This window comes from Miniopterus schreibersii (genome assembly GCF_964146895.1).
Source record: "Miniopterus schreibersii genome assembly, chromosome: 7".
NCBI classification, from domain to species: domain Eukaryota; kingdom Metazoa; phylum Chordata; class Mammalia; order Chiroptera; family Miniopteridae; genus Miniopterus; species Miniopterus schreibersii.
This window is the reverse complement of record NC_138108.1, coordinates 13,938,262-14,060,157: the sequence shown is the minus strand read 5'-3', so window position 1 is coordinate 14,060,157 and position 121,896 is coordinate 13,938,262. Positions and strand designations below refer to the sequence as shown.

The window sequence follows — 121,896 nt, the reverse complement described above, 5'->3', positions numbered from 1 at the left end:
GGCTGAGATCTTACTCCACTGGGTATAGCGTGGGACAGTCACATGTTGATGAATGCAATTTTAAGTGCCACAGATATTTCAAAAGATGGAGTAGAGGGCTCTGTGGGACTGAATGAGAGGCCATGCTAACCAAAGGTAGGCAGTCAGGGAAGTCCCCCTAGGAGAATGGATGCACAAGCGGAGTCTCAAAGGATGACCGGAGTGAAGAGTTGGGGACTAGTGCTCCAGGCAGTGGGAACATCATGAGTGAAAGCCCTGGAGTGAAGGAGAGGCAGGTGTCTGTGGACTGAAAGGTCAGCATGACTGGGGTAAAGCGGTGCTTCCTGGTAGTTTTCACATCACTGCGCACGAGTCAATGGACCAGCCTGTGCCTCTGGCAGTCCCCAAGGACCCCAAATCGTGCCTATCTGCAGTCACTTTGCAGAAGGGCTTTGAGCTTTGGCACACCGTGGCATAGTTGGTTGGACAGTTCTCACATACACCAAAGGGTGGCACATTCAATTCCCGGTCAGGGCACATACCTGGGTTGTGGGTTCAATCTCCAGTCAGGGAGTGTGCGGGAGACAACCGACCAATGTTTCTCTCTCACATGGATGTTTCTCTCACTCTCTCCCTTTCTCTCTCTAAAATCAATAAAAACATATCCTAGGGTGAAGATTAAAAAAAAAAAAAAAATCTATCTATCTATCTATATATAAATAGATAGATAGATACCATGACATATCAAATCATACGCAATAAAGTTGAAAAGCTTAAAAGCCATCAAATTTTTTGTCTCATTTTTGCAATCGTTAAAAAGTTTTTTCCTGACTATGCTGGGAAGCTAATTTTTGGGGGGAAGGAAAGCTAGTTTTTAAAGTTAGTATTTAAGGTTTTACACCAGTTAACATTTGGTAAGTATGGATAGAGCACAAATCAGCTCTACTTTCTCCCAAGGGTCAATAATGTCATTTTATTTGGCTATTTTTCTCTTTTCTCTGAGTATTTTCTAGTTCCTTTGATAAGGAATAAAAGATGAATTTCTCTTCAACTCGTGTTACTCCAGTAGAATACCTTTCCATTTTGTCTACTTCAGAATTGAGATGGTAGCATCTCTATGAAAAATCTCTTGCTACACATAATCATCAAAAGATTTTGCTAAAATTAATGATGTGAAGCCATTCTATTCTGACTGACTTTTAGAAGTAGTTTCAACAATGTGTAAGTAACTAGCCCAAAGAATCCACTGGACTTGAAAGAAAGAAAACCTGCAAAAGCACATAAAAATCATGAACCCTAAGAGTTATCTAATTCACACATGGTTTCTTTTAATAAATTCAGGCATAAATATGAACTATTTTTCATCCCCATTTTTTTTGGTAAATTCTTTCTGTTACTGTGCATGATCATGTGTGGATTCAGTCTAGACATACCAACCATTAAGCAACCAATTTCACAGTCCAGTGAGTTGTCTGTGTTTAGATTTCCTGTTGGTATCTTAAACCCTATTGTCTCCTTCCCTTGTGATCGCCAATCATATACCACAGTGGGTATCTCATTTCAGAGATGTGACCCTGTGGCTCTGACTGAGTGGAGAACATTTCCAACAGAATTCCCATCCTCTGCTGTTCCACAGGATTTTCTTTTGCCCTTGGAGCAATTGTCTCAGCTTTACAATTGACTCTTGATAAGGGAGTCTTTAGGAAATTCTTCTATGATGACAGGCCTGTTTGTACTCCTAAAATGCTAAGGAGACAGACATGAACTCAGTCTTAAACTGTTACTGCTGTTAATTTCTAATTAATGTGCCTTTTCTTCTGACACCTTCTGTAAGGAAGCATATGTAATTTCTCTATCACATATCTTTCAGTTCCCACCATAAGAAGTGCCACTCTTTCTAAAATTTCACATATGAGTTACTCAAGTTGCTGTCATGAGAGATTTTTAAATCAAATATATATTCAAGTGTGAAGAAAATTAACTTGCTATGAAAACTCAAAAACAAGCAAAACAACATGCACACACACACACACACACACAAAACAACTCGGGTACAACATAATGTATTTACCCACCAAGCAGCCCTTTTTTGATTTGGGAAAGCAGCATTCTGTTCCTCAGCCACAACCATCCGCCTGCCCCCTCCAGGTATCTGACAAGAACCTCTCTGAAGGGAGTAGGGCTGGGAGTAGCCATTTACTTTGTCTGCAGGCCAGGGTCTTATGCTTAATGCTAATGGTTTGCAACTTGGAAATTTACATTTTATCCAATTCAGAAACATCTTAAAAAGCAGATGTTTTCCTGACTGAGACTCAAGAAAAACAGCTCATCCCTAAACAATATTGGTCAGGTCTCTTTCCATGCAGGGGTCCAAACTCTACTCTGACTGGCCTGAGCAACAGAGGGAGGGAATGTGTTGGCTTCTGTAACTGAAAAGTTCACAGGCATCAGACACAGCTAGATACAGATGCTTAATATCTGTCATCAGGACCCAGTCTCTTTCCAATATTTCTGGCTCTGCCTTCTTTTCATTGGCTTATTTTCAGAAAGAACATTCCGCATCACCCAAATACAGTGATAAGATGTCTACCAGCAGCCCCAGGTTTCTATTCTACTAATCTAATAACTCCAGCAGAAAGAATACCTCTTACCCCAATGATGGGACCTTTGAGGGGTTCAGGAAATAACATCATCCTTTCATGCCCAGTTTCTGAACCAATTGAGAAATAAGACAAATAATAAGGAGCCCAAATATCACCTTTATTACTGATAAAAGGCTATCAATTGGTATTAGATGCCAGTTGGTATTAGAGCCACATGGATTTCCTACTAGGAAGCATAGAACTGAGGAGACTTTTCTACCCAGTCCCGGGTCCAGGCAGTGCTGCACTGGGTTGGACCTCCCAAAGGGGCCTCTGTGCACAGACTGGCCCAGGGAGTGACACAATTTATCCTGTTCACATTTACCATTCACTCTGCCTTTGAGGACTGTGGGGAGGGAGCAGGAAGCCAGAACTGTTACAGATAGTGGAGTAACTTCCATATGGAAGGAAATGTCATGGATGTGGGGAAAGTTCCTACTAATATTTCCTGTCGTTTTCTTGATCTGCTGAATTAACCATTAAACCCGTGGGCACCCAGGAGAGTGGCTGCCTCCCTCTAGGGACAGTCCTGCCCCCTCCTTTGTGGGGCCACTCCCAATATCAACCACTCCTCTGTTGAGGCTCCCCCGGGGACCTCCAGTGGGCAGGGTAGATTTGGTACCCAGAAAACTCTGAAGTGGGTCAGAGCAATGCATTAATTCAACTAACTCCAAAACCAGTTTGGATCCAAGGCTGAATGCTCACATCCTATTCTATTTCTCAACCCACATAATGTCAAGAATAATCCTTTCTAGTCTTTCAAAGATCAAATGATGCAATAAAGACACTCCAATAAAAAAATACAGAGAAATACCAATAGTACAATTCCAACAATTGGGGGAGTTCCCAAAGTGAATATAACATTCTTTCAATGATCACAGTCCTAGAAAGAAATTATAGAGTCCATAAACAAAGCTTCCTCTCAAATGGAAATACATAGATACTAAAATCCATCCAGAGGAATTAAGTCCTATAAATAATTTCATTGTCCTTGTGAGCTAAAAGGCCAAAGTTCAAAATTCTTACATTAGAATTAAGCTCAAAAGCTATTCTCCCCAATTTAGTACTCAGGGTTTTAGGCTTGGTGTGTGGGGCTCTGGATACCTGGGGAGAAGTGAAGTTCTTTGAACACATGCAACCTGGGCTGTTTTTTGTTTTGTTTTTTTTTCCAGAAAAGGTTGTGTGTGTTTTTAGGACCTCATAGTTGTATTAGATAATGTACAACTTCTCACTTTCTAAAGAACCCAAAGAGTTAATAGGACACGCAGGATATCCATAGCACCGGCCTCACATCCATCATTTTTAGGAAACAAGATAATTTCCAAGCCCTAAAGCAGTCATTGCCAGCAACATTATGTACCCAGAACTGAGTATTTAGTGTTGCCAAAGAGCATTACAGAGACATGAAAGTATCTGAAGAAGAGGAGTAGATGAAACTCTTGGCTTTAGCTTTACCAAGTGCAGGTCAGTTGACGCTGGTTACCTGGAATCCACGGAGTGTAAGAATCTTTATAACGGGTAGATTATCCTGGTGTCAGATGGGTACTAGACTTACCAAGGTGACCACTACATAAGTTATATAAATGTATAATAACTATGTTGTACACCTGAGACTAATATAATATTGTATGACAACTGTAACTGGAAAAAAAATTTAATTACTTTTAAAAGATAATCTTATAAGAAGAAGATTATCCTAGAATGTCAGGGTGGGCCCAATGTAATCACGAGGGGTTTTGAAAGAGGGGGTCATGAGGGTGAGACTCGGAGAAGGGTAAATGATAGAAGCAGCAGTGGGAGTGATGTGAGCCAAGGAGCGTGGGTGACCTCTAGATGCTGGCAACGGCGAGGAAGCCTCTTCTCCCCTAGAGCCTGTAGAAGAAACAGAATTCTGCCAATGCCTTGATTTTAGCCTGGTAAAGCCCATTTTGGGTTTCTGACCTCCAGAATTGTAAGGTAATAAATTTGTGTTATTTTGATCATTTATAACAGCAATAGGAAATTAATACGTCCCCCCACCTCTGCACTCTCCATCTTCTTCACCTGTTCAGTCTGCTCTGTGGTACTTACCGCCACACGCATTCTATATATTTGACTCATTTATTGCGATTACTTTCTGTCTCTGTCCACTGGAATGTTCCTCCGTGAGGGAAGGGAATTTTTGTTTGTTATTGATCCCTGACATCTAGAATAGTACTTGTCATATACTAGACCCACAGTAGTTATTTGCCAAATGGAAGGATTGTCTTTAAAAATTATATCACATCCTATCATTCTTAGTTGTTTTTTTTTAAACAGCTTTTTTAAAACAACTTTTTAGTAAGAATGGCATTTTCTTCCTTATAAAAAAGAATTTCTCCATTTTCAGCTCTTTCAAATGCAAGAGAATAGGTAGTACTTCATTATTGATTTTCTTGCCATTAGTTTAGATGAATATTAGCAGTTCCATTTATAAAGTACCCCTACATTTTAAATGTTTTGAAATAGAAAAATGTTTTTCACATTTTAAATTTGTTTAAAAAGACTCATGTTCCAAAAACATTAGTAAATTCAGAAATTATGTCCTTACTTAATAGAGAAAACAATCTTTAAATTCCTGGCCAAATACCAGTTTCCTGAACTCATACAGCTTCAAATCTAAGGACGTCAAGGGTTCTAGTGAGAATTCCAAAATATGTTTCTCATAGATGTAGGGAGAGTAAATCATCTCGGAATAGTCCCTTCCTCCCTCCTTCCCTCCCCTACTATTGCATAGTCTTTTCTACATTTCAAGTAGAGGGAAATGACAAAATGTGCTATGTCCTGGTTTTTATAAAACCTGCCATGATGTATTTTATCATTATGACCCTGAAGTCCCATGTTAAATTTATGAAATTTCACTTCCTGCCCTGGCAGTTGAAGAATATTACTTTTCCTCTCACCTTTGGTAAGGACATACGCTGCACTGTGTGTGTTCCTTCTGCGCCAAGGTTCCTTGGCATTGTCATCAAGCCTGTATGTTATCTAGTGATAAAGCCGTTGTCTGCACAACTATTCCTAGCTTCAAGATGGCAATTTGAGCACATGTGTTTGGATCTTCCTTTTTCCCAAATTCCCACAAAAATGCAGAAGAAACTCTGGATCACTGCTGAGGCAAGGAAAGGGTACCATTCATATGTTCCAATTGAATGAAATTCATGAGCGATATTATGCACCTAGATTGGCATGAGTGATGGGCCAAACAACCAACGGTTGGTTGGTTTACTGCGTAAGAAGAAGCCAGAATTACAAGTAGGTGGAAGACCTCCACTAGCACCTCCTAGCTCAGCAGGATAGGAGCTGAAGGGAACAGGGGCCTTTTGGGGGTCTTTGAGGTACAAATATCTGTGTTAATGGCCATAGCTCACACAGAGCACGACTCCTGCCATCACTCTTAAATTATTTGAGCTCACACTTGATGGAGATGGCCATCCCTAGGCAAAAAGCCAAGGCTCCCTCCCTTAGCTGGGCTCCTAATGAGGGAAGCTGTGCCAGTGAGAAAAGGGAAACGCTGCCATCAGCCAGCTGGCTGCCACAACAAAGGAGAAAAGGAATTCTCGAGAGTGAAGGGAGCTCTCAGCTGTAACAGCTTTTGGCTTGGAGTTCCCTCTACAGGCTAATGGGTCATCAATCTGAGAAAGCATGTACAATTTTATGGGTTTTTTTAAATTAGTGATTGGAACAGGTACACTTGTAATTTCTGATGAAAGCCTTTTAATCCACAAGAATGGATAAAACCATTCTTGCTTTTGGGAGGATGGGTAAACAGAGGTAAGTCACAGGATAGATATGTGAGAGTAGTCTGTTGTCAAAGGAGGGGATTATTCTGTGACAAGGTGTTTTTGTGAGACAGTGATTATGAGAGATTAAGTTCAAGGGTCATCCTCTACAATTGATTAAATCAATTACAGTGTCCATCAGCATAAAAAAGCATTGCCATTAAAAAGGATATTATTAGAAACTTTTGTTGGCATGGAAAGAGTTTTCACAATAGACTGCTAAGTTTAAAAAAGAGAAAGAGAGAAACTAGGTAACAAAATAAAATAAATTCATTGTGTTTATGGGTGTAGCTGGGGAGACGAGAGTGAGCATTGTCAATGAAAAGATGATAACTATTGGGGAATTACACAACCAAAATAACTACTAGGGAAAAATTTAATATGCATTCTAGAATGTGATATTAGGATGATTTTCTTTTCTTTTTGATGACCTGTATTTTTAAATTTTTGACAACATGAACATAAATGTACATGCTTTTCTCACATAATTATAAAAAGTAAATGTTATTGCTCAAAAAGCTTACTTCTAAAACAAGTGTTGGACTGAGACAATTATATGGATGAGTTTTTAACACTTAACAAAGAGCTGGGTAATTCCCATTTGTTTAAAACATTCTATAACGCAGGAAGAGATGAAAAGCATACCAATTCATTTTATGAAACTATTACATCCCAGTATATCCAAGTCTAAAAAAGAGCTGAAAAAACCAACCAGGAGCCAATTTCACTTGTGAACATGATACAAAATTTAAGAAATGATAGCAATTTGTTTTTAGTATTATGCCAAAAAATGCCATAGCCAACTAGAGTTTATTCTAAAAATACAAACATTTCAATACCAGCAAGTGAGTTAAGAAAATGTTTGAACAGCAGATCAAATAAGATAAACTAATTGACACTGAGGTATCAATAGAGTTTGAAAATGCATTTGATGACACTTAATGTCCAACACATTAAAAACAAATAAAAGCAAAAAAACTAAACTCTTCACTGGAGACTAGAAGGAAAGTTCCTAAACATGATAGAGAAGGTTTATGTTAAGCAAATGCCCAACGTTACATAAAACAATGGGACAGTAAAGGCATTTTTGTTAAGACAAAATTATCATTATTTGTAGAGATGAGCTGTGAAGCTCTACAGGTAGAATATGTAGACTACACCTAAAAGGTTTGGAACCGTAATTTGGACTTTAACTAACAGAGTAACTCGAGCCCATGTAGATATTCTATTTTATTTGATTTTTTAAGTTTATTGGGGTGACACTGGTTAACAAAATTATACAGGTTTCAGGTGCACAATTCCACCACACATTACCTATACACTGTCCTGTGTGTTCACCACCCCAAATGAAGTCTCCTTCCATCTCCACTTATCCCCCTGCACCCTCCTCAACCTCCCCACTACCCCAGCAATCCCCACGCTGTTGTCCATGTCTGTGAGTTTTTTCTTTCTTTTTTTCTCAATCCCTTCAGGCCCCACAGCCCCCCAGCCTCCCTCCTGCCAATCCCCTGACAGCTGTCATACTGTATTATAAACTTTAAAGTTTCTTAAGCTGTTCTTAACACCAAAGAGAAGTTTGTACAGCTCAGAATTGAAAAAGGTTCTATGTCAATTATATCTGAATAAAAAAATAAATCAATATAAAGAAATAAAGCAAAACTTTAAAAGGGGGAAGAGTAAGAGTTAAAAAGATTCTCGGTGATGTAAAGACCAGAAAACATGTTTAATGTCCAAGTAATTGTTAATATACTTATAAAACCTAGTCTAATTGCAAAAAAAAAAAAAGATTGTGAAAGAGAAAAATAATATAAAAGTCAGTTAACATAGGACATAATTATTGGCCATTCCTGTAAAGTGTGGTATGGAGTGAGAGGAGACATGAAAAGAGGGCTCTATTTCACTTTTTCCATAAACACTGCATTTAGATTCTGTTTATGATGGCATGGGATCTTGTTGTTTGATATAAAATGGACACAATATTCTAAATATGTAATCACTGGCGTGTCACGAGCACTTACCTGTTGTGCTCGCGGGACGCGGAGAAACTGGAGACACGGAGGATGTGGAAGTTAGGTGGAGACACAGAGGGTTGAGGCCCTGGAGGCTCTGCAGCAGCCCTCCTCACCGTCCAGCGATTTTTATTGTGAGCTACAGAAAGGCAGGTGTGAGAGATAGTGATCAGCAGAGACCAGAGAATGCGCAAAAGCAAGTGGCTTTGTTCTGAGAGCTATATGCTTAATATTTTCCTTAAGGTCATAACTCTGCTGGGGGCGAGCTTCCCTGAACGATAAGGATCTGTTTTCAGCTCCTGGCAGGAAGGTCCCCCTCGTTTTCAAGGGGACATCTGCGTTCTGGGAAGCTTGCTGCCCAGCTCCTTCAGTTTGCTTGTTGTTTGCTGACCTTTTCCTCCATTTCCCCCTTTTTGTTTTTGCTGAATTTGATGAAGCAGGATAGAGAAGGCAGCTACCTTGTGCTGTGCTTTGGTGATTAAGTTTTGCGATCGGCGAGCTCCTCTCCAGACTCTGTGTAGGAGACAAAAAGCAATACAACAGCGAATGGAAATTCCAGCCACACCTCCTCCCACTGCTTTAAGACTATTAAGAGGATTTAACTTTTGTAAGCCTTCCTGCAGCCCTTGTATTAAAGCAGTCCCAGAAACTAGTTGTAGTTGATTTTGAAAAGTAGTAGAAATATGGTTTTGTAATTCCCCAATTTCTTCAGTCACGTTATGTGAGTGGTATATTAAATGTTTTCATACTATAGACCAAGGAGAGTGTGTTTGATTCCGAGGAATAGGAGTGACATAAAAGGTAGACGTGTTCCAATCACATCTAAGATGTATCTGACATTGTAAACTATTTGATCTCCTAACATAACTACAGCTTGTTCTAAGTCTCCTAGTCTAGCATTACTTTCTGAGTCAGCCCGCCTCTGAGACGCCCTAAGTGCTCAGAGTTAGTGTGCCATTGCTGTATATAGTGTACAGTTTGCACACCTTGGTGCAAGGCTACTCCAGCCGTAGCCGCCGTGGCAGTGGCAGCTATAAGCCCCATGATAAGGGCAATGATCATGCCAATCATTCTTTTGCCTCTTTTCAGATATTCTACCAACCGATGAAACAACATCATGGTTGGGGAATCTTGCCAAGGACGGGACAGTTGGGCCGGTATCCATATCCCAGAGCGCGCTTTCAGCAGATAAATGTCCTGTAAAGAACTATTAAGGGGGGTGGAGAAATTCACACAGGTATAAAAAGAACAATTATGACAAGTCAGAGTATAGTTAGTCGAATTCCATAATACCTGCCCAATCATTATAAGATATGGCAATCGGACAAGCCTGTGTCCAACACGTCAAGTTCCTTGTAAATTGTAACTGAGTTTGATTAGTCGTAATGTTTTGCCATATATTCCCATTCCAAGCACACATAGGGTTTAATGCATTCATCAGTTTCCATAGGTGGGACTGAGAGGGCCCACCGATTAGATGTGGAGCACTCGCAGACATGCCCCCCCATGCCATTGGATGGTGCCATTAGCACGTGTAGATATATTGCCATGACCAGCAGAACGCCACCGTAAGTCCGAACCTTGACCCTTCGCTCGGGCAGAACCGTGAGGGCTCCAATCAGTGACACTCCCATAGGAAGTATTAATAAGAACCCGAGCCACTTCACCTCTACATTGTTCCCAATGTACCCAGTCACTCCAAGATGCTGCCGTAGTGGTCCGGCATGGTGGCCATTCAGGAGAGGGCGGGCCACTGCTGCTGATGTTGCCACTGAAAGTTTTTCCCTGGAGTAAAAATAATTTCCTCAATTTTTTATCTTTCCTAGTAGAATTTCAGACTATAGACACCCAGGCAGCAGTCTGTACCTTTAAGCTATGCTCAGAAACGCCTATGCATATGGGTAGACCCTCTACTCCTACTTCACAAAAGGGAATAATCATCCCCTCTTCGTGAGGAGCTATTGGGCCTCGAGTAGCAAAAGGTCCTGGCACCCACGATGTTTCACTAGTATAAACAGGAACAGTAGAATCCCACCCCCCTACTCCCCCGTTTAGGGGTGGGTTAGGGACGTATGCCCAGTAAGTGGGGTTTTCTGCTTGGATAGGCGTTACCTGTGTGGAAATAACAGCGAGCATGGCAAGGAAAAGGGCAGCTGCATTCACTGGCTGTCCAGCCCCTTGCAACGCTTGTTCAGCTTTCTGATTCATCTTCTTCAGTTGGCCCCAAGTAGGAACCGTAGCCCTTTGTGTTTGAGGCAAAGGGGCAGTGATGGTTTGTGCATGAAGATCTAACTTCTGCACGCTTCGAGTTAAGTTGCCAAATTCACTCCTCCTTCGCTTGTTCATGTCTAATCTTGATTTCCCTTACGGGAGTCCAATACTTCTGTTGACCTGTGGAAACATAAGCATAACCACGGCCCCACCGCAAACTTCAGCGGGGATCCAGGTATTTGTAAGGACATCCCTTACATACGCAGGTTGATGTACTTCTGAAGGACTCTCACGAGCCCAATGTTTCTCAGCTGCAGTAGCACCCTGAGTGTCTTTATTCAAAAAATTAATAGTAAAGAGAGCTCTTGCAATTCTCTGTCTAGGTGACTGAGTCCCTATTCCCCCTTTTTGTTTTCGCAGCATCTCCTTGAGGGTTCTATTAGCTCGTTCAATAATTGCTTGCCCTGTGGATTATAAGGAATGCCTGTGACATGTTGTATATGATATTTAGAAAAGAAGTGTTGCATTTTGCCTGCCAGGTATGCAGGTCCATTGTCTGTCTTAATGGCTTTAGGAAGACCCATCACTGCAAAAGCCTCAAGAAGATGTGTTATAACAGCGTCAGCTCTTTCATTAGGTAAGGGGGTCGCCCAAGTTAATCCAGAATAAGTATCTATAGTATGATGTATATATTGCCACTTTCCAAACTCAGACAAATGTGTTACGTCCATTTGCCACAAATTATTACTAGCAACGCCTCAAGGATTTACCCCTTCTGGCATTCGTGGTCCTTGTATTCATGTACAGATAGGGCAATGACGCAGAATATGACGAGCCTGCCTCCAGGAAATATGATAATCATCTTTTAAGGCCCTTGCATTCTGGTGATGTAAGGCATGAGCCTATGTGGCTTTTAAAACTGATCCAATCAATTTCTGATCTATTTCATGATTACCTCCTGCCATGGGTCCAGGAAATTGTGTGTGTGCCCTTATATGGGTGATATAGAGTGGGCATTTATGTGCACGAATTAACTGCTGTGGTTGTAATAATAATAAATTAATTGGTGAGGAATCCTCAATAATAGTGACTGTTTCTATATGTTTAACTGTGAGTTCAGCATACTGAGAGTCAGTAACTACATTGTTTGTTCTTGCTCTTGCAGTAATAGGATAATGGCTGATATCTCCGCCTGCTGGACAGAGGTTAGAGAGGTTTTTACTACTCGGGAAATCTTTTCCCCAGAATACCCAATCATTCCAGCCTTATTAGCATCTGTATAAAATGTAAGTCCCTTAACGGGTTCCTTTTGAACTATAGTGGATAATATCCATTGTGTTTTCTTTAGAAATTGAAATAATTTATCTTTGGGATAGTGATTAGAAATTTTTCCAAGAAAATCAGACAAGGCAATTTGCCAATCTTCATTTAATTGCTACAATGTTAGAATTTGTGCATTATTGAATGGCACAATAATTACGTCAGGGTCTCTCCCAGTTAAATTTCTTAAACAATTGTGACCTCAGATTATTATATAACATATTTTTGAAATATACTCTTCCATTTTCTTCTGACTACGATGTGGCAGAAATACCCATTCAATAATATTCATAGCTTATACTAGCAATCCTGTAGGAGAATGTGGGGTGTGAAATATTAGCAACTGGAAATTTTTCATTGACTCTATATGATGTATCTGAGCCCTTTGAACATGCTGTTCGATCCAGTTTAATTCCATTTCTGCTTCATGGGTTAATTCCCATGGACTATCTAGTTCTGGAGGGCCTTCTAGAGTTTGAAAGAGATGAGTCAATGCATATGTAGGGATCCCTAAGGATGGTCGTAGCCAACTGATATCTCCTAATAATTTTTGGTAATCATTGAGCATTTTTAGACTATCTCTTCTAATGGTCACCTTTTGGGGTGTGATAGTCGTAGACTCAATTAACTGACCCAAATATTTAAAGGGTGTTGTAGTTTGAACTTTTTCAGGAGCTATAATTAACCCGTATTCTGTCAATTCCTGCTGAGCCATGTTAAATATCTGTTGTAAAACAGGCATTTCTGGATGAGCAAACAAAATATCATCCATATAATGATAGATTAAACTATCAGGATAAGCTTTTCTGATTTTTTGTAGGGGCTGGTGCACAAATTGTTGACACACAGTAGGGCTATTTAACATGCCTTGTGGCAAAACCCTACATTAATGTTTCTCATTAGGCATCCCGTTATTAAGTATAGGGATCGTAAAGGCAAATTTTTCTCTATCTTTGGGATGCAAGGGAATCGTAAAGAAACAATCTTTTAGATCTACAATAATGATACTCCATTTTTGTGGAATTAAAGCTGGTGAAGGCGTTCCTGGCTGTGAAGGACCCATGGGTTGAATACGCTCATTAACTTTTCTAAGATCAGTCAGCATTCTCCATTTTCCAGATTTCTTTTTTATCACAAACACAGGGGAATTCCAAGGACTAGAGGAAGGCTCAATATGTTCAGCTTGTAATTGTTCCCGTACTAAGTCACGCAGTGCTTCTAATTTCTCTTGACAAAGGGGCCACTGTTCCACCCAGATGGGTTGTTCCATTTTCCAGGTGAGTTGTAAAGCGAAGCGCTGTACAGGGGCCCCTACTCTAAATTTGGAAATGCTATTCCTGCTGCAGAACTATGACAATTGAGCATGAACTGTCATTCAGATTTAGATATAGTAGGAATCTTGAAAGTGGCTCCCCATTGAGTCAACAAATCTCTTCCCCAAATTTAAAGGAATCTCAGTCACATAAAACTGACAAGGTCCTATCTGTCCCTCTGGCCCGACACACTGTAATTCTTTAGTACTTTGATATACATTGGTTAGTGTGCCGATTCCAGTAAATTGAGCCCTAACCGTTTGCAAAGGCCATTCTTTCGGCCAATTCTGATAAGCTATAATAGACACATCTGCTCCTGTGTCCAACAATCCTTCAAATTCCCTATTATTTACCCTCAATTTCATTTTGGGCCATATATCATTAATGACAGTATGCCAGAAATCTGTTTGCCTGTGCTTCCAAACCCTCCTTGTCTCTGGAGTGGTGCGGCTTTCCCTCTTAATATATAGTAATATAAGCAATTGTGCAATCCTTTGCCCTGCATCGATATTAGTAGTTTTGGATACACTGATCATGACTAAGGTTTCACCTAAATAGCCTGAATCAATAATTCCAGTATGCACTAAAATTCCCTGTGTTGTCAAACTACTTCTACCTAACAATAGTCCTACAGTATTTTCAGGAATAGGCCCAAACACATTAGTCTGCAACTTCTGAACTCCTGCACCCGGGACTAGTGTAACATCGTGCGCACTAGGAAGGCCCAGTGCAGCGCTCCCCTGGGCAGCAGGCATTAGTTCTGAAACACTGGTGCGGGCATGGAGGGGTAATTGACTTCCCCCGGAGACTGGCATTGTTGAAAGGCCACGTTGTTTACCCCGGGGCCCAGGCCTTGGGGCCCGATCTATAGTTTCCCGACAGAACATTCCCTTGTTTATCTCCATCAAAAACAGGCCTCTCATAATCTGTGCTGCATTCAGAGTCCCACTGAAACGGGGCAATTGCCGTGGAGATGAAATTGCATAATGACCGTACCCCCATAGGAGCAGGGTCCCCTAACTGCTGTGCTCTTCTAAGAGCCCGCATAACTTGTCTCCATACTTTCAGATTTAATTGTGCTTTACCTTTCGGTTGAAACCAATAACAGTGTCTTTTTACTGCCGTGAATAATTCTTTAAACTGTTTCTCTTTCACTTTTATGCCCCAGTTCACCAGCAAGCTCTGTAACCACCTTGTACACTGCGTTTCGGCGGCTGGGGAGTCCCCAGGCTCTGCCCCCTTTCCTGGGAGTGTCGCTTTCCTCTAGCGCATCTGCCCCTCTCGGGTTCCCCGGGACTTACTGAGACCGTCGCTGTGGACCCTGCTCGCTGCGCCAATTGTTGTGCTCGCGGGACGCGAAGAAACTGGAGACACGGAGGATGTAGAATTTAGGTGGAGACGCAGAGGGTTGAGGCCCTGGAGGCGCTGCAGCAGCCCTCCTCACCGTCCAGCGATTTTTATTGTGAGCTACAGAAAGCAGGTGTGAGAGATAGTGATCAGTAGAGACCAGAAAATGCGCAAAAGCAAGTGGCTTTGTTCTGAGCTATATGCTTAACGTTTTCCTTAAGGCCATAACTCTCCTGGGGGCGAGCTTCCCCGAACAATAAGGATCTGTTTTCAGCTCCTGGCAGAAATGTCTCCCTCGTTTTTCAAGGGGACATCTGCGATCCTGGGAAGCTTGCGGCCCAGCTCCTTCAGAGTTCGTTTGTCGTTTGCTGGCTTTTCCCACACCTCCCAATTGGAATGTACACCAGCGGTAACAACCCATGCTCATCCTGGAATACAAGGAATACAATCACGAATAAAAACGGTAATCCGTGGAATCTGCAATTCCTGGGTCATTAGATTTTTGGAATTGAATTTTTACCTTCGGTTATTTAGTGAGAATATTGGCTTTGGGGAAACAATAAATACTGAGTGGATTAAAAGGTCCTAGCTTTGCTTTGCTACCAGGCCGTGGCCAAGGTAGATGATCTCATTACCTATAATAGGAGACTAGAGCACCAGCGCTGAAAGCGGCCCCCTGGCCCGCTGCGCGTCCTGGGGCTGCACCCCGGGTGGTGTGTGGAGACAAACAAGCACACGCATTCTAAGGTGTTAGAGTACCAGGCCAGACCACTGCAGCTACATAGCCTTCAACGTCGCCGTCAAAGAGCACAAACAGGTGACGTGAGTTTCTGCAAATTGTTGAAGGATGATCTCAATGCACACTGGTCTTGACCCCAGGAATGAACGCAGAGGCTTTTTGAAAAAGCAGTCTCATCGTCTGCCACTGCCTTGACTTTGTTCTTTCCATTTCCCATTTATTGGTTAAGAAAAGAAGTATTTGCTAAGATGGGCAAAGATCAAACAATAAATAAACCAAATCCTCAAATCCAAACAACACTATTTTCCTGGGAATTGTTAACTAATTTATATATTTGCTTTATGGGAAATGTTGGCATTGAACCTCAGACTTGAAATTTGAAACAGTGACTCTTGCCCTGGTTGGCGTGACTCAGTTGGTTGGAACATTGCCCTGTGCACCAAAGGGTTGTGGGTTCGATTCCTGATCAGGATACATGCCCAGGTTGTGGGTCCAAACTCCAGTTGGGGTGCGTGTGGGGGGCAAACCATTGATGTTTCTCTCTCCCTTCCTTTATCTAAAATCGAATCCTTTTATTTTAAAAGAAACAATAATTCTTTCCTATGCAAGGTACAGACTTTAATATTTAAGACCTCTAAGTTTTATATTCTATTCCTTTGTTAGTGGTTATAGGATTGACCACTCTAGAAATACATCCTACCTTCTACTTAACTTGGAACCTAATTTCAGTGTTTTATCACTTGTAGGTTGTTGGCATAGAGCCGGCATGCTAATATTCATCTGTCTGAGTCTGACAATTGTATCCCTCCCCCCCTTTTCCCCACTTAATTATGAACGGTACAGCTACTATCAGTTAGCTTGTTGGCTATCGGAGTGTGTGTGTGTGTGTGTGTGTGTGTCCTATGTCTGTCCCAATTTACAAAATTTTCAAGTAACTTGAGAGTGTGATACCAAGGCAAATGTTTCTAGCATCCAAAATAATTTTTTCACCAGCCTGTCATTTTTTTGGCTTTTGCTTAGGAATAGTTTAGTTCAGTTACTTGGGTACAGTTGATTGAATACAGTTGTAACAACTAATAAGAAATCTGTTATAAGTTAGGGGCACTTTACATTTGTACTCCATTGTTTCCGATAGAATGCATTATTTTCAACCCAAAATTTAGGGCCTGCGCAAGTCCTCTCTTGGTCTGAAGCCTTGTCTAACAATAGACAGGATGAGGAGAGCGTTAACTCGCTTTGAGTTGAAGAATAGTTTATTAGTAATATAATATTCTATAAAAAGTCAACAGAAACAGATTCCTTCTCTGATGAAAACAGTCCAGACTCCCTTGCGATTAACAGGACTTCCTATTGCTGGTTGGTTCTGGCCAGCGGAGGCCCCCCCAGGGAGGTGGAGGCCCGGAGGATGGCGAGGCCGGGGTGCTTATGCGCCCATCTCCCTGTCTGGCAGGGTGCTGAGGGCTGGCTTTGTTCCTCTACCGAAGACCACAGTGCCTGTCAGAGAGCCTCTCCAGGTAGTTTTCCACCTGGCGTCTCACAGCCTCTCCCCCCTTTTATGTTTTCAGACCAAGGGCTGGTAACAGTTCCCCTGCACTGCTAGTCTCCAGGTTCTATACCATGCCTTCTTGCTTCTCTTAAACCCTGTACACACCTCTGTAAAATGTGATTTTCATTAAACCCTCCTCAAATTTTCTAATATAAGTAGACCTGCTGTTTTGTTTTTGTGGGTTTTTTTGCCAGGTCCTTGGGTAAGGCACTAATTTTAAATAAAATAAGAGACATTTTTGACCAATATTAATGATGAGTGAGAAAGAATAAAGGGGCCATGGAGCACTCAATGAAATTTCTGTGTAGCCCCTTCCTACCTCCTCTCTCCATTTGCTCAATCTGATCTCTCTCCCTCCTTCTGGCCCCCAGTTTTTTCATGACTGATCAAAACATTTTCTTTCCATTCTCCAAGGAATCCCCTCTACTCTGGATTAAGTTCAATATTCTAAACATAGCACTCTCTCCCATCTCTTAAACTTCTCATCAGTTTTCATCTCATCCTCTCAAATTAAATGGGAAACAATTTGATATACTAATCAAGCTACACTAAGCTACAAATGTCAATGCTTTGTGTAGCATTCCATGGTGTACTGACTTTAAACAGAGTCTTCTGAAGATAAAAATGTCTTATCTCAGATTACATAACATAAACAAAGGAATAACTCTCTACTGGTGAGATTACCCACAACAGAGGCAAGTTCCATTGGGGAAATCTTATGAAACAACAAGTGCAATTTTTTGGTCACATAACAGGAGTTGAGGCTCTACATGGATGTAAGGTTTGCACTGAGAAGCTGAGTGGTAGGTTTAATGTAAGGACTATGCCAAAATGAGACTATTTCTCTTCCTAGTAAAATGTAAAAAAAGAAAGTAGGATGGATATGCGCAACTGTGATATCAGAAATGAGCAGACACTACAATAACACTACAATAATTCTTTCTGGATATTGGCCATATCCATTTAGATATTGTTTGGGCATGATTTAATGTATCAAAACTTAAGCAGAATCTGAAAAGAGTATGGAATTTGATATGCTTTGGATAAAGTCAAGAACTGCCAGACGATCTGGACTTTTTTCAGAGCTGCGCTTGTTTTTGTTTCTCTGATATGAAAAGTTTGGAGTGTCATTAATACCTATAGTCCAGTTTCTGATGGTTTGCACTATTATGTGTTTGATGCCATTAATTCAGCACCTAGATGTGTTTTATATACCGTTTCTTAAAAGCCTCTGCTGATAATGCCTTCCAATCCAAACCCAGAGACAAATGAACAAATCTCACTTTGTCATAGTCACTTTAATCCAGTTAGATGAAGACATGTATGTAAATTGCATTGCAAAAAGATTTTAAGAGACTGCATATCAGTTCATTTGCATGGGGGAGGCTCAGTAATATCCCTCCTGTGTCAGTGTCTGAGCTCCAGTATCCTAAGCCCTACATCTCTCAGCTCGCCTAGAACCTAGGTAGATCTTTCTAACTGCCTCAACCAATAGAATGTGATGGATGTGACATTGCACGACTTTCAAGGCTAGGACGTACAAGGAAATCCAGCTTCTGCTTGGCTCTCTCTTTCTTGCTCAGGGCACTTGCCCCTCTGGAATCAGCAAGCATGTTATGTATGAGGAAGGCCAGATCACATAAAAAGGCCACATACAGTTGCTCTGACTAAAAACTTCTTCTAATAGCTAGGCTGACAGCTGGCATCAACTATCGCTTATGTAAATGAGTGAGTCTTCAGATGATTTCAGTCCTAGCCTTTGAGCCACTCTGGCTGAGTCAAGTGAAACAGAGATGGCTGTCCTCATTGAGCTCTGCCTAAATTACAGATTCGTGAGCAAAATAAACGTTGGCATTGCTTTAAGCCTCTAAATTTTGGAATAATTTAATATGTAGCCATAGATAACTGGAAGAGCGTTCAACAAGATGGTTCTTTGACACTGCAAAAATCACATTGCTCAAATAATTTGAGTTCCACTGCATCTCAAAAACTAATGCTGCACCATAGCAGTGCCTGGTGTACTTAGTATATCTCCCCTTTCACTGAATGTAGAATTCCCCCTTTTGTGATTACCTTGAGAAGAGAAACAAGTGAGACCTCTTGAGAATAGGAAGTAGCCAGATATTGTTGCTTTATGGTTTTTGTGTATCCTTAGAACTAGAAAAAAAATTAATTGGCTTGCAGTAAAGTGCTTCCACTAATTCAGCTCTTGAAGGACCACCTTCACAGCTGGCAACCTGACGATGCCACCCTGTGTACCTATTCTGAAGCAGCAATGACCCAGTCTTACCTTGATCTATCTCAGTAATTCTGACAAAAAGAATTTTTAGGGTGCAGATGAGTAAGCAGTAAGTACAGACAGAGTAAATAAGTTATGTTCTTACTTATTGTGCGAGTCCCCAGGTAGTCTGGAAACATACGGTTGTGGCAAGTTTAGAGTTATTTCCCCATTTGTAACTCAATAGGATGGCTCTTGTGGTTGACCTAAGCATCACAGAATGAGCTGGAGAAATCTGTCAAGATGTGTTGGCCAACTTCTCAGATAAACACTTCAGTTAACTTAGAGGTCAGTGCCTCCATTTCAGCCTGATTTTCTCTAGTTTTGGCAGCTTGGATATGATTCCAGTTCAGAAAATCCTTAAACTTGATTAAGGTAAATTGCTTACAGCAATCTACAACAACTAGTGGTATGACTGCAAGCTGATTTCCAGGTGTTGTAAGGATTCTATGTCAATAACAGTTCTTACATCGATGTGGTGCTGAGAAATCCATATGGACTATTGAGCAAATATAATCCTTGTAGAATAGAAGGGGCTTATATGCAGCAATGTAATCTACTACTGTAACATTTAAATCAATTGCAGTTCACCAGACAAAGCTTCAAGCCAAAGCTTTCATGCAAATACTCTCTGAAAGTGCCACAATAAAGTGGCCAAGACAATATAATAACCATCTGGAAGAAAAAGGTGGGTAGTAGGATATTTAATATTATGGTCTCTGGAGCCAGCCTACCTGGGTTAAAATTCTGCCTCTCAAACTGGTTGTGTGATCTTTCTTTGCCTCAGTTCCCTCCTTTCTAAAATGAAAATGATAGAGTTGTTGTAATGTTTAAAAGAGTTAATAGATGTGCAGTGTGTACCACAGTGCTTGGTAAGCAGCAAATGCAGTAAATGTTAACGATTACTATTCATTTGTGAGTGAGCCACTGGGTGCCTTAAATTATTCAATATTTTCCTTTCTTTCACCATTACCAAGTATTTGAGAGTTCTCTGAAGTTAATCATCCAACTTGTTCAGGCACAAGATATGCTTCAGTCACATTGTTTAACATTGACACTTCTTCTGGAAGTGTCACAATTTGCCCAGAAGTTTCCTGTGATGGTCAGCTCTAGACATCAAGATTCCATAGTATTCTTTCCACTACGCACTAGGCAAGTGGAGAAAACATCATGACCACTGACTATGTGCATAGATAGTGAAAATGATAATTAATGATAAAAGCCTGCAACAAGAGTTTCAAGTGAGGTTCATGTTGTATTGGTGAAACTTGAGCAGTGGAAGATTGTTGGCTTCAGAAAGAACTCATGATGAAGATGGTATTCTTTGATGCACATCTCAGAGCCTGCCACCACTATTTTTTCCCCCCACTATGTACAGCTCCCTCACCATAAGATGAAGAATTATTGGTAGGAAATTGTGGTTTATTCTTAACCTAAGAAACCGATTCTGACTGGGAAGTGAATATAACATCCTAGAAAGCAACGTTTTGCTGAGACCAGCTCAACAGAATAATATCTTCAATAAGTCACTAAGTGACCCTGCGATGGCAGACTTCTGAAGAAGAAACACAGTAAAAGTGTGGAGCCCCAGGAAAGTTTAGCCTTGTTTAGCTCTAGATCATAGCCACACTGCACATATGATCACAGTTGGCCAAATGCTGATAACAGAGATAGAGTAATCCAAGAAGGTGCCAGTGGATGTTCTCGTTCCAAAACTTCCCTCATTATTGGATGCCCACTGTGTCCTCTTTTGATGAGATTATCAGCATTTTTTTCCTTCCTTGAAAAGACATTAGTGTTTTTTACCATTATCAGCAGTTATGAAATTGTTTGCGAAGCTAAGATAGTTCTTCCCTTTATATTTGAGTTTTCTGTGAATTTGGCCTTCCTTGTTGAGGCCATGATTAACACAGTGTTTAAGTATTAGCAACTTCTGCTAGCCATTTGTTTGTTTTGCTCTCCAATTCATTCCTTGCTCTTCTCTGTATTGGAGGGAGCCCCATCTCCCAGGTTTTCTTGCACTCCGGCATTTGGGCAGGCTTGGTCAGTAAGAGGTACAGATGAGAGACTGGAGAACAGGAAGAACGGAGAGAAAAAGGCATTATTCCACCTTCTCTTTTTCTGCTTTGAGCAACGTCTCTAAGAGGTTGTGTGTCTCCTCTGTGGCTCCAACTGAGTTGTCCATCATGGTTGTATTTGGCATTGGGCCTTGGCCTTGGAACTTCCCTAACACTAACGTCTCCCTCCCTTCTTCCAGCAGTAGCGGCTTCTACTTTTGCTAATCTCTGGTCTTCTCATCATCCTCTGCTTGCCTTCTAGCATCTTCCATCACCAGTGTAGAAAATTTTCTGTATTAAACTCCTTTGTTGGAAACGTCTAGAATAATTCCTGTGTTCTGACTGGACCCTGACTGATACATGCATGTAGAATCATTGTAAGATATCTGAAAGAAAACTCTAGAATGTTAGAAAATTCAAAGATTTAAATGGTAACAAATTCTAAACGATATTACTGAAACTATTTCTGGAATATTGATGGGGCATCTACAGTCACGCTATTAATGATCAGCTACTAGTAGGCATAGACAAGGCCAATTTTTGCAAAAATCTTAACCTCAGTAAGAACAGTGAGAAATTTATTAAGTACAAACACCACATATGGGAACTTCTTAGGGTCTTTCTTCAGTGTCCTTTTATAGCATTTACAGAGTTTAACAGAAAGCATTAGTAACCATATAATTGGATTAGTCCATAGTATACACAATTTATTCAATGGTACTTTAGTTGACTAGAACCCTAAATATCTCCTCTATGTTTTTCTTTAAAACAAAAGGTTTATTTCTTTTTAAAATTAAGTGTATTGGGGTGATATTGGTTAAAGAAGGTTTATTTCTAATTTGGAGTAAATTACTACAGAGTCTGGAACTAGATAGAATGACACAGGCATACTTTTTGGTGCAATTTTTCTGAGAAACCTGTTACCATCTTGTTGAAGCTAAGACTTCCTATGGTTTTCAGTATCTTGGAAATTGATTCCTAATGTTATAAGACAGTTTCTCCCCTCAAGTATATTTTGATGACAAATTAAAATGTGTCGTAACCACAACATAGCTTCTGATAATATCAGTTATTTGATTATAATCTTGAAGAACTATGAAGAGTGTTCATAGCAGTGAGGTAAAAGGTTTTGGAGAAAATATTATAGAAGGGTCCCAACCATACTTTTAAGCCATTTCTATAAGATTATCTCTCATTTATTCTGCAAGCCCCTGCAACCTGGCTGCCATGTCTCAACTCTGATCCTTACACCTCTCTACTGGAAGTGTCTTGAGAAGGCCATCAGTGCTGTGCTACATTAAATCCACTCTTCTTTTCTTGAAAATCTCTTCCCTCTGGTCTTGGTCATTTTGAACCATACTTTACCCTAGAGGCAGCTAATTAAAAATCTCATTTTCTCTTCCCCAAACAATGTAGTAGCCTCCTAATGTGCCTCATGGCCTCTGTGTTTCCTTTCTAATTTATCCCCCACTTTTTCATAGCATAGAAGACAACAGGATAGGGAAAAGGTCATGGTGTAGAAGCCAGCAAGACCTAGGTTTCAGTCCCAGCCCTTCCATGTAAGTGACTTAGTGCTGACCTCAATTCTGATACATCTTGTAAATATGAATAGTAGAACTGACCTTGTGGAGTTGTTTGCAGAATCAAAAATAATAATGTCTAGAAAATGGCTTGTGCATGATACAAAGTCAGTTTTGATTCCTTAAATATCAACTCAGTTGTGAACATGCCTCTTTTCTGTTAGTTACAGGATAAACTGCAGCCTCCCTAGCCTGGCAGCATAGCCCTCCACAAGCTACAGCTTCTTTTCAGTCTTGGCTTCTATGCCACCATCCCATGTTCTGAAAACACAGATGGGCTTGCTTATTTCAACACTTGGCCTCTGATTCATGCCTCCATGCATTTGCATATATAGCTCTCCATCTGTAGTGTCCTTTGCCCTTCTATTTGAGTGGCAGGCTCCCAATTTATTCTTCAGCACCCTATTCAAATATTATCTCCCAGTCTGTTGGCCTCATTCTAAAAGATTTTGAACAGCTTTGTGCTGTTAAAGTGATCTTCTATTCTGGAAGGTTCTGCTCTTCACAGGCTGAAATTTGCAAATATAGTCTCTAGCTTCCTTGCTCAAAAATTAAATTATCTATGGTCTGTGACCCAGTTGTCAAGGCATGCTATTTCCATGTTAAAAACAGAAATTTTAGGTAAAAATTTTTAATTAAATAATTCTTGTTACCAGTGAATATAGGATAAGTATTCCCATAACACTTATGAGGGAAAGCAACTTTTGGAGAAAACAGTTTATTAATATATATTTAAAACAATACTTAAGACATTTAAGCTATTTTAGCCAGTGATTCTATTTCTAAAAATCTATTTAAAGAAAATAAAAAGATACCTGGACAGAGATTTATGCATAAGCATGTTCTTTATATAATTATAGTGAAAACCTAGATAGAATTTGATTATCAAAAAATAGGTTTTAATTATATAAATTATAATATATACATAAATAGGATAATCTGTAGTTATTAAAAATTACATTTGCAAAGAAGTTATAATAAAACAGAAAATTCTTATGATATAACATTAAACAAAAATCAGAATACAAAAGCATACCTTTGATATGACCAAAATGATATGGAATATCCTGTATACATAGAAAAAAAACTGAAAAGAATATGCTGAAGTGTTAGTGATTATCCACATCAGTCAAAGTTGGCTCTCTGCTATAATAAATAAACCCCAATTTTTGTGGTTTAACAGTAAAAGTTTATTTCTTGTGGTGTCACAGTCCATTGCAGGGTTGGAGGGTGACTCTTCTTCAGGCAATAATTTGAGAAACCAGGCTCTTCCCATCCTCTAGAGACTGAGTTCTTTTATGCAGTTACTAGGCAGGTGAAGGAAGGGAGTTTCAGAGGTATGGCCCAGAATCTAGACACATCACTTTTATTCATACACCACTGGCAAAAACTCAGTCACGTGACCCCACCTACTTTCCCAAAATTTGGGAAACTGTATTGGCTGCATTGCATGGCCTTCCGGAAGGAAGGAAGGAAGGAAGGAAGGAAGGAAGGAAGGAAGGAAGGAAGGAAGGAAGGAAGGAAGGAAGGAAGGAAGGAAGGAAGGCAGCCAATTGTTAGATTTCTGAGAGGAAATCTAACAATTTCTATTTCTTGACATTTGTATATATTTTCCAATTTCCCCCCAGTAACTGTGTTAAAAGAGAAAAATGTATAATTAGAAGCCCTTAAAGTCTTAAAAGAAGTTACTCAGTTAATTTGTGTGACATTAATTTACACAAGTATCTCCTTGGAAATTCAAAAGATAAAATTTGTTTCAAGCAAGAGTTGCTGTTGCAAGATTTCATTACTAGCACCATAGGAAATTCATGCACTGTGAACAGTCCTTTGATTCAAATGATGGTATTAAACTATCTGAATAGTATTGAGAAGTACATTGATTATTGCACAGATTCATCAAATATTATTTGAGAACATAGGGAGCTGAGAGATCTAACTTTAAATCATGTTTTTGGTAGAAAAAGATGGAGAGGTGAAAATATCTGATACCCAAATTCCTGAGCCTCAAGCCTTTCCTGCTATTACTCTAGAGTTCTACTGATCCCCAATTGTCCTTAGCCATCCAAATCCACCCTCTTCTTATCTGAGAGTAGAAAAGAAACAGAGGATGTTGGAGAAGTACAGTGGCCCCTTCCTTCAACTTCTCCCTTTAATGTCCAGAGGCCAACATTTATTCTGGACAGTATTAAAACGTTGACCTTCAAACAATGGGGTGATAGCAATATTTTCTTCCTTCCTTCCTTCCTTCCTCCCTCCCTCCCTCCCTCCCTCCCTCCCTTCCTTCCTTCCTTCCTTCCTTCCTTCCTTCCTTTCTTCCTTCCTTCCTTCCTTCCTTCCTCTATTCATCCACCTAACCACCTATCCAAGACACATTGATTGAGACTCTATAAGGAAACAGGAAGTATGCATTGTAACTTTTTTTTTTTTGGTCTTCTATTTTTATTTGCTACCTGATGATGAAAGTCTTTCTCAATAAACATATTGGAGAGCTGGTACACTGACAGAAAGTCCTTCTATTTGCTTTACAACAGCCATTTTAAACACAGGATCTACTCAGATCCCAGTTTGGGGTCTTGTCTTAAGCACCAGACTATTCTATTTTTTTTTTTAATTTTTTAATTGATTTTTTTGAGAGAGAGGAAGGAAGTGGGAGAGAGAGAGACATCGATTTGTTGTTCCACTTAGTTATGCATTTATTGGTTGATTTTTGTGTGTACCCTGACCAGGGATCAACATTAGTATATTGGGATGACGCTCTAACCAACAAAGCTGCCTGGTCAGGGCCTCCAGACTAATCTTTCTGTAGCTAGGAGAGCACCTCTCATTTTGCCCAGCAGCTGCAGCAGTGATGCTGCTACACTAGGAGATGCTGGTCTCCTCTTTGGGTTAACCCAAGCAGGGTTTTCTATACTCATTAGAATCTGCTTTCACAGTAGTTCACGGGCATCCTTTGTTCTTACATTGTTTAAGGAAAACATGTCTAGAACAAAAGTCCTGAAGAAGAAATTGGATTCATAACTTGTTTTATTCTATAATAGTCTACTTAAAATTAGAAAAGTCATGTCTATTGCCCTTCTCAGTTTATCAGATTGAGCAACACAGATTTTACTACATACAACCCCTTGGGTTATTAGCATTTCACAATCATTACCCTTTTTTACTCAGAGCACAAAATGTCACTAGAAACATGTGTGAAATATTTAGGAATCTTATACAAAATGTACAAAGGAACATGAAAATATTATTTTTTATATTTAAGATAAATTTTTTAAAATGTCTTATTAGTTTTTAATTAGAATTTTTAAACTCTTGGTAAAATGCTAAAGTCGATCTTGCCTAACTGAGTGGAATTTGCCATCTGTCTATCCTGTTCCAGTCTTTTTTACCTCTGATTTACATTCTTGTATGTACATGGTTGGTTGTGTTTGCAGAGCCAGGAGAATCAGGACATAGAACTTTATTTTGTATTTGGGATTATTTGATCAACCACTTCATCCAGAGAACACTGGATTTTCTAAGTTGCCTGCTAAAGTAGGTCAAATTCTCGAGGTATTTTTTTCACCACACCCTCTGTTTTCCAGGAGACTGACTCAGGGATCTGTTCACTCTCCAGGTATCCTGATGGCTTCATTGAGTACACACAGTAAGTTATTGCACTATGCAAAAAACTAACTTTAGATTCAGCCCGTGAGCAGCAGGTACTTAAAAGGAAAAAACTAACTGCACTGTTACTGGAACGTAATTGCTTTAGTATACTGGCAAAAAATTCCATTTTTGTACTTTCAGCCAGCATTTCCTGGTGGTGACAATCCTGACTGTGCAGTAAGATAAATAAAAGATTCCTTATTTCACAAAAGAATTCTTTATAATACAAATACGTTCATTGTAAATGACTGCACTTCAAGACTATTTTAACCAGATACTTGAGGAAAGTATCAACGCCCACTATCTGAGGTTAATGTTTCTCAGTGAGGCTGTTACACCAGAGACCAATGCCCAGTCATTTACTCCCAAAGAAAGGGTTTGGCCTGCTTTACAATATCATTTGCTAATAACGGCGAGTGAGTTATACTTGTAAACTGTTCAGGAAACCTAACAAAACCTAACACAAATCTGCGTTGGAACTGAGACACTGGAATAAAAACAATGGGCACTTTTCAGCAATGGTTTGGATTAAAGGGCAATGTTATTTCTCTTTTTAAATCTTCTGCATTTTCCAATCACCTTCTTGTTCCCCAGAGATGAGAAGAAATGTGTAGTCATGAGAAGACTCAGATTCATCTTTCCCTTTTACCTCTGAGGGGTTAAAAGAGAAAGAAAAAGAGAAGTATTAGCCGTTTTCCTCAGAGCCACGCCGGCTCTCTGTGGCTTATGTCTTCATTTGCTCTTTTCCCCCAGCTCGGCCTTCTTCGTGCCTGTCTTCCCCTTGCTGCCTCTGCTGCCTCGGATGTCGCCATAGCTCCATGGGAAGCCTGGGGGGAGGGGACATTTGGACCCCTAGTCCAGGTACACAGAGATTTTTGTCTGATAACACCACAAACACCCTGCTGGCCGCCTCCCTGCACTCGAGACTCACTATTTTCAAACACCTATCTGCCAAACAGGTTGGCCGTGAACACGCAGCCTGCTGGTGGTTTGTCAGAGCTGGGATGTGTCTCTGTCCTTCTGACTCTTGGGCTTTCTTCTCAGTTCAGCCACACTAATAAATATAGCTTTTTTGCGAAGTGGAGAGTCTAGAATGTTTTTCTCCCCCAGGTTGTGGAGAGAGTGTAAAAGAATGAATTGCTTTACTCCAAACTTCAATGTTGATGAAACACAACTCACCACTCATCTGAGGTTGCAGAGTTTGACGTGGAGGGGCTGTGGCAGCTTCTTGGTCACATGATAACATTATTTCCTGTCTTCTCTAGTCACGGTTTGGAAGTTAGGGGTACCTGAGACTCATCATTTTTATTTGGTATTTTCAAGTGAACAGTGGTACCCTCGATCCTTAATTAAATGTCTTCTCCTCCACCCACTCCACCCGCACATTTTTACTTATTCTGTTCTGCTCCACCTACAGGTGATTTAAGTAGCTATTCGACACAACAAATGAGAGCGAAGGGGACAGAACAGGAAAAATAAAGGGACAGAAGAGAGAAACAAAGTGAATGAGCAGAAAAGACAATTAAAAATGTCCTGCTTTAAATATGGGAAATGTCACTAGGTACGTATAGTTTGGGTTCTGTCCTGAAACAAAACAAATAAGTTTTTATTAAGAAACCACATTTTAAGACTGGCAAAGGATATGTGAAAAAGAAGAACTAATGAGTCTCGTCTCTCTCTCATCTCTCTGTCTCTGTCTCTGTCTTTCTCTCACACACACACACACACGTGTGCACACACACACAGGTGGAATTTGACAATCAACATTTAACCATGTAAGAGCAAGTGGTTTCTAAGATAATGATTCTGAGTCGGCAGAATGTCTCTGTCTTTGATTTAGACCAGACATTGCCTGTCATTTGGCCTTAGACGTGCCTTAAGGTCCCTTTGAGGTGTGGTCTCGCTGAAGCCAAAAGCTTAAGGCAAAATCAGACCTGCTTCCTCCCTTTTGATGTTCCTGGTACTTTAGCACCAAAATATACCCAGCCTCTATGGCCTATGGTGGTAGACCTTCCATGATCGCTTAACTTTAAATAGACAGATGGATAAGTAGATGGTGCTTTCTCTTACTCAGCACTGGTCGGATTTTTACAAGAAAGCGCTTTCCAGTTTGGGGCTCCACATCTTAAGAGAATGCTGAGATTTGGAGAGGATTCAGAAGGGCCTACGGATGTTGATGAGAGGGTTGGGAAGTGGAACTTATAAGAAAGAGTTAAAGGCATTGGAATTGCTTATCTTGGAGAAGAGAAGAAAGGTAACCTAATAACAGTCCTGCAGTGTCTGAAGGTATGTAATATCCATAATGGTTACCAGCTGTTTTCCTCCCCCATCAAAGAGAACCAGAGGCCAAGTGCTCACACTGCATAGATCAAATAGGGGAAATGCTTCTTGTTGCTGCTGGTAACCGTGTTAAAAAGGTAAACTGGTAACTGTTGAATCTGTAAAAACCATTCTGGAGTTATCTAAATATAGATTTTTTTGGGGGGGGGGGTCTCCTATTTTCTTGGAATTGGAAGATAAAACTTATGTCGGGGTTCTTACTGTTGCGTCACAATTTCTAAGTCTGTAAGAACAGAAACTTATGTTAAGAGAATAAGAGTAGATACTGGCCAACAATCACAGAACCTGTGATCTACTTTCCATGGAATAAGTGAAGTCAAGACAAGGAAACATGATCTCCATAAGTTTAGATGTAAACTTTTTAGAAAGGTGCTCTTTCTCAGAAACGTACTGCTGCTAATTGACACACTGAAAAGGAAAATCTAGAAACAGCAGAGATTAAAAAAATATGTCGATACCAAAATTATGTAGGCACTAAGAACCTCAGTAAGAATTATACTGGCGCGCACGTGCACACATACACACACACACACACATCCCAGACTTTCGTCTTTTCTATTTTTCTTTTTCATTACAACTGGCTAAGTCAATTCTTCCAAGTTGATCCACAGGTAGGTCTGTGTCTGCACAAAAACCTCTGTGTGAACCAGTATGATTCAAATATTCCTCCTATTCCCAAGCCCGTGAGGTAAGTTGATTAATTCAATAACTAAAAAAATTAAAATGCCTCTGTAGTCTATAGTAGCCAATCATATTGGTTATTTAATTAACCTCAAGGAAGAAATAAAACATCCAATTTTTTGGCAAACTTCTACTTTGTGTTGTACTAATATCACAGTAACCTAGTCTCACTGTTCATCTCACTGTTCTAAATTCTGATAGAATGTGTCACATGATTTAGATGAAATATTGATATTTGTTGCTTGTATTTTAGGTGTCATATCCAAAAGATCATCACCAAGATCCATGTCAAGGAGCTTTATTCCTATTTTTTTCTCCCAGGAGTTTCATGGTTTCTAGTCTTATGCCGAAATCCTTAATCCATTTCAAGTTAATTTTGGTGAGTGGTGTAAGATAGGGCTTCAGTTTTATTCTTTTACATGTGAACATCCAATGATCCCAGCACCGTTTAATAAAGAGACTGTCTCTTCTCTGTTGAGTCTTCCTGGTCAACTACAGCTGATTGCACATACTTCAGTTTATTTCTTGGCTCTCGTTTCTGTTCCCTTGGTCTGTGTGTCTGTTTTTATGCCAGTACCGTACTGTTTTGATTATTGTAGCTTTATAGCAAAGCTTGAGGCAAAAGCAGACAAAGTCAGGTGATTGGCGAGCTTAATTCTATCGGCAACTTTATTCCCCTTTGCCATGTAACCTAATGTACTCACCAGTTCCTGGCATTAGCACACGGACATCTTTGGGGACCATTATTCTGCTTTGCACACTGGGCATATTTTACACTGATTCACAAATGCACACTTAAGTCTTTCATGTTAAATATATAATGTCGATTTAATAGTCATTGAGAAGTAGTGAAGAGGCATTTTGCTAATCCAATTGGTTGGATCTATCTCTAATGCTATAGACTGATTATTTAACTCACTGTTGAACTTGAATGAGCACAGTAGTAATTATCATCTCACTTGAACAACAACCAACCAACAAAACAAACATTTGGTTGCCAACAGATCAATTACAAATAGAATAGCTTACCGACAGATTGTGCCTTCTAATGCAATCTTAACATTACAACCTATCAATGCATTTATCCCAGAGTATTTCTCCAGCTCTGTGGCCTAACATACCTCAACCATCTGAAATGTTAGGTATTTTCTCTCTGGATTCTCAATTTTTTCTTCTACAGACTGCCCCAGGCCCCCTGCCATATGCCCAAACATTCATTTTCCTTCTATTTTGTTCCCTAACATGCTTAGTGGGGAGGCCTCTTCGACTTGTCTTATGGTGAAGAGAGATGGTGTGATTTTACTGTTGCCCCCACTAGTAAAATTATAGACAGGAAGACTACAGATGTGGAACAGATGTGTATAATGATCATTTTTAAAATTCCATGTAGAGCTCTCATAAAAAAGTGACTGCAATAAATGTTTATATGTTTGGCCACTCATACTATTTAAACAAAATCATTCAACTTATTGTGTTTTGCAATCGACCTTATTTATTTCAACAAAAGCAATTTATGACTACATTTTTTTTCTTTTTTGAGCTTGGGAGAAAGATAGCTTTGTCCTTCGAAATTCAGGATGAGTTGGTCTACCTGTTTGTTTCTTGGTTCTAGGTAGAGTTTCTCCAAAAGGAGGGGATACACCTTCCTTGCAAGGGGCATGTTCCATGGAGGAAACATGAGCCTTAGAATTAGATGAAATCCCAGCTCAGCCACTTAAACTAGTTCATATCTCTGAGCCTTCATTCCTCATATGCAAAATGGGGCTCACACTGTAACTCACGAGATTGCTGTGATGAAAAACTGGGATCATGGATTAGAAAGCAGCTAATGCAGCCCGGCCGGGCGTGGCTCAGCGGTTGAGCATCGACCTAGGATCCAGGCGATCAGGGTTCAATTCCTGGTCAGGGCACATGCACAGTTGCGGGCTCGATCAATGACTCTCTCCCTCTCCTTTCCTCTCTCTGAAATCAATAAAGATATATTTTTTAAAAAAGAAAGCAGCTAATGCAGTGCCTGGTGCATGAAGGGTCTGTTCTCTTCCCCTGCCTACAGAGCAGGAGGCCATGCCACTAGGAGAATACTTTTAGGACCACATAAATTTGTTTTTATTCATTTATTTTTTCTATGATACGTGCTCGTATATTGCATTGTGTGCCCACCACCCAAAGTCAGATCATCATCGGTCACTATATATTTGGCTCCCTTTACCCTTTACTACCTCCCACCCCCCCTTCCCTTTGGTAACCACCATATTGTTGTGTCTATGAGTTTCAGTCTTATATCTCACATGAGTGAAATCATATGGTTCTTAGCTTTTTCTGACTCACTCATTTTGCTTAGCATAATATTCTCAAGGTCCACCCATGTGGTTGCAAATGGCAGTATTTCGTCTTATGTCTGACTGGTATTCCATAGCACATATGTACCACATCTTCTTTATCCAGTCCTCTATCACAGGACACTTTGGTTGTTTCTAGGTCTTGGCCACTGTGAATAGAGCTGCAATGAGCACAAGGGTGCATATATCTTTGCAAATAAATGTGCTCAAGTTTTTCGGGTATGTACCCAAAAGGGGGATTGCTGGGTCACATGGCAACTCTTAATTTTTTGAGGAACCGCCATACTGATTTCCATAGTGGCTGTACCAGAGTATATATCTACCTACAGTGAATGAAGGTTCCTTTTTCTCCATAACCTTTTAAACACTTGTTATTACTTGCTTTGTTAATAATAGCCATTCTAACAGGTGTGAGGTGGTATCTCATTGTAGTTTTGATTTGCATTTTCCTAATAGCTAGTGAAGTTGAGCATCTTTTCATATATCTGTTGGCTATTTGTATGTCTTCTTGGGAGAAGTGTCCTCTGCCCATTTTTATTTTTTTTTAATTTTATTTCATTTTTTTTTTTATTGTTGAGAGTATTACAGATTTCCTCTTTGCTTACCTTCCCTCCACTCATCTCCCACTCCACTGCAGGTCCCCACCTGTGCATTGTCTGTGTCCATGGGCTGTTCCTATATGCTTATAAGTTCTTTGCTTAACTTCTTCCCACCCTCCTGCCCACCTTCCCTCTGAGATCTGTCTTTGCCCATTCTTTAACTGGATTGTTTGTTTGTTTGGTATTGAGTTGTATGAGTTCTTTATATATTTTGCAAATATCTCGTCCCATTTAGTTGGTTCCCTTTTTGTTTTGCTGGAGGTTTCTTTTGCTGTGCAGAAGCTTTTTAGTTTATTATAGTCCCATTCATTCATTTTTGCCTTTACTTCCCTTGCTTTTGGGGTGAGATTCATAAAATCTTCTTTGAGACCAAAGCCCATGGGTTCAGTACCTATGTTTTCTTCTATGTAATTTATTTTTTCAGATCTTATATTTAGGTCTTCGACCCATTTTGAATTAATTTTTGTACATGGAGACAAATTATAGTCTAGTTTCTTTTTTTGCATGTGGCTTTCCAGTTTCCCCAGCACCATTTATAGGAGAGGCTTTCTTTTCTCCATCATATGTTTTTGGCTCCTTGGTCAAAAATTATTTGCCCATATATGTGGTTTTATTTCTGGGCTCTCAATTCTGTTCCATTGTTCTGTGTGTCTGTTTTTCTGCCAATACCATGCTGTTTTGATTACTGTTGCTCTGTAGTATAATTTGAAGTCAAGTAGTGTGATACCTCCGGCTTCATTCTTTTTTTCTCAGCATTGCTTTGACTATTCCGGGTCTTTTGTGGTTCCATGCAAACCTGATGATTTTTTTGTTCTATTTCTTTAAAAAATGACATTGGGATTTTGATGGAGATTGCATTAAATCTGTATGTTGCTTTCGGTAAAATGGACATTTTAACAGTGTTGATTCTTCCAATCAATGAACCCAAAATATCTTTCCATTTCATTGTGTTGTTTTTAATCTCTTTTAATATAACTTTGCAGTTTTCAGTATATAGGTCTTTCACATCCTTTGTTAATTCCCAAGTATTTTATTCTTTCTGTTGCAATTGCAAAAGGAATTGTTTTTGTTTTTTTCATTTATTTTTCTGAAATTTTATTGTCAGTATATAGGACAGCATTGGATTTTTGTACATTGATTTTGTATCTTCATCTTTCATCAATTCATCAAAATTGCCATTTAAGTATTTCTATCAGTTTATGGCTCCAGTGGCATCTGCTCCAGAATTTCTCAGGGCCTTAAATATGCCCAGGTATTGTGAAATGTACAAGGAGGGTTTATAGCATTCAAGTTTTCCAAACTTACACTGATGAAATGTCACAGTGTGTCACTGGTTAAGAACTTGGGACCTGGAGTCAGGCTGCCTGTGGTTGAAGCTCAGTTCCTCAATTCCTAGTAAAGAGACCTGGGAATTGATATGGGACATACGGCATTTGAAAGAAGAATTCTCTGCATCATTATCTGACTTCCAAGATCCTTTGAAGTTTTGTATGGTGGTCTCCAGTGTGAGCCCATTGATTAGATTTTAATGGGAATCAATGAAACTTTGATATTTTACTAGCTAGTTAACACTGTCAAGTAAAAAATGTTTTTATTAATCACTAGTTATTTATATTTAGTGTATGAACACTTTGCATTTATAATCATTAAAGTGTAATAAACCACAGTCAATTATTTGTAATAAACAAATACCTTTTCAGATATAATGGCAATAAAAGCTAGGTATTCATACCTACTGGCAGTTTATAATTCATAATGGACCATGCACAATAAAATTATATTTAAAAATTGTTTTTAAATAAAATTAGTTTTCTATTTGTGGGTATCATGTGAAAATGCCTGGATAAGTTTTCATAAAATTTGTAGGGTATTGTTTAGAAAGGTCTAATTTGAAACTTAGGTTATGTGGCAGGTCATAAAAATTACTTTAAAGAGTCCTAAGGCACCTCAGAGAAATAGGCAGTCATCAACCAGGAGCTGAAAGTGGGAGTCAATGAGAGGTCTGAATAAGTATTGTTTAGGAGAGATAGTATACTTAGTAACATGCCATTGATGGAAAATAATAAAACACTGATTTCAAATAGGTCCCCCAAATGGCAAGTCCTGAGGATAGGTGCTCCTCAAAGCAGGTGTGATTTATTACCAAACTGCCTTTCTCTGCAGCAGCTCTTTTGTGGATTTCTCCGTGCAGAAGCACAGCATGAACTTGCTTTTTTATGAATGATGATGACTGAGTCTTTCAGACAATCGAGGATGACCAACATGTGATGTGGGTCTTCTCTTAGCTTCTCCACTATCCGTAAGTCATAACATCTATGGTTTTCCTGCATCGGTCACGTGGCCCATCTTTTGCATGTGGGAAGGAATGTAGTCTTCTGTGGGAACAGGAGACTCAGAAATGGAAACTATCCAAGAAAAATGTGCTGAGTAAACCAGAAGACTGAGCAGAAAACACTTTCTGATACGGTAAAAGATAATAACTTGGTGAGAGTTATACCAGCAGTTAAACAGTTGTTTCAAAGGCTGGGAAAATGCAGACATTCTATGTGTAGGAGGGAATGGGTGTTTCAGATTTATTAACATGGATTTAAGGGTTTAGGATTATTTGTGTTTGTGGTAAAGAGCTCAGACTGAAAGTCTTTGTTTACTGCCTCAAGATTTAGTAAGTCAATTTGTTTCCTGTGCTCTATCTTGTCCACAGATAATATCTTTTTAAATAGAATACTAGATTGCATGCATGAAGTTAAGCAAATGTGGAGTAGGAATATTACCTCATTGAAATAGACTTTAGGATGTCCTTAATTCACAGGAACATTAGAAACTTGTCAGAGCGCCTCACTAACCAAGGAAATAAATGTTTAAGGCAAGATTTCGTGCTATGCAAACCTCTGTGGTTGGAATCAATATTTTGTACTTATGGCAAGTCCACCTTAAGACTACCTTCCAAATCAGTTCTGTATTGAGTGACAGAAAAAAATGATTAAAGGAACCAAAAAAATAGCTAATATTACAAAGACATCCTCATGTATGATAAAAATTTAGAAATAAAAGGCAATTCTGCATTTGACTTGGCTTTAGATAAAATACAAAATAAGAATGGGAGGCTTTTGTTTTAGAAAGGTGGGGTGCTACAATTTGGGAGAGAAGACAATTTCATAAGTAAAAATTTCAAAAGAGTACATGAGAGGAAATTGCAATAGTAAAGAAGAAGTGATTTAAGCATTTCACAAGAATTTCAGAAGAACTAGGGTTGAGATGCAGTCACAATCCGACAGCTTTCAGCAGGAGATAGGAAGCAGACAGATAAAAAAGTGGTGGGAAGAGAGGTCAAAGCCCAAGGACATCCACTGAGTCAGCAAACCTTCCTTCTGGCTCAAGGAAGCGCTCCAGCTAGGGCGGTCTAAAGGGGGTGCATATGTGTGAAAATGTTTTAGATTTCTGGTGCCTAAAGCTGGAGTTTTGATGTAACTCAAGTCAGAGAATTCAGATAGAAGCAAAAGGCAGTAATGACCAGTTTACATCTTATATTAATGCCACTTTGAAAATAAAATCTTATATTTGTTACTATTTTAAATCTATCAAAACCTTTCATGGTTTCTGTATCCTTAATTTCCATGTGTCCATGAAACACTCAAACAGGTTGTGAATGTGACAGAAAGTGAGACGAGAGACAGAATGAATATTCTTAGGCTGCGGTGAAGTGGAAACCCAGGCCGGATGCTGTTTGCACTGTGGAGCAGGCGCATTCAGGGACTGAGCCTGGTGGGCAGGGTCAAACCCGAAGTTGAGCCTGAGGCAACTCCTTCTGGAAAATAGTGACCATTTGTTGCCTGTTCACAGACTAATGGCTGACAAACATAACGTTACCTCTTTAATCCTAGAATGAGATTGAGGTACCAAAGTCTGGGAGATACTACGTAACTTGCCACACAGCCAGAATTGGTAAAACTAGAATACGTGTTTAGTTCTGTCTGATCCCAAATCTGTGTTTTCCTGCTATGTACCCTACCCACAGTGAAGTTTCATCATTTTGAAACAGTGTGCATTATCAAATGTCTACTTCATACCAATCAAGTATAAGACAAAAATATATTTTATTTTTAATGTGTCTACCTTTTATATCGCTTACTTCCCTGCTCCCTTCTGCAGAAGTTACAGAGTAAGCAGAAAACATAACTCACTATACTTTGCTATCTTGAACCCGTTCTGCAATTCTCTTAGTGCATCAGTGTAGATGCACTTCCACAGAGTTTGAAGGAGGTGAGCACTATTGGAGAAACCCAGCTGCTGGTGATCTCCCTCCACCACCTTGTGTAGTTACTCGTTTGCTCATGTCTTGCAGTAAATGACAAAGTACTCCCTGTCTGCAGATCCCTGGATATAATATTAAACTGGAACAATTCTATTATAGAGCAAGCTGAAAAATTAGAAACATTGACTATTTTAAAAATCAAAGACTAAAACCTGCGGAGGCTGTGATGGACTCATTCATTAGATTTTATTCAACCGCACGTGTTTCCAGCTGGGACACCCTTTTAGCCCTTTGAATGGAGGCTGCTTTCTACTCTCTCGGCTTTGATCACTTTGGTGTGAGGGTCCATGTGATTTAAACTCAGTGGTCATCTCCCAGCCTTTTCATAAGATTAGTCAGTTTTTCAAATCCATTAAGTAAATGGCACAAAGTTTTGGTTTTAGGCAATTACACATTTTACTCAAAAGACCACGGGGACTAATGGGAGAGGAAAAATTTTCATAACATCCTTATACCCTTTTTGATAAATTTTTTATCAGTGCTTGAAAAACCTTTTGATATGTCACTAGAAATTAGGACAAAGATGTGAGAGGGCTTCTGGTAGTTTTTGTATTCTACTGAAATATACGTGACCAGCAGAGGCACTTGCATCTGTCTTCATGTGTCCCTCCCACCCAACTGTGTGGCCCTTTGCTGGTTAGAGCCACACCTTTTGCCTCCACCCCCAGAACTTCATTTCTTTTGAATAAACGCCCACACCCCAGAATTCGATCTTTTCCCTTTGAGTTGCCAATTCTTAACTGTCCCATCTTCTCAAGAACTAGGTAAGTGACTAATCTGTTAAACTATTCAATGTGTTAAACTAATTGTGTGCATCTGTTAATGAGTGTTAGGGTTTATCAAATGATCCCCCTTCCAGATACAATCGGTTGGTCTACACATAAATGAATGACTCTCCAGCTAGAACAACCAGAAGTTTTTGCTTAGTGTATTTTCAAATCACAACTCCCTTATAACCATTATTCTGCCTGAATATAGATTAGAAGAACCATTTGTAGCCCACAAAAAATATAAATAAGTAAGAAACAATGAAATTATGAATGGGGTTAAAAGATAAAGAACATAAAAGAGCCGATTAACCCCAAATCCAGTCAGCACGTGAGAGCGGCCACTGACCCTAGATACCTAGAGTAGAGCAGATGCTCACAACTTCCTCAGCCTGTGGGAGTGTAATCAGATGATCTAACTTTCAGGGTCAGTTTATCCATTTGTTTGTTCTTTTATTTCTTCATCATTTACTTTTCCTGTGCAACATCTGGTTAAATACATTAGCAGCTCTGTCATTTTTACAGTTGTAAAAGAGGAGACAGTTTGCAACAGAGATAAAACAAAACTAGGGAATGTGAAATAGACATTCTAAGATGCCTTTTCCATGCAGGTGCAAACAATCTTTTATATTTATTTCCCTAAAATTGACATAGAAGAGAAGAAACAATATTTTTAAATGTATTTTTATAAACATGCACCATTTAATTACCAGCTAAATGATAGTCTTATTCCATGAAGAGCTATCACAGGTTTTAGGGTAATAACAATAATCAGTATTAATATTTACTGAGTGATTATTACAGTGCTTAGCATGAATTTTTACATTTTTTCACTTTGAAAAAATTCCATGAGACAGGTTTATTATTTCTTCTCTTCTCAGATGAGAAAACAGACCTAGAAACGCTGGTCTCACCACTGGTATTTATAGTCTGGATTTGAACCCAGGCAGTCTGACTGCAGAGTCTGCAGTCTTTTGTTTTTACCTCTCTTTACTCCAACTATTTATTTGGAAAATGTCAAACCACAGAATTTTGAAAAAAAAGTACAATGATCATTATCTTTTACCTAAATTTACTGAATACCTATTACGTGTGTGTGTTTTGGCAAAATCATTTGAAAGCAAGCTGCAGGCCCGGTGGCCCAGGTGGCCGTCTTCTCCACCGCTCAGGCTTCAGCACTGTGTGCTGGCTACCGGGCTGCCCCTTCCCCAGAGCACAGGGCTGCCTCCTTCAGCCTCGCCTGCCCATGTTCAAAGAGTCCGGGAAGGAAAGAGAAAGGAGCAGGAGGGGCAGGGAGGAGGAGGGAGCCAGCGAGCACTTTGGAAAATGTGTTCTGAAGTTGGGTAATATCTCACAGAGAAAGACAAACGTCAAATCACACAACAATCAAACTGAGTTCTCGATACTTCAAGTCTAACATTATAAAATGAAACGTATAAAATTAAAGAGTACCATGACTTAACTGAGCAAAACCTCTAAAATTAAAAAAAAAAAAAAATGGAGCAAACATACTTAATGCTTTTAATTAAACTTTAAAGAGATTTGGTATAGTTTTTAAAATACAATTTACACAATTTTTCACAAGAGTGAATATTAAGCATTGGACATCTTTATTTTCCAAGTAAAGCCTTTTGGAAGGCTTGCATTTTTTCCAGAGGTAATCTTAGAGGAAAATAAATGTCAGTCTGATATAAAAACTAAGTAGTTTGGGTAACTGTTATGGAGAAAAACACCAACACCTATTACTTTTATTACCAATAAAGTGGAATTTTATTTTTTTCCTTCATCACTGCAAACACCACTGTCTGCTGTGTGCTTTGTAAAGGCAGAAAGTGTCATTTCCCAATGTCCTAATGGTTCTGGGCACCAGCAGAAAGAGGTATATTTAAGACGAGAATTTCTCTCTGTATTCCAGAGTTTTGTCTCACTCAATGAAATAATTAAGCTTTGGGGAATGACTAAAGTGTGAAAGAAAAGAGAAAAATATCACAATTTGGAAATGATTTGTATGTTGGCATAGAAAATAGTTATACTAATAATTATTACTTGGAAAATCCTTGCTTAGTAATTAAACACATATTCTTCAGGTCTGTCAGTCTCTGAAATTAAAAAATAAAATAAAACAAAAACACAGTACACAAAGAGTGTTACTGCAATTTCAAGAGATTTTGATTTCAGGTCTGTATAAGCTATATGAACTAGAAAATTTAAGTGATCTAAATAATTTAACTTTAAAATATGTCTACCTCAGGTCTTTGGTATTCATATAGAATACAGTTGGGCCCTGGATAATTAGCTTAAACCACCTTTTTAATTTGCTTGCATTAAGAATAACTTTGTTCCTACAGTTTTATAGACCTTCAGGGGCCTTTGAAATATGCAGATACCTCAAGGGCTCATGGGCAAAATGCTCAATGGCATAAAACAGACCACTCTTTCCTCTAGATGCTTATAAGATTATATTGTCAGCAAATTGGCATAATACCCCCTCAAGGTGTTAGCTGAGAGATAGGATGTTTTAATTTAGTGTCAGGGAGAGGGACAAAAATTTAGGTTGGTTGTCAGGATAACTTAGAGTCAGAAATGAAGATCCTTGTGCAGGAGAAATCTGTAGAAGACTCACACCCTCTTTCCTGAGGGTCCTGACCTTCTGAGAACCGTGCCCTTATTAGGTCATGGTCATGGTGACTGGCCACAGTAAAACTTGGCCTGAGCATACCCAGAGATAACCCAGAGAATCCCCTACATGCTACGTATATTTCTCCCTTTTCCCAGCATGCAGTGGATGTGCTACCTCCTTGCAATGATCAGGGTCAATTTCCCTCACCAATGTGGGAACTCCCTTGTGACCAGGTGGCAGCCAAAGATTTATGACTCTTACTGTGTCCTCCTGGTGGAAGAATTCCCCCTTCAGAAACCAGAGACTAAAATTGCTCAAGTTGATCTCTGAGAGTGATGGTGAATGAGGTCATTCCTACTTCTACCCTTTGAGTACTGGACCCACATTTTCTAGTTATTGGGAACACAGGACCAATACAATGGCCATTGGTTAAAATTCTACACTGTATCTTAAAGGATGATGTCCCATCCTCATTATATGTCATCTTCAAGCTGGTGCCTCAGCTATGTCTTTAAGAGGTCATTCTGTTCGATCATACCAGTAACTACTGGATGACATGGTATGTAGCATGACCGGTAGATCCCACAGTCATATGCTCACCATTGCACCTCTTTGGCCATGAAGTGGGCCCCTTATTCCAAAGTAATGCTATGCAAGGTACTAAGTCAATGAACCTGGCAGTGGGGCTGGCTGAGGCACTGTGGAAGTAAAGGCAAGCCCATCTCTGGAAGACATATCAATCCTGGTCAGGATAAATGATTGTTCCTTCCAAGATGAAGGTGTTCATCTTAGGATGTATTGTTAATCTTGCCTTAGGAAGGAGGCAAATTCCTAGGCACTCACAAGCTAAGTGGTTTTGATCACCCAAGCACAATACTCCTGAAAGGGTTACAATTGTGAGCTGTTACCAGCAACACCTACAGCAATCAGCTAAAGAGATTTCCAAGCATCTGGGCTTTTAGCTCTCTGAATTATCTCCTGAGGAATAAGGATCATATTCTCAGATGGCCACAGAAGCCAGCCTAGTAAAGTAATTGAGTGAGGCATGCCAAGTGGGAGCTATGGTCAACTCAAGAGCTAACACCTAGTCTAAAAGGGAAGTGCCAGTAAGTTATTGCCAGTGTTGTTGCCAGATTTTCTAATTTCTCATGAGATTATGATAATCCAGATTTATTTTCATGCAAAATCTCTCAATTTTTAAAATGTTGACAATCATTGTTAGTCTTCCTAACAGAAAACAGATACTCAAATTAGGATAAATGGAGCAGGGAGAATGGTGGAGAGTAGATCTGCAAGAGCAAATGGAAGCTATCCAGCATAATGACCAATTCAGATTCTTAAAAAACACTCTGGGTCAGTAGCATGCAAATATTGTATTAGTCTGCTTGAGCTGCCATAACAAAATATCATAGACTGAAAGGCTTAAACAACAGAAATATATTTTCTTATGATTCTGGATGCTGAAAGTCTGAGATAAGGGTGCAAGCACTGTTGGTTTTTGGTGAGGGCTCTCTTTCTGGTTTGTAGTCAGCCACCTTCTCATTGTGTCTCTACAGGGCCTTTCCTTGGTGCATGCAAGTGGAGAGAGAGAGAGAAAGAGAGCTTTCTCATTTCTCTTTTTATAAGGACATTAATCCTATAGGATTAAGGCTCCACCCTTATGACCTCGTTAATCCTAATTTCTTCCTTAGAGGCCCATCTCCACACTGTGGCTTTGGGGCTTCAACATATGAATTAGGGGGAGACAAAATTATTCAGTTCATAATAGGTATCAAATAAAATACTTAGAGAAAACAAAACAAAACAAATGAAACATATCTTCCAACCAGCACTGAACCACCAGTGTTCGTTTGACCTCTGATATGAATAGCAACTAACTGCCTCCATAAAGAGTTGGCCCTAAGTCTGATGCATTTGTGTGTTCCAAGCTGTGAGTCAGTTAGACAGCATTTGGATCACAATAATTGATTTACTGTTTAATTGATTATCCCAAGTTTTCACCTGTAAAAAGAAATAATGAGAAATCTGGGAAAATTACAGAACTGGAAAATATGTTGCTGTGCTTTTCACTTGAGATGAATTATCTGGATCAACAAGTATTGACCTAGTAATTTTCTTGTTCTTTTTTACTTCAAACTGAGCTCTGCATTCAAAAGCAATATGCAGAGGAGCAGAGAACTGAAATCAATGTAGAAATGTAGATAAACCCAGTGCAGACAGTCAGTCACACAGCCGCTTGGCCTTTGGTCCAGGATTACCCAGTTTGAAGTTCAATCTTCTCGAGAAGCTCACAGTCTTTTAAGCATCCACCACTATCAACACAGGATTTTAAGAACTGAATCCCGGAAGCTGAGTCTCTGAGAAATATTGCTAAGAATGGACTTAGGTCTCAGAACCTCATTTTTATTTGAACCGTGCAGGGATGACTGTGGGTCAAAAAATATGGACTTTAAACCCAGCCAAAAACCTACTCTCTGAAAGGCAAGGGGGTAGAGTCTCTAGGTTCCAGAACACTCAGCTCTGCTCATTTCAAAACAGCAATAACTCGTGTGCAAGGCAGTAACTGCAGAGACTCTATAAGTCATTTCAGTAGTAGCTGCAGCCAGGAAAACATAGCAAGGATCAAATTATTTTTCAAATGGTCCTGGAACAGTTTATGATCAATAGGCACTGCAGTGACAGGTCCACATTGAAGGAAAAATGGGAATCAAGTGACAGAAACCTGGAGACATTCATGGAACACCTGAGTGATGATTGCATGGGGCCCCCTGCTTTGGTCCATGTCCACATGCAGGAACAGGGAGCTGTCTTTTCCGAGACTATGCCCTTAAGAGAAGTCATTGTTCATCTAACAAAACAATTGTCAATAGCATCCCCTACAGAGGCAACCCTGAGGACACCATCCTGGGCTCCCCAAGATACTTCTCTACAAACAGGACAAGGAGATTAAGGTAAAGAAAAGGGTGGCAACATTTCTTTGAAAACTGCTGAAGTAAATGACAGCATTACTAGTCAAGGCAATCAAACACCTTCCCTACTCATTACCCAGGGAGAGAACTGTCCTGGGCTTGAAGAGGGAGGTGTTTCTTTGGAGAATCCACTCAGCTCTAGAAGAGCAAGTCTAGACACCTCCAGGTCCCAGGAAGGGTCCCTGAAAGGACCCTCTTATCAAGAGGTCCTCATGGAGGTGGGAGCAGGTCACCCCTGAGCCTGTTCTACCCACCAGAGCTGTGCAGGAAACTCCACACATGGGGGACACCAAGAAAGATTCCACGGAGCCCAAAAGTCATAGCAATGTGAGAAGCGTCCCAAGATCTTTAGGTATTTCTCTCTGTTAAAAGTCCATCAGAGAAGACTCAATAATGAGAGGATATTTAAAAAAAAAAAAAAATTTATCTTTATTGCTGAAAGTATTACAGATGTGCCCTTTTTCCCCCATTGCCCCCCCCCCAGGCCTTCACCACACTATTGTTTGTGTCCATGGGTTATGCATATATGCATGTAAATTCTTTGGTTAATCTCTCCCCACCCACCCCTACCTTCCCTCTGAGATTCGTCAGTCTATTCCATGCTTCTGTGTTCTGGATCTATTTTGTTCATTGGTTTGTTTTGTTTTTTAGATTCCACATATGAGTAAGATCATATGATACTTGTCTTTATCTGACTGGCTTATTTCACTTAGCATAATACATGAGAGCACACTTATTTGTGCTGCATGAGACAAGTCTTCTTCCAAACCTCAGACCTACTCATGCATCAGAAGATTCATGCAGGAGAGTAGTCTCTCAGGTGCAGCATGTGTGCCAAGTCCTTCAGCAATAGAACCAACCGCCTGGCTCATGAGAGAATCGACATGGGAGAGAAGCATTATGTGTGTTCAGTGTGACAAAGACGCTACCTCCAGTCATCCATTTTACCACTGCCACCAGAGGACACACCAGAGAACTGCCTTGAGACGTGTTTCCTCCACACCAGAAGCTTCCTTGATGTAATGTATATAAATATGTCACGATATGTATACTTCCATAGTACTTCTCTATTTAAAACATACTTTATAACTTCCAGATTATATTTTCTATTCATTGTCTCCCCTACTAAAATGTAAGTTTAAGGAGGGCAGGGAATTTCTGTTTTGTTCACCAAAGTATCTCAGGTGCCTAGAAAGTGGCTGACACATTTTAAATGACCAATGAATGCTTGTTGAAAAAAATAAAATAAAAATAAAAACAGTGTAGAACTGAGAATAGAAATCAGGCATAATGTCACCATCAGCATCAGGGTAAGTTAGGATGTCTCAGCTGATGTATTTAATATTGTTTTCAATCAGAAACCAAAAGCTAAGACGTTGTCCTCCAGCATCCAAAAGGAGTTGCTCTGCATCTATAATGTTAAAGTGTAGTCCACAGACAACTGGGAACCATCCGAGAACTTGTTAGAAACACAGAATCTGGCCCTACTGCCAACTCACTAAACAAAAAACCCTGGGGATGGGTCTCAGGCATCTGTTTTACTAAGCGCTCTAGCTGATTCTGGTACACAGAGCAGTTTGAGTGTCACTGCTCTAGATCAACAAGTTGATGGAAAGAGGTAAACCCAGGAGTAAGAAACTAACATTTCACTGAGCTTCTACAATGTTTCATGCGTCTTATGAGGAGGCTCAGTGGTGGCATCGGGACATGAACACAAGGCTATCCCACTCCAAAGACCATGTGCTCATTCTATTTAATCAAATGTCCCCTTAAAATAAGTATTGACTATTTCTATTGGGCCAAGTGCTTCACATGGTATCTTATTTAATCTTTACAGGGAGGGTTTCCTGAGAGGAAGGCTATAGTATTCCCATTCTACAGATCAAGAAAATCAAGCTTATAGAAATTAAGTCATTTTGACACTGTGGTCTAGCCTGTAAGTGGCAGAGATGAGACTTGCATTCAATTCAGATTGCCACAAAGCCCACACCTTGCCTCCCTACACCAAGCTGTTTTCCTTCATTTGTTAAATTCTCTACATCTGGTTGCCATTGCCTACCTACTGCTCCTCCGTTTTCCGTGTTAGAGAATCAAGTCTTTCTCAACTGGTGTACCTCTTCTGAACTGCAGAACAAAGGACATGATTTGTGTGACTATCCTCTCCTCCCAACATGGTCCTTAACTTGTGCCAGGCTAGATGCATGGGTGAGAGTAGGGAGCGGGAGGTGCCAATTCCTTACACACAATGGAAGCCTTGGGCATTAGGACTCAATTCTCTCACAGAACCCCTGGAGAAAGCCTAGAAGACATATGGAAAACCATTCTTATTAACCCATCTGGCAATTCACTTTACTCTCCCTTTTCCAAGTTCCTCTTTGAATATTTTCCTTCAGCCAAAAATTTGCCGAGAGGAAGCATGGTATAATTGAGAAAACACTGAGCCGGGGTCAGGAGTTTCAGACCCAACACCTCTGCTAGGTACATGTGCCTCACTTGATAGTTTACTTCTATTCCCCGGCTTCTGTCTCTTCACAGGAAATATCTGGATTGATGAATATTGAGGATTCTGTCCAGCTCCAGCTCTCTGATTATGAGAAGAAGCTAAGCACTACTGTCAAATCACCCCTCATTCCAGCAAGAGAAAAAAGAAGGGAAAATACATGTCTCATTATTGTTTTGTGTGTGTATGTATATCTTTATATGTAATTACCTGAGGCCCTTTAAATATTACTGCATACGGTTTCCTCCTTGATAGTGGAGAGGTTTAAAAAAAATGCCACCCCCAAAATATGGCACCTTGGCATATTGAGTATTTTAAGCTGAAGGAGTTTAAGAAAATGACAGGAGCAAGAAGGTGACTTTGACCTCCTTCCCTCTTTACCCTTCTTCCCTGAAACAGGTTATAAAACCCTCATGTGAGAGGTGACCCCCCTGTACGGAGAGGAAAGGAGGATCCTTACCTCTGAAGACAAAGGCGTGCCAAGAAGAATTCTAACAAATAGGCCTTGCTAAGTTCCCCAGCTTACTACACTAACCTCATACTCCTTAACTGGTCCTGTTCCTCTGCAACTGGCCACTTGTCATCAAACTTAGCATAAAAATACACCAGTTGAACTGTTTCTTCCTAATTTCCTTAGGAAGTCTCCCACGTCACATAAAACTTATATTTGATAAATTTGTATGTTTTTCTCTGTTACTAAATCTATCTTTGTCAGTTTAATTTTCAAAGCTGGCCAGCAGCCTTAAGAGGGTTGAGGAAGACGTTTTCCTTTCCTGCATTAGTCACAATTATTTCCTTGGAAATGTTTTTGTAAAGACCTTTCTTTGTTCATGAAATAGCCTCATTTAGAATTCAAGTTAAGATTAAAGGTGAGCGTTATGGTTAGCCTCATGGTTCTGAAGAAGTCTTTAGGATGTCCTGAATCTAACCTGTTTATGGTACGTCATTTGGTTAAGTTTGGTACAATTTCACCCATTGCACTCTGCAATATTTTGCAATGTGCGTCTCCTGTAAACACATTAACTCATGGAAAGCTGGGTAGAAAGTCTCTTCCAGGGAAAAAGTTAGTGCCACAATGACTATCCCTGCAAAATAATAATTTTAGAGGTTATGGTGGAATGTTCCTTAGTAGGAGATTATATTTTGGAAGAGTAGAGTCCACTTTTATTCTCGTCTTGAACAATATACATGATATGAAGCACTTCATATCTCATCTAAAGCCTTAAATTAGCTGTTTTTGGTTGAGTTTTAAAGAGCATTTCTTCCAGAAAGAGAAAAGTAAAAAGTATTGCCTTTTATAATCATCCACCTTCTATAAGTCTTGTATCCACCAAATAAAAAGAATTTTTTATAAAGGAAATCTAAAATATGCTAATTAAGCAAACCTAGACAAACGCTGCATACTTTTGTAGAAAATTAGATTAGTCAAAATAGACTTAGAGAATGTTCCAAATCTCTATCAACTGGGTTGTTTGCAGATTCATCAAAAAGGTATTTAAATGACCAAAGGGAAGGGGCAGGGCAGAATCTCCTCATGCTTAACTGCTTGCAGCTGCTGTCTTAGCATCCAGCCTGTAAAGATTTACAAACAGTGCATTCTTTGTTTCATGCTGAGGTCCTGCAGCATACAGAAGAGAGGATGAGATTCTGCGTGGTTACTTTCAGCTTAGGACAACTGGGGACAAGCTAATAATTTACAGAAAACACAGAGTGGGAAAGCAGCACTCCAAGAAAGAATCGGTATCAGGAATTAAACGGAGAAGAAACAAGATGGCGGTAACAGCTGCCCCCGCCGCCTCCTGAGACCACATCAAAATGACAACTAAAACACAGAACCACCATCACTCAGAGCCCCCCGAAATCTGGCTGCACAGAAGCCCCACAACCAGGAAGCTGAAGAAGCACCAAGACCGGGAGGAGGGGCGGAGACGCGGGCGGATCAGGGCTGGATCAGGAGACTCTGCCCCGGGCCCACACCCGGTGCCATGGGGTAAACCCGGGAGGGAATCTCAGCGGCGGAGGTTCCCAGAGGAGGGAGGGGTCCCAGCCCCACAGCAGGCCCCCAGCCCAGGGCTCCAGGGCCAGGAAGAGACGTCCCCACAACTCCCGGCTGTGAAACCAGCGGGGACTGTCCTGAGGGTCACGGAGGCTGCGGGAGCCCCAGCAGCTCCTCTAAAGGGCCCGGCACGGACTCACTCGGACGCTCCCTCTGAGCCCAGCGCCAGGCAGCAGCCGGAAAGGACCCGGGACACTCGGGGAGGGACTAACCTGCCTGAGATCCGGGCGAGAGGTGGAGGGGCAGCTTCCTCCCAGGCAGAAGGGCTGGCAGAGGCCACGGTTCCTGTGGCGAGTCCTCCCCGCACACAGCCAGCAGGCAGGCGCCATATTTGAATCGCCAGCACCTGACTCACACCTTTGGCCCCGCCCCCTGATTCCTGGAGGCCCCGCCCCTCCCCACCTGCAGCTCGTCCAGGCCATTTCCAGGGGCTTTTCTGTGCAAGTGGCCTCTTGAGCCTTATGCTTAGGACTTTCCTAAAATCTCTCAAACAAGCAGCAGCGGGCCCCATACGGCTTGATAAGTGGCCCCGGGCCTGGCTCTAGTGGCACCTGCACTGGCTCATAGCTGGGCCTCTCCTGGGCACCTCCAAGCCCAGCACAAGTAGCAGCCAACTACGGTTTGCTGTGTAGCTCATGCTGGGTGTCCCTGGGCAGGGCACTGACACAGGCTGACTTTGTACCTCCCGGGAGGCCCCAGAGAACAGTGCACCTGGTGGTCAGACTCGATCATGCTGGATTACAACCCTTCCACATCCACAAGTGACACTCAAGGGGCACACTTGGTGAACACCAAAGCTCCACTGAAGTAAATCCTGCTCCATAGAGGCGTCTCCAGCACAGCAGCTCTTTGGTTGTAGTCGCAGCCGATTCACCCGGGGGTCAGTTCCTCCCAGTGACACCAACAACAACCAAGGCTCAACTACAATAGGTCAGAACATACGGCCCATACAGGGGAGCACCTGGAAGGCCCAGCTCAGGTGACTGGGGAGGCGGAGCCACTGGACCCTACAGGACACCTACTACACAGAGTCACTCTACAAATTCCAGGAGACATAGCAGCTCTACCTAATACATAGAAACAAACACCAGGAAGCAGCCAAAATGTGGAGGCAAAGAAACATGTCACAAAGGAAAGAACAGAAGACATCTCTAGAAGAGAAACTAAATGTAATAGATCCAAGCAAGCTAACAGATACAGAGTTCAGAATTTTATTTATAAGGACGTTTATGCATATTATTAGGGAAATAACTGAGAAAATTGATAACATAATAAAGTACCAATTTGAAATGAAGGCTACATGAACTGAAATGAAGAATAATTTACAGGGAATCAACAGTAGAGTAGAGGACATTGTGAATCAAATCAGCAATTTGGAACATGAGGGAAAAAAAAATACCCAACCAGAAGAGCAAAAAGAAAAAAGAATCCACAAATATGAAGATAGTATAAGGAGCCTCTGGGACAACTTCAAGAGGCCCAACATTTGTATTTTTGGGGTGCCATAAGGGGAAGAAAGAGACCAAGAAATTGAAAACCTATTTGAAAAAATAATTACAGAAAACTTCCCCTACCTGGGGAAAGAAATAGACTTACAAGTCCAGGAAGCACAGGGGGTCCCAAACAAGAGAAACCCAAAGAGGCCCACAGCAAAACACATCATAATTAAAATGCCAAAGGTTAAAGACAGCAAGAGAAAAGCAATTAGTTACCTACAAGGGAGCACCCATAGGACTGTCAGCTGATTTCTCAACAGAAACCTTGTAGGCCAGAAGGGAGTGGCAAGAAATATTCAAAGTGATGAAAACAAGAATCTCCAACCAAGATTGCTCTCCCCAACAAAGCTATCATTTAGAATAGAAGGTCCGATAAAGAGCTTCACAGATAAGAAAAAGCTAAAGGAGTTCATCACCACCAAACCAGCACTATAAGAAAAGTTGAAGGGTCTTCTTTAAGAAGAAGCTAATGAACAAAAAATCTGGTGAACTAAATAGATCCAGAGACATTGAGGCATGCAACAGACAATCATATGTCAGAAGAAAGAGGGAATGGGGGTGGAGGGTGGGAAGAGATTAACCAAAGAAGTTATATGCATATATGCATAACCCATGGACACAGTCAATAATGGGGTAAAGGCCTGGGGAGGGCGTGGGAGCGAAGTGGAGGGGGTCGATTGGGAGGGGAAATGGGACACCTGTAATATTCTCAACAATAAAGATAAAGGGGGAAAAAAAAGGAATTAAATGGAGTGATCTCTTATAACCATCCCCAAGGTAATCAGCTCTACTTTTACATACTAATAAATACTTCTGCTAAAGCATTTCATCTGCACATGTCAGGTCAATAAAAGTGTACTCCTTTTGCCAAAGTTGCAAATATACAGATTTGCCAAAATTGTATAAAGCTCTCCCAAATAAAATCAGCAGTGTTCCTTCTCTTTCTAAGAATTGGAAGCCAACAGCTTTCAGACATGATTAACTAACTGTGAGAGTTAGACTATACAGACATGCATACTAAGCATATGTATGTCATAGGTATACAGAGAGTTCTATTGTGGTTAAGGAAAATTAACAACAATGTTTATCCTGCATGTTGACAATTAAGCTTAATCATAATTGGGCTAAATTATAGACATAAATAATTATGTTTTAACTTTAATTGCCATTTTTAGATTTTAATATTCTACATATAGTCTATTGTATAATGTTGGTACCCATTCATTCATTCATTCATTCATTAAATATTTATTGAGTTCTTACCATGTGCCATGCACCATGCTAGGCATTGAGAATAAGTATTAGGACACAAGAAATCCCAGCTCACTGCATTTTAGGGTGGAGACAAACAGTAAACAAACACACAATTAAGTAAAAGTAGTGATTTTTAAACAGGAACTCAAAGGATGAGAGAGAGTCAACCATTCAATGAATTTAGGAAAGAACCTTCCAGGTAACCAGAGGTGACAGAGGCTGGTGTGACTGGAGTTAGGTCAGGCAGAGGGGTGCTGTAGAGGAGGTAGTAGGAGCAGAGTCATGGGGAATTTTGTAAGATATGGGGAAAAATTTGGATTTTACTCTAATACAATAGAAAGCCATTGAAAAGTTTTTAATCAGTAGAGTAGCATGAGATAATCTCTCATTAGCAGTGATGGTCTGGCTGTTATGTGGAGAATGGATTTGAGGGATATTTCAGTTGAAGAAGTAAAGATACAGATTAGGTGAATATTTCAGTAATCCAGGAGGGAAATGTTGAATAAAAATATATTTCATAGGTAGGACCATCTATATCTGTTCAGGATGACACCCAGACTTCAGACTTTAGTAACTAGATAGAAAATGATCATGCCATCTCCTAAGGTAGGAACAACTAGGTAACAGGAGTGGGAAGGAGAAGGAGAAAGTATCAAGAATTCCATTTTGGATGAGTTAAATTGTAGATAATAGTAGGCAGTTGGCTACTCAAGTTTGAAGCTCAATATCAACGTCTGAACTAGAGATACAAAGTTAGAAGTTATCAGTATATAAATTGTATTCAAAATTATGTGAATAGAAAAGATATGCGTGGGTGAAAAAAATAGCAAAGAGAAAAGAGGTACCAGAAAGAAGTCCTCATATGCCAATATTTTTAAGCTAAGAAAAGGGTAAGGAAGCAGCGAAAATTAGACCAAATAGAAGAGGCCAGAGAAAACCAGAACAGTAGGAGTTGTGAAGAAGCCAGTTTTAGGAAGAAAAGTTTTCACTGAATTAATATTAAACATTCTAGAAATTCTAGCAGAGCAGATTCACTCAGTACTGACTAGGCCAGATCAAAATTTTAAACTTTCCCCCCCTACTTATTCCATTATTTATAATCAGTATTAGTGTTAATAGCTTTCCCTATTTACATAGACTAACAAATTACCTGCACTGTCATCACACTTACCCACATTCAGAAGTATTCAGAGATCCTCGACCTTCCTCAGAATTCAAGCTCTCTGGTCCATTCCTGTGCTCCACCCAGCCAATTTGTTCCGTGTTCAACCATGAGCTCAAGTTTCCAGAACTATGAACCCTATGGGGAGGAAGATGGCTTGGCCATTTTTGCTGGAAAGACCTGGGGAGGTAGGGAGCAGATCAAGGTTGGTGGCACAAAAGGGGCACACAATTCAAATGGCCTTTATATTCCAGGTGTCTTAAGACAGAGGGATGAGAAGAAAAAGGCATGAGTGAAGACAAGGGGCTGGCAGAATTCCCTCCAACTGTTTAAAGTAGATTTTATCTTTTGGGGCCAATTAAATCTAAATGTTAGCAAGAACATACTACACGGTGAGCAAAAATCAGTTATACAGCATCCCCCTAGAAAAACAGCAGACACAAATGTTGTTAGAAAGTATTTCAGCCTGGAAGTTGTTTTCTCCCTGCAGTGGATTTGGATTTGAGAAGCCTGCACAACTCTACCCAGCACAGCAGAAAAGATTTTAAAAAAAGGCATTTTCACAGATCAGGGGAATGCAAAACCTTCAGCTTTTGCAAGGATGTGTGAAGCAGCATGCGGGTACGGGGGGGGGGGGGGGGGGGAGGCTATACAGAAAACAGCTGATATATGTTTATGTCTGAATTTTGAACAATTGGCTTCTGACTGAGAATTCATGTCTGTAACATGTCCAATGCTCAGCAGGAAAGTGATTATTTTCCCATGGATTAGCATGGGATATGGAGGAAAATGACAGATGACCCAGAACTGGAGTGGCCTTGGAAGACGTTGACCTGAAGAGGAGACAGCACAGCCCAATTGCCTTGACCACACCCTGCTCAGGGTTATATCAATACCTCAGTGAGGAGGCACAGCCATTGAACTCCAAAAATAGTGAGAAAGAGTGATAAAATTGTAAGCCACTTGCTGTCATAACAGTAAGTTATAAAAGTGGGGAACTGAAAGAATGGCAGCCGAGGAAGGAGAAGCAGAACAGGGCAGCTGATGATGCAAATGACAAACTTCAGAACCAGCTTCGCAATTTTACATATTAAAACAAGACTTACCTGCTTGTGCACCCTCTTTGCTCTAGTTCCAAAGAGATATGTATTTTCAAATTTTGGGTAACACTCCCCACTTCTTTCCTTCCACCTCATATAATTTATCCCTTTAATCTTCCAAGGTCAAGGAAACCTAGAGAAATGATATGATTGAATATTGATTCAGGGAAAATATAGTTTAACACTACAGTTAAAAGTTTATAATTCAGGCAGCTGTGCTAATTATGTAACTTGCGGATACTGGTGCCCTGGCAGAAGCCTCTTCTCTCCAAGTTTCTGTGGCCACAGCGGAGGCTGGCAGTAGGCAGTGAACCCGTGCCCCAGCTAGTTAGGGTGTCCTGTTTGAGGGTGTTATGATTGGGCTTGGGTTCCAGCTCACCACCTGATAAGATCCTGGAGGTATTAGGCCACCCAGAGGATTCTTTCTTAATTTTGTTCCCAGAAACAGGAATAAAAAACTATGAATATATACGCATAGCCCATGGACACAGACAACAGTGTGGTAATGGCCAGAGGGAGGGGGTGGGGGTTGGGTGGAGGTAGATAAAGGGAAGGAAAACAAGGGACATCTGTAATAGTGTCAACAATAAAACAAAACAAAACAAAACATGCATATGCAAGAGAATGAGGAGACCTTGGAATCCAAGGCTAAAATGTAATAACCTGAGTGAATGACCCAAAGCACCAATCCTCTTATTATGTCGTTCCTGGCTCCACACAACGCAAGTGGCTATAATGTCTATGTTGGAAACTAGACAAGTGCAGGACTGAAAACAGTGGGTTGTTGGCATAAGATCATGTACTTGACAAAAGAAAGCTTTTCTTGAATAAAAAGTAGAGAATTACATCAACTGTTTGGATTGACTATGTTGCTTCAAGTTGAGATTTTCCCCCAAAATCTCCTCCAAATTTTTTTTGAATTAATTTTTATTATATCAACAAACATTCTAACAATAAGCCAGTTTAGTAAAAACAATTAAATTGGGCAATTAAGACACACAAACAAAAAACATGTTGACCTTTTCGTTAGCTACATAATTTGGTGAAATCCCTTTTGGTTTTAGAAGACTGTTAGTAGTATCTTAAATGAAGTGTACACTGAACAAAGGGAAAAAATGTCCTATGAAATAAAAGTTTTGATAGTTTAGATTTCAAAGCAGATTCCTTAGTTAATTGTGTCTATACTATCCATTGTTCATTGACTAGTTGTATACCTTGTTTTGTGATATGTATGTGTTTGCATATGTGTATGTATTTATTTTTGCCTCTCTCTCTCTTTCCCGTCTCCTGAGCTGAATTCCTGTGTTGTTTTTAAACTTGCCAAAAGTATAAAATGGACATGTCCTAAAGTATAAAGTATATACATATATGTATATGTAATGGCTACAAATGTATGTAGGTGGAGGATTTGTCTTTATCTTGAATGAATCATATCTTTGGAATCAATAGGTTCAAGGTGAAAATGATTCTCATTTTTGTATGTTGAACCTACTATTTATGCCTGAAGCTCTGGGCTGATTCCAACTTAGTCAGTGACTCATTCAGCCGATTTTCCCCCACAGGATGTGAGGAGGTGGTGTGTCTGGGCCATAAATATCCCTAAGGCATCATCCCACCTAACCCTAGGACATAGGTTGAGTTTTCTGACACACAGGGAAGAGGTTGGCCCTTGTATTTCTGCCATTCCCTCTAGAAGCTAAAACAATAAACCACTGTAAGAATGGGCATAATCTCTTTCTTTTCTACATAGTTGTATAGTCTTCTGCTAAATATTCTACCCTCCTGCCTGTAGTTCAGTCCGTTTACTCACTCTTTCAATAATGATTATATTTCTAAACTTCTGTATGTAGTGGAAAGCATGTTGGAATTATGTACACGTACAGACTGAGACGCTGACAGTCCATGGAACAGGTGAAAACCTGAACTGAAGAGAGTCTGATTGTGTCTGAACTCCACGTCCCCCCACATTCACATATTCAAGTCCTAACCCCTAGTACTTCAGAATATGACTGTATTTGGAGATAGAGCCTTTAAAGAGGTAATTAAGGAATTATGCGCAGGCACTTATCTAATCTGACTGGTGTCCTTCTGAGAAGAGGAAATTTGAACACTCGGAGATACCAGGGTTGTGCTCATGAAGACACAGTGAGATGACAGCCATTTGTAAGCTAATTAGAGAGGCCTCAGAAGAAGCCAACCTGCCAACATCTTGATCTTGGACTTCCAGCCTCCAGAAATGTGAGAAAGTTAATTACTGCTGTTTAAGCCACTCAGTCTGTGGTATTTTGCCATGGCAGCTCTAGCAAACCAATACAGTTGTGTAGTAGAAAAACTCAACTTTGAACAGCTAAAATCTGTGTAGAACTTGCAGCACTAGTATAATCTTAGGGAAGTTAAAGTCTCCGAACACCAGCTTCCTCATTTGTCAGTGAGGATAGCAATAACTACCTATCAAGTTTATCTTGAGGATCAAATGAATGTATGTAAAGTGTTTGACATGAAGTAGGTATTTAAGAAATATTTTAGGGAGGTCGCTACCCACTGGAGGAAAGGTACGAGATTTTCAGTAAATTAGACTTGGGTTTGAAACCAAGCGAGGTGACCTTGGGCAAATAAAAGTCCCTAATCTATAGATCCTGTATATAAAACACTTGGAATATATTACAACATACATGTCAGTATACTTGTTAATTAGTCAGTTAGTATACATGTAGATACATGTTCATTCTCCTTGGAGATCCTCTTGGAGAGTCCTGCAGTTCTTATTATTTCTGATTAGCAGAGTCACAATGAAAGTGCACTTAGTGGGAGAGATGAAAGGTGGGAGTTTAATTGGAAAGATGAGGCTTTGATCACATTATTTACATTTTGACCCTATACCCTTACTCACCACAGGATGAGTAAATGCCTTTCTGAAGAAGGAACAATCAGACTAGTAATTAAAAAGAAGACTTTACCACCAGGTTGATAAAATGCTCATTAATAGCTGATCAATAAAAAGGCCATATGAAATCTTATTACCAAATTCATGATTTCTACATGGGAAAATGAGTGAAAGTAGGACTGAAATAAGTAAAAAATCTACTCCTGTAAGTACATATACTTTTCCCCCAAAAGAATAAAAATTGTCATTAATTTTACCACTGAGAGATAATCATCATTGATTTGGTACAATTTTCAAAATTTATGCCAGTTAATGGTACATGGTGTATATGTTAAGTATTTCTATCTAAAATTTTATAAATACTTTTTGTGCACAGTATTTGGTAACTACTTTCCCCCTACCTATTACTAGATCATAACCTATTTCCAGTTATTAAATAGTGTACTTAACATTTTAAATGATTGAATAGTATTTCACTGTTGAATGTACCAGAATTTTAAAACAAATCCCTTTTTTTGGCCATTTAGGTCTCACAAATCTTGTTTTTAGAAATCAAGATGTCCCTTCTCTGGATGCCCATGTGAGTGAGGACTCAGAGGTGCATCGAGTGAGTTAAAATAGCCTGAACGTGCAAATGTGAGCTCATGGGGGGGAGAGGGGGAGACACATGTCTACTACGGTTCTGGGTCCTGGGGGGAAAAACAAGCAAAGGGAAACATTGTGAGAAATGCACCTCCACTTTAAATTTATTGGGACAAATAATTCTTTCAGGGCCCAATGAAGCATCCCTCCCTATCCAAAGATCCACATCTCATTTGGAATTACGGTGTTTTGGGCATCAACTAAAGACTACCATCTTGGACTGTGGTTCAGGGGAAATGGAGCAGGGTTTCAAGGGAGGCCTTTTCAGCCTTAGAAATTGGAAAAAGAGAGACGACTTGTATACTTATGATTCATCATTGTGACTCTAAGAAAATGATCACAATTCTCAATAAGCATTTTATTTCTCATTAAAATCATAGATATCCTTTTAAAGATAAATTTTAGTTTTAGATATTATAATTATCTATTCATTGGTGATAACATATTCTTTCCCTCTCTTTCTCACTCTCTCTCAATCTCTCTCTCTTGTTTCTTATGCTTATAAAACAAAAGTGTCTTTCATGGAATCAAATACCCAGCTAGGAAAATGTGTCATGCTTACCAGCTTAGCTTAGAAACGTGTGAAAGGTGAAGTCTGTTTAGCTTCTCAAAACATTTTCCTTTCCCTCGCTCCCAGATCTGTGAGTCACCATTTTGTGTAAAAAGTATTTAGAGGGAGAATTATTCCTTGACAAGTCATGAGGTTAGATGAACTTCCCTGTCACTCAGAGGATCCTTATCTCTTTGTCTGCTGAAAGAATGTCTCATAGTGGCATTTAAGCTAGTCCAGAATAATTCCTTATGCTTCTCAGGGATTGACTATCCTGTTTTCAAGTGATTGTGTTAATTCCACTATTCATTTTAAAGAAAAGAGCTGCTGCTTTCACTTTCTTGGTTAGTCAAGGTTGGTAAATCCCATCAGCTTGGTTTTATAAAGACAGGCCCTAACAAACAATTTTATTAAGAGGAGTGATTTAATATAATGATTCATGAAGAAAAATGCCTAGATTAAAATATTTTTAAAGAATTAAGTGACTAGATAATATGCCATTTCACCAGGAAGTGTAGGTACAGACTAACATAATAACATCTTTGAATCCACTGAGAACACTAAAACCATCCTTCTGAGAACTTAATAGATTTCCTGACTATAAGAAAGATGTTTTTAGAAAGTATATTTATTATAAAAACACCCTGTGCCCACTTACCTTTTCCCACCCACACTCCCCTCCGAGAAGCAATTACGTTTTAACCAATGTCAGCCCTGAAGGGATGTTTGCATTGACAACCTATTTGACTCTAAAGAAGAACAGAGATTGTTAGTATCCACTAAACAGAAGTCCCTCTCATTCTTGCTCCAAGATTAATGTTTTAATTGTCACCATTAACTAGAATAAATCAAGGGTATTTTATTCTCTTTTTAAGCACCATTTTTGTTCCATTTCTCCCCATTTCTTCTTCATGTTGATGGTAGGTTGTATTTTCCTGTGGCCTGAGTTATTCAGTAGTTGTGTTTCACAGTTGCTCTGAATTGTGTAGCATGGCAACAAATCTCTGAAGCAACGATTTCATCTTCATGATGCTTGCAGATGATAGGTTGATAATAAAATATCATAGGTGCCCACAGCATCTGCTAACAATACATTTCATTGACATGTTTGGGCAAACCAGACCTGGATTCCTGTAATTAGCTATGGTCACTGGTTGACAAGTAACAAGCAGACAAGGCGAGTGCATAGTTTTATGTCCACATGCTTACATGATGAAGTGGCGGAAGGGTGGAGTGTGTATTTTGGTCAAGAGAATGTTTTAATGATATTTTCTTTTCCATGCTGATTATAATTGAGCTATCCTAGAAATCTAAATACATCCAAGTTTACAGGTATTGTTTGTTTTGCAAAGACTGATTTTTTTACACAAATATGTAATAAATAGTACATGGGTCTTTCTGCCTATGAATTAAAAAAACAAAAAACAAATAAGCTTTATGTCCAAAGGAGCACTATCAGGAATGATTTATATGTGGTCAATATCAGGAATAAAGGACTCATTTGTTTTAGGCAGAAAATAGCTTTGTATTTGGGGGAATCATTTTTTAAATGTTTTATTTTCCAACCACATTGCCAAAAAAAAATTCCAGGAATGGATTACTGAGATATCACTAATTGTCATTGTGTTTTCTTAATTTTTCTAAGTGAAAACAAAATTAATACATAGAAATATATGGTGGTGCTTGAGAGTTTAAACAATTGTTACAGTTCAAAGTGCTTTGATCTGAGGCACAGCATTTGAAATCCCTTTGCCCCCCCCCGCACTGAAAATTTGCAAGTTAAGCGCCATAGAATGTCCCTGTGGGAGCCCAACCCTTGGCCAATGGTCATTCCCTGCAGATTCACACTGTTTTTCAGATAGCAATGAGATGTGCAGATGCCCCACATTCCATAGACCAATGTGAAAATTCCTCAGGTGTACAGCTGAAGGCAAAATGCGCTCATTTTAGATGATGCACAAGAAAGCATTGCCAACCCTGACATCACATGCTTATGTTGAGAAGGTAAAGGAGACACTAACAGACTGCTGTGTGAAAAATATAAAGATGATAACCAGCTTCTGCCTGCATCAGCAGCGTCAACTTGTCCCATTCTGTCCATCACTCAGTGTTCTTCACCCTGTGGCCATCCTGCAGTCTTCGGAAAGCTCATGCTCATTTCTGACTCAGCTCTTTAAACAGACTGCCTAATATGCTCTTCCTTTCCTTGGTTATCACCAAACTTCAGCTTAAATTCAATTTTTTTTTGGTTCCCCAAACCAGAGCATACTCCCCTGTTATACACTCTAATAGTACTTTATTCTTCCTTCCACCTTTATGACTTCTATTGCAATTTAAATGTATATGTATGTAATTCTTTAATTAACGTTAGTCTCTGACACTAGACTATAAAGGCCCCTGAGGGCAAGGTAAAATTTTATATTGTTTCCCACTGTATTCCCAACACGCAGTTCAGTGATGGCACCTTGAGGAGAATCAATAAATGTTTGCTGAATAAATGACTGAGAAAACTTTTATACTGGAATTAGAGAAGGTCCAAGGGATTATATGCCTAGTTAAGGACATAAAAGGGTTCTTAGTTTCTGTGCTTCCTCTGTCTCCTAGGAAAACCAATTATACCTTGAGCCTGTCCACTTGCCCTAAGAGTGAGGACTCAGATATTAAAAGGGTATTCAGCATAGAGATTGAGTTGTTTCTAATATTAACTCGATATAAGAAGGAAATGCCCATCTTCATCTAGGACCTAGTGGAGATCTTGGGGTATTCAACCAAGAGCATCTATTAGGGGTAGGGGGTGAGAGAAAGTGACATACAGATTTTAACATCATTTTTAAAACATCCTCTAGCTCTAGTATATGATTACATTAAAATAAACTTGTTTATTTAATGTGTACCATCCATAACTTAATGATTTAACTTTGTATAGAGAAAAACAAATTTTTGCTTCAACTTTTACCTTGTAGTGTGTGGACCCAGTCTAGACTCTTATAATAGAACCATTGCAGTCCTTGCCCAAATATGGTGACACAGCACTTTAGGTTGAGAACGTTGACTTCGATTTATAGTTGGAAATCCAGACTGAATGTAACAAGACCCCAGTGAGTCAACAGCTGTGATTGTTCCAAAAGTCTGGAGAAAGGTCAGTTGTTCATAGCTCGGCATTTCCAATAAGATTTCAAAACATGAGTAATTTTAGACTCATCATTAAAGAAAACAATGAAATAACTAAAACTAAGTAACAAACTCCAGTTAAAGATGTAAACATAGCCCGGCTGGGTGGCTCAGTTGGTTAGAGCATCGTTCCATACACCAAAAAGGTTGCAGGTTCAATTCCCAGTCAGGGCACATACCTAGGATGTTGGTTTGATCCTCAGCTAGGACACGTATGAGAGACAACTGATCGATGTTTCTCTCCCACATTCATCTCTCTCTCTAAAATCAATAAGCATGTTCTCGCGTGAGTATTTAAAAAAAAAAGTGTAAAATATACATTCGGATTGCTTAAAACATTTGTGATATCATTTATGTTCACTAAGATTATTTAAATAGCAAAGCCCCTGTATTATAAAATCTGGCACATCAAGAATTTAAGACTGCCCGGTCGGGCATGGCTCAGCGGTTGAGCATCGACCTAGGATCCAGGAGATAGGAGGTTCAATTCCCAGTCAGGGCACATGCCCAGGCTGCAGGCTCCATCCCCAATGACTCTCTCATCATTGATGCTTCTGTCTGTCTCTCTCTCTCAGTCTCCTTTCCTATCTCTGAAATCAATAAAGATATAAAAAAAAGAAAAGAATTTAAGACAAAGTGTTGACTGTTCAAAACAGGATATAGAGTCATAGAAACTTGTCAACACACTTAAAATTAGAATTTAACTGTATAAATTACCACTTATTTTTAGACCGTTTTCTCGAATGCTGGGCCAATGTTTATAGAACCTGGGCTGAGCTGAGCGGCAGCCAGTACATTGTGGTGTGTGGCTGTCTTAGACGGTGCTTCCAGGATGGTCTCGCTCCAGCCCTGCCCTCCCAGCCAAAAGTCTCTTTCATACCTGCACAGGCCCTGGAATTTTACCATTAGACATCGATATTTTTAAATGTCACAGGGTTAAGTAGCCTGCCTTCTATGAAAATGTAGGCATTGCTGGGAAAGGCAGTAAACACATCAGCTGGTTATCAATCACTGCCAACTTACCTGAAAATAAAAGACCAGAAGGTCCATTATCAATAATTCATTCTTACCAATTCAAATTAAATTTTCTATTCTTTTAAAAGAAATAGAATTGGTTTTAGCCTCCTTAATATTGATCACTGTAGGTAATGCGAAAGGCATGTGTGACTTGCTGTTTGTCAATCACTTTCACACACAGTCTCCTGACACACAGCACAGGAATATTCTGAGTGAAAGGAAGGAAGGATACATGCCCGGAATAGCAGGCAGAGGTGAAGACCAGACTGAGGACCCTGTGTGATAGTGGGGTGGGGTGAGGAAATGAAGAGAATAGGACAGGGAACATACAGAGGCCTTGAAACGACCTTTGTCTACGTTACAGTTTTTCCCAAGAATGGCTCTGATGTAGAGTCTGCATATGCTTATTGGTTTGAGAGCAACAGAATTAAAGTGATTTTGAAGGGCCAGGGGAAGAATCTACATTTAGGTCTGTCTTTCTCTATGATGCCACTGTCACCAATGGAAAATCAAAAGTTTAATAAAGAATTAAAAGGTCTATCTAATACTTCTAAAATAAAACAAAACAAAACAATTTTTCTGTATTCTCTGCGTGAATTAATAAAAGTTGTGCTTGGCCCAGCCGGGCTTGGCTCAGCGGTTGAGCGTCGACCTAGGATCCAGGTGATCGGGGTTCTATTCCCGGTCAGGGCACATGCCCGGGTTGTGGGCTCGATCAATGACTCTCTCATCATTGATGTTTCTATCTCTCTCTCTCCCTCTCCTTTCCTCTCTCTGAAATCAATAAAGATATATTTTAAAAAATAAAATAATAAAATAAATAAAATTAAATAAAATAATAAAAGTTGTGCTTGTTCTTGCACCCAATGTACTCAGCTTTCATCAGAAAGCCCTAGTACCTAACTAGTTTTCAAGAGTTTGTATCATTTAACAGAACATACAAAAGTTTCTCTAAAGCACATATTAGAGATCGGCCAGCTTAATCATCTCTTAGTTGGTTTATGCTTCCTTTAGCAGCAACTGGTGGTGTTTTCACTTTGAATTCTTGTAGAAAATAAAAAGTAAGATATCTATAATTTGATCAAGCAGTAATTTTCCAGATTGAAGCTGACAACTTAACCCTCTCAGATTTCTGCTTGTAAACCTATATTCGATGTATCTAAAGAAGCCTATGAAATGATGTCATGGTACACGTCTGGTTGAATAATGCTTTGTTGGATGTACTGTGTGTTTTGATATATATGTCATACCGTGTCTGGACATCTCATTATAGAAGATTTTTTCTTTTTTTTAAAAATTTTTCCATCACCATTTATCCCCTTTATGCCCTCTTCCACCTCCAACCACAACTCTCTCTCCTCACCCACCCATCCCCGAAATCATGGACACTGTCGTCTGTCCATGAGTTCTCTTTTTTTTTTTCTTTTTTCTTTTTTGTTCAATCCCTTCACTGGAAATTCATATCATGAAGCAGGCTGATACCAGGCTTCTTTAGTAAATGCTAGAAAATTTCATTTGTGGCAAAATAATTTAATTATTAATGAGATGGACTAAAACGTGTGCTATAGAATTGAAAGTTATCAAGATCTAAATAGTTAAAATTTCCATTATTATGTAACCTCAATTTGGTCACAATTTTGAAACATTCTATTGGCAATGCAGTCATTCACTTTATTTTAATGTCATGTATGACTTGCAGCCTCTTTATTACACATTTTATTTTTTAAAGACTTTTTAAGTGTAGACAGTTGACTTCATCATGATGGTTTATTGTTGTCATCAGTCTGGCAAGTTTCTTCATTTACTTTATGGATATTATTTTCTTTTTTCCCTGCTCTCCACTCCAAAACGTCCTCACTTTGGTGTGTTTGGTTTATGAACCACTATTCTAATATATCTTTGAAAAAACATACTGTTTTTTATTATTGAATGAGTTTTAAATTATATAAATGGTACTACATCACAGAATGTGTTTGGTTTCTTACCTGTGGTGTTAAATACTGTGTTTTTGAGAGCTATCCTTGTTGATGTATGTAGCTGTAGCTCATGGCTGTTGATGTTGCATAGCGCAAAAAGTCGTGCCTAGTATCCATCTGGCACATTTTACTAGCAGTGGGCATGTGGATTGTCTCTCATTCCCAGGTCTTCAGCTTAGATAACTGGGCAGGTGGGAGTACCGTTCTTTACACAGAAAGTTCAAAATGAGGAGTAGGTTTAATGGGGAAGGTAGTGGCTTTAGTGTTGAATTTGAGTTGGCAATGGAACATTTCAAAGGAGACATTTGGTTCTATGACCGAGCCTTTAGGCCATAAGAGCCTGGATCTGGAGACTGGTTTAGGCTAGAGATCATGATTTTAAGAATCTGGGGCACAAAAGGTGAAACAGATAAGATTATCCTGGAAGTATGCATTGATTCAAAAGACTCGAGGGCTTTTGACGGAAGTCAAGGTCACACCAACACGTAAGGCTGGGTAGAGGCAGGGACTTTTAAGGCGAGTGAGTTGTAGTGGTCCTGTGTAGAAACAATGCACTAGACCAGGGTCAGCAGACCACTTCCCATGAGACAAATATGGCCAGCTACCCATTTTTGTAAAATATGTTTTACTGGAACACGGCCACATGCATGTGTTTTCAGACTGTCTGTGACTACTTCTGTGCTACAATGGCACAGTTGTGTAGTATCAACCAACACATACTGTATGATCTAGAAAGCAGAAAATATTTATTATCTGTCTCTTCACAGAAAATCTTTGCTGACCCCTGACCTAGAGAGTAAAATTAAGGGAAAAGGGAGTGACTCTGGGGTTCTTAATATTTCTCCTTTGGACCACAAACAGGTTTTATAATCACGACAGTATTTGTATGCTCAGTAAGTACAAATTTTGTAATTCTGTAAAAATGCTTTGTGTTCCTTCATTTCTTTGGAATGTATCAGTTTCTTAATGGGCTCAGTCTGCTCTTTTAGGACAGCATGACTTTGCTTCTGTTTGTTCTTTCCTGCATTGTATGGTTAAGGTTGAACTCTCTACCTTTTATATTTTTGAATTCCTCTGGGCATGATTACCATGATTTTATGTCTTGGTAAGAATGAAAGCTCTTTTCTATTACATATTTTTTAAATCTGTCTTAGAGGTGATTGAAGCCTTAGTAGAAGTGTTCGAAAGTAGATATCTATCAATTCTCAGATAAGCAGCTGCTGTTTTCTACTTCAAGCTTGAAATTCAGTTCTCATGTAGTTTATTTCTCCCTATTTTCTTTTCTTTTACATTCTTTGGGAAGAATGAATTCTCATTGTAGCACTCAGCTTTCTAAGACCTTCCTTTGAAGCTAAGCTGCATCAGAAACAAGTTGCAAATATAACAAGAGGATGCCAGGTTTCGTTTCTATTAATGAGTTTTTATTTCTCTTCTTTCAATATGGACCTTTACTTAAAAAGCATATTTTTAGTAGCCTACTATTATTGAGATAAGGCATTATTAACTTTTGTCAATATTAAATTATAAGAAAAACACGTTTTGTTTAGTCATTTTATTTCCTGAACAAGTATATGAAATTTTTATGTGTTTAATGGCTTTAAAAGAGTATTTGATACACAGATGTTTGTGTAACCAGATCCTGAATTAAATTTTCAAGATTAATAAAGAAAGATGTTAAAATAGGCTACATAACTATGCTATAATATAGTGCTTTGAGCCCTGGCTGCACATTGGAATTACTTAAGAGCTCTAAATTTAAAATAATAGCAAACAATAATAATAATATGATGCCAAATCCTCCCCACACAAGTATTTTGATTTAATTAGTCTGGAAGTCTAGAGCCTTAGACATTTTTTATTTTTAAAATATTGGGATTTTTTAAAAACCTCCCGTACATGATTTCAATATGACGCCAAAATTGAGAACTGTTGCTGTAAATAAATAATTACTGAAATGAATGGGTGATATGATGGGAGAAAAGCTTAGAGACCATAATCAAAATATCACTCTAAGAATCTGTTCCTTGGAAACCATGGGAAAAAAGTAGATGAAATCTTATTGAATTGAAGGAGGGGAAATTACCAGGACTGGTTATAAAATATAGAATTTGTAGAGTCTATGACTTCAGGAAAGCAGCTACATGGCATCAAAATCTTATGAAGAAATTAAGAAAATAAAGAGGAAAAAAGAGCAGAATGTTTAGATTCCAAAAGTGGTTGGATTGTGAGCCTCTCTCTTGACCACCTAAGTAGTGGACCCCTTTCCCCTATGCTGCTTGTGGAATAAGAAATCCTAAATGCAAATGAAGCAAATTGTAATTAAGGTGAGAGCAACACATGGCCTGGTACCATAGTTCTTAAATTTCAGTGAACGTCAGAATCACCTTGCGGGTTCCTTTAAACACAAACTTCTGAGCTTTACCCCAGAGGTTCTGGTTTAGTAGGTGGTGTGGGACTTAAAATTTTATATTCCTAACAAATTCTCAGGAATTATTGATGCTGAGAACCTCCGGTCTAAAAAGTTGCCGCCAGGAATAAAAGTCTGGGCAGGAATCTCAGAAAGAGCTTTTTGGAAGGAAAGAGATTAGTAAATACTTTGCATTGGCTGCAGGTGACAAGACAAGGAAAAACTGTTGGTTCACTTTGGGTTTATGTACAGCTGTAAAGTGCTAATTTGGGTCTATTATCATCTCAACTTTTTTTTTTTAATTTATCTTTACTGTTGAAAATATTCATCTCAATATTTTAAGGTTGTGTCCTTACCTTTGAATCTAAAGTAATGAGAATAAAGTATTAAATCATTTATATGTTTATATGGGCTTTTTAAATTTCATATTATTAGCACACATTGTAATTACTTTTTCTCTTGTTCCATTGGAAAATAAGTGGATGGTAGACCCAATCATTTCATTCTTTCTAAGAGGGATTAACTATCTACCTACAAATTTCTCATTGGTTTTAGACAGTGACTACCATCTGGTGCTTGTTAATTTAGCTGTGACAGCTGGTTTCCTTTAGCCTACTCATACTGGACAATGCCTTCATTCTAGTAAAGTTCCTTTTGCCAGGTTTAACACCTGATTGGGAGGCAGAGATATATTAATTAAAGCTCTGTCCACACTTTCAGAAAAGTGTTATCTATGGCTGGCATCCATACTATGCACAATACTTCCAGAAAAGAGAGATTTCTCAGTCCAAATCTTCATGGGGATGGAAAACTAGGCAGTTCCATGAAGTCCGTGGCTCCTACAAGAAAGGATCTAGCTAGAGGCTAAAGCATAGTTACCTCCAGGGGGACGTTTAGGAAATTCAAATAGGCCTGACAGATAATGGTGAGACATAGTTCAGAGCCACACATTTTGCAAAAGGTTAGACTTTTTTTAATGTGGAAATAAATGGCAACATTTAAGCCTACCCTAAGTACAACAGACATTTAGATGGATTTAACTTTGAGGTTTATTTTTTCCCACCACTTTTGAAATATAAAATACAACATGGTACTCTAAGATAAAGAATTCATTCAGGTGTGCAGCGTTCTCCCATGCAATAGCAATTGATCGCTTTGTCAAACGTCTGAGAAGGACTTAGTTTTAGTCTTTAAATAAGGGAGAGCATGATGGATGAAAACAACCTTTTCAAAAAGCAGACATCTCTTGAAATAAGGCAATTCAGGTAAACGAGAGGAGAAGATGGCATTGGGTTTACCCTACAAGGCCGTCTCTGCTGGAAATTCACTAGCAAGTGGGAACGAGCTGTTATTTGACTTGGTCTGGCTATTAACCAGCATTCTCGGAAGCACAAATTATAAGCAGTATGATTATTTTTCTTTTTTTGAAACACCCCCACCTTTCATAATTCAAATTCAATGAAGGAAACACTTTGCCCCTCTCCAGATGTCTAACAAAATGAGTCAACACTTTGCTCAGTACAGCTACCCGATTGTGGAGTGTCTAGTTCACAGTCTGACAAAAGTAAACAAATGCACCAAATTACGAAAAGGAGCTCAGAGACCAAATTAGCAGGCCATTTATAGGAATCCTATGTGCCTGGAAAACTGGTGAGAATGGGCCTTCAGTCATTTGCAGCAATTCCGGGGAAAGTGTTCCAGGTAGAGACAAGGATACTAATTGAAGTTGTGCTTTTCACATCAAATGCACACACTTGGCTCAGAACAATTTGTCCCAGGTGCTTCTTGAATGATGGGAAAAATTGCATGTCTGTCCCCAAAGACTGAGAATTCCAGAATCTCAACACAGCTTTTTGTTAAAACTTGTGCTGCATTAAAGTAAAATAGATGACTAGAAGTAGCACTTGGTGAAAGCAAATCTACAGTGCAGTCAGTGTTGGGTGAAGTCTTGTATTTTTCGGTGGCATTTGTCTTCCATATATAAGAACAGAATAACACTTGGGGCTCTAAATTGCAGATTTAAAACAAAAATATTGCCTTTGGAATGCTCTATGCTATCAAATAAAAGAACGAGGTGGCAGTGGGTTTTCAAATTTTAGTGTGCCTAGGAGTATGCACTAAAAGGGCAGATCGTAGGGCCATAGTCCTTAGAAATTCTGATTCAGAACCCAGGGTGCTGATTTCTATCAAACATCCTCTGACCCTCTGTTGGTTCAGAGCTATGCTTGGAGCAAAGTTAAGAACTACTGCTTTCATGCTTCTTCTAGGAAAAGACCCTGTGCATTCACAAATGTAGAGTCATTTATTTTATCTATTCAACAATATTCACTGAGTCCTTAAGTCCTGTGCTGGGCTCTGGGGATACAGTAGGGAACAAAATAAGCAATTGTTTAATAATGGCAGCTCAAAGTCAGGCAGCTGATAATCGTCTGGGGAGAGGAAGACATTTATCATAGCATCATGCAAATAATTGTGAAATTACACCTTTGATTAGAAGAGGGACATGATGTAATGGGAGCAGACGAACCAATATGAACTCCTCAAGTGTAGACAATACTAGCTCTTAAGTTTAAGTTCAGAAAGGTTTCATTTCATGTCTTGCTTCTAGGAAGCTAATTTGTGAGCAAGACTACTCTTGCTGTGCTGTGTTACACAGTGCTGGAAATGGCATTTATGTTCTACATGTCCATGCTGGAGATAACATCAAGGGCTCCAAGCCACAGGCTGAAACTAGAATTTTTTTTTCTTTGAAATGAATCATGCAATCAAAGAAAGAGCCCAGTGTTAGAATCCATGAAGCATCCAGCAAAAACTCACACATTTTGATCTAGAAGTATAAACTTCATGAAAAAAATGGTGCATTTTGAAAGAACCTGGGTTGTGAAAAGTTCCAAATCTGTTGCTAAATCTGTCTTGCTCAGAATGCCCAAAGTTATTGGATATGCTGATGGGAATGGTGACTGTCAAATTCAGTCATGGACATTCATTAGGTCTATCATGAGATGCAAATTGTGGAAACAGAAAGGTATACTGCAGATGAAGATGTTCTCAACCTAAGTATAGTTGCAACATTATTAAAAATCTGAAAAGTCACCAAGCTAGGTTATTCCATTAGAAAGTTATCACCTTGAAAATAAACTACAAAAAAAAAAAAAAAAAATGGCTAAGAATGGAAAGATCTTGTGAGCTAGACACTGGTGATCCAAGAACCCATTCTTCACACATTTTCTTGACTACTCTTCTGTGTCAGGTCTTGGCTAAGTGCTGAGAAAATAGTGGAGGGCAGAACTGCAGGACACCCTGCCCCGAGGGAACTGTCAGTCTAGTGCCTCCATAAATTACTTGCACCTATAACCAGTGACTAATGCTTTACTGAACATTTACCACATGCCAGGTGCCCTTAGGCTTTGGGGAGCAGAAGATGAATTAATAAGTGCTCAGTCTGGTGGACAGTGTCCCTCATTATGTAGGAAATAATCAGCAGAAAGAACATGGACCTTGAAGCTAGAGAGTATTTGGTTCAAACTCCAACTCTGCTGAACATCATGTGGTCTTTCTGAGCCCCAGGTTACTCTATGATACCAGGTCTATACTTATGCCCAGGTGCCAATTCAACACTTCACATTCACAGTGAAGACTCCACTCCTGACCATTTCACTTTAGCAAGTGATTTTACTGAAAATTTGTCTGAGGAATGACAGGAGGGGCTTACCTTGCACTCTCCACTGTTCTTTATTCCCATATTTTTCAAAATCATCTTTCTCCTCTCTTGTTCCCTGCCAGGTATGGTTTGTAGATCTTCCCAGCTCTTTAGCATAGCTCTCAATCTCCCCCTTTTTAATGCAGATTTATTTAGCTTGGTCTCAGCTCCTCCAATTTTGCCACATCTTCTTGGTACCATATTCCAGCATCCTTAGAAGAAAAAAAGAGGCATATAAATATATAAGTACTTATTTATATATAAGTCACAGATTTTTCCTGTACCAGAATGATTAGACGGAATAGTGTACACAAAATACTAGAGTACACAGAATATGTTGGATAAATTGTCGAGAAACAATATTAAGATCTCGATTGTCCATCCTTGTTCTGATATTCTATGACAATATGTGTTTAGTAAATTGTTTTATTTGAACAGTTTAAAACAATCTGTAAGCTTTATTATTTATTATATAAAATAGGTTACAGAAATAATTGTTCTAGGGATAAAAAAAATTGTAGCAGAGAGGAAGACTAAAGCACCGGTTGGACATCTGAGGAGGGTCATGCATCGGGGATGGTACACTTCTAAATAAAAAATAAAAATTATTAATTTCTCCAGCTGTTTATTTTACATGATGTTAAGTAGGCAGATATTTGGATTTCTGAATTTGCAGGTCAGATCTTTGATTTAAGCAGTTATTAAAGTGATTTAATATTTTGAAGAAGCCAATTACTTTCTTACTGCCTGAAAAATAAGTTTTTAAATTGATTATTACACAGCATCTACTTAATATTCTGTTTGTAAAATATTCAGCAATATAGTCTTTCTACCCTCAGTACATTCAGCACCAAATCCATTTTGAAAAAGTAATTAGGGCTGTGCTTTCTGCAAAAACCATGTGATGAAGGAGGGTCAATTTCTTCAGTATCTTTTTGATGTGATCTGAGTGGGTCAAAATGCCCGTGCTTGGTAAAGTGGATGAAAAAGAGAAAGAAAGAAAAAAGAAGCTGTTCAAGTTGAACCTTCAATCCTGGGGCTGTTTTTTAAAGGCCCCTGATTAGCAAAAAATTCTAGAATCTTATTTAATAAAAATAAGTCCTCTTTGATTCGATTCCCCTCCGGGATAGACTTAAAAATAATAAATATTCAGAGTGTGGCTTTTCTAATTTTATGAATCAAGGTCTTTCCCAAATGTATTTCTCAGAAGGTTTGTATTTTATTCAATAGGCTCAGACCCCACCAGTCACTCCATGGCAGTTCCTTCACAGTGGCTGGTTTCATGAAATCCAGCTTTGAGAAACTAAATTTACCCTAGAATCTGAGGAGGTGTAGTTTGAGGTATACGTGAAAACAGACCCCCAGAGACTGTTGGTAGCTACCCACAAACACTGTCCTTAATTGCCTTTATTCCCCTTGTCTCTTTCTCTACCCAGCCCTCCAAGTGCTAAAACCTGCATAGTTTTTCCATCTTGTTTTGAATGTTTTGTTATTGGGAAGGCCAGATGTAGAATATTAGACCATTATATATTACTTTAATCCATTAAATTAATTTTAGTTTATGTGAGGACTAATTTGCTGTGTGTAAGTGATTTAACATTAATGAAATAAGAAAATGAGACAGTAAGATTCTTCATTAAAGCTCGAATGTCACACTGGCCATTAAATTACTTATATCAATTACTTTTATGTGTTTATAGTGCTTACAATTTGCCAGAAACTGTTGTAAACACTGTTCATGTATTGTATTACCTCCGTTAACCTCATACGAACAAAAAAGAGGGCATTAGGATGATCTGCATTTTATAGATGTAAAAATTGAGACACACAGAGTTAAATTAGCAAATAAGTGGAAGGACTTGCCCCAGGTAGTCTGCCTACAGAGTCCACATTCTTTTTTTTTTTTTTTTAAGGTGAAGTGACTTTTTTTTTTTTTTTTTAATGTATCTTTATTGATTTCAGAGAGAGGGAGAGAGAGAGAGATAGAAACATCAATGATGAGAGAGTCATTGATCAGCTGCCTCCTGCACGCCCCTGACTGGGGATGGAGTCTGCAACCCGGGCATGTGCCCTGACCGGGAATCAAACCCCGATCGCCTGGATCCTAGGCCGACCCTCAACTGTTGAGCCACGCCCGGCCGGGCAGAGTCCACATTCTTAATCACCAGAAGATGCCACCTTTATGGTTATTTGGTAATTTGTGGGAAAATATAACTGGGGTTGTATAATGTTTAAAAATATTTTAAAGAAATGAAATTAATAGATGAATTGGACTCTTTTTGTTTCCTGTTTCATTGTAGTGAGCATTTCCCACTGTATTAAACGTAGACTTTTCAGTGTAGACAAAGTCCTTTGACTCAACTTCAAGCCAGTAGAGTATAATCCACCAGCTTTTACAGATGGACAAAGCACAGCAAAGCAAAGACAGAGTACATCCCACACAGTGAGGCTGACTCTGGGCATGAGCCTGGATCCTGCCATGAGGCATAACTGGTGGAAAAGTATAAAACTGTTACAAGAGAGTTCGGGGTGAGATGTGTTATTAATAGCCACTTGAATTTCGTATTCTTGGAATGTCTCTTTTATGCCAAAAAACTCAGTTTTTGAAAAACAACCAAAACAAATGTCTGCATGGTTTTTATTAGAAATTTAGATAGACTACCACTTTGGGGCTAATTGAAGTAAGCCTGCCTCAAATCCATGTGCTTAGATCTTCAGGATGTTGGTTTTGTGATTCTTATAACATAGTTTTGTGATTCAGTATAACATAGTTTGCACTAAAACCAAATTTGGCTTTCAGTATGACTGAAAGGAAATAATGTCTATGTAAAACACAAGACTGAACCAGCTGAATTTTCAAACATATAAACTATGAATTTATTAAGGCATTTATAGTTGGCAGTGATTGTGTCTTACAGTGACCTGATGACTTTATGTTCTCTTTTCTCAGCTGCCTCTCCTATACTTGATTAATGGATAAAAGCAAAGGACAGAGGACTCAGAGGATAATTGTTGGGTTGGGTCCATTGGGTTGGGAGGAACTGGGATCAGAGCATTTCAGAGCAAAAGGCAATATGACTTGTTGAAAAGGGTACTGGCGTGGAGTTGTGAATCCAAATTGCAGCCTGACTATGTTATGTTCTTATGATCTTGGGCAATCTTCTCCTTTATGGGTCTTGGCTTCCTCACTTGTGGGATGAAACTGGTTGAACTGAATGTGCTCCCACGCCCTTTCTGCTTCTATGGAGGGGTGGGTCTCAGGGTACTTGGATGGGTGTAAGAAGTAAAGAGGCCCTTTTCCTGCCTGGTACTCAAAGGGACCTCCAGTTTGTACATATACAAAAATGTCTGCACTTTAATCCAATATTCGCAAATTCTCTTAAATTGTTGACTGATCAAGAGTACATATGAGTAGATTTCACATTTTCTTCTTTGGTCTTTATTCTGCAGAATGCAGCTGCCATTGATGGATATTCCAGAAGCAGAGCCTTGTTCTTCTAGCTTTACCTGTTCCTTCCTTATGGAGAACCTCCAGTTGTCTTCTAAAACACCTACTTTGACTAAGGAAGGGATACAGGATAGTGGGGAAAGTCGTAAGAAATGCAATTTATTGGTGGTTCTGCCTATATGACCAAAATGACCAGAATGTAGCCACCACCACACTGGAGCCCTTTATGGTCAATCTGAATGATTGTTGAACAGGGAGTAATGATGGCCCGGAACATCAGATCAACAATGTCATCGCTTACTAGGTGAGTAACAATATCTGTTCATGTGTGTCTGTTATGAACTGAATCGTGTGCCCCACAAATTTGTATGTTGAAACCATAACCCTGAGTACCTCAGAATATGACTATATTTGAAGACAGAGCCCTTAAGACATAATTAAAGTTAAATGAAGTCATATGGGTGGGCCATAATCCAATATGACTGGTGTCCTTACATGAAGAGAAAGTTAGAACACACACAGACCTAGAGGTGACCACATGAGAACACAGAGGGAAAGCAACCATCTGCAAGCCAAGGAGAGAGGCCTCAGAAGTAATTCAACCTGATGATACCCTGATCTTGGACTCCTGGCTTCCAGAACTGTGAGAAAGTAAATTTCTATTGTTTAAGCCACTAGCATTTTGTTATGGCAGCCCTAGCAAACTAGCATAACATACAAAGTAATTCCCACCAATTCAACTACAGTAATCCTTTTATGTATCTCTATATCACCCCTAGCACTTAGTTATACCATTAATAGATGTTTCTTATAAAAATATTTTATTTCTAGTCTAATGCCTTTAGGGAAGAAATGTAAAAATATTGACATTTAACAGGATTATATTTTAATTGCATTGTGCTTTTAGGAGTCATGTTTCCTTTGAATCTTGGAAAAGCTGATGGAAAAACTACATAAATGAACTTGATGTTCATGTCATTTGTGTTGGTGGAATATCACCTTGCTGATGTGTTTTTGTTTAAAACATCTGGATAGACTAATGTATTTTCTTTTCTGAAGAGTGTATGGATTAAAAACAGACACAGCATGGAGGGTCTAACATCCAGGCTTTGTCCCATCAGTAGGGAGTCAGGAGAACGCAATTTAATGAGAGACCATCCTCATGGATTGGACCGGTTCCCAAGAACAATCAAACTGGGAGAACTAAACAGTCTTGTCAGCAGCAGTTAACTAGACCAGAGATGTGAGGGGCAAGCAGCTGTTCCAGTCCATTTAATGTTCATCCAGCACTTTTCCATGAGCCTTAAAATCATGTGAGGTGCTGAATTCAAATTCCATTTTTAATAGCGGTGTTGTGGCCAGGATTCTAGGGCAAGGACTGGGTCCAATTTGTTTGTTTGTCTTCTCTCCACTCAGAAGCATGAGAGAAACTTGCCTATAGCCAGTGCCCATGTGTCTGTTGAATTTAATTGAATATAAAAGTGGAAAATATCCTACTTATTGATGGGTAGATGTGAGTGAGTGTGTGTATAAATGCATGAATATGAGTATTCTAGGTATATTATTTAAAACTTCCTTTATATAATTTTTAAGTATAAATTTTCTTCTTAATGAAACAAGAATCACCTTTATTATTTTGATCAGGAAAAAAGGAAAGAAGCAAACAAGTCTTCCAGAGTTCAGTCATGTGGCAGAGTGAAATCAGAATTCAGACATGGTTGTTCTGAGGCCGTTACTGCAAGAAGTCACCAGCGGCCCCCTCCTTTCCAGAGAAGGTAAATGATGATGCATTTCCAACTAACTGCATTGATTGGGGAATTAGAGCTACATCATCGCCCTAGAATATAAACAAATGTTCTTTCACCAAAGGACACCATAAACACATGTTCTTCTTGCCCTCCTTTAACTATAAAACACTTTTGTGGTGGTGGTGGTTGTTTTTTAAAAGAATCTGTAGTCATGTTCCAAAGGAACTTTCATTCCCTTAGGAACCAGGGGATTAATATTCATTATGTGGTACTATTTGCCAAGAGTCCATCATACATGATCTCATCTAATTCTCAAAGTAACCCTTTGAGGTAGGAGCTGGTAGAGCTAATTTAAAGACAAGGAAACAGAGACTCGGGAAGGTGAGGAAGCTTCCCCAAGGCCACCGAGGGACTAAGAATCCAGACCAACTCCAGCCTGGATCCATAACCCTGCAGAGGCCTCCTCCCGCTCAGTCACCGCTTCCCAAATTCCCTAAGGCTGCTTGTTAGACTCCAAGAAAATGCCGTGCAAATTAAATTACTTTGCTGTTTGTTTATTAACACATCATGAAAAACTGGCCAGAGAGACTTCATCAGATTTCGACAGAACTGGTAAGATGGTCTGACTTTAAAAAGTAGACTATGTGGCCCATATGAACTTCATTTTGGGGGACACTGAGGAGCGCCACAGGGATAGCGCCATAGGACAGTGGGGAAAGTTTTCTTCAAGGACAAATAAAGGTGACATCCAACAAAAAGGCATTTGATGGCTGCCTGGAGAAGGAATGCTTAATCAAGGGTAACTAAGAAGGCTGCTGTGTTACTCTGCGAGGGCTGCCATAACAAAATACCACAGACTGCCTGCTTAAACAACAGACGTTTATTTTCTCACAGTCCGGGAAGGCCAAGATCAAGGTGTTGTTGACAGGTTTGGTTTCTTCTGAGATCTCTCTCCCTGGCTTGCAGGTGGCCACCTTCTCTCTGCGTCCTCATATGGTCTTCCCTCTGTGTGTACATGTCTGGGTTCTAATCTCTTCTTTTTATAAGGACACCGGCCATATAGGATTAAGTCCAGCCATATGATTCATTTCACTTTAATTATGTTTTTAAAGACCCTATCTTCAAATATAGTCACATTCTGAGATACTCAGGATTAGGGCTTCAACAAATGGATTTGATGGGGACATATTCAGCCCATAAAAAAAGCCTAAAGAACATGAGTGCCGAGAAAGGGAGGCAGTCAAGATGTCCTTCAGAGTGCCTGAAACGAAGGTTCTGGTATACCCAGGGGATGGCATGTCAGGGGGGCCTGTGCTTTGCCAGAAAGGGCCACTAAAGGCCAGTATGAGAAACATTTGGCTGCTAATTGGGAGGGACATACCATATGGCTGATATGTCATGGACAAAGAACACAGACAATGGTTTCAGTTATGATCCCTAAATGAAATTATGCTGAGAAACCGAACATTGGTTCAATGTGTGAAGTTTGTTAGTAACCCAGACTGAAAAAGGAAGGTGGTGTTAAGGGATATGCTGTTTAAGGGAAAGGTCCTATGGGAACCTCAGAGTCTCCATAATCTTCATCAACAAAACAACATCCAAGGCTCAGACACTATTAAGAATATATCTTCAGGATTTACATCAGTGATTCCAATGTAGCATGACAACAGGGAAGCAACATGGATCTCCTTCAACTACCTTTTTACTCTCAAATCCCCAAAATTCCCTACAAGTGTCTGTTTCACCAGGAGTACATCACAAATTCAACACCCCAAATTTCAGGTGTTCATTTCTGACTGAAATGTTTCAGAAACTAACAGAGGGATCCAGAGCAAGTAGCAGCAGAAGCTTGTTCTATGTACCCCAATGTAATTAAATAAACTTTATTACAAACTTGGGAAAAAATTGAGGTTCTATACCAGTGCTGTCCAATAGGAACAAAATGAGAGTAATATGTGTGATTTAAATTTTTCTAGTAGCCACAATGTAAAAAGTAAAAAAAAAACAGCTGAAATTAATTTCAATATCATTTTATTTAACCCAAAAGATCCCAAATATTATCTCAACATATAATCAATATAAAAGTTATTCATGAGATATTTTATGTTCTTTTTTTTATGCTAAGTGTTTGAAATCCTGTGTATATTTTTACTTACAGTACATTTCAATTTTCATTAGAAATACTTGATCTTCATTGGGGTTTCATAAAATTTACAGGTAGAAAAATAGATTCATATGTCCACATTGTCCCAAACCTAACTTCAAAGTTTCAATAATTTAATTAACTATATATTTAATTTTAAATTAATTAAAATTAACTTTTAAAAATGTAGTTTTTCAGTCATACTAGACACATTTTAAGTGCACATTAGCCATATACATCTGGTGGCCACAGTATTTGACAGCACAGTTGTGAATACAATTGCATGAACACTATTAAAGAAATGATGGCAATTAAAAAACTATTAGTTTCAACAGTATTTTTTCTTATTTTTAGTATGTGTTCATGATGGTTATTTTTTTTTACCCAAGGAAGTAATAAGTAAGAAGACAGGGTGCACAGTAAAACTACACAGGGGGGCAAGATGACAGTCCTGCCTTTGTCCCCACCCATTGGGTGACCTTGAGTGATTCACCTCACCTCTCATACCCTCAGCTTCCTCATCTGTCAACAGAGGGAGTTGGTCTAAAATCTCTTCCAGCTGTGACATTTTATAATCTAAATTCACTGAGGAACTGAAGTTGGCTTGTGTGAGAGTCAATTATATTATGAGAAAAATATTTTGTTTTTATTAGAGAAAATCTGTTTTCTTTTTATTTCATTACACTCACAACACACAGGATAATATTAATGTACTAAACTAAAACTTGTCAAAATATCAATAGTTCAGCAACTGAAGACCAAATCACCTGGAAGCTTTCACATCCCCTGAGTCAGTAAGAGATCAACCAAGTGAGAGGTGTTGCCTTCTAGGGGAAACAAACTGAGTCCGAGCCCCTCCCATCCCCCTTTTTATAAGAGCCAACTGGAAGCCCACCCTTTGGCCCATCCTGAGTTGGGTGAGGCTTACCAAGCTTTGGGATTCATTGCTCATGAGATGATGAGCGAGCCTTTCCAATCCAACTCTTTACTTAGCTGATCTCTAAATAAATATACTAAGAGGTATTGATTAACTACGTGATGACTTAATTTTTTTTCCTTTTTGGCCTTGAGTATTATTTAATTTGTTAACGTTTATAAATCCCATATTTTTCTGCCTAAAATAGCAATATTTTAGATATTTATTTAAAATTTTTGACTATTTGTAGCACTTGAAAGGCTTTGCAAATAAGTACTGTCAAACCATCTAATGTTTTTCCTCAGAATTATTACTCACCAACACTTCGTGGATTTCTATTTGCTATGTTGCTTCTAAAATGTGAATAGAATTCTTATATTCAGGGAATTTTTTTTTTAAAAGTGTATCTTTATTGATTTCAGAGAGAGGAAAGAAGAGGGAGAAAGAGACAGACAGAAACATCAATGACGAGAGAGTCACTGGGGATGAGCCCACAGCCCGGGCATGTGCCCTGACCAGGAATCGAACCTCGATCTCCTGGATCCTAGGTCGATGCTCAACTGCTGAGCCATGGCTGGCCGGGCCAGGGAAATATTCTTTTGGTGGTTTTTTGGGGGGTGGGGTAGGGGTTATTTTGAGTATAAACTCAGTTTATGTATCATTTTCATGTTTGCTTTGAAATTTGTATTTATCATAAAATGTCTCTATGGTTTCAAACTGCCCTTTTACTTTTTAGTATTGCTCATTTAATTTCTTTTTATTGCATACTTAATTGTACTCTAGTATCTAGGCTAATTGTTTATCATAAATTGATAAACAATCAATTTATGTGTATTTCTATGTGTATTTTTCTGTATTTCTAGAAAATATATAAACTATTTTCTAAGGATCTAATATATTTTCCTTCCCTTGAATGTTAATTAACTTCATAGTTTTTGTTAGTTCTAAAATAAATGGTGTCCATATTTAGGGTATTTTCAGCCTAGACTTTTCATACTCTTTACTTGCCTTCAGTAGATCTTCAGTTGAATGTCCTAATCTCAGCTGAGGTTTTACAGGTTGCAAATAGAGTTCCTCTTCCTAACTGAATAGGTGCCCCTTTCTAACTGCCCAGAGTCACCATCTTTGTAGGGTCTCAGAGTTCCACTTTGGTGCAATTATGTTCTGCTTCTTTGCATTTGTCATTCAATTACTTATTAACCCCTATAGACTAAATGTCTGTGTCTCCCCCAAATTCATACATTGAAATGCCAATCCCCAATGTGGTGATATTTGGAGGAATGGCCTTTGGGAAGTAATTAGATCATGAGGATGGAGCCCTCATATATGAAACTAGTACCTTTGTAAGAAGAGATGCCAGAGAGATAATCTCTCAGCCCTGTGAGAATATAGCAGGATGACTGTCTATACTCCAGGAAGAGGGCTCTCACCAGAACTCTACCATGCTGGCACCCTGATCTTGGACTTCCAGCCTTCAGAGAAATAAATGTTATTTAAACCACTCAACCTAAGAGATCTTATTATAGCAGCCAGAATGAAGACACCAACCTTGGTGCTATGGGCTAAATTGTGTTTATGCCCCAAATCCATATGTTGAAGTCATCCTAACCTCACAGTAATACACAAAGTTTGAAGATAGGGTCCTTAAGAAGTAATTAGGTTAAATGAAGTCATTAGGATGGGCTTTAATCTAATATGACACATGTCTTATAAGAAGAGGAAATTAAGGCACAAACACTTACAGAGAGATGTCCATGTGAAGATACAGGGAGAAGATGGCCATTTACCAGCCAAGGAGAGAGGCCCTCAGAAGAAACTAATTCTACTTATACCTTCACTGTGGACTTGTAGCCTCCAGGCTGTGAGGAAATAAATTTCTGTTGTGTAAATAAATAAATATATTATTTTTTTTAAAGAAAGGCAGAATGATACAAGAAACAATAACATCTTCCATTATCTTACTAGTACACAGAAATAACCATTTTCACCATTTTTAGGTCTTTCTCTTCAGCCATCTTTCCCATGCTTGTTTTCATTTTTATATTTATTTCTTATAAAAGCAGGATCACATTTTATGTACGTGATGGTTTTTTTGATGTGTTAACTTGGCTAGGCTCTAGTCTCCACCTATGCAATCAAGTACTAAGAAGTATTATGAAGGGATTTGCAAGTAAAGTCTCTAATTAATTTTAAGTGCAGGAGATTACTCTGGATTATCTGGGTGGCTTGACTTAATCAGTTGAAAGGCCTTAAATGTAGGATGTAGGGCTGAGGCTTCCAAAAGAGAGAGAGAGACTGGGAGACCCTGCCTGTAAACAACTGCTCCAGTCCATGTCTCTAGTTGCTCCTTCCTGACAGCCTGTCCTATGGATTTCAGACTTACAACCACTTTAGCCAATTCCTCGTAATAAATCTCTTAATATGCGTATCAGATATTGTTACTGCTTCTCTGGTTGAACCCTAATTATAATCCGTTCACTGAGGATATACTGAGCATTTTCTCACATCACTAAATTTTCTTCGAGACTATTTCAATATCTGCATAACAGTCCATTTTAAGAATAAATTAGTATCCTTATTATTTGACATTTAAGAGACTTGTAACTTTTCTTCATTATTAATAATACTAAACTGTAAATACCTGTACATAAATCTTCATGTGCATAAGAGATTCTTAGATGAAAGAGTCTGAGACTCTTTTAGGACAAATTGCACTTCTGAAAGGCTGCATCGATTTGCATTCTTATTAGCAGTGGTGTAGGGTTTAACTTGTGGCACTCTCAGTCACAGTGAGCTCTATCATAATTTTGAATATTTGTTTGTTAGGCAAAAAAGGATCTTATATTGTCTTAGTTTGTACTATGTATGTATATATATATGTATATATATTATTTGAAATATGTATACACACATACATACATATATATAAAGAAAATTTTGGGTGAAAATTTTCATTATGTGTGTATCAGTCAGGCTTTCATCACAGAAACAGAACCAGTAGGAAGGCTTTATTTATCTATTGCAAATATCTGGCTTATACAGTGGTAGGGGCTGGCCAGGCAAGTCCCAAATCTACAGGGCAGGCTGGCAGGAAATTGCAGGGAGGAACCCTCAGGCTTGGGCTAAAGCTGCTCTCTTCTCCACAGGTAAAATTTCTTCTTTAGGGGAGCCTCAGTTTTGCTCTTAAGACCTTTCAACTGATTGAACAAAGCCCACCTAGATTACTGAAGGTGATCTCCTTTACTTAAAGTCAAAGATGTTAATCACATCTATGAACTATAGTCCCAGCAGCACCTAGGTTAATGTTTTAATTGAACAATTGGTTGAATAATAGCCTAGTCAGGTTGATGCATACAATGATAATGGGTTACATAAAAGAACTTCTCTACTGCCCACACAGCATGCTACCTTTTTCATCATAGTTTTCAGTTTGATGTTGAGTTATCATAACATTTTATTCTTCCAAATCCCAAAGACCAGAAAGAAATGATCTTTCAGTAGATAAATACTAAAGTATTGTAGATGCAGCGCCCCAGGCCTGCAGTAATATTTCACTCTCAGTCTTCACACCACCAAAATGTTAGGAACATGTGCTTTGTAAAAAGCACCATGCCAGTAAGCTTTGTGGGGGATACCAAGATGAATGGGTCATTAAGGAGATGTATGGGTTATTATGAAAGAGAAAAGAATGAGAAAAATACTTCTAGTGAAATTTAGTAAGTTCAGTAGTATTCTAAAATGGGAGTGAGAATTTTTGACTGTGGGATGAGGTCAGGTTTCATGAAAATGAGTGCATTTCAATAAGTGCATTAAGGATATTTGGAGTTAGGCATTTCAGATGAAGAAGAACATATTAGTAAAAAAAAGAGCTAGAAACTTATAAGAAAGAGAAGCACAAAATGTTGGAAGAAATAGCGAGGGGAAGAAGGAAAGGTGTGTGAAGGCCAGATGTCAGAGTTTTAGAGAGTGCTAGGCTAAAGCATGTGGGCTTCATTCTGCCATGGGGGACAGTTGGGTGGACCTGGAGCCAGGGTTCCCTAGAGTGGGCCTAGTGCTTCAGTCTGCAGGGATGGTCCTAGGATCCGGGTCTGCATGTGCCATCCTGGACCCTGGATCCACAGGGACCAATCAGGTGCCAGAGACAACTAGGTGAGGCCGGCACCTGGGTTCACAGGAGCCAACCTGGTACTGTGACCAGTTAGGAGCCTGGTCTTACAGGTCTGGAGGTTAGCCTGCCACTGGGGTGAGCCTATAATTTTGGTCTTGGGGCTGATCTTAGAGGCTGGGTCTGTGGGGACCAGTCTAATGCTAGAGAGAGTCAAAATCCTGGATCCTCTGTAGTTGGTCTGGATCTAAGTCCAGCTGGGACCCAGGGTTTGCAGGTGACTGCCTGGCAGCTCCAGAATTTCTGAGGTCTCTGAAGCATAACCAAAATGCAAGAGTTCTTATATAATGTTGAGGAAATCCGTGCCTTCCCTAGGAGAGAAGCTCTAGTGCAGTCCAGGCTCTTTTCTGGAGAAGTTTTCATGGAAGGTTATACTCTCTTTCTAGAACTGTGGTTCTCCACCTGACGCACAGACCCTGATTCTGATTCAGTAGGTGTGTGTATCGGACGTACCATCAGGCCAGAATGGGTTTCCTGAGGCTAACCTGTGAAAGGATCCTACCTTGAAACAGGCTATGTGGGACTACGGGAGTGTGGCCTGGGGTCTGGGAGTATTCAGTCTGGGGCTTTTGACGCATATCTATCTGAGAAAGGGACAAAGTAGACTTGCACTTGGACACTCTGGGTGTACAATGAGTTCACAGTCTTAATCTTTGTATAGTTAAGATTTTAGAGGTATCTTTTTTATGTTATTTGCTTTTGTTTGTTTGTTTGTTTTGTTTTCTGAAAGCCAGGTTTCCTGGGCTAGAGAGTGGTTTTTCTCTAAGTATATAGAAATTCATTATTCACTGTCTAATAGGCCATAGACTAGTCACAAAGGTACAGTGACAAAACTGACATAAAAGATTAAGAACCTTAGATGTCAGAGACATAAGTAAATTATGATTAATTGAATATGTAAGCAAGATATAAGTGCCTATTTTTTGGAGCATAAGAGCTTCTTAAAGAAATGGAAGGTGTATCTTACACTGTAAATTAATGTGATCTTTTTTGAGCCCAGTAGAAGAATACAATTGCTCTTACTCAGAATTAGGGTTTCTTAACCTTGGCACTATTGACCTTTTAGACTGGATAATTCTTTGTCATGGGGGCTTTGTGCATTGTAGGATATTTAGCAACTTCATGGCCTCTACCAACTAGATGCCAGTAACATGCCCATACCTGAGTCATAAAAATAAAAAAATGTCTTCAGTCATTGTCTAATGTCTTTGTTGATCAAATTCACCCGCAGACAATGCGTTTTCAGACTCCAGTCATCTGTTTGGGTTACTTAAAGGTGACTACAGAGAGAGGAAACAAGATGGAGGCGTAGGTAACACGTCCCTGCCGCCTCCCGCAACCACATCAAAATGACAACTAAAACACATAACCACCATCACTCAGGAGCTTCTGAAATCTGGCTGCACAGAAGCCCTGCAACCAGGGAACTGGAGAAGCATCGAGACCGGTAGGAGGGGCGGAGACGCAGGTGGGTTGGGGCTGACAGGCAGAGACTCAGCCGAGGGCGCACACCTGGTGCTTCGGGGTAAACCCGGGAGGGAATCTCGCTGGTGGGGGTTTCTGGAGGAGCGAGGGGTCCCAGCCCCACAGCTGGCCCCCATCCCAGGGCTCCAGGACCCAGAAGAGAAGTCCTCACACCTTTGGGCTGTGAAACCAGCGGGGACTGTGGCTGAGGGTCGTGGAGGCTGCGGGAGCCCCAGCAGCTCCTCTAAAGGGCCCGGCACGGACTCACTCGGACGCTCCCTCTGCGCCCAGCGCCGGGCAGCAGCTTGAAAGGACCCGGGACACTCGGGGAGGAACTAACCTGCCTGAGATCCGGGCGAGAGGCGGAGGGCGGCTTCCTCCCGGGCAGAAGGGCTGGCGGAGGCCATGGCTCCTTTGGCGAGTCTTCCTCGCACACAGCCGGCAGGCAGGCGCCATGTTTGAATGGCCAGCACCTGACTCACACCTTTGGCCCCGCCCCGTGATTCCCGGAGGCCCCGCCCCTCCCCACCTGCGGCTCATCCAGGCCCTTTCCAGTGGCTTTTCTGTGCAAGTGGCATCTCGAGCCTCACACTTAGCAGTTTCCTAAAATCTCTCAAACGGGCAGCAGCGGGCCCCGTACAGCTTGATAAGTGGCCCCAGGCCTGGCACTAGAGGCAGCTGCATTGGCTCATAGCTTGGCCTCTCCTGGGCTCCTCCAAGCCCAGCACAAGTAGCAGCCAACTATGGTTTGCTGTGTAGCTCATGCTGGGTGGCCCTGGGCAAGGCACTGGCAGAGGCTGACTGTGCACCTCCCGGGAGGCCCCAGAGACAGTGCACCTGGTGGTCAGACTCGACCACGCTGGATTACAACCCTACCACATCCACAAGTGACACACTCAAGGGGCGAACTTGGTGAACACCAAAGCTTCACTGAAGTAAATCCTGCTCCATAGGGGTGTCTCCAGCACAGCAGCTCTTTGGCTGTAGTTGCAGCAGGTCCTCACAGCTGACTGGCCTGGGGGTCAGTTCTTCCCAGTGATGCCAACAGCAACCAAGGCTCAACTACAACAGGACAGAGCACACAGCCCACACAGGGGAGCATCTAGAAGGCCCAGGTGACTGGGGAAGCTGAGCCACTGGACCCTACAGAACACCTACTACACAAAGCCACTCTACAGATTCCAGGAGACAGAGCAGCTCTACCTAATACATAGAAACAAACACCTGGAAGCACCCAAAATGCGGAGGCAAAGAAACATGTCACAAAGGAAAGAACAGAAGAAATCTCTAGAAGAGAAACTAAATGAAATAGAGCCAAGCAAGCTAACAGATACAGAGTTCAGAATTTTGTTTATAAGGATGCTCAAGCATATTAGTAAGAGTATTACAAAAACAACTGAGAAAATCAATGACATAATAAAATACCAATTTGAAATGAAGAATAATTTACAGGGAATCAACAGTAGAGTAGAGGGATGCTGAGAATCAAATCAGCAATTTGGAACATGAGGAAACCAAAAACACCCAACCAGAAGAGCAAAAAGAAGAAAGAATTCAGAAATACAAAGATAGTATAAGGAGCGTCTGGGACAACTTCAAGAGGCCCAACATTTGTATTATTGGGATGCCAGAAGAAGAAGAAAGAGACCAAGAAATTGAAAACCTATTTGAGCCTGGAGGGGCGTGGCTCAGTGGTTGAGTGTCAACCTAGGATCCAGGTGATCAGGGTTTGATTCCCGGTCAGGGCACATGCCCAGGTTGTGGGCTCAGTCAATGACTCTCTCATCATTGATGTTTCTATATCTCTCTCCCTCTCCTTTCCTCTCTCTGAAATCAATAAAGATATATTTTTAAATAAATAAATAAATAAATAAATAAATAAATAAATAAATAAATAAATAAATGGCTAGGTGTAAATTAAAAAAAAAAAAAGAAAGAAAGAAAACCTATTTGAAAAAATAATTACAGAAAACTTCCCCTACCTGGGGGAAGAAATAGACTTACAAGTCTAGGAAGCACAGAGAGTCCCAAACAAGAGGAACCCAAAGAGGCCCACAGCAAAACACATCATAATTAAAATGCCAAAGGTTAAAGGCAAAGAGAGAATCTTAAAAGCAGCAAGAGAAAAGTAATTAGTTACCTACAAGGAGCACCCATAGGACTGTCAGCTGATTTCTCAACAGAAACCTTGTAGGCCAGAAAGGGGTGGCAAGAAATATTCAAAGTGATGAAAAACATGGAACTACAACCAAGATTGTTCTACCCAGCAAAGCTATCATTTAGAACTGAAGGTCAGATAAGAAGCTTCACAGATAAGAAAAAGCTATAGTTCATCACCACCAGACCAGCACTACAGGAAATGTTGAAGGGTCTTCTTTAAGAAGAAGCTAATGAACAAAAGAATCCGATGAACTAAATAGATCCAGAAACATTGACACATGCAATAGACGGTCATATCTCAGAGGGAAGAGATTAACCAAAGAAGTTATATGCATATATGCATAACCCATGGACACAGTCAAGAATGGAGTGAAGGCCTGGGGAGGGGTGGGAGTGAGGTGGAGAGGGTCAATTGGGGGGAAAAATAGGACACCTATAATACTTTCAACAATAAAGATAAATTAAAAAATAATAATAATTTAAAAAAAATAAAATAAAAATAAAAGGTCAGGTGCAAATTCAGCCATGTCAAGCTAAAAAAAAAAAAAAAAAAAAATGTGACTGCACTGAGGAAAACCAGGACAGTTCTTTAGGTATATGTTATTTGCTATTTTATAAATTTTATTAGATTCATAGGTGAATATCAAGACTCCCAACTGTCTGTGATATAGGAGATTAATGGGCAGGCTTTGGGCTATGCAAATACTCAGAAACTGTATGCAAGATGGAGTACATGCTCCTCCTCATCCCACCCCAACCCCAACAGAGAATTGACAGTTTCATTAAATTTTCACAGGGTTTTAAGACCTAAACAAGATCTGGGACCTCTGCTTTGGTGAATCAAACAAGCTTGGAGAATCTCAGAAGAAAATGAGAAACGCAGGATTTAGTAGAGGTGAAGTGCCAGAGTTATAATGACATTTTGCTTATAAAAAATAGGCTTCATAAATGTTAAAAATAATTTTGATGGTTAGTGGATGTGCAGAAGGAATTACTGGTTAAATAACACCTGATGTGTAAATTCTTATTTTCATCTTTGTACAAAATGATACTCTCCTTTTTAGAGGTGGGACATAATAATACAACTTAATCAATGTTTTGTGTAAGACATTGTGCTGGGTATTAAAGGGTATCTTTATTGTCACACAGCTTTTTTTTTTTTTTTCTGAAAGGAGAATAATAATCAGTTTATTTTCTTGTTTGTTCTCATGTTCATTCCTCACCTTTCCCCTGTTCTTCTCTGTATGTCAGGGAGCTACATTTCTTAGGCTCCCTTGAACTGTTTTCATGGTAGATTTGGCTAATGGAAGGCATTAAAGATCTGGTCAAGGGGACAAGAACTGGGTGTAATTGGGAGACAAATCTGGCTGCAGCTATGTCACCTCTCTTTCTACAGCTTCTGGGAGACAGTTACCTCCCACCTCACCCCGTGATTCCAGGTCCTGCCAGTTAGCCCAATGCTTCTGGCCAGGTGGCTCTGGATTCTGGATTCTGGGTTCTGGGTTCTGGCAATACAACCTTTACCACCTTCTCTAGTTGTCTCACCAGCCCCAAGGGTGAGAAGGGCTTTGTGCTATTGCTAATCACCAGCTTGCCTCATTGAACATATTTGTTTTGTCTGCTCTCTCATCACCTACCTAATAAATCCCCTCTATTAAACTCCCTCTTTTGGAAATAACTAGAGTGTTTTGGTTTTCCTTAGCAAATCCTAAATTATACAATAGGATAGATTAAGTACATACACGATTTTAATGAAAGGCGGGCGAAAGGGAACACAATGAAAAACAAAGTGTTTCAGGTTTTTAAGAGGAGGAGTGGGTATATCTAGATAAGGTGAAAAGCTGCTTGGAAAAGCTTCCTGACAGAGCTTCTCTTTGAACTGGTCCTGAAAGGATGGAGAACATACTGATAGTAGAACTGGGGAGCAGCGCGGGGGGGAGGAGGGGCACAATTCAATGCTGAGAGAAAAAATTTAAAAAGCTATGCAAATAGAAAGCCAAAATTATTTTGTGAAGAGAGAGTCAGGACTAATATAGGTTGGCAAGAGTAAAAGAAATATGTAATAGGACAGTGCTGAGGAAGATCTAAAGGCCAGGGCAAAGAGAACGTTCTTTCTAAGTTCAGTAAGCCCCAGGCATTGAACAAAAGGTGGAATATTTGGATTTAGGTCAACCTTTCTTAGTCAACTTTTTTTTTTCATTATTTCAATGACTATTTGTTAAGTGTCTAGGTTCTGGACCACACAGAGAGGGGGAAAACAGGAAAAAATCCTTTATAGAGCTTGTATAAAGCTTTGATTTAAACATAGGTTAGGAATGCCAAGGCTATAGGGGGGAGGGGATGTTAGCTGGGTGACAGCTGAGCAGGGAAGGAGGGCACAATGGCCCAGCATTTACCATAGATGTATCCCTCTTTTGGAAACCCACTCTGAAGTAATTACTAGCCCCAACTAGACCACTTTGTTTTAAATTACAGATGTTGCTTCCTGTAATATTCAAGACCTTTCGTGAAAGAAAGGTTCTGACAGGAGTCAGATCAAAGATAAGACAGAAATAAAACAAAAAGTTCTATCAAAGTAAATTCAGCTTCCTTAGATCAAAAACGTTGGTTGCAATTTTTGTCAAGATAGCAAGTTCCTCTTCTTTCACTAGGTAATCACAGTGCCAACTTCAATCAAAACTAAAAAACAATCAAGCTTTCTCCTAACACCCCAACTTCTGATTTTTGTGAATTTGCTTGCAGGTTGATATTTCTGTTTCTTTACTATCTCTCTTCTGCTCAGTGTCCCCAAGATTTAATTTATCTCAGAGAAAAATCAAACATTTTTAAATGTCTTGAAATGAAATTTTTTGCATCTAGACTAGGCCATAAGCATTTCTCATCGAGACTCCTGCAGTAGCCTTCTCACAGATTTTTCCATCTAATTAACTTAAGTTCCCTCCTGTTTTATTCCCCCTGCTGATTATATATATACATTATATATATTATATATTATATATATATAATCATATCATTCCCTATTGCCCCTTAAATTCCTTCCATGGCTTCCTACAGCCCCTTCCTACGCTTTCAACATCATCCTGCTCATCTCTTTCTCTCATCTTTTTCCTCTGACTAACTGGAACTTCAGCCTCACTTGGTGTTTTTCCCTCAGAGGAGTCCCTAGAGAATTGTACTTTCCCCACCCTTTGGTTGTTTAGGTCTCCTAGCCCACTGCACTTTGCTGTAGCCCCCTATGTCTCCATCATTACATGTCATACTAATGGTTAATCGGTGACTGTATGTCATTTCCCATTGAACCCTAAGCTCCATAAGAGCTATGGTTACATTGTTTTGCAATCTATATTTTGAATAAGTAGGATTGGTGGCACATAGTAAGTTCCCAATAGATATATTTAATTAATAATTGCTGTTTATTAGTGAAAAGATTTGGATTTTGTTTTTGGAGTGGGGTTTGTAGGCTTCCTCCCCATATCCTGTAGAGTTTACATGTTAGGAGACCTCCTACCAGGTTATAAAACAAAGTCAGGGAATAAAGATGAGAATCTCAACCCATTAGCTGAGAATTCTATGTCTCTGAGCATCTGTCCAAGCTGATTTGGGATTCCAAGTTTTCAGGGAAGATTGTACAAATAATGTACAGCGTTTAGAAAACTGAATGTTTCACATTGCAAATTGAAAATTTTCCTTTAAACCAGGCATTAATGGATTTTTCTATAATTTTTTAAATGGCTGCATATAGGCCAAATGAAAGATTTGGTTTGATTAGCAAGCCAGTAATGTCAGCAGGTGGTGGGTAGGAAGACATTTCTGCTGTGTTATTGTAATCTGAACTAGTGCAGGTGTTGTGTAAGGGCTTTCAGTGTCTGAGAATTCCTCCCACTTCCCCCAAAGTGTCTGGAAGTTACCATCCTAGGCAACAGAACAACAGTGAATACTGTCCTTATAACACAACATTCTCATGTCCTGCTTTCTCTGAGGAGGCCTAAATTTTACTTCACCTCACAAAAAGCAGCTGAGATATTTTAATAAATCAAGAGTGAAATAAGCTAATAATAATAAGACTCCTTCTTTGAATCACATAGCATCCCAGTACTGGAATCAGAACAAAATATTCCAGAATAGGAATCACTCCTATAACATGTAAATTGGATCTAAAACATAATATTTATAATATCTTTTCTCAGTCATGGTGCTCAAAATTATTTAAGAGTCTCCTTCCTTCACATATCCTAAGGTGCTATCCTCACAGAGGGACTTTATACTCTGCAAGGCACACATAAATAAAGACATTATTCTGAGTTGTGAAATCTTGCACAGAGGAAATTTACAGGTTGAATGTGGTCAGAGGTAGAGTTTGGTATTACAACCCCAGGAATCTCTTTGCTTTTGATGCCAGTCGGCACTCCTCATTGCCTCTAAGGAAATCAGCTTTGGGAAAATCTAACAAGAAGGCCAGTGTGGCATCTCGCTGTGGCTTTTAGAAGGATCCTCTTAAGTGGCATTTACAAAAGTGGCATTCATTTAAAGGTTACATCCTCGAGTGAATAAATCTGCAAAAGAGGCATACAGTGATTAACAGTGAATGGAAGCCTTGGACGTTGGTCAATGGTATTGGAGTTTGAGCTGATTAGAACAGTCCTCTCTGATCAAAATCAAACTGTGTTATTTGTGATTTTCTATGGTTTTCACAGTGGGAAATTCACACTAAAAATACTTCAGAGGTTGAATTTCATAGCCATTATTGTTTTAATTATGGGTCTGCTGTCTGCTGTCTCTCCATTAAGTCTTTTTGGAATTAGCATCAAAGGAATATAAAAATGACCCATTGAAAATATTTTGATTACGAAGTGGATGGTTGCAAATGGTAAGGCTTAGTAAGTTTATTCTAGTGTTTTATTTTTTATTCCCTTTTATTTCCTAAATGACTTGAATGTTCAACCAAAAATATTGAGATGTACTTAAATTTCATTTTTTACTCTTCCTGTTTCCAAAATATTTTTAATACCAGGGCTTTCTTTCTTCCAGTAGCTTTACATCTTCAAGTTACTTTATTAAAATTTTAGTGCTGAGAAAACTTACTCTAAAGACATAATGAAATCATCCCTAAGGATAAGATTTGATCTCATCACAGAAATATTAACATTCGAGTGAAAGAAAAAAAAAAAGAATGAATCTAATTACGTTACTTTTTTCACTTTTCTACATGATTTAAGATGCATTCTTTACAGAATGAGGTAGTGCATAACACAGTGCCTGGCAAGCTTAAAAATATAACTACTGTGATAAAAATATAACCACTGTGATTATTATTACTCAGCTTTATGATTTATTGTATAATATTGGTTTAAATGTTAGTTTTAATGTTACATGTTTAATATACTAAATTTAGCTGAGGATTTCTTTAGCATGTACATCTATACTAATTTGTATAATTTACTCAGCTTGAGACCTGACTTAAAATAAAGAGGAGCAAAAAGGTATTCTGATTTTAATATTGCCAAGACCTAAAATCTTGTTTTAAAAACTCTTTGCACAATTTCATGAAATTCTCCTCAAACCTAGAGAAACACTTTATGAATTTATTGAGCATCAGCACAAACTAAACAGTAATGAGCTCATTTTCATAGAATGAAGCATAATATATTTCCAGCTGTTGAAAACTTACACAGCAGGATACTGGCTACAACACAGAGCTCTCATCTCCTAGTGAAAAAAATGAACATCAATTTAAACCTGTAATAAAAGACTCTGTGTCTTTGAGGAAACCATTTTCTATTGAAATCCATGTGTGTCACTTAATGTAAAGCTAAAACATGACTAACCCCTCTTTTAATACTTTGTACCCATTTATTTGAAGAAAATTAAGATTCAAAAGAGTTTGAGAACACAGCTTATTCTGGTAGGGTATAGGGCCCTGCAGAAGGAAATCAAATCCTAGACATGACAAATTAGAGTAAATCATTCCAGATTCTGCACAAGGCAGTAAGGAGAGGGGATGGGGCTGCTATTTCAAGGACCAGAAGATATGTGATACTTAGGAAACCCGAGGTAGGGAAAAGAAGGTGCTACGACCATCTATTAAAGAAAGATTCATTCATTCAATAGTACGAGGCATATCCTTACAATTAAGTTAGAGCTGGCAACCAGCATACAGGTCTCACTCACTCACTAGCTCAGTTATTGAGCAACCACTAGTCCAAGTAGCATCTCCTGTCTTGCTTTCACACTACTTTCAGTGTCTTCATCATAGCCTTATCCAGTGTTGATAACTGCTCACTCTTGAGGTCATCCTTGATTCCTTTTTTTATTCCACACTCCATATCTAACACATCACCAAATCCTGTCAATTAGACGTTTCTACAGCCTTCACCACTACACACTTGTCCAAACCAACTATCATGACCTATCTGGATACCACAATAGCCCTCTCTGCCTCTCCACCCTGCCTATAGCTAATTGTCTACATAATATAACAACAGTTGTACTTCTAAAAACTTAAATAGGAGCATCTCAATTGATTACCCAAAGCCCTCGGATGCGTCCTCAAATTCATGGGAGTACAATTCAAAATCCTTATAGAGGTTTATATGGTCCTTCACATTTTGGTCGTGGCTGTTCTATCTCCCTCACCTCATCTCTTGCCCCTTCATTCTCAATGGTCCAGTCACACTGGGTCCCTTGTCATTCTCCCAATATGTCAAGCATGTTTCTGCCCCAAGGCATTTCTACCTGCTCTCCTTTCTACCTGGAATGCTCTTTCTCCATATCTCCGAGTGCACATAGACACACTCTCTCTGCTGTCTCTTAGCTAAACTGTTGACTCAGCTGATGTCTTTCTGTAATATTTTTTACTCCTCTCTGTTGCCCTTTCACCATCCAACCCATCCTCCACCTATTGCCACCAGTGACCTGTCTAAAGCACAGATCTGATGGGGCTTCTCCTCTGCTATACAGTCTCTCAGTGGCTACCATTGTCTATAAAAGGACTTATTTTCCTATAGGCTTGACAATCTGATCCTAACTCTCCTTTGGCCTTCTTCTCATCCGGTCCTCTCAGCCTTCACGGTATAATCCAGCCACACCAACCCATTAGTTCTCCTTACCTGCCACACACTCCTACTCTTTTCCTTGATGCATGCTGTGCATCCTACCTGCCACACTCACACTTGTGCCCTGGGGAAGTTCCACACCAGGGATTCATAGTAAGTGAGTGTGAGTAGTATTCATGGAAGAATAAAGACTTAAACCAGGTGTTGAAAGAGGAGATATTAGGTAAGTCAGAGGGAGGAAAGAGGGCCTTTTAAGACAGGGTGACACTTGACAAGGCAGAGAAGTTGGAGCGTATCTCCTGAAGGCACCACTCCTTGAGATTTGCCGGGGCTATTGGAGAATGCACAATACAGAGATATGAAAATGAGAGTAGGGAAGTGGTATGGATGAAGCCCAGTTTCAGAAGCCAGGCAAAGGCATGGGACAGGAGTTTGAACTGATCAGGATTCCACAGAATATTATAAGAATTAAGTAAAATGCTGTCTATGAAGCCACTAGTACAGTATTGGGCACATAAGAATTACTCAATTTGTAAGAGTTGTAATTAGCAATGAAGACTTAATGTAAGTTTGTGATCAAGGTAACCATGAAAGCAAAGTTTTCCAACTGGAGTGGGTGGGAAATCTCTGTCCCAAGGCAAACACCTCCAAACCCAAACCCAAGGCATTTTTATGGATTTAATGAAATTACTTCTAAAATCTTTTTTTCAAATATAATAATTTAGTTTAATTAAACTAATATATTTTAAGGATAGTCTTATGGGTACGTTTCTTTTTGGACTGGTTTTAGGTTTGCAAACATATCACATACTATATGTATTGAACATGATTTATAATTTGCTTGAAATATACTCATGACCCAATGAGTGAGTTTAACTATAATATGTGTTCTTTCATTACAAACCAAAATAGATCAGTCCAAGCTTACATCTTGTGACAGCAGAGTAAAGATGCATACTTAATTTCCAACTACTGCACTGTAAATGTCTTCAAGGTTTAAATGCAAGAAGTGGTAATATTCCTTCATCAGTAAAACTTTAACTGTAATGAGCTCGAGTCCTGACAAATGGTATGTCTTAATGGACTGAAGGACATTCTCTGTGAACCATGTAGTCGCATGCAGGAAGTGCTGGCGATGTGTCTGGAATGTCTACATTACATTAGAGTCTCACTACCGCTTCAGACTTTAGAGACTTGTAAATCCCCAGTATGTGACTTTCATTTTTCTAAAGAAGCTGACTTTACAGTTCTCTTGAGTACTGTGATTTTTGCATTACAAAGAGTGACCTACCTAGTGAAATTAGAATGTTTTGAAATGTTTTAGTAGTGAATGGTTCTTGAGAGCTGCGAAAATAAAACTTGCCCTGCTTAAAAAAGTATTGGAATTTTGAAATTCAGTTATGATCTTGTCAGCTAAAAAGTCAAAGATGATAAATGCACAGTGACAGTTCAAGTCATTAAAAGTTTTTTTTTTGGGGGGGGGGGGTTATGAATATCTAAAGAAACAAGACAGATTGATAGTATTTGGAGCTTCCTTTTGTGACACTTTTTAGTATATAGGCTCTTAATTCCTTCTAACTTGTCTTCTACATGTTGGAGTGTTAGTCATCCATACAGTACCCTTCTCTTTCTGACTCAACCTTTATAGAAACTACCTGCAGCAGGACTGGCTACATAGTTTTCAGTATAATACAAAAATGCAGGTCCTCTTGCTCCCAAGTATGGAATTTTAAAAGGGAGACAGTAGAGCATTAAACTAAGCATGGGGTCCTTCTAAGCACGGGGCCCTGAGAAACTGCCCAGGTTGCAGGGGCAGGAAGCCAGCTCTATCTATAGCAGAACAGCAGTGAGATAGCACCAGCCTCACCATCTCACAGACTAGCTACCAAAGTATATTCAGTAGTTTAATTAAACTGTACAGTAGAACTTAACCTACCTCAGTTCCTGGATTCCTGAAACTTCATTTCAGTTTCTTCCAGCCAATAAGCACTGATGTATTCTTCTAATGATAAGGGTTAATTAAGTCATATTTGGGGGGGGGCTATTTTGCTCTTTATTACTTCTGTGCATGGGGAGACTGCCATATATATATTGTGTATTTATTAAGTGCTCTTCTAGATGCTGGTTAATACAGCTCCATTTTGGTTTGGCAAAAAATAAATACAATTTTTTGGAGATCAAAATGTGATGATTTAAGGCAATGTGGGGTTAGTAAAAACCCTTAAATTAATTTGTATCATTCAATAAGTTTAATTATAAGAAAAGCAGGAAATTGTTGATGAGAAAATGCGTGAGGACCAGGGAAATTTATTGTCATTTCCATTTAAATGAATCAATACTTCCTTTCTATTGTCATCTTTTGGTTGTTTTGTTCCTATGATGTATGTCCAGGTGTGAGGCAAGTGTTCCTGCTTTTCATATGTCCACTTCCATAGTGACCACATACAAAGAAACTAGAATCAGACAACAAAGGGATGAATATATGACATTTCTTTTTATGACAATATCAAATTTTCTCTTTTCTCTACATTGTTTTTTTCTTTTCATAGAATGTTGCCTCCCTGTTTTCATTTGCTACTTGAGGTGGATGTATGTTCACCCATAATTTTACATTCAGGGTGCTCATTATGTATATAACATAATTCTCATGAATCACACTGGCTGTGTAAGTATTTTATTATAGAGAGAGGCTCTTCTGAGGTCAAGGGGGATTTCCTTTCCTCATCATATATCCTCTGCTTGTGGCAGTCCTATTGATCTCAGCCACCAGAAAAGTATTGGATCTGTCAAACTAATAATTTTTATTTCAGATGTTCATTCTGCATTTAAACTTTACTCTCTTCGGAGTATTGTATCTTTTTCTCATTATCAAATCCTATACTTCATGATGCTGAAAAGATGAATGAGCATTACTTGAATAGTAAGAACTGACAGAAACATTATAGTTTTATTTTTGACTCCTAAAAGTGGTTTGGAGTCGTGAGGGTTGTAAAGCAAAGAAATAACTGTCTGGCTATTTATATGCTCATTTCAGTAAATGACCTGTTTTTATAATTTGCAGCATTTCCTATCAGGAGATGTAAGAAACAACTCCAATCTCTATAGCATTTTACTTCAAAATTGACCTTGCACCTATGGCTATCTTGTTTCCTGCAAGAAGAGCCCAGTACTTCATTTTTAATAAAGGATCTATTTAACTTTTAGTTAAGGAACTACAAATAGTCCCCCAAAAGCTTGCTGACCACAGTCTGAAAATATGAAATGTTCTTTGGAGACTTTTGGGTGTGGAGTGAGACACATTTTCATAATATTCAGTATGTCATCATCAAGTAATGTTTACAAACCCCAACACCCTGGGGATGTGTGCAAGCTTTAGCAAGCAGATGTTAGCAGTCAAGGAAAAATTATGACTGCTGCCTGAAAATATTCTCTCTTGCCTATCAGTTACATGCAAGATATTCAAGGTCTCTTCTTTTTGGGGTGGGTGTGTAACTTGCCTGGTTTATAGGACAGTTCATCTAAAAACAAATGTGGAAATTGCTGGGGGAAAAATCCTCCATAAATGGTCATCCAAGAATCTCTTGTCCATTTTATAAGTGAGTTTTTCTATTGAAAAAAACCTACCTGTGGGTAGTCTAATAATATTATTTGAAATGATTACCTTATACTTAATTGAACATAATTTTTTTTTTAAATCCAGACTTTCCATCTTGCATCTCCACTCCTCTGAATATTAAGTTATTAAAAATGCTAATTGTATCACATAGCAACTTTAAATACACATTAACTTCAAATTCTGAGAATTGATATATTTTAGTGGGAAGAAATAAAATAAGGTGAGTCTTTGCCTTGATATATTAATATTTAGAGATTAGATTTTCCCTCCTCTAGATAAAGTCCAAGGGTTTTTGGTGTTTCCAGAGGGCAATTTTAAATCAATGAACAAAATTTAAATATAACTATATTGCTATTGCTTGTGAACAGTCTTAGTAGATTATTAGATTCAATAAATATAAATGAACAACCAATGGGTACTTTTACTTCTGAAAAGTTGTGTTGTAGTTTTGATTGAATCTTTATTTTGGAGGGGTCCTTTACACATGAGAAAACCTCAAGGATAGCATAATTTAGTGACAGATATAAGGTTTTGAATGAGGATAATTCAATGCTGAAAAATCACCATGCTTTCAATAATGAGATTTATATTGATGAATAATTATCACGTATATGGTAGGTAATGGCCTTTTTTTTTCCTTTTAATACTTCCTACCTTAAAAAAATTGTGAATCTTTAGTCTCTATAACAGAAAAGAAAGTTAGGGAAGAGATAAATAAAATTCAAATTAGCCATATATACCAATGGAGTAGAAAATCTAAAAATATACTTGATTACACATGAAAATTTAACATTATAGTATTTAGAATATAAAACTAAGTGATAAAATTGGCATTCCAAATAAATGGGGGAAAGAAGGTCTTTTTGATACATGACTAGATAGCCAAACCTAGAAGATAAAGTTGGAACAATTCTTCACACCATACATGAGGATAAATTCCAAGTAAATTAGTAATCTGCATGTCAAACATGAAATCATACATATCTTTGGAGAAGATTTGGATGAGTACTTTTATATATTTTTATTCTATAACTTAAAAACACATAAACAATAAGGAATTTAGACAAATTTGACTTCACTAAAAAAACACACAAACTCTTTGGCTAAAAAATCACAGGTCAAGTAAGAAGACAAATTGCAAAATTATATTTGTGGCACATCACAGATGAAGATTTAATACCCTAACACATTAAGGATACTTAATCTTGGAAAAGGGAAAGGTCAACCACTTTGTTGAAAAGAGTAGAAGATATGAGCAAACCCTTCACCAATAAAGAAATGCAAATGACCCATAAACATATAAAGGGTGTTCAATCATGCTCAGGGTAGGAGAAATACAAATTTAAAATCACAGATACACCATTTCTCAACTATCAGATTGAGCAAAAAGTCAAACATTTCACTAAGTACACTATGGATGGCAGTAGGAAAACAGAGGCTCCTATACATTGGTAGGGGGAATGCAAAAATGGCATAAATCTTGTGGATAGAAATTTGTTAACCATTAGAAAAATGTTCTCCATGTTTTGACCCACAAGTCTTACTTCTAGTAAACTATCTCAAAGATACACTGGCAAAAATATAAAGTATGGGCAAGGTTATTTATGGCAGGAGAATTTATAAGAGCAAAGGCTAGAAACAATTCAAATATCCATGAGTAGTTACTGGTTAGGTAAACTGTGGTACTTTTATATAACAGGGTTCTTTACAAAAGTAAAAAGGAATGAGAAAGATCGCTCTATATTGCTGTAGGTCATTCTCCAGGATACTTCAGTTAAGAAAGCCAGGCACAGGGGATTGGGGAGAGTACACTACCTTTTGCATTCGGAAAGCAGGTATAAGTATGTATATTTCATTTAAGATTTCAAAAAAGAAGCAACTGAAGGACAAACCAAAGATTAATAAAAATGGTTACTGATTGAGGAAGAAAAAAGTCTATGAGCTTAATGTCTCTGGGTGTATAGTCTTATAATACTGTGATAAAGTGTAAATATCATAGTTTTGACTTTGAAATTACATAAATTTTTGTGAAATTAAACTTAAAAGCAATTTCTATAAGTAAAAATCAAATAGAAACAAACATGATTTCATGTCAAACTGGTAGCATAATCACACAGATAAGGAGTATTTCAGGCAGCTCTAAAGCATGATTTTTGACCGCCCATCCTCGTTGCGGAATAGGCCTGGACAAAATGAGCTGCACTCAGGAGCCCTATTTTTCGTAATAACATTGGTATGTTATTGTGAAACTTGTAAATAAAATGAATAAGCAAATAAATCAATGTCTTTAGCATAAATGAAAAGAGATATGAGTTTATAATAAAAAATTTAAGAATAAACCTTGTGATGTTCAATGTAAATTTGAAATATTACTACGAACTCATGAGTTGTTGTTTTTCTAAAAATACAAATTTCCTTGCTTTGTACACTTAAAAGGCCTAGAAAGAGTGCCAATTCAGCAGCAATGAACAGCCCTCGCATCCAGATTATGCTCTTTCCATATTCTCTTCCCCTCAAAGGAATCAGAGCCCCTTAGACAAATGGCTGATTTCAAGTCTGGGGCAGAAAATATATTCTCAGTCTTGGGACATGTTGTGACAGAAGTCAGGGAAGCTACCAAAAACTATGGGGTGTTGTCAAAAGAATATAGGACCTAATGTGAAGGTGTTCTCATTGGCCAAAGTTGCTACAATTTGAGCATTATAAATATGTTGACTGAAAATTACTGGAATACTTCAAATAGTTATAAATTCAATGAGTTTTTAGTAGTATAAACAAAACAAAACATTGGTCATTGGAGGTGGCTAAAACACCAACGCATTCTGAAGACTAAGTGAAAGAAAAGATTGTGCTTGTCTTATCTTTCCTGTACACACTCTTATTTCAGGAAAACTAAATAGTTGATGGAGAGGAAACAAGATGGCAGCGTAGGTAACACGTCCCCGCCGCCTCCCACAACCACATCAAAATGACCACTAAAGTACAGAACCACCGTCACTCAGAGCCTCCTGAGATCTGGCTGCACAGAAGCCCCACAGCCAGGGAGCTGAAGAGGCACCGAGACCGGGAGGAGGGGAGAAGATGGGGACGGATCGGAGCTGGATTGTGGTTTTCCCGGAAGAGGGAGGGGTCCCAGCCCCACAGCAGGCCCCCAGCCTGGGGCTCCAGGGCCGGGAAGAGACGTCCCTACAACTCTGACTGTGAAACCAGCAGGGACTGTCCCTAAGGGTCCCGGAGGCTGCGGGAGCCCCAGCAGCTCCTCCTAAAGGGCCCGGCACGGACTCACTCGGACGCTCCCTCTGAGCCCAGCGCCGGGAGCAGCCGGAAAGGACCTGGGACACTCGGGGAGGAACTAACCTGCCTGAGATCCGGGCGGGAGGCGGAGGGCGGCTTCCTCCAGGCAGAAGGGCTGGCAGAGGCCATGGCTCCTTTGCGAGTCCGCCCCGCACACAGCCGGCAGGCAGGCGCCATGTTTGAATCTCCAGCACCTGACTCGCACCTTTGGCCCCGCCCCGTGATTCCCAGAGGCCCCGCCCTCCCCACCTGCAGCTCATCCAGGCCCTTTCCAGTGGCTTTTCTGTGCAAGTGGCCTCTCGAGCCTCATGCTTAGGACTTTCCTAAAGTCTCTCAAACAAGCAGCAGCATGCCCCACATGGCTTGACAAGTGGCCCCAGGCCTGGAACTAGCAGCAGCCTGCACTGGCTCATAGCTTGGCCTCTCCTGGGCACCTCCAAGCCCAGCACAAGTAGCAGCCAACTACGGTTTGCTGTGTAGCTCATGCTGGGTGGCCCTGGGCAGGGCACTGGCAGAGGCTGACTTTGCACCTCCCAGGAGGCCCCAGAGACAGTGCACCTGGTGGTCAGACTCGACCACGCTGGATTACAACCCTTCCACATCCACAAGTGACACACTCAAGGGGCGCACTTGGTGAACATGAAAGCCCCACTGAAGTAAATCCTGCTGCAGAGGGGTGTCTCCAGCACAGCAGCTCTCTGGCCGTAGTTGCAGCTGGTCCTCACAGCTGATTGGCCTGGGGGTCAGTTCCTCCCAGGGATGCTAACAGCAACCAAGGCTCAACTACAATAGGTCAGAGCACACAGCCCACACAGGGGAGAACCTAGAAGGCCCAGCTCTGGTGACTGGGGAGGCTGAGCCTATGGACCCTACAGGACACCTACTACACAAAGCCACTCTACAAATTTCAGGAGACATAGCAGCTCTACCTAATACATAGAAGCAAACACCTGAAAGCAGCTAAAATGTGGAGGCAAAGAAACATGTCACAGAGGAAAGAACAGAAGAAATCTCTAGAAGAGGAACTAAATGAAATAGAACCAAGCAAGCTAACAGATACAGAGCTCATAATTTTGTTTATAAGGATGCTCAAGCATATTAGTAAGAGTATTACGAAAACAACTGAGAAAATCGATGACATAATAAAGTACCAATTTGAAATGAAGGCTACAGGAACTGAAATGAAGAATAATTTACAGGGAATCAACAGTAGAGTAGAGGATGCTGAGAACCAAATCAGCAATTTGTAACATGAGGAAACAAAAGTACCCAACCAGAAGAGCAAAAACAAAAAAGAATCCAGAAATACGAAAATAGTATAAGAAGCCTGAAGTATAAGAAGCCTGGGACAACAAGAGGCCCAACATTCGTATTATTGAGATGCCAGAACGAGAAGAAAGAGAGCAAGAACTTGAAAATCTATTTGAAAAAATAATTACAGAAAACTTCCCCTACCTGGGGAAAGAAATAAACTTACAAGTTCAGGAAGCACAGAGAGTTCCAAACAAGAGGAACCCAAAGAGGCCCACAGCAAGACACATCATAATTAAAATGCCAAAGGTTAAAGGCAAAGAGAGAATCTTAAAAGCAGCAAGAGAAAAGCAGTTAGTTACCTACAAAGAAGCACCCATACGGCTGTCAGCTGATTTCTCAACAGAAACTTTGCAGGCCAGAAGGGAGTGACAAGAAATATTCAAAGTGATGAAAAACATGGAACTACAACCAAGATTGCTCTACCTAGCAAAGCTATCATTTAGAACTGAAGGTCAGATAAAGAGCTTCACAGATAAGAAAAAGCTAAAGGAGTTCATCACCAACAGAACAGCACTACAGGAAATGTTGACGGGTCTTTAAGAAGAAGTTAATGAACAAATGGATCTGATGAACTAAATAGATCCAGAGACATTGATACATGCAACAGATGATCATATTTCAGAAGAAAGAGGGAATGGGGGTGGAGGGTGGGAAGAGATTAACCAAAGAAATTATATGCATATATGCATAACCCATGGATAAAGTTCATAATGGGGAGAAGGCCTGGGGAGGGGGTAGGAGCAAGGTGGAGGGGATCAATTGGGGGGGGGGGAATGGGACACCTGTAATACTTTCAACAATAAAGATAAATTTAAAAAAAAATAGTTGATGAGAAAAAAATATTTTTAGAAGAATTTCAATTAAATGCAAAATAAATAATAAAATGAGACAATGACCATTTCGCAACTTCTAAGGAAATAGTGGCTTGAGGCCATGATTACTCAGTTCCTAAAACCATTAGCCAAAAGTTGATGGGAAAGTTTATAAACTTTTAGTTTCAATCTTTTTGCTTTGCTTAAAAAAAAAATCATCTTGAAATGCATTTTTCTGCTTTCTTAATGGGGGGCTTTCTGATTCTTCATTTTAAAGGAAAAGCAGGGGTTGACTCTAGGTTAGCTCTCTCCTTCCAAGTCTTTACTTTTTATAACAGAATAATTGGATTAATTAATTTAAACTTAATTGTTCATCTTGGATATTTTCATGCATTCTCATTTTTAATCTGAAAGGCTCTTGCTCCCATGAAAGTTACAAGGTTAAGTGCCACTCCAAGTTCCTCACAGCCAATGCCTGCTGAGTCTTCAAAAATAGAGGTCTTTGGCCATGAGCTCCTCTTTGACATCATCTAGTGCTCTTATTGTGGATATTTTCAAACTTACACACAGATACTATACTTTGCAGTGTAGAAATAGAATAAATAGAAATAGAAAGAAATAGAAATAGAAATAATATAAATATAAGTATAAATATAAGCAATATAAGGAATCTTTGCTTATGCATCACGCAGCTTTAATAATTAACAATGTTCTACCATTTTGTTTCATTTATTCCCAGCTGCTCCAACTGTCTTTCTCAATATTTAAAGCAAATCCCAGATACCATATTATTTCACGCATCAGTCTGTATCTATCATCATTAAGAACTTCCTTTTATAAAACATAATCACAATAATAGCATTATGCTAAAAAAAAAAAAGCCACAGGAATTCCTTACAATCATTTAATGCTCACACCATGTTCAATATTTCTCTGTTGTTTCAAAAATGTCTTTTTATGGTTGATTTATTTGCATCAAGATCTAAACAAAGGCCACACATTGCATTTGGCTGATATGTCTTTAAGAAAGCAGAAAAATGCATTTCAGGAAGATTTAGCAAAGCAAAAAGATTGAAACAAAAATTGAAATATGAACTTCCTAGCAATTAGGGAATTTCCTGAACTTAGCTCATCAGAATACCACCTGACATTCTGTGCATCGTGGTTAAACATTCTTTAGCTATAATTTTTGTTCAATTTTTCTTGCAAGGAAGGTCATTTCTCATATAATATTTTTGTTTGTTTTTTGTTCTTTGTGTTTTTTTTAATATATCTTTTATTGATTTCAGAGAGAGGAAGGGAGAGAGAGAGAGATAGAAGCATCAATGCTGAGAGCGTCGTCATTGATCGGCTGCCTCCTGCGCGCCCCCGACTGGGGATCGAGCCCACAACCTGGCCATGTGCCCTGACCGGGGAATTGAACCTTGATCTCCTGCATCCTTGGTCGATGCTCAACGACTAAACCACGCCTGGCTGGGGTCATATAGTTGTATCATATGTTCAAGGAAAATAATTTTCTGTGTAACTGAACATTAGCCATCCTCTAAGACTTCTCTTTCCTTTGGTATCAATTCTTAAAATGCATATCAAGCATATTAGGCATAGTTGAAAATGGGAGGGGAGTGCGCTTTTATTGAAGAAATGAGAAGTTTGCTAAACCAACAAGAGAAAGTATGAGGTCTGTAGGACTGAACTCCTCCCAAAGTCAATCTTGGAGGCTTCACATTGGTTTACCTTTGGCTTAATTTCATTGAAGCCTAACAAACTCATAAGCATAAATGTTTCTTTGATGTTATGATTCCTACCAGACTTTGTTCTGATGCATCAAGAGCAGCGGTTCTAAATGAATGAAGAATAGGCAGATCCAAGTGCCCATGAAATGCACTGTTTTATAAGCTAATGATTAGTGGTTAGAAAAAAATGTTTTACCTTTTAGGTGCTTAGAGAAAAAAATGTTTGAATGCAAGTTGTTACATATAGCAGGGAGGGGGTATGGAGTCCAAAAGGTCTCCAAAACCCAAAATTTGTGCAGATCACTAAGTTCCTTTGGGATCCAAAATAACTGGGTTTCAAGAGCAGAGTGAGTCTAGTGAGCAAGAGTATAATTAATTCCAAAGAGTATGACCATGTGCCACTGATGCCCAGACTCTGATATCAACTTTGTCCTGATACCAAGGAAGAGAGTAGATTTTTCAGCAATGAAAGCATGCCTACCTATGGCCTGCCCAGAGAGCTCTGCATCTCTGTGTGGAAGACTTGCCCATCTTCAGAATGGGCTGGCCACTGCTGGAGACCGCCAGAAATCTCAGCTGCTTGGTGGGTTGGCCTAGGGCAGAGGCCATGCCTACTTGTCCATTCAGCGGAACACCTGGGAGCCAGGCTCTTTTGCTCAGGCTTATGAATTAGAGGTGCGATTCAGGCTCTTGAAAGCCATGCCGGTCTGCTCCATGAGCCATGGTCTCTTTTCCTATTCGCATTAATTTATGTCCATCTCCTAACGAGTGGGATAAACAAATTGGGTTTGGCCTGGCCACTGGATATTTTTAGTTCCCTGAATGCAAAAAGCTTTACTTTCATCATAAAAAGGGGTGTGGGGCAGGGTTTGAGACAAAGTATAGCTGGGTGTAAACGATGTACAGATCCCATGCACGTGGCCAGTAGATCAGTGTGGGTCCCAGATCACCAGAAGGAAACGTGTTCAGAAGCCATTATGCCGACAGCAGAGTCTTATCTTACTAAACTCTTGTTTCTCTGACTCAGGCTTTTCTTTCTTCCCTTTGCCGTGACTGGAAGAGTTTTACTGCCTGGGCTCAACCCTACATTTTCCTCTTCCTGGTGTGCAGGTGGAAACCCAATTAATAAAAATTAGTTCAATGGGGAGAAAAAGAACTGGCTTTATGCCTGAAGATGGAAAAGGGATGTAAATTTAAGGATGCAAGATTACAGAGAAAAACATTTTAGTTCTGCTGCAACGCACATTGGAAAATATGATGAGCTGGATTATCCAAGGAAAAATCTCCAAGCCAAATTTTAAGAAGTAGACAGTAGATGAGAAGCTTGATTTTTGGTTGATAATGTCTGAGGTTATTCTCAAAGTTGCCGTGAATAAACTAAATACTACCTTTAGAGATCATCTAAGTGGCAGATTGGCACAGCAGGTATCTTTAGGACCAACTCTAAATTTGCTTCTTCTTTGAGAGAACAGACATTGTAATTGCCATGTCTTTGGCCTAGCTAAGGAGGTCTTTGGCCTCTTCAATTTAGTAGGGTGACCTTATTTTAAAAGCTACCCGAATTGCTTCAATCAGAAAGTTCATCAAGACCAGCCTTAAAAATAGACACAATTGGTAATTAACAATGTGATGTAATTCTAGGGTTGTCCAAAAGAATTCCAGTTTGCCACTGCATTTTCCTGCCACTAGTGATGCCCCAAATCCCATCATCTAAGCTTCATCTAGTTTGCTTAAAACTGTGATCTTTGTCAAACTTCTAATACCTGTTGAAAAACTAACATTGAAAGTTGTAATTGAGCGTGGGCACTGGTGTTTCTGAGGTTCACAGACCCATGGGAATCCTCATGTATATTCTTCACATCACTGTGCTTTTAATTCTGCAACCATATAATATTTTTATTAAATAGAAAGTCAAAACTTGTTTTCCCTGGTAATGGGCATTCATTTCTTGGGAAGTGAGAATTTTTTCTTTTAAAGTTTCTTGTATTTTTCAAGCAGAAAAAGGCAGAGCTGCATGCCAGTGTCATCGGATGGTCTGATGGCAGGTTTTGTTAGGAGGGAAAGTCTCGGAGAGAAAAACTGGTGAAGTAGAGCTAGGTTCTCTGACTGCTGTGGGCAGTGGGCAGGCAGCAAATGGAAAGCTGAGCTAAGAGTGAAACCAAGAATGAATGTAGGACACAGGGTGGGGACTGAAGCTAGGAAGGGAGCCATCAGCGAAGGCCTGAAAGCAGATCCTTGGCATTGTCTTTCCTATAAAAATTAAAAAAAAAAATCATCCATGCTGTCTCTCCTTCAGCAAGCTGTTTATCTTAGGCCTTCTGCACAGCCAGCTGAATGGAATGTGGAGCCAAGAAAACGGAAAAGCTGAATCACCAGAGGTTGTGTCATTTGTCCAAGATCAAACAGGAAAGTACAGTACTGTCAGAGTTGACAGGCCACAGAGCTGTCAGGCTTTCTGCTCACAACTTTGGCCTCTGGATGATTCATTGTCCTCAATTCTATCTCAGACATGTACTGCATGACCCAGGATTAGCTGATCAGACCTAAAAGGAAAACTTCCTCACTTTTCAATGGTCTTAATCTTCTCCCTTTCCCTACTTCCTTGGGGATTTGGATTCTGGCTGTTTTTATTTTATTTTTCTTTCTAAGCAGAAATTATTGTATAAATCACCTTTGTCTTCAAACTTTAAGTGATGTTCTAACTGAACCTGGGTGCCTAAGAACCCCTTTATTTTCTCCATTTAACATATGTCAAGGATGGCCTTCAGGAAAGACCTACTGCCCCAAGACTCATCAGTTCTGCCTCCAGTGGTTCTCAACTTCTGAAACATCGACACCATAGGCCATCTAATGAAACCTAAGGACTCCTTCACTAGATTATGTTTTTAAATGCTTAAAATAAAACACATAGGATACATAGAATCACAAAGGAAGCTAATTATATTGAAATATAGTGTTAAAAATATTAAAACACCACATTTTTTATATAGTAATATATGTGCTTCTTTATTAATACTTATATAACAAGACATAGTGGCAAATTTAATAACAACTGTAATCTCCAAGTGGTGATGACAGTAAGTGGTATGTGAATATATCTATAGCTACTGCAATGTAATATAAAAATATCTGTGATTTCCATTACTGATGAATCATAGTAAAAGTCACTGTGGTTTGTTGCTTACATTCATAATTGAAGGAAATGGTAAATTTCAGTTTGAGGTTAGTGAAAATAAGGATGCCTTTTTTTTTTAAATCTAATTCACAGACTCTGAATTCTATCCAAAGGCCCCAGATTGGGAACCCCTGGACCTGATACATTTTCCCGTGGACTAGTTATAAGGAGAGGTTTTTCTATGGAAGATTCAACTGAACTGTCAAATTCCTTCGTCCACTTTTCCCCAAATTTTAATTTTTCATATGCAAAGTATACCTAAGCAACCATTAATACCATGCCAGAGACCAGCAAGATTCATTTCAGCCATAACCTTATTTCCCTCCATCCTCTTGATGTGTTTAACATCAGAGAGTCCAGAATTGGCGCTGCCGTCTCAGCCAAGGTAACTGAGTGGCCTCTGTCTTGGGGGCTCGATTTCCTCCTTCCTCTGGCAACTCTTTAAGCAAGGAGTCTACACACCACGCCATTCCCACATGTTTATATAGTTTTTCTTCAAAGGACTTGAAACAGATGTTGCCTTTCCACGAGAAGCCTCTGGATGCTGGTCCACCGAGAGCAGATCGTGCTGTTTCTGACTTTGCATTTTGGGGAATCCAATCCAGTCCCAGGGGTGCTGGATGTTCCACTGGAATTCTTGGTGACAGTGTACACAGGTAAAAGCACATGCCTACCTAACTTCATTTTCAGTCTTCCCGAGAATCTAGTTTGAGTATATTTACTTTACATTTCTATTCTAACCATCCTTATTAATCCAAATGTTTTTTCACTTATTTACTCACGGTTTGTAGGAAAGTTCTTTTATTAGCTAGATGATCACTAGATGCCTGCCACTGTCTGAGCCAGAAAGGAAAAAAGAAAAATACCTAAAGGATGCAGGCAAACGAATTCTTGAGTGTTCTAACTAGGCAAAGTTTGCTCCTAAGGAATCAAGGAATTTAGAACACTTCACAAATGCAACGAACACTGCAATTATATATCAAAAGCAAACCATTTTACCAAAATATATACCTTGCATATCAAGGGGGTGTTATTTTTAATTGAAGAGCACTGCTACATTTTTTTAACCTTGACTCTAAGTCGGTGTTGTTCACCATGGATGTGGGGTTGCTTCATGTATTCTACAGCTCTCATCCTGGTGCCTTGGTGCCACGACTTGCAGGATGTTGACATTCAGGGAGGATATGTCCTCTTGTCCTACAGCACTTTAGCTGGACAACACTGAGAGACTTGCCAGGGTGTGCTGGTAAATGTTTAACAACTGGCTGTCCAGAGGAAATAAAGGACAGATTTGTAGCATTTGCCAGTTTTTGTGGTGTAAGTCCTCCCACCATGGATGATTTCAGGCTACCAAGATGACTTCACTAACCCTGGACTTGGGAAAAGATGAGTACGAGTGGCCCTGAAAACCCACGGCAAACAAGCTTTACCACCTCACTTTAGACTCACTTGTTCCTTAAGCCTGAGAACTGTGATTGTCTATATCTGGAGTTGTTTTTCTCTTTTTGTTCAAGCTCAAGTCATACAGCAATGTCACAGATGAAAAGAGAGCGAGAGGGAGAGAGAGAGGAGAGAGGAGAGAGGATGTATCCAGATAAAAACCCTCTCCCTCTGACGCTCTCTCTTGAAGCTGATTTCTGGGACTGCAGTTTTGGTAACAGTCAGCATTATATGGCCTTATTATAGGCAAATTTATGTTCTGTTTTAATGTTGTTCATTACTACTGATGTCACCTATTAAATGACTCCAGAAGCTAAATGTGACATCTGTTAGGCATTCAAGTCTTGCACCTTCATAGATCCAAGTCTCACACCAGCTTTTTGCAGGCCACACACGTTCCAGTTAATTAGGGAAGCCATAAAAATTTGTGTCTGACGAAGCAGGATCCATGGCTCTTTATCTGTCCTCATGAAAGTATTACCTAGAAAGAGACATCCTTCAAGCAGAGACATTTCACCTTTAAAATACTTTTAATATACTATAATCTTATTAGTTGAAATCAGGGTACTTTATGTCTCCCTCAACTTACCCATTCTATAAAATGGGAAATGGTGTTGATGCAACACAGACCTGCCTTGGTTCTTCATGCTTACCACATCCTTTCCTACATGTCTGTAAACTCTCTATTCTGGAATTATTTTTAAAATACTAAGCGGTATCTTCTAAAATCCAACTCTTTTTATTCTTTCTTTGGAAATTGGGACTGTCAGGGGCTAAATGGCTGCCACCCAATCAACTTCTCTTTTTCTTCATTGACAAAACACCACCCCAGACTCCAAGATCTAACTATATTTATATATTGAGATAAAATCCACCCACCATATAATTCACCTACTGAAAGTGTGCAATTCAATGGTTTTTAATATATTCACAGAGTTGTGTGGCTATCAACACCTTTAATTTTAGAACATTTTTATCACTGCTAAAAGAAACCCTGTATTCATTAGTAGTCATTTCCCATTCTCGCCTTTCCATGGGCACAGGAAACCACTAATCCTTCTGCCTCTATAGATTTGGCTATTCTGGACATTTTCTATAAATGGACTCATACAGTGTGTGGCCTTTTGGGACCGGTTTCTTTCGTTTAGCATAATGTTTTCAAAGTTCATTCAAGTAGTGCCATGTATCAATATTGTGCTCCTTTCTGCAATATGATTTGCAAAAAAATTTTCTCCCATTCTATAGATTGTTTTTTTCCTTGTTGGTTTCCTGTGGGCAGAACAAAAGTTTTAATTTTGACGAAGTCAGTTTTTAAAAGATATTTTCTTTTGTTGCTTGTGCTTTTTGTGTCATTTTTAACAATCCAAGGCCACAAAGATGTAAGCCTGTGTTTTCTTCTGAGTTTTATAGATTAGCTCTTACATTTAGGTCTCTGGTCCATTCCTGTACTAATTTTTTTATATGGTGTGTGGTTCATTCTTTTATATGTGGATACCCAGTTATTCCAGCACCATTTGTTGAAAAGGCTCTTCTTTCCCCACTGACTTGTCTTGGCACTCTGTTTGAAACTCAGTTGACCATTGAATCAAATCTTGATTTAAGTACGTGGAAGACTTAAGAAACTCTAGGTCAGCACTCAGACGACTAGCAGCAAGTCAAGGTTACTGCCAGTTCTCCAGGTACCACCGAGGTCACCTTGAGTCCGCCTTCCGCAAAGCGGGGAGCTGTGCATCGTGTCAGCCAGGAGGGGAGCTCTGCTAAGGGCCTCGGAACTGCTCTCGGCTTTGTTCTGTTTAGCACTTTTATAGGCGATTTAAGTGGGGATGCACTTAAACTTTTAGGAAACTCGGAGCTTAAAAGAGAGTTATTCAATACTCCATGTAATAAAGTTAAATTTCAAAATACCCTTCGTTGGTCAGAAAACTAGATTGAATGAAGAACATGAAGCAACCCGATATAAATTGGAACACTTAGTTTAGAATTTATTTTCATAAGTATTGGGTATTAGAAACTTGTGTGGAGGTTTTAGTTAATAGGATTATAGTTCTTAGAGTTGGGGGGTTGATAGTCCCATTGTACTCTGCATTAGTGACTCCACATGTTTGGGGAGAACCTTACCGAGGTTCTGAAATCCCCTGATACCACCCTGTAATAATTTGGCAAAGAGCTTATGTAGCTAATAAGGCTTTCACCTTTTTTTCTGGGCGAGGTACACCAAGGTCTAAGTGTTCTTAATTACAAACAGGATACACATACACACATATCTGTATACACACACATAAACACACGCATACATATACACTATACACACATATGTATACTATGCACACATATACATATGCAGATAGATAGATAAATGAATTATACAGTTTCTGAAGACACTTTGTTCAGTGTTTTCTTTTCGTTCAATATTTTTTTGTCTGAAAGTTTTTGGTAAATAATAGTCCCTCTGTACATTTCACCTGCTTAATTGTTTGCTCTATGTGTATGTTTCTCTATCTATAGATTAAAGACAAATCTTTTAATCCACATAAAGTTGGAAAAAAGGTAAAATAAAAGGCTGTGATTAGAAGTTTAATTTAAATGTCTACTCTAAATAAGTCTATAAAAGTAACCAGAGCATTCTTTTCATCTCTAGCTGATACCAACATCGTCCCAGGATAATGGCCTGGCATTTCTCTAAGAGTCCTGGGATGAGGTCCTAGGCATCCCCTTCTGTCATGTGCCCCTATCAGTAGTCTCAGAGATCTGAAACTTGAGTAGTTGAAGTCCCTGCACCTTTAAACAAAGGGTCCAGATTCAGTGTGGTTAAATTTAACTATATCCCTAATAGGAAATGAGGGAAAATACAGCCCTAAGCAAACCTGCCTCTTGGATCCTTCAGCTTAATGAAAATATATTGTTTAATTCTGAGGGTGAAGACATCAGAATAATACTAACAAACTAGGGAACATTCTGGGGAAGACAAAAGGCGCATGAGTGATGTGGAAGCATGTCAGATGAGGATTTTTTTTTTTTTTTTGCACATAAAATTAGTTTATGAATGACTACATTTTGAAGCCAGTCATTTTGATCCAATCAGACGAGGAATGTTTGAGAGAAAAAAAAGAAATGCTATAGCCTGGAGAAGAAAATATTAAAGAAGATAAGATGGGTATATTCAAATATTAAAGCAGCAATCATGTTTTATAGAGGAATATATAAATATTTACTTTCTGTTTCCAGTCACGAATGGCTATTTTAACCAGACTAATAAAGAAATCTAACAACTGCAACTGTATGGTCAAGAAAGGTCTGCCTTGTGAGGGATGAAGATCTCTGAGCTCTCTAAAGCAAAAATTGGAAGTTTGCCTATTGGGCGTCCTATAAGAGAGATGGGGAAACGATAGGGTAAGATCCCTTTCAGACGCACATGCCTGTCATTCTCTCCCTTTTCTCATCCAGCCACAGCCCATATCATATATGGCTCTTCTGCACAATGGTATCAAAGCTTATTTACCCTTCCCCAACCCATTTTTCACAATTAGTAGAACATCCACCTGGTCTTTGGTTTTGCATTATATCCACGAAAGAAGTCCATTCCATTTTATAAAACTTGAGCCCCCTGGATTTAAGTTCACATTGAGTGAAACCGTCCCCTTTCCTCCAGTCACAAGCTGCCTCCTGGCAAGCGCTTCTTGGAGGCCTGTAGTCAGCCTACAGCCACTGGATCGCCCCCAGTCATGCTGCTGTGTTCTCCACCCGCCCAAGGGGCAGCCAAGCCTGCACGTGGAAACCTGGTAGGAGTAGGTGAGCCAAAACCCGGCTTCTTCCTAAAATGTGTTGCTGACTGGGAACAAGCTGTCACAGTAGAATAGCTGTTTTTCAATTATATCCCAATCGGTCTAGACCAACAATGCCTTACCTGGTAGCAACGCTTACATCAAGACATTAGCAATTTGTTATGACTAGTCTCGTATATAAACTGATTGTGAATAGAGTATAAAAAAGAGGACATCCATTTTTTCTGGTTCCTAGGCTGTTTTAATTTTAAATAAAAAAATTTCTGATCCAAGAGTACTACAGTACAAGTGGTGGCCTATAGACATATAAACACGCACACACATGCAATCTGGCAATTCAGTAACCATACAGCTTTTTAAATTGTTTCTTAAAATTTGAGATGTCAGGGTTTATATATTAATAAACTATAAAATAACTCTAATATTTTTCTTTTTAATGCAATCTAACCCATTCTCTCTTAAACACACTACACAAAATATTAGTTACAAGACATTGACAGCAAGAAAGAAGAAACTACCTATTTTCAGTGCTGTCATCAGGCAAATATAATAAACTGCGTTTATTTCTGATGGAGGAGTCAATGCTGGCACATGTCCTTCAAATGATCTGGTGGAAAAGGGAATGTCTGTTTGTCACCTTGCTCCCTCCTTCCACTAACATAAAAGCACTGAGTGAGATATTTTTACATCTTTCAGCTCATGAAAGGAGGAAGGTTGGCATGTCCTAGGCAATTAATCTCAAAGGATGGGTGAAAGTTTAAATAAAATGCCTAAATGATTTCCTCTTTCAATCTGAAAACAGCCTCTACAGAAATATTTATAATCTATAAGACAGGAACCGGAGAAGAGTTAATGCTTTGAAATATGGGAGTGTAAATATGCATCATCGGTTTAATGGTTCCTCTTCAAAAAGAAAATATTTTCGAAAACTCTTGGGAAAGCTGCCGGGTGAGGTGCAAAGGGATTTGAATTCTCACCAGTAATTCTTAGCTCTGTGATATGGGACAGGTCACTTAACCTCACTGAGTCTTAGTTTTTTCACCTGTGAAACAGGCATTTTTATGTCACAACCTAGGATTACTGAAAAGATTCAATAAGTAAATATATATAAAGTGTTTGGCCTGATATTAAGACTCTGTAGGTATCTGCCTATCTTTAGCTAATAGAAATAAGTCTTTGAACATAAAGAAAATTACGTAGTTTGGAATCAAATTTCTTATTTTTAAAACCTTTTAAATGAAGGCATATATCATTTTTAAAAATAGCACACACATTTGTGGTTCTAAACAAAAATAATATTGTTTGGTTTTATGAATGTATATTTACGGATATACACACGTATCCATACGTGCACGTATAATTCATTTAATGAGCACAAAAACAGTGGCATTCAATAACTATTAAAGGCCTTCTGTGAATGTCTTTTAATATTCCCAAGTTATCACATCACAAACTCTAGGAGTTTGGACCGTGAGGTATAAAATTTCATACCATAAACTCATCAGTCCTACTAGACACACAGAAAACTCACATTCTGCTCCAGAAGGTGGGTAGCCTTTCCAGGCAGCACGCTTGAAAAGATGAGGTGGCACATCTGCAAAGTGGCCATTAGGAGGCTGTTGTTTTGCTGACAGGAAGCACATTTGAGTGAGTTTCAGTTTTAAGTGATCCCAAACTAGTCCATACCATCTAAAAAGCTGGTTTTCAGCAGTATAACTGAGTGTGGCTTTATAAGAAGAACGTTTGAATCAGAGCTGGTTTAGGAAACTGGGGATTTTACTACTTATTCACCCTTGAAGGTATTGCTTAATATTGCCTGAATTTCCATTCTCTTATCAATCAACAAATGCCAACTCATTTGCTTAAAATAAAAATTAAAATAAGACCTTATATTTTAATACTTCCTTCCTTGCTGTCTCTCCTATAACTGCACAGGTCTTCTTTAAGCTTCTTAAATATACTGAGCTCTTTTCCCACCTCAGGACCTTTGCACAAGCTTCACTTTAAGCCAAGAAGTGTCTTCTCATCATATGTTTATGACTACTTGTTTTGGATCAACTTAAATATTACCTCTTCAGAGAAGCCCTCCCTGATCTCCTCTATTATTTTCTGTCTCATACCACTTGTCATAATTTATAATTGTTTCATTTGTTTGGTTTCATTATAATTTGCTCAGCTATGTTACTGAAATATAGGTTCATCAAGGGACTCTAGCTCTCTCGCTCACCACCATATTCGGAGTGTCCAGTAAAGTGCCTGATAGGGTTAAATAAAAGGTGTTGCATGGATAAATTAACATTCACAGGGTTCTTGTACAAATTAAATAAGATAGTTTATGACATATTCTACAGTCTCAATGAAGTAAATGAAAAAAATATATGTTCAGGAGCAGAATTGGTACAATTTCATCCAGTTCATATGTTAAAGTAGGTGTGCTTGAGTTGGAAAAGCAAAATACGGTAGGGTCATTATAGAGTCAAAGTCATTGCTGACCCTCTGACAGGCCAACTTAGAAAGGAAAATCCCCTGAGTTAAGATGTCACCCATTTAAGATATTCTCAGCTTTGGAGGCACCAGTGGCCATTTTCAAAGCTTTCATTTCCTAGGGGCCAGCCAGACAAGAAGCTACCTGAGCATGTACACAACATAACATTTCCTCCACCTCGCTTAACAAGTTTGAGACAGGTGGCCTTTTCCTCTCACCTTTTCTCAGGGCAGAAGAAAGCTGCATCAATGGGCCTCGTCTCTATTTTCAATAAAAGCTAACATCATTTAAAACCCAATGGGCCCTACCTGGGTTGGCTCAGTGGTTAGAGCTTCGGCCTGCGGACTGAAGGCTCCTGGGTTCAATTCCGCCCAAAGGCACGGACCTGGGTTGCAGGCTTGGTCCCCTGCCCAGGTCGGGGCACACGCAGGAGGCAACCAATCGATGTGTCTCTTCCACATTCATGTTTCTCTCTCTCCCTCTCTCCCTTCCACTCTCTCTGAAAAGCAATGGAAAAAATACCCTTGGGTGAAGATTAAAAAAAAAAAAAAAGCAAAACCCAATGGAAAAGGGTAGTTAAGCTATTGAGTGATGTTTCAACTGCATTTTTTCAATTGATGACTTCATCCAGGTCTCTTTAAATGAATCCAAGATGACTAGGGGAGAAAGGAGGGTTCTGCAGATGCCTTCTTAAAATCAGAAAAAAAGCCAATAAAAACTAATGATCTAACAACAAACAACTGCCAATTCTGTGTCACTGAGTCATCTTCTGTTGGGAAATGTTTGGATTTCATTAGGCTTTTAAGTACCGCTGGCTGATTTATTATTTTCATTTTTTTACTTTTTTAATGGGCTGTCATGAAACTTCAGAGTATTAATATGAAGAATAAAATGCCAAATAAACGATAATTTCCTACATGAGTACAGTAATGATGATAATAATAATCACCGAAGGCTCTCACATTATTTATATCAACTGAACTCCAAGATGGTACAAAAATCATCCTTCGGGATACTGATCACCTTTTTCTTGCTTCGTCTCCTGCTCTCTGCTCTCATTCTGATCTCTTGCAGTTTTCTCATCTTGTGCTACTCAACCCACATCCAACATCTAGGCTGAGCCCTTTTCCTAACATTCAGATTTTTACATTCCTTTCCATTTTTTTACAGGAGTTTGCTGTGCAATATGTGTTTTGCATTCTCTAAAGATTCCATCATGAAAACCACAAGTAACTTCTGGAAGGGATTAAATAAAGTTCCATGGAGAAAACAAGGTTGCTTATTTCAGGGTGCTGGACAAAATGGAAGTTGTAAGCACTTCTTGAGCTCTTGCATGTTTTCTCTAATTAGGAAAGTTATTCTCTCCTACATGTCTTCAATTAATATGTGCTACTGGTTCTCGGTGATGGAATATGCTAAGTTAAGTTGTTACAAAGTTTTAGAGAAATTCTCTACAAAGTCCTTTTACCCAATGGATAAAAACCCCAAAGGGAAATCTGCCGTGCCCAGGAATCTAAGCAGCCTAATTAATTACAACTTCATGTCTCAGAAATTTAAGCACTTAGGTCATGTTTTTGTTTTTTGTGTGCAATAATATTACAAATGTAAATAGGTTACTGCAGAGAATATTAAAACATAAATTCACGGAGCTTTCAATTCTTCATCGGAAAGGGCAATCTGAGTCAGGCGAATGCCTAAGCAGGTATTTTTCAAATTTTTTGAAACTCTGACCCAAAGTAAGAAGTAAATATTATATAGACCCCGATATACATAAGCACACACATCATGGCTAAAATTAAGGTTTTATGAAATGATACCCTCACTGGATCTGAGAAGTAAGTGTGCTTGTCACGTTCAAGGTAACACAGGGTCAATGCAGCTGAAGCCGAGTGAGGGAAGGTGATAGGCGACGAGCTGAGAGGTATGAAGGAACCCAGGTCGCAGAGGGTCTTGTAGGCCGTGGCAGGGTTTCAGCTCCTATTCTAAGTGTGTGGTAGGAAGCTTCCAGGGGAATTTTAGCTGAGGAGTGACGTAGCAGGACTGGTTTCAACAGGAGCATCCTGACTGTGTGTCATCAATAGACTGTTAAGGGCCAAGTGTTGAAGCCAGTTAGGAGGCTGTTCTGATCATGCAGGTGAAGAATGACGGTGGTGGGACCAGGGTAGTAGTGGTGAAATGGGTAAAAAACAAGACAAAACAAACAGTGCATTACTGGATATATTGTAAAGGTTGAGCCACCTTGAGAGACTGGATGTGTGATGTGAGAGAAAGGCGTGGGAGTCAAGGGCAACTGCCAGGTTTGACCTGAGCAACCTGAAAAAACGGAGGTGCTATTTACTGAGATTGGAAAGATAAAAGAGGAACATATTTAGAAGAATAAAACAGTTTTAAGTTTGAGCTGCCCATTGGACATCCAAGTAAATATGTCTGGTTAGAGACCAAAAATTAACTAGTCTCAGATTCGTGAGAGAAGACCTGGCTAAGTGTACTCATTTGAGAGTTGTCAAAATATGTTGGTATTTAAAGAATTGGATAAGGAATCCCCAATCACCAAAGGAGTAAACATGGACTGAGAAAAGATCAGAGTGGAGGTGGGGCAAGAAATGGGTGAATACTCTGATCACATGCCTGTCTGCTCTCCAGGTACAAGCAACTGGTATGAATGTCAGCACATTCCCAAGCGCATAGCCTAAGACTAGAAGGAAATTTGCAAGGTCTCATGTCCAGGGATCTCATTGCCTTAGCTGGCTCAAGCTTCAGATCTGCTGGGGTCTATGACGGCAACTTCAATTTGGCCAATTCATAAGTCTGTGTGGGGCGCGCAAAAATAAGCAAGCCATAACCCTTGCTGTAATAGTTTGCTGGGGCTGCCATAACAAAGTACCACAAACTGGACAGCTTAGAACAACAGAAATTTACTATCTCAGTTCTAGAGGCCAGAAGTCTGAAATCAAGGTGTTGGCAGGGCCATGGTCCCTCTGAAGGTGCTGGGAAGATCTTTGTCAGGCTTCTTCCCCAGTTTCTGGTGGTTCCTTGGCTTGTGGAAACATGACTTCACATGGTGCCCTCCCTGAATACATGTCTATGTTCAAATTTCTCCCTTTTGTAAGGACACCTGTTATATTGGATTAGAGGCCCTCCCTAACCTAGGATGACCTCATCTTTACTGCATCTGCAATAATCCTATTTCTAAATAAGGTCATATTCTGAGGTGTTGTGGGTTAGGACTTCAACATACAAATTTGGATGGGGGGACACAATTCAACCTATACTTACCCTCTAACAGTTTATGATCCAGTTAAGGAGAGAGGCATATACATCACTGAAATCTGTGAATAATTCCTAGGATGAAATCATAATGAAATTTTTTCCCATAGCAAAGATTTTTCTAATGCTATCTACCTACCAACTGTTTGTTTCACAATTTGTCAGCATGGTAATAAATAAAACTGTTTTATAGACACATCAGTATTGTACAAATACTTCAATCAAGATCAAAAGTTGAATAGCAATATTTCTATAGAGAAATGTTATGCAGTTTTTAGTATGAGGCAAAAAGTAAAAGGTTCAATAATGGATTCCACAGAAGTAATATGATGATAGCATTGCATTTCGATTTATCATAACCAAGAAAGCAAAGCATTTAACCCTTTAAACTGTGTCTACAGGACAGTGCAGAGTGGCACTTAGGTGATTATTTAGTTAATCTAATCAACTTGAATATCCATTTGAGTGATTCAAGCTCCAAGTGAACAGGGCAGATGTTGAAAGAATGATCCAGAACCTTAATCTAAATATGGGGTTTAAAGGCGGGACTTAGAAATTAGACGTCAGTGAAAATTAATTTGAGAATTTTCTCCTGAAATTTTCAGGCTGATTGATCATGATCATGATCATCACAGAAATATAGGCAACAAAAAAACTTTAAATTAAGTTTAACATGTAAGATGGAGAATTCCAGGCGTGGTGGTGAAGTCTGTCCATAGGGACACTGATGTGAATCCTATATTTGCAACTGTGAACATGGGGCACATTGTTTAATTTGTTCCCATTATCAGTGGCTTTCTACCAAGATAGAAATCATACAAATGTTACCTTATGTTCCACAGACACAGCCTGTTTCCTTGGGTGTGTTTTGTTTCACACTTTCTTGCTTCTTGTGCTCAAATCAAAAAGTGTCGTAAAAATCGTGTCTGGTGAGAGGAGTGCTGTCTCAGATTTTTCACCCTTCACAAAAAGCATCAAAACAAATTTGTTTTTCAAACCTTTTCTCTTTCCATACTGTTATTTCCTCATATATGTAGTACTTTAAAACAAACACCAATCTAATGATGCCAGTTCCTTGCTCAAAAGGTTGCGATCGTTTTCATAATCCTTGAAGCCAAGTACAAACTCAAACATTATCTGCAAAGTCCCACAAGATCTGACCCCAGTTCACTTGTCCAGTTATAAGAAATGTTAGGGTGGTGCTGTTTTTCAGTTCCCCAAATAGTCAAACTGTCTTTTGCCTCTGAGCACTTGTTCCTGCTGTTCCCTTTGCTTCCGCATTTCCTCACCTCTGTCTGGTTTCCCCTCACTCACCCTTCCAATCTCAGTCTAGATGTCACTTGTTCCTGGAGCCACCTCGGATCCTCAAGTTCACATTCAGCACTCTTTCTTCCTGGTGTCTAGTGCTTCCTCATAGCACTTCTCACACTGTAGCATAATTGCCTGCATCCTTGTGTGTATTTCCCCATATACTAGAATTTTCCCCAAGGGCAGACAATGATTCTGTCTTGTCCAATATTGTGTTTTCAATGCCTGGTGGACAGAGTTGGTACTAGACAGTATTTTGAACGCATTTATAAATTAATAGAGGAAAAAGAAATATCGTATCTGTGATATCTGTGGGAGATGAGTAACTATAAATATTTATGAGTAACTAATATTTATTAAATATTTCAGATATCCTTTTTGTTAAAAAATAAGTGAAACTCATCTGCAATAGTGAAGGTCAGAATAATGGTTACCTTTGGGAGTATTGACTGGGAAGAGGCACAAGGGAGCCTCCAGAGGAACAGAAAATGTCCCCTACCTTGATCTGGATGTTACCTTCATGGGCTTCTACATATATAAAAATTCATTGAGTTGTGCACTTAGGATCTTCATACTTTATTGCATAAGCTAATAAAAAAATAAAAAGAAAAAAATTTTAATATTTTTTTCTCACTCTAATGCCAAAGATATATTTCACCTTTCATTCGCTCAAAAAAAGGGGGGGGTTGTAGTTTTAAAGGTAGTTTTTAATTCAGTTTAAGATTGCATCTATTTGATTAGATTACTCCAAACCTCCTAGCACAGGTAGGGTGAGTTTCTTTCTGCCTCTAAAGTATGTAACACCAAACCAGGTAAGGGACTGGGGTTGGTCTTGTCTGAGCATCCCGTGGGAATCAGCTCCTGTCCAAGTCTCCTAATCACGTGAAACTCACTCTACCCTGGTTCTAACCCCAGCTTGAACTTCCATAGCCTGTTTTCAGATCGGTTTTAGAAAACCCAGGAATCCTTCTGATCATTAGTCACCCTAAGTTGAACCCGACTCCAATAGTAATTAAAGATTTATTTTAACCAGTGTTGGAATTCCCTGGTTCTCAAACTAACTTCTTCAAGGGGACTTCCAATGAACTAAGCAGAATTCTTGCTCAATTAAGCCATCATTTCAGAATATTGTCATTTTTAACTCTTTTAAGAAATCAGTCCATACTTCTAGGGGAATGGAATTAATTTTCCTCTTGTAAAATGGATTATATTTGTATACTTGTTTATAGAACTTTCGCATTACCTTCATTTATAGTTACATTTGCTCACCATAGAACTATCAAAAGTTTCTGAAACTTTCCCCTATATTCATTCGGGTGCCATATCTGAGGCCAATTGTAACATTTCTAAATTAACTTTATTCTCACTTGCCTTTCCCATTAGCCCTGTCTCTATTTGCTATAGCTCAGCCTTACAACACCTAACACCCTGTCTTGGCCTGCAGCCGTTTGGAGGGTTATATATGCACAACCCAGGGACACGGACAATGGTGGGGAGAGGGACTGGGGAGGGGACGGGACAGGGTGGAACGGGTCATTGGGGAGAAAAAGGGACATCTGTAATATTTTAAACAAAAATAAAATTTAAAAAAAATATATGCTCTGCAGGTCGACAACAGATCATCTTTGCCTCTTTGCTTCTGCATCACTCCGCTGCGCCCGGATGTCACTCATTGTGTAATAAGGGTCCCATCAATTACACACTTGCAGTTGTCTGTGGCTAAGGAATATTTGTTATTGTTATTAGATGATGTACAAGCTCGTGGTTTACTATTTATGGAGACAGGAACATGCTTCTCTCTGGAGATTTTATCTTTTAAGGGCACATAAAATCTCAGACTTGCTTTTCGGCTTCATAAATGCACAGATGGTTGTGTAGAGCAACACGGATCATCCATCTTGCGTTTCCTTTGGTGCAAACAACCATGGAACTAAATCCCAGTACCCTACATAAGCCTGTGTATTTAAATTACCTTTAATGGGGGGAAAAGTTCAACTGCTTGATAATTCAAGACAGGAAAAATTGTAACTTGAATTTTAATAATAAATTCAACAAAAGTATGTACCCTTAGAAAAGTGAGCTGCTGATTTTTCAGCTGTGTGTATTGAGTATATTAAATGCCCTTCAGAAGTTCCTAAAGTTTAATATGAAGCCTCATTAATGAAGATTCTAGCTTCTAACCTTAGAAAATCAAGACATAAGAGAATACTGAACGTTATTTAGTTATATAAACATACACTCACAATACAGGATCAGTATCGGATAATAAAGGGGCAGAAGAAATTACTCCAAAACTTAATGGCTGAAAATAATAATTATATTTATATTGTTCATGAATCTGTAATTTAGGCGGGGCTCAGCAGAGGAAGGGGATACAGGATGTCTATGGAAATGGGGGAGAGCATTATTTAAAAGTACAGCATTTAGATAGCAGTTTTGCCACAGTAACAATTTCCCCCTTCCACCCGTCTGTCTCCTCCCCCAGCCAAGCACGTAGCCCAGTGCTGCGTTCACAAAGCCAGAGGAAAGCACGACTGGGCGGGAAACAAATAGCAGAATCTCCGGCTTAGTGTTTTCAATTTCTCAAAACTTTGAAGGAGCTCCTGGGATACAGACACTACTGAGAGAGGGATTCCCTCTGAGGGAAAAACATCAAGATAAGGGAAAGCAGAATCCCTCCCCCATGGTCACCTGAACCTCACCAGGTATTTCAACAGAGAGGGTTCAACTTCGGAAATGGGCTCTTCAGACGGGGCGTGGGGTGAAGACAGCCAAAGGGGCTCCAGGGTGATATGATAATCGGGAGACAGTAACTACAGGGAGCTGCCATCACCGACTGCTTGAGGAGATGGGGCTCAGATCAGGGATGTTGGGGCACCGCCAGCTGCTGTTGGCCGTTCTGAGGCCCATGGGGCAGGTTCTGGGAGTGCTGGGTCTGAGCGACCTGCCGCTGGTGGGACAAATGGCCAGTCCTGGACAACGCTGATGGCGTTACACATGAAGGATTAGCCAAAAGGCACCTGGAAAAGAAGCCTGGGAAATACAATCTCCAATATCCTAGTCCCAGCATGGCAGAAAGAGTGTAAAGAGGGTGAATTTGGAGCTGAGAGGCAGTAGGTAACTAGCCAGCATATTTCTGTACCTAGGGGGAAAAAGGCACCACTGGATTTAAGAGAGGAGAAATTGGGAGTTGCTAAAAGCTAGATTTTGGTGGGGCCTGGGATTATTTTTTGAGACAGAAGCACGGACACTGAACAGAGAGGACGCAATGAGAAACAAGGAACTTCTTAGAGGCATATACACGTAGATGACAAGTGAGAATCAGGGCCCCCCCCCCACTGCGCCTTGATGGGACATTACCCCTGACCCCTGTCAACTTAGGCATACTCCTAGATTTGTCTAAAATTGACTGAGATTAAAATTTGGTTCCCAGGCAGAGCGAGGATTTGATTTAGAATTACTTTGTACCTTAGAAAACTGAAAAAGTTAGTATTTACAGTAAAACTGTAAAAGTTAATATTTCTAATACCTTAGAAAACTGAATTTGTGGACTAATAGTTGTACCCTCT

At 39.4% G+C, this 121,896-nt stretch overlaps 1 protein-coding gene and 1 pseudogene across 2 annotated transcripts; one reads left to right on the top strand and one right to left on the bottom strand.

The window, feature by feature from the left end:
* Window positions 1-2,719: 2,719 nt before the first annotated feature.
* LOC308559500 (interferon-activable protein 208-like) lies at window positions 2,720-47,994 on the bottom strand. Its single transcript, XM_081142294.1, has 6 exons — window positions 47,859-47,994; window positions 14,573-14,738; window positions 10,540-10,818; window positions 8,886-8,940; window positions 8,437-8,566; window positions 2,720-4,493 (listed from the first exon to the last, which is right to left on the bottom strand). The coding sequence occupies exons 3-6, from the start codon at window positions 10,771-10,773 to the stop codon at window positions 4,487-4,489; spliced, it is 426 nt and encodes a 141-aa protein (XP_080998420.1). The 5' UTR covers window positions 10,774-10,818; window positions 14,573-14,738; window positions 47,859-47,994; the 3' UTR covers window positions 2,720-4,486.
* Window positions 42,544-43,329, top strand: LOC308559779 (zinc finger and SCAN domain-containing protein 4-like; annotated as a pseudogene). The gene has a single exon. The product of its transcript is annotated as a zinc finger and SCAN domain-containing protein 4-like (transcript).
* Window positions 47,995-121,896: the final 73,902 nt, after the last annotated feature.

Coding starts and splice junctions, on each gene's coding strand:
- LOC308559500 (XM_081142294.1), bottom strand. CDS start 10,773: ATGAACAAGCGAAGGAGGAGTGAATTTGGCAACTTAACTCGAAGCGTG. Junction 8,941..10,539: donor TCGCTGTTATTTCCACACAG/GTAACGCCTATC, acceptor TCTCCTACACAG/AGTCTGGAGAGGAGCTCGCC. Junction 8,567..8,885: donor TCACCAAAGCACAGCACAAG/GTAGCTGCCTTC, acceptor GCCTTTCTGTAG/CTCACAATAAAAATCGCTGG.